The sequence below is a fragment of the Oncorhynchus kisutch genome, unplaced genomic scaffold (assembly GCF_002021735.2).
Source record: "Oncorhynchus kisutch isolate 150728-3 unplaced genomic scaffold, Okis_V2 scaffold3655, whole genome shotgun sequence".
NCBI classification, from domain to species: domain Eukaryota; kingdom Metazoa; phylum Chordata; class Actinopteri; order Salmoniformes; family Salmonidae; genus Oncorhynchus; species Oncorhynchus kisutch.
In genome coordinates, this window is record NW_022265600.1 from 407,102 (window position 1) to 551,280 (window position 144,179).

General features: G+C 44.9%; 3 protein-coding genes, 3 long non-coding RNA genes and 2 pseudogenes across 7 annotated transcripts in view; 1 reads left to right on the forward strand and 7 right to left on the reverse strand.

Moving 5' to 3' along the window:
* Positions 1–8,685: 8,685 nt before the first annotated feature.
* Positions 8,686–54,060, reverse strand: LOC116371779 (uncharacterized; the record flags this gene model as incomplete). The annotated part of the gene is made up of 4 exons (XM_031820789.1): positions 54,047–54,060; positions 53,643–53,921; positions 50,834–51,148; positions 8,686–8,939 (listed from the first exon to the last, which is right to left on the reverse strand). Coding segments are annotated over exons 2-4 (711 nt in total), but the record flags the coding sequence as incomplete, so codon positions are not given.
* Positions 11,734–12,775, reverse strand: LOC116371788 (uncharacterized). Its single transcript, XR_004209025.1, has 3 exons — positions 12,748–12,775; positions 12,208–12,516; positions 11,734–11,779 (listed from the first exon to the last, which is right to left on the reverse strand). It is a non-coding gene; the product is annotated as an uncharacterized LOC116371788 (long non-coding RNA).
* On the reverse strand, positions 34,715–36,822 carry LOC116371776 (gastrula zinc finger protein XlCGF7.1-like). Of its 2 annotated transcripts, none has more exons than XM_031820785.1 (2): positions 36,266–36,818; positions 34,715–35,461 (listed from the first exon to the last, which is right to left on the reverse strand). In XM_031820785.1, exons 1-2 carry the CDS (start codon positions 36,531–36,533, stop codon positions 34,938–34,940), a joined length of 792 nt encoding a protein of 263 aa, XP_031676645.1. In that variant the 5' UTR covers positions 36,534–36,818; the 3' UTR covers positions 34,715–34,937. The 2 variants fall into 2 exon arrangements, with proteins under 2 accessions (XP_031676645.1, XP_031676646.1); XM_031820786.1 differs by having other exon boundaries at positions 34,720–35,461; positions 36,275–36,822.
* An 18,227-nt stretch (positions 54,061–72,287) lies between the features above and the next one.
* On the reverse strand, positions 72,288–74,483 carry LOC116371780 (histone H3.v1-like). The gene is made up of 2 exons (XM_031820791.1): positions 73,916–74,483; positions 72,288–73,111 (listed from the first exon to the last, which is right to left on the reverse strand). Exons 1-2 carry the CDS (start codon positions 74,181–74,183, stop codon positions 72,990–72,992), a joined length of 390 nt encoding a protein of 129 aa, XP_031676651.1. The 5' UTR covers positions 74,184–74,483; the 3' UTR covers positions 72,288–72,989.
* Positions 74,484–80,127: 5,644 nt separating this feature from the next.
* Positions 80,128–80,776, forward strand: LOC116371797 (zinc finger protein 180-like; annotated as a pseudogene).
* An 8,014-nt stretch (positions 80,777–88,790) lies between these two features.
* Positions 88,791–90,265, reverse strand: LOC116371785 (uncharacterized). Its single transcript, XR_004209022.1, has 3 exons — positions 90,221–90,265; positions 89,820–90,095; positions 88,791–88,840 (listed from the first exon to the last, which is right to left on the reverse strand). It is a non-coding gene; the product is annotated as an uncharacterized LOC116371785 (long non-coding RNA).
* A 33,483-nt stretch (positions 90,266–123,748) lies between these two features.
* On the reverse strand, positions 123,749–127,341 carry LOC116371774 (scavenger receptor cysteine-rich type 1 protein M130-like; annotated as a pseudogene).
* A 217-nt stretch (positions 127,342–127,558) lies between these two features.
* The window catches only part of LOC116371787 (uncharacterized), a 19,161-nt gene continuing 2,540 nt past the window's right edge, over positions 127,559–144,179 (reverse strand). The window contains exons 2-4 of the long non-coding RNA XR_004209024.1: positions 128,580–128,609; positions 128,037–128,348; positions 127,559–127,608 (exon numbers count right to left, since the gene is read on the reverse strand). This is a non-coding gene — a long non-coding RNA (uncharacterized LOC116371787). The remainder of the gene's footprint in view (positions 127,609–128,036; positions 128,349–128,579; positions 128,610–144,179) is intronic.

The window sequence follows — 144,179 nt, forward strand, 5'->3', positions numbered from 1 at the left end:
ACCCTACATTACTCATCTCATATGTATATACTGTACTCTATACCATCTAGTGCATCTTGTTTACATACCCTACATTACTCATCTCATATGTATATACTGTACTCTATACCATCTAGTGCATCTTGTTTACATACCCTACATTACTCATCTCATATGTATATACTGTACTCTATACCATCTACTGCATCTTGTTTACATACCCTACATTACTCATCTCATATGTATATACTGTACTCTATACCATCTACTGCATCTTGTTTACATACCCTACATTACTCATCTCATATGTATATACTGTACTCTATACCATCTAGTGCATCTTGCCTAAGCCACATGGCCATCGCTCATCCATATATTTATATGTATATATTCTTATTCCATCCCTCTACATTTGTGTGTCAGGTAGTTGCTGAGAAATTGTTCGATTACTTGTCAGATATTACTGCACTGTCGGAACTAGAAGCACAAGCATTTGGCTCCACTCACATTAACATCTGATAACCATGTGTATGTGACCAGTAGAATGTGATTTGATGCAGTGCCTCCACCTAATAAGTAAAGATATGTATTTACTGACTTCGGTCTATGGTGGAAAAATGGCTGTCATGTTTATCTAGTGTATCTACGTATTTAACTAAAGTCTGTTATGTTTATCTAGTGTATCTATGTATTTAATTAGTCTAATAATGTTTATCTAGTGTATCTATGTATTTAATTAAAGTCACATGATGTTCTGATGAGACTTGCTCCCTCTGCTAGAACACTTCCCCTTTGTCTACATGACTGACTCATGGTTCCACATCCTGTTATTTAGCAGTAGACTGAACTAAGCTGTGAGAGACGAGCAGGACAAATGGTTGTGGTTACTTTGAGAAACAGTGTTGAGACATTGAGCTCTGAGAAATGGTGTGACATTTCTCAACAAGACCTCACCACAAAAGTCACAATGTGGAAAGATGAACATTTCTTTACAGAGGAGATTATATATCATTTAATTTATTAGCTTACATCAATTTTTGTTTATCTCAATCCCTCAGTTCCATAGGTCAGGGTCAAACTGAGCTGAGCCAATAGTGGAAGAGGTTACTGGTTGACTTGACTATATTCAGTTGACTGTATGTTACTATGTCAGCCCTCTGTCTTTTAACACCTCACGCCCTTTCTCTCACCCCCCCCCCCTCTCTTGTTCTCTCTCTTCCTGACATGTAGCATCAGGCCTGTTGATCTTGACTCAAGTAACAGACCTCTGGCATCTACATAGTGTTTATCTAGTGTATCTATGTATTTAATTATAGTATGTTATAGTGTTTATCTAGTGTATCTATGTATTTAATTATAATATGTTATAGTGTTTATCTATGTATTGATGAGACTTGCTCCCTCTGCTAGAACACTTCCCCTTTGTCTACATGACTGACTCATGGTTCTAGACTCACAGCCAAATGCTGTTTCTCCATATCCTGTTATTTAGCAGTAGACTGAACTAAGCTGTGAGAGAAGAGCAGGACAAATGGTTGTGGATCTCTTGAGAAACAGTGTTGTGACATTGAGCACTGAGAAATGGTGTGACATTTCTCAACAAGACCTCACCACAAAAGTCACAATGTGGAAAGATGAACATCTCTCTGCAGAGGAGTTTATATATAATTTAATACATTAGCTTTTGTCTGTTTTTGTTTTCTCAATCGCTCAGTTCCATAGGTCAGGGGTCAAGCTGAGCTGAGCCAATAGTGGAAGAGGTTACTGGTTGACTGTTGACTATATTCAGTTGACTGTATGTTACTATGTCAGTCCTCTGTCTTTTGACACCTCCCTCCCTTTCCCCCCCCCCCTCCTCTCTCTCTGCTCCTCTCTCGTTCTCTCTCTCTTCCTGACATGTAGCATCAGGCCTGTTGATCTTGACTCAGGTCACAGACCTCTAGCATCTACACCCCTCCCTTCTCCTACTCTAACATGAGACCAATATAAAACATAATATATACTCTCATTCATTTACATAGAGACGGATACAATCAATCATTGACACACTGAATATACAACAGTCAGATGCATGACACCATCACCAATGTTCCCTCTAACTTTCTCCGTCACTGAGCAGATTTCAGGTCTTCCAGTGTGTGTTTACTGTGAACACAGAGGCTGTACCCCCTTTAACTTACAGTTAACAGTGGAAAAGTGGGCTACTGTGGCTATTTGGTCATAATGTAGATCTACCAGAGTGACCTACCATCAAAAACTATGGAGACAATACATCCCATAACATTTTAACATGTAAACAGCTGTATGTCCCAAAATACAACACTGCCCCTTTAAGACAAATAGCTTTTTACTGACTGGATTTTCTGCCGCACCGGTCTGTGTCGAGTACAGGATGAGTCGTGTCAATGCAATAGAATCCTACTCCGATGCGTCCTGTCTACAACATCTCTTACATAGTTGGTTTAGTTTCGGTTTGTTGCAGTGAAAGTGGATAATATTCCGTTGATAACGTTTACCAGAGTAAAGGGACACGTTGGTGTTAACAGGGAAAACTCTAGAACAGTCGTCACCAACCTTTGAGTCAAAATGCAAGCCGAGATCTACCAATCAGCTTTTCTTTTTAACGCGACTTAAAAAACGTACGCCTATACAACATTAACCAATTAAAAACATTACTGTAGCAATGAGTTTTGTGCAGTAAGCTACAGGCCCAATACATTATCACCGTTTGACGGAGAAGTCAGTCACTGGCCGCGGACAGCATTTGGTAAACTAACACACCTCCTCCCTGCTCCGTTTTCAGCTCCGTCAGCAATGTGTCGACACACAGTTAATTTAGCGATCTCAGTTCATACAATGCACACATTATTTTTAACTCCCTTCAGTAACAATATGGTAAAAGGATGAGGCAGAAAGTCATTCATGTTTTATTCATGTGACGTTTATTGTACTTATCAATGTTTTGGAGTAGCGCTCTGTGTGATTGTTTCTATTCCTCTCTCGGTCTCTGTAACTTCCGGGTTTGCTGGAATAAGGACGCGAGATTCTTCTTCTATGGTATAATTGCGTTCGCAACAATATGTTCATTCCGCCACCTACGTTTCAGGTGGATAATACGTCTCCAAACAGGATAAACATTTAATCAACTAAAATAAAATGACAAATTCCATACAAACTATCATGTTAATTAAAGTAAATCAGCCTGCTTTTATATTTGAATCAGGTCCCAGGCTCAGAAGGATCCTGTGATGAGGGACATTTCCTGGTGACAGTCGTCCTTCAAGTGCTTCTGCCATTAAGTCTTGGAGGCCCAAAAACTTCTCGGCTGCAGTTATAATGATTTCCAACTTCTTGGACACTTCTGCAGTACAATTAATAACTGTGGCTGTAAATGTTACAAAAATCATCTTCTCCACAATAAGTGTTTCCAGATCACTTGATTGACGTACAACATTTACAACTGGTTGTGGTTCATCCACCTCCATCTCTTCTTCAGAACTGTGGCCTCTTTTCCCTTCAACTCTCTTCATCACCTCCACATAGGAGACTTACTGTACAGCCCTGATCCTTGACTCCTCAACCTCTTTCACCCTAACAGGGCATTCTGGGAATTCAGGAACATGATCCCAGCTGCATTCTCCATAGAGGTCAATGATACAGATAAACAGCTACATTCTCCATAGGGGTCAATGATACTGATAAACAGCTACATTCTCCATAGGGGTCAATGATACAGATAAACAGCTACATTCTCCATAGGGGTCAATGATACAGATTAACAGCTACATTCTCCATAGGGGTCAATGATACAGATAAACAGCTACATTCTCCATAGGGGTCAATGATACAGATAAACAGCTACATTCTCCATAGGGGTCAAACAGCTACATTCTCCATAGGGGTCAAACAGCTACATTCTCAATGATACATCATGTCCAACGGTACACCAGAGATATCAACACCATTCCAGGTTACTATGATGACACCATATCAACACCATACCATTCCTGGTTACTATGACTACACCATATCAACACCATACCATTCCTGGTTACTATGACTACACCATATCAACACCATACCATTCCTGGTTACTATGACGACACCATATCAACACCATACCATTCCTGGTTACTATGACTACACCATATCAACACCATACCACTCCTGGTTACTATGACTACATGATATCAACACCATACCACTCCTGGTTACTATGACTACATGATATCAACACCATACCACTCCTGGTTACTGTGACTATATGATATCAACACCATACCACTCCTGGTTACTATGACTACACCATATCAACACCATACCACTCCTGGTTACTATGACTACATGATATCAACACCATACCACTCCTGGTTACTATGACTACATGATATCAACACCATACCACTCCTGGTTACTATGACTACACCATATCAACACCATACCACTCCTGGTTACTATGACTACACCATATCAACACCATACCACTCCTGGTTACTATGACTACATCCACAATTCCACACCTTCTTCAACATCCTCCTGACTTCTAAAGGTTCCAACTGAACATCCATTTCCATCGAAAAACCTTCTCCAACAAGCAACGATTCATCAGGCTCGTTTTCTTCAATATGGGAGCCCTTTTTGTTCCATTCTTGGACTTTCAACTTCAAAATACATTTCTGCTTCTGCCATCTCACGGTCCTCCTCCTCCTCTCCCTCTCCCTTTTCCACACCAAGGACCAGAGCTACGGCATTCAGGCTGGCTTTGTAGTGCCTGTTCCAAATGACACGTTCATGTGAATGGGTGTATTGGAAGACACCATGTCAGTAGCGAAGGGTTTATGCAAAAGTATTATATATGCAAAGGTTCAAGTGAGATAATTGGTGATATCTTTAGCTGAGTGAAAAATGTAGGCTTTGATCTTTGTAATGGCTTAATTAACGATTTGGGTATGTTCTGATGGGAGGGGCTTCCCCAAAAAAGGAGCCTCTCAGTTCAAAGGGGAGCTGTTGATGGGGGGGGGGGTTCAGTTTAATACAAGCTGAAGTTTCAGTAAAGGTTTTCCTATTCTACACGACACACCGTTCCTAGATGGTGCCTGTAGAGATGGCAGCTTCGCTTCAAGTCCTTAGGAAACTGGGCAATGTATTTAGATATGAACAGATATCTCGATTGAGGATAATGTCAGTATTTAGCTACGTTATTGTTCCTATTAACAGATATCTTGTGTCCTAACTAACCATGTGTCACTACTGTTGTTCCTATTAACAGATATCTTGTGTCCTACCTAACCATGTATCACTACTGTTGTTCCTATCTAACAGATATATTGTGTCCTACCTAACCATGTATCACTACTGTTGTTCCTGTACTATATAAACACTGCTAATCCAACAATAGTGTTAGATGTCTGTACTATATAAACACTGCTAATCCAACAATAGTGCTCGGTGTCTGTACTATATAAACACTGCTAATCCAACAATAGTGCTAGGTGTCTGTACTATATAAACACTGCTAATCCAACAATAGTGCTAGGTGTCTACTATTATCCTACGGAACAGTACAGCTTGGGTTGGTCTACTATTATCCTACTGAACAGTACAGTTTGGGTTGGTCTACTATTATCCTACTGAACAGTACAGCTTGGGTTGGTCTACTATTATCCTACTGAACAGTACAGCTTGGGTTGGTCTACTATTATCCTACTGAACAGTACAGCTTGGGTTGGTCTACTATTATCCTACTGAACAGTACAGCTTTGGTTGGTCTACTATTATCCTACTGAACAGTACCACTTGGGTTGGTCTACTATTATCCTACTGAACAGTACAGCTTGGGTTGGCATACTATTATCCTACTGAACAGTACAGCTTGGGTTGGCCTGTAACAAGTAATTAAAGAGTAAAAAGTAATTAAAGAGCAACAGTAAAATAACAATAGCAGGACTATATACAGGTCAGTACCTGGCTCTCCAGAGAAGACAGGCTATGTGCACACAGCCCACAAAATGAGGTGGAAACTGAGATGCACTTCCTAACCTCCTGCCAAATGTATGACCAGTTAATTCATATTGTATTTTGTAGTCTGTCCAAAAATTAAATAACACAAGACTGATCTCAGTTAATTCATACTGTATGTTGTAGTCTGTCCAAGAGGGGAATCACACAGACTGATCTCAGTTAATTCATACTGTATGTTGTAGTCTGTCCAAGAGGGGAATCACACAGACTGATCTCAGTTAATTCATACTGTATGTTGTAGTCTGTCCAAAAGGAGAATTACACAGACTGATCTCAGTTCATTCATACTGTATGTTGTAGTCTGTCTAATAATTAAATCACACAAGACTGACTGCCTGTAATTTTATTAAAAGCATCCAGTTGATTACATGGCAGTTTAGAGAGCAACATCATAACAATAATCTACTTCATAATCAATATCATAACATTTATAATCAATAACATCATTATCTCTATACTACTAACAACATAACACTAATCTACATCATAATCAATATCATAACATTTATAATCAATAACATCATTATCTCTATACTACTAACAACATAATACTAATCGACATCATAATCGATATCATAACGTCTATAATCAATAACATCATGAGGTAAACAACAACAAACCCCTTTATTAAAAAATGTTTAAAAATACAAAGAATGAACAGATGATTATAATAATACCTGGACTAATAATGGAAACACTTCAAGATAAAGAATCTAAGAGACACTAAATAAGATAAAGAATCTAAGAGACACTAAATAAGATAAAGAATCTAAGAGACACTAAATAAGATAAAGAATCTAAGAGACACTAAATAAAGATAAGAAGCAATACTGGAACATGAAACAGACGTAATTGAGCTACTCTCTTAAAATAATAAAAATCCCATGTTACCAAAACCCCATGTTACCCAAAACCCCATGTTACCAAACCCCATGTTACCCAAAACCCCATGTTACCAAACCCCATGTTACCAAACCCCATGTTACCCAAAACCCCATGTTACCCAAAACCCCATGTTACCAAACCCCATGTTACCCAAAACCCCATGTTACCCAAAACCCCATGTTACCCAAAACCCCATGTTACCAAACCCCATGTTACCAAACCCCATGTTACCCAGAACCCCATGTTACCCAAAACCCCATGTTACCCAAAACCCCATGTTACCCAGAACCCCATGTTACCCAGAACCCCATGTTACCCAGAACCCCATGTTACCAAACCCCATGTTACCCAAAACCCCATGTTACCCAAAACCCCATGTTACCCCAAACCCCATGTTACCCAATCCTCATGTTATCCAAACCCCCATGTTACCCAAAACCCCATGTTACCCCAAACCCCATGTTACCCAAAACCCCATGTTACCCAAAACCCCATGTTACCCAAAACCCCATGTTACCCAAAACCCCATGTTACCCAAAACCCCATGTTACCCAAAACCCCATGTTACCAAACCCCATGTTACCAAACCCCATGTTACCCAAAACCCCATGTTACCCAAAACCCCATGTTACCAAACCCCATGTTACCCAAAACCCCATGTTACCCAAAACCCCATGTTACCCAAAACCCCATGTTACCAAACCCCATGTTACCAAACCCCATGTTACCCAGAACCCCATGTTACCCAAAACCCCATGTTACCCAAAACCCCATGTTACCCAGAACCCCATGTTACCCAGAACCCCATGTTACCCAGAACCCCATGTTACCAAACCCCATGTTACCCAAAACCCCATGTTACCCAAAACCCCATGTTACCCCAAACCCCATGTTACCCAATCCTCATGTTATCCAAACCCCCATGTTACCCAAAACCCCATGTTACCCCAAACCCCATGTTACCCAAAACCCCATGTTACCCAAAACCCCATGTTACCCAAAACCCCATGTTACCCAGAGCCCCATGTTACCCACAACCCCATGTTACCCAAAACCCCATGTTTCTCTGGTGGTAAAAACCAAACTAAATGAATAATGGTGGTTGCAGTCACTCCTTTTAGATTTCTTCCAAGGTTCTAGAAAGATAAACTAATTCTGAACTTGTTATTGAAATTAGAACCACTTCAGGTTTGTCACCACATTTTAAACACCAGTCCACTGTTGACCATCGATTTAAAACACAAAACTGACCTAAGATCAGCATGTAGGGTCAGCTTCATTCTCCTCCTACTCCGTCCCCTGCACTGCTCTCTCCTCTCCCGGTCCAGCTTCAGCTCTGGAGCTCAGAGAGACCATCTCCATGGCATTGACATAAAGATCCATGCTGCTCACCCTGTTCACTCTCTTCTGCCTCCTGGTGGGCTAGGGAGACACAGCACCAACAGTCAGACATTTACTCTCTGGTATCTCCATTCTCTCCTTCCCCCTCACCCTCTCCCTCTAGTTTAAATGACTTGTAACGTCTGAGTAAATGTCTTTACCTTGTAGTACAGGTAGGAGGTGGTGATGGATGTCAGTAGGATCAGCAGCACTACAACGTGTCTGATGATGAAGGCTGGCAGAGGAGAGGCTGCAAACAGAAACACCTTTGATGAGGGGACTGATCATCATCACATAGATCTGTGGGAAATCTGTCAATGACAAAGTTATAAGTCTGGTTCATGTTCAGTTACCTGTGATGGTGAGGGAGAGGAGCTCACTCTCAGAGGAGAAGTTATGAGAGAAAACATAATTGTCATAAACACAGCTGTAGTTCCCTTGGTGGGAGTCATCTGCAGCAGGGAAGAGGAAGGCAGCAGAGTGATTGACAGCTGGCTGGATCTGGGTTCTGTTGGAGCCGGTGAACGTGAGGAGGAAGGAGCCTCCTGGGTACTGTGGCTGAGTGGAGCAGGTGATGGTGAAGTTGTAGCCCCTGAACATCTCGGGCCCCTGGTGCCCCCTGAAGACCCCTCCCATTGGGTCAGTCAGGAAGATATCAGGCTGGACCAGGAGATCTGTAACAATAAAAGAGAACAAGAAAAACCTCTTCAACTAGTTTCCTATAGATATGACAATAACATTAGCATGTAACAGTGCCAGCCACCCTCCCTCACAGGGCAACATGAGTAGTGGGCCTACAGTCACTGAGACAACATATGTTGATATCAGGCTGAAGCAGGACATCTGGAACAAGAGGAGAGAAAAAGAAAACGTAGCTCCTCAACTACTTTCCTCATTTAGATGTGACAATAACATGACATGTGACAGTGGTAGTGAGTAGAGACGTTAACTGAGGTAACACTCAAATACAAAGCATTCTGGGATATTTAAGTTGTATTTGATTCCTACTTGACTGAGTGATCTATTTAGTAAAGCAGACTGACAAGTTAAACAGTCATCATGAGAGGTGCAGAGGAAGTTGTATGAATGAAGGAAATCAGTTGAATGTAATTATAATATGTTGTTATTACCTGAGCAGATCACTGTGAGTCCAGGAAGGAGATCATCTAATCTTCCACACTCCCTCAGTGAAGACTCAGGCCCATAACAGTAAACTCCAAACCCTCTAGTGGTGTTTCCAGGTGGTACTGAAACAGTGGAGCCACAACCCAGCTGTCTACACACTACTGCAGCTACATTCCTCCGGTACTTGTCCTCAGCTCCCATAGTCCTCCACTCTCCCTGGTCGTACCACTCCACTCCACCAGCACAGCGACTGCCTCCTCCCACCAGCCTCACATCATCAGGCTCTGAGAAAAGAAAAGAGAGAGACAGTAATCTTACTATTTTCTCACTAAAACACACCTATATTGTCTCTCATATTCTTCACTCCAGGTGAGAAACAATGTTGATTAAGTGACAAACTGTTTCTTACCTGAGCAGGTGAGTCCAACAGCATTACCAGGTAGGCAGGTGTTGTTTTTTCTGTCTGAGGTGTCACAGTCCAGGAGAAGGGACTCTTTGCCTTTACACTGGAACTCTTTATCCCAGGTCTGACCCTCACCTCCTCCATAGAGCCCCCCCTGTAGAGCTGCAGGAGCCCCACAGCCAACATCCCTACAGACTACCTCTGCATCCTGCCGGTCAAAGTCAGCTTCACACACTGAGGCCCAGGACTGATTGGACTTCACCTCCACTCTCCCAGAGCAGAGACCAGATCCATTCACAAGCCGCACAGACTCTGGAGAAAAAGAGTTGGTTGAACATTCAATCAGTTTTGTTGATGACACTGTCAAGGACTAAACACAAATATGTTGGATAAAAGATTGTAGTTTGCTATGTTTGATACTGTAAGAGGTAGAAATGGGTTCTTAGTCACTCAGGATCGGGTTGGGAATAATGCAGGCAGGAGACAGGAATAAGTTCACTTCACTTTATAGAAAATAAACAGCTGGACATCCATCAGGCAGCTTCACTTCAGTAACATCTGATCTACAAGGTCTGATACTGTATGTCAGGGTCAGGATGGGCCAAGAGTGGAAAAGGTTACTGGTTATGATGACATCACTGGTGAGAACTAAGTGATAAAAATATATTTGATCTTTCCTATCTCTCCCTCTCCTCCTCCCTCATTCTCTCTTTGTGACAGTGGTAGTGAGTAGAGCCGTTCACTGAGGTAACACTCAAATACAAAGCATTCTGGGATATTTAAGTTGTATTTGATTCCTACTTGACTGAGTGATCTATTTAGTAAAGCAGACTGACAAGCTAAACAGTCATCATGAGAGGTGCAGAGGAAGTTGTATGAATGAAGGAAATCAGTTGAATATAATTATAATATGTTGATATTTCCTGATCAGATCACTGTGAGTCCAGGAAGGAGATATAATACATGGACAAAAGTATGTGGAACTCAGCAGTGAGTTTTACAACAGAGGATTATTTTTACGCTCTACGTGGTTCAACACTCGGCGGTCCTTTCTGTGAGCTCGTGTTGTCTACCACTTCACGGCTGAGCCGTTGTTGCTCCGAGATGTTCCACATTGAAATTCACAGAGACCTTCCCGAAGGACATTTTACTGCTGATATTTGTCTATGGAGATTGCATGGCCATGTGCTCAATTTGATACACCTGTCAGGTGTGGCTGAACTAGCCGAACCAACTAATGTCCACATACTATTGGCCATATAGTGTATCTTGTAATTACCTGAGCAGATCACTGTGAGTCCAGGACGGAGATCATTCGTTCTTATACACTCCCTCAGTGAAGGCTCAGACCCAGAACAGGAAACTCCAAACCCTCTAGTGGTGTTTCCAGGAAGTACTGAAACAGTGGAGCCACAACCCAGCTGTCTACACACTACTACAGCTATAGACATCACGTCAGAGAGAGTTCCCACAGTCCTCCACTCTCCCTGGTCGTACCGCTCCACTCCACCAGCACAGCGACTGCCTCCTCCCACCAGCCTCACATCATCAGGCTCTGAGAAAAGAAAAGAGAGAGACAGTAATCTTACTATTTTCTCACTAAAACACACCTACATATTCTCTCATATTCTTCACTCCAGTAGAGAAACAATGTTGATTGAGTGACAAACTGTTTCTAACCTGAGCAGGTGAGTCCAACAGCATTACCAGGTGGGCAGGTGTTGTTCTCTCTGTCTGAGGTGTCACAGTCCAGGAGAAGGGACTCTTTGCCTTTACACTGGAACTCTTTATCCCAGGTCTGACCCCCACCTTCTCCATAGAGCCCCCCCTGTAGAGCTGCAGGAGCCCCACAGCCAACATCCCTACAGACTACCTCTGCATCCTGCCGGTCAAAGTCAGCTTCACACACTGAGGCCCAGGACTGATTGGACTTCACCTCCACTCTCCCAGAGCAGAGACCAGCTCCATCCACAAGCCGCACAGACTCTGGAGAAAAAGAGTTGGTTGAACATTCAATCAGTTTTGTTGATGACACTGTCAAGGACTAAACACAAATATGTTGGATAAAAGATTGTAGTTTGCTATGTTTGATACTGTAAGAGGTAGAAATGGGTTCTTAGTCACTCAGGATCAGGTTGGGAATAATGCAGGCAGGAGACAGGAACAAGTTCACTTCACTTTATAGAAAATAAACAGCTGGACATCCATCAGGCAGCTTCACTTCAGTACCATCTGAACTACAATGATCTGCCCATGAACATCTCCCATAAACCAATATGACAAACACAAATATAATGTTTAAATACATCTGACATCTCTCCCTCTATTTAAATGAAATAAAAACACATAAAACATGATACATGGTAATATTGTATAATGTATAAATAAATCTCTCAATATGACCAGTCTCTTACCTGAACAGGTCACATGATGATAATATCCACCATCACAGAAACCAGGTCCTTCTATGATGCCACACTGTCTAATAGAAGACTCATCTCCACTACAACTATATAGTGTTACTCCTCTTCTTCCATCTTCAAACAGAGGTCCTCTAGATACAGATACAGGATTCCCACAGTCCATCTCTCTACACACAACCTTAGTCTCTCTCATCATGCTCCACCACCTAGGACATAGACCTGTCCACTCTCCTTCATAGAAGACTTCCACTGTCCCAGAACAGGAAGTGGTCCCATCCACCAGTCTGACTGAGAGTTCAGCTGTAAACAGCAGAGAGGAAAACACAGTGGTGAGGACAGATGATGACAGTGATTCTGTTATTCTAACAGCAGTGATGCTTTGTGGTTGACAAGTATTAGTAGTTCCATAAAACACTACTTGTTATTGGGGTTTAGAATGGTTTGTATGGACACATGAATTTCTCCATGTGGGATAATAAAGTTGACTAACATTGAACTGCTATAATCACTGTAGATTTATACTCTACCTACCTGGTGGACTGACGCTTTGAGCCTGGAGGTCTGAGGAGAAAGAGAGAGACAGAGGAGAAAGGGAGAGAGAGACAGAGAGAGAGAGAAAGGGATGAGTCAGAGGAAGAGAGAGGCAGAGGTTAAATCCACATAACATGACCTTTCATGATGTGATGGGGATGACAGTGGTATGGTGCAACAACACCCATGTGTAAAGATATTCGCCATCTCTCCTCCAACCTTCTCTCTCCCCTACCCTCTTCTCTCCTTCACCCTCCTCTCTCCCCTACCCTCCTCTCTCCCCTACCCTCCTCTCTCCCCTGCCCTCCTCTCTCCCCTACCCTCCTCTCTCACCTACCCTCTTCTCTCCTCTGCAAATCTCTCTATCCCCTCCCTACAATCATCTCTACTCTACCCTTCTCTCTCCTATCCTCCAGTCTCCCCTTCCCTCCTTTCTCCCCTCCCCTTCTCTCTACCCTCCCCTCTATCCCCTACCCTACCCTCCTCTCTATTCTACCCTTCTCTTTCCCCAACCCTCCTCTCTCCCTATCCTCTCTCTCTCCTCCTCCTCAAATCTCTCTCCCCACCCCTCCTCTCTTCTCATCTCTATCTCTCTCTCTCTCTCTCTCATTCTCTCTTCGTGACGTAGTGTTGAACCTGTTGATCTTGACTCAGCTCATAGACCTCTATCATCTACACCCCTCCCTTCTCCTACTCTAACATAACACCAATATAATATATAATACATCATATATACTCTCATTCATTTACATAGAGACAGATACAATCAATCATTGACACACTGAATATACAACATTCAGATGCATGACACCATCACAACTTAACTGACATTAGTGCCTGTCCCCAGATGGACAGTTAGACTACAGTAAAGTACATTTACAGGTGAACACATCATTGTCCTGCTTTGAGACAGACGTTTACTGTCTGCTTCCAGTTGCATGTTATTTTACTAACCCTGCAAATTATAATATATCTTACAATATCAAATCATATCTCAGTAACTGTCACCAGTGTCTATCAACATAACAGCATCCTACCTGTGCTCCACAACAGGGTCATCAGTACCACTGCAGGTATCATATCTGTCTCTAACTGGGGCTCCACAGTCTGCTGTCATAAAGAGTGGACTGAAGAGTGGAAAATACTGCTAGGCTATATGACTTCTCTCTCATTACGTCCTTACGTCAATGATGTGAGATTAACTTCTTAGCAACTTATCTTGGATCAGTGGTTGAACACACTACAGCAAACTAACATGTTAAAAAAACTCCACAGGAAACTGCTGACAGAGCAGCAACGTTACACATAGTGTGTCCTATAATATCACCTCTAACTTTCTACTGCTTGAGTTCACCTCTTATAGAATATTGGCTTAATGTTCCAGCACCTAAATATAAACAGTACCAGCACCCAAAATGAGTACTGATGAGGTCTCATGTTAGAGCAGGAGAAGGGGGGATGTGGTGTAGAAGCTAGAGGTCTGTTACCCAAGTCAACTCAACATGCTATATGTCAGGGTCAGGCTGGGCTGGGCCAAGAGAGGAACAGGTTACTGGCTATGATGACATCACTGGTGAGAAGTCAGTGATGAAAATATACTCTCTCTCCCCCTACAAATATATTCAGTTGGTTGAAATGTCAGTCTTTCTCTCCCTCCTCCCCTGTCTCCTTCTATCAACTCAGTCTGTCAATAAGTCCTATCTCTCTCTCATCTCTCTCTCTCTCCTCCCCTGTCTCCTTCTACCAACCCAGTCTGTCAATAAGTCCTATCTCTCTCTCATCTCTCTCTCTCTCCTCCCCTGTCTCCTTCTACCAACCCAGTCTGTCAATAAGTCCTATCTCTCTCTCATCTCTCTCTCCCTCCTCCCCTGTCTCCTTCTACCAACCAGTCTGTCAATAAGTCCTATCTCTCTCTCTCATCTCTCTCTCTCCCTCCTCCCCTGTCTCCTTCTACCAACTCAGTCTGTCAATAAGTCCTATCTCTCTCTCTGTCATCTCTCTCTCCTCCCCTGTCTCCTTCTACCAACTCAGTCTGTCAATAAGTCCTATCTCTCTCTCATCTCTCTCTCCCTCCTCCCCTGTCTCCTTCTACCAACTCAGTCTGTCAATAAGTCCTATCTCTCTCTCATCTCTCTCTCTCTCCTCTCCTGTCTCCTTCTACCAACCCAGTCTGTCAATAAGTCCTATCTCTCTCTCTCATCTCTCTCTCCCTCCTCCCCTGTCTCCTTCTACCAACTCAGTCTGTCAATAAGTCCTATCTCTCTCTCTCCTCTCCTGTCTCCTTCTACCAACCCAGTCTGTCAATAAGTCCTATCTCTCTCTCTCATCTCTCTCTCCCTCGTCCCCTGTCTCCTTCTACCAACTCAGTCTGTCAATAAGTCCTATCTCTCTCTCATCTCTCCCTCCTCCCCCGTCTCCTTCTACCAACTCAGTCTGTCAATAAGTCCTATCTCTCTCTCATCTCTCCCTCCTCCCCCGTCTCCTTCTACCAACCCAGTCTGTCAATAAGTCCTATCTCTCTCATCTCTCCCTCCTCCCCTGTCTCCTTCTACCAACTCAGTCTGTCAGTAAGAACTAAACTCAGCAAATAAAGAAACGTCCTCACTGTCAACTGCGTTAATTTTCAGCAAACTTAACATGTGTAAATATCTGCTGCATTAAGTACTGTAGTGCATCTCCTCCTCATGGACTGCACCATATTTGCTAGTTCTTGCTGTGAGATGTTACCCCACTCTTCCACAAAGGCACCTGCAAGTTCCCAGACATTTCAGTTCCCAGACATGCCCTAGCCCTCACCCTCCGATCCAACAGGTCCCAGGCATGCCCTAGCCCTCACCCTCCTATCCAACAGGTCCCAGACGTGCCCTAGCCCTCACCCTCCTATCCAACAGGTCCCAGACGTGCCCTTACCCTCCTATCCAACAGGTCCCAGACGTGCCCTAGCCCTCACCCTCCGATCCAACAGGTCCCAGACGTGCCCTAGCCCTCACCCTCCTATCCAACAGGTCGCAGACGTGCCCTAGCCCTCACCCTCCGATCCAACAGGTCCCAGACGTGCCCTAGCCCTCACCCTCCTATCCAACAGGTCCCAGGCATGCCCTAGCCCTCACCCTCCTATCCAACAGGTCACAGACGTGCCCTAGCCCTCACCCTCCGATCCAACAGGTCCCAGACGTGCTCAATGGGATTGAGATCCGGGCTCTTCGTTGGCCATGGCAGAACACTGATATTCCTGACTTGCAGGAAATCACGCACAGAACGAGCAGTATGGCTGGTGGCATTGTCATACTGGAGTGTCATGTCAGGATGAGCCTGCAGGAAGGGTACCACATGAGGGAGGAGGATGTCTTGCCTGTAACGCACAGCGTTGAGACACCCTGCAATGACAACAAGCTCAGTCCGATGATGCTGTGACACACCGCCCCAGACCATGACGGACCCTCCACCTCCAATCGATCCCCTCCAGAGTACAGGCCTCGGTGTAAACGCTCATTCCTTCCTCACCCCTGGTGAGACAAAACCACGACTCATCAGTGAAGAGCACTTTTACCAGTCCTGTCTGGTCCAGCGACGGTGGGTTTGTGCCCATAGGCGAAATTGTTGCCAGTGATGTCTGGTGAGGACCTGCGTTACAACAGGCCTACAAGCCCTCAGTCCAGCCTCTCTCAGCCTATTGCGGACAGTCTGAGCACTGATGGAGGGATTGTGCATTCCTGGTGTATATCGGGCAGTTGTTGTTGCCATTCTGTACCTGTCCCGTAGGTGTGATGTTTGGGTGTACCAATCCTGTGCAGGTGTTGTTACACGTGGTCTGCCACTGTGAGGATGATCAGCTGTCCATCCTGTCTCCCTGTAGAGCTGTCTTAGGCGTCTCACAGTACGGACATTGCAATTTATTGCCCTGGCCACATCTGCAGTTGTCATGCCTCCATGCAGTATGCCTAAGGCACGTTCAGGAAAAACAGTACCAGCACCCAAAATGAGTACTGATGAGGTCTCATGTTAGAGCAGGAGAAGGGGGGATGTGGTGTAGAAGCTAGAGGTCTGTTACCCAGGTCAACTCAACAGGCCTGATGCTATATGTCAGGGTCAGGCTGGGCTGGGCCAAGAGAGGAAAAGGTTACTGGTTATGATGACATCACTGGTGAGAAGACAGTGATAAAAATATATTATCTCTCTTCCCCTCCTCCCTCTCTACCCTACTTCCCTTCCCCTCCCCCTCTCTGTCTCCCTCCCATCCTTTAATTTATATTAAATAAAGTAAGGGGAGGTAGAAGAAGGGGAAAGGGGGAGAAGAGGAGAGGAGAGGGAGGAGAAGAGGAGAGGAGAGGGAGGAGAAGAGGAGAGGGGGGAGAAGAGGAGAGGAGGGAGAAGATGAGAGGAGGGTGGGAGAAGAGGAGAGGAGGGAGAAGAGGAGAGGGAGGAGAAGAGGAGAGGGAGGAGAAGAGGAGAGGAGGGAGAAGAGGAGAGGGGGGAGAAGAGGAGAGGGGGCAGAAGAGGAGAGGGAGGGAGGAGAAGAGGAGAGGGAGGAGAAGAGGAGAGGGAGGAGAAGAGGAGAGGGAGGAGAAGAGGAGAGGGAGGAGAAGAGGAGAGGGAGGAGAAGAGGAAAGGGTGGAGAAGAGGAGAGGGAGGGAGGGAGGAGAAGAGGAGTTGGGGGGGAAGAGGAGAGGAGAGGGAGGAGAAGAGGAGAGGGGGGAGAAGAGGAGAGGAGGGGGGAGAAGAGGAGAGGGTGGAGAAGAGGAAAGGGTGGAGAAGAGGAAAGGGGAGGAGAAGAGGAGAGGAGAGGAGGGAGAAGAGGAGAGGGGAGGAGAAGAGAAGAGGAGAGGGGGCAGAAGAGGAGAGGAGAGGGGGAGATGAGGAGAGGAGAGGGGGAGATGAGGAGAGGAGAGGGGGAGATGAGGAGAGGAGAGGGGGGAGAAGACGCGAGGAGGGGGGAGAAGAGGAGAGGTGAGGGAGAAGATGAGAGGAGGGTGGGAGAAGAGGAGAGGGGGGAGAAGAGGAGAGGAGGGAGAAAATGAGAGGAGGGGGGAGAAGAGGAGAGGAGAGGGGGAGAAGAGGAGAGAAGGGAGAAGAGGAGAGAAGGGAGAAGAGGAGAGGAGAGAAGTGAGAAGCGGTAAGGAGAGGGGGGAGGTTCTCCTGGCATCCTTCAAACCCAGATTAGTGCGTTGGATTGCTAGAAGGTGAAGATGATTCATTACTCCAGAGAATACGTTTCCACTGCTCCAGAGTCCAGTGGCTGTGAGTTTTACACCACTCAAGCCAACGCTTGACATTGCCCATATTGATCTTAGGTTTGTATGCAGCTGCTCGGCCGTGGAAACCCATTTCAGGAAGCTCCTGACAAACAGTTTCTTGTGCTGATGTTGCTTCCAGAGGCAGTTTGGATCTCGTTAGTGAGTGTTGCAACCAGGTACAGACGATTTTTACACGTTACACTCTTCAGCACTCGACGGTCCTGTTCTGTGAGCTTGTGTGGCCCACTACTTCTTGGCTGAGCCGTTGTTGGTCCCAGATGGTTCCACTTCACAATAACAGCACTTACAGTCGACCAGGCAGCTCCAGCAGGAAAGGAATTTGACAAACTGACTTGTTGGAAAGGTGCCATCCTGTGACGGTGCCACGTTGAATGTTACTGAGATCTTCAGTGAGGCCATTCTACTGCCAATGTTTGTCTATGGAGATTGCATGGCTGTGTGCTTAATTTTAAACACCTGTCAGCAACTGGTGTGGCTGAAAATGCCCAATTTACTAATTATATATATAGTGCATTCACCCAGCTGTCTGGTCCAGGAGAATACCACCTGTGATGCTGTCTGGTCCAGGAGAATACCACCTGTGATGCTGTCTGGTCCAGGAGAATATCACCTGTGATGCTGTCTGGTCCAGGAGAATACCACCTGTGATGCTGTCTGGTCCAGGAGAATATCACCTGTGATGCTGTCTGGTCCAGGAGAATATCACCTGTGATGCTGTCTGGTCCAGGAGAATATCACCTGTGATGCTGTCTGGTCCAGCATCACATATAGAAGAGGAAAGGGGAGGAGAAGAGGAGAGGAGAGGAGGGAGAAGAGGAGAGGGGAGGAGAAGAGAAGAGGAGAGGGGGCAGAAGAGGAGAGGAGAGGGGGGGAGATGAGGAGAGGAGAGGGGGAGATGAGGAGAGGAGAGGGGGAGATGAGGAGAGGAGAGGGGGGAGAAGACGCGAGGAGGGGGGAGAAGAGGAGAGGTGAGGGAGAAGATGAGAGGAGGGTGGGAGAAGAGGAGAGGGGGGAGAAGAGGAGAGGAGGGAGAAAATGAGAGGAGGGGGGAGAAGAGGAGAGGAGAGGGGGGAGAAGAGGAGAGAAGGGAGAAGAGGAGAGAAGGGAGAAGAGGAGAGGAGAGAAGTGAGAAGCGGTAAGGAGAGGGGGGAGGTTCTCCTGGCATCCTTCAAACCCAGATTAGTGCGTTGGATTGCTAGAAGGTGAAGATGATTCATTACTCCAGAGAATACGTTTCCACTGCTCCAGAGTCCAGTGGCTGTGAGTTTTACACCACTCAAGCCAACGCTTGACATTGCCCATATTGATCTTAGGTTTGTATGCAGCTGCTCGGCCGTGGAAACCCATTTCAGGAAGCTCCTGACAAACAGTTTCTTGTGCTGATGTTGCTTCCAGAGGCAGTTTGGATCTCGTTAGTGAGTGTTGCAACCAGGTACAGACGATTTTTACACGTTACACTCTTCAGCACTCGACGGTCCTGTTCTGTGAGCTTGTGTGGCCCACTACTTCTTGGCTGAGCCGTTGTTGGTCCCAGATGGTTCCACTTCACAATAACAGCACTTACAGTCGACCAGGCAGCTCCAGCAGGACAGGAATTTGACAAACTGACTTGTTGGAAAGGTGCCATCCTGTGACGGTGCCACGTTGAATGTTACTGAGATCTTCAGTGAGGCCATTCTACTGCCAATGTTTGTCTATGGAGATTGCATGGCTGTGTGCTTAATTTTAAACACCTGTCAGCAACTGGTGTGGCTGAAATGCCCAATTTACTAATTATATATATAGTGCATTCACCCAGCTGTCTGGTCCAGGAGAATATCACCTGTGATGCTGTCTGGTCCAGGAGAATATCACCTGTGATGCTGTCTGGTCCAGGAGAATACCACCTGTGATGCTGTCTGGTCCAGGAGAATACCACCTGTGATGCTGTCTGGTCCAGGAGAATACCACCTGTGATGCTGTCTGGTCCAGGAGAATACCACCTGTGATGCTGTCTGGTCCAGGAGAATACCACCTGTGATGCTGTCTGGTCCAGGAGAATACCACCTGTGATGCTGTCTGGTCCAGGAGAATACCACCTGTGATGCTGTCTGGTCCAGGAGAATATCACCTGTGATGCTGTCTGGTCCAGGAGAATATCACCTGTGATGCTGTCTGGTCCAGGAGAATACCACCTGTGATGCTGTCTGGTCCAGGAGAATATCACCTGTGATGCTGTCTGGTCAAAGGAGAATACCACCTGTGATGCTGTCTGGTCCAGGAGAATATCACCTGTGATGCTGTCTGGTCCAGGAGAATACCACCTGTGATGCTGTCTGGTCCAGGAGAATATCACCTGTGATGCTGTCTGGTCCAGGAGAATACCACCTGTGATGCTGTCTGGTCCAGGAGAATACCACCTGTGATGCTGTCTGGTCCAGGAGAATATCACCTGTGATGCTGTCTGGTCCAGGAGAATATCACCTGTGATGCTGTCTGGTCCAGGAGAATATCACCTGTGATGCTGTCTGGTCCAGGAGAATATCACCTGTGATGCTGTCTGGTCCAGGAGAATATCACCTGTGATGCTGTCTGGTCCAGGAGAATATCACCTGTGATGCTGTCTGGTCCAGGAGAATACCACCTGTGATGCTGTCTGGTCCAGGAGAATACCACCTGTGATGCTGTCTGGTCCAGGAGAATATCACCTGTGATGCTGTCTGGTCCAGGAGAATATCACCTGTGATGCTGTCTGGTCCAGGAGAATATCACCTGTGATGCTGTCTGGTCCAGGAGAATTTCACCTGTGATGCTGTCTGGTCCAGGAGAATACCACTGTGATGCTGTCTGGTCCAGGAGAATATCACCTGTGATGCTGTCTGGTCCAGGAGAATACCACCTGTGATGCTGTCTGGTCCAGGAGAATATCACCTGTGATGCTGTCTGGTCCAGGAGAATACCACCTGTGATGCTGTCTGGTCCAGAATACCACCTGTGATGCTGTCTGGTCCAGGAGAATACCACCTGTGATGCTGTCTGGTCCAGGAGAATATCACCTGTGATGCTGTCTGGTCCAGGAGAATACCACCTGTGATGCTGTCTGGTCCAGGAGAATACCACCTGTGATGCTGTCTGGTCCAGGAGAATATCACCTGTGATGCTGTCTGGTCCAGGAGAATATCACCTGTGATGCTGTCTGGTCCAGGAGAATATCACCTGTGATGCTGTCTGGTCCAGGAGAATATCACCTGTGATGCTGTCTGGTCCAGGAGAATATCACCTGTGATGCTGTCTGGTCCAGGAGAATATCACCTGTGATGCTGTCTGGTCCAGGAGAATACCACCTGTGATGCTGTCTGGTCCAGGAGAATACCACCTGTGATGCTGTCTGGTCCAGGAGAATATCACCTGTGATGCTGTCTGGTCCAGGAGAATATCACCTGTGATGCTGTCTGGTCCAGGAGAATATCACCTGTGATGCTGTCTGGTCCAGGAGAATTTCACCTGTGATGCTGTCTGGTCCAGGAGAATACCACCTGTGATGCTGTCTGGTCCAGGAGAATATCACCTGTGATGCTGTCTGGTCCAGGAGAATACCACCTGTGATGCTGTCTGGTCCAGGAGAATATCACCTGTGATGCTGTCTGGTCCAGGAGAATACCACCTGTGATGCTGTCTGGTCCAGAATACCACCTGTGATGCTGTCTGGTCCAGGAGAATACCACCTGTGATGCTGTCTGGTCCAGGAGAATATCACCTGTGATGCTGTCTGGTCCAGGAGAATATCACCTGTGATGCTGTCTGGTCCAGGAGAGGGTGGAGAAGAGGAAAGGGTGGAGAAGAGGAAAGGGGAGGAGAAGAGGAGAGGAGAGGAGGGAGAAGAGGAGAGGGGAGGAGAAGAGAAGAGGAGAGGGGGAGATGAGGAGAGGAGAGGGGGGAGAAGACGCGAGGAGGGGGGAGAAGAGGAGAGGTGAGGGAGAAGATGAGAGGAGGGTGGGAGAAGAGGAGAGGGGGGAGAAGAGGAGAGGAGGGAGAAAATGAGAGGAGGGGGGAGAAGAGGAGAGGAGAGGGGGGAGAAGAGGAGAGAAGGGAGAAGAGGAGAGAAGGGAGAAGAGGAGAGGAGAGAAGTGAGAAGCGGTAAGGAGAGGGGGGAGGTTCTCCTGGCATCCTTCAAACCCAGATTAGTGCGTTGGATTGCTAGAAGGTGAAGATGATTCATTACTCCAGAGAATACGTTTCCACTGCTCCAGAGTCCAGTGGCTGTGAGTTTTACACCACTCAAGCCAACGCTTGACATTGCCCATATTGATCTTAGGTTTGTATGCAGCTGCTCGGCCGTGGAAACCCATTTCAGGAAGCTCCTGACAAACAGTTTCTTGTGCTGATGTTGCTTCCAGAGGCAGTTTGGATCTCGTTAGTGAGTGTTGCAACCAGGTACAGACGATTTTTACACGTTACACTCTTCAGCACTCGACGGTCCTGTTCTGTGAGCTTGTGTGGCCCACTACTTCTTGGCTGAGCCGTTGTTGGTCCCAGATGGTTCCACTTCACAATAACAGCACTTACAGTCGACCAGGCAGCTCCAGCAGGACAGGAATTTGACAAACTGACTTGTTGGAAAGGTGCCATCCTGTGACGGTGCCACGTTGAATGTTACTGAGATCTTCAGTGAGGCCATTCTACTGCCAATGTTTGTCTATGGAGATTGCATGGCTGTGTGCTTAATTTTAAACACCTGTCAGCAACTGGTGTGGCTGAAAATGCCCAATTTACTAATTATATATATAGTGCATTCACCCAGCTGTCTGGTCCAGGAGAATATCACCTGTGATGCTGTCTGGTCCAGGAGAATATCACCTGTGATGCTGTCTGGTCCAGGAGAATACCACCTGTGATGCTGTCTGGTCCAGGAGAATATCACCTGTGATGCTGTCTGGTCCAGGAGAATACCACCTGTGATGCTTGTCTGGTCCAGGAGAATACCACCTGTGATGCTGTCTGGTCCAGGAGAATATCACCTGTGATGCTGTCTGGTCCAGGAGAATATCACCTGTGATGCTGTCTGGTCCAGGAGAATATCACCTGTGATGCTGTCTGGTCCAGGAGAATATCACCTGTGATGCTGTCTGGTCCAGGAGAATATCACCTGTGATGCTGTCTGGTCCAGGAGAATACCACCTGTGATGCTGTCTGGTCCAGGAGAATATCACCTGTGATGCTGTCTGGTCCAGGAGAATATCACCTGTGATGCTGTCTGGTCCAGGAGAATATCACCTGTGATGCTGTCTGGTCCAGGAGAATATCACCTGTGATGCTGTCTGGTCCAGGAGAATATCACCTGTGATGCTGTCTGGTCCAGGAGAATATCACCTGTGATGCTGTCTGGTCCAGCATCACATATAGAAGAGGAAAGGGGAGGAGAAGAGGAGAGGAGAGGAGGGAGAAGAGGAGAGGGGAGGAGAAGAGAAGAGGAGAGGGGGCAGAAGAGGAGAGGAGAGGGGGGAGATGAGGAGAGGAGAGGGGGAGATGAGGAGAGGAGAGGGGGAGATGAGGAGAGGAGAGGGGGGAGAAGACGCGAGGAGGGGGGAGAAGAGGAGAGGTGAGGGAGAAGATGAGAGGAGGGTGGGAGAAGAGGAGAGGGGGGAGAAGAGGAGAGGAGGGAGGAAAATGAGAGGAGGGGGGAGAAGAGGAGAGGAGAGGGGGGAGAAGAGGAGAGAAGGGAGAAGAGGAGAGAAGGGAGAAGAGGAGAGGAGAGAAGTGAGAAGCGGTAAGGAGAGGGGGGAGGTTCTCCTGGCATCCTTCAAACCCAGATTAGTGCGTTGGATTGCTAGAAGGTGAAGATGATTCATTACTCCAGAGAATACGTTTCCACTGCTCCAGAGTCCAGTGGCTGTGAGTTTTACACCACTCAAGCCAACGCTTGACATTGCCCATATTGATCTTAGGTTTGTATGCAGCTGCTCGGCCGTGGAAACCCATTTCAGGAAGCTCCTGACAAACAGTTTCTTGTGCTGATGTTGCTTCCAGAGGCAGTTTGGATCTCGTTAGTGAGTGTTGCAACCAGGTACAGACGATTTTTACACGTTACACTCTTCAGCACTCGACGGTCCTGTTCTGTGAGCTTGTGTGGCCCACTACTTCTTGGCTGAGCCGTTGTTGGTCCCAGATGGTTCCACTTCACAATAACAGCACTTACAGTCGACCAGGCAGCTCCAGCAGGACAGGAATTTGACAAACTGACTTGTTGGAAAGGTGCCATCCTGTGACGGTGCCACGTTGAATGTTACTGAGATCTTCAGTGAGGCCATTCTACTGCCAATGTTTGTCTATGGAGATTGCATGGCTGTGTGCTTAATTTTAAACACCTGTCAGCAACTGGTGTGGCTGAAAATGCCCAATTTACTAATTATATATATAGTGCATTCACCCAGCTGTCTGGTCCAGGAGAATACCACCTGTGATGCTGTCTGGTCCAGGAGAATATCACCTGTGATGCTGTCTGGTCCAGGAGAATATCACCTGTGATGCTGTCTGGTCCAGGAGAATATCACCTGTGATGCTGTCTGGTCCAGGAGAATACCACCTGTGATGCTGTCTGGTCCAGGAGAATATCACCTGTGATGCTGTCTGGTCCAGGAGAATACCACCTGTGATGCTGTCTGGTCCAGGAGAATACCACCTGTGATGCTGTCTGGTCCAGGAGAATATCACCTGTGATGCTGTCTGGTCCAGGAGAATATCACCTGTGATGCTGTCTGGTCCAGGAGAATACCACCTGTGATGCTGTCTGGTCCAGGAGAATATCACCTGTGATGCTGTCTGGTCCAGGAGAATACCACCTGTGATGCTGTCTGGTCCAGGAGAATATCACCTGTGATGCTGTCTGGTCCAGGAGAATACCACCTGTGATGCTGTCTGGTCCAGGAGAATATCACCTGTGATGCTGTCTGGTCCAGGAGAATACCACCTGTGATGCTGTCTGGTCCAGGAGAATACCACCTGTGATGCTGTCTGGTCCAGGAGAATATCACCTGTGATGCTGTCTGGTCCAGGAGAATATCACCTGTGATGCTGTCTGGTCCAGGAGAATATCACCTGTGATGCTGTCTGGTCCAGGAGAATATCACCTGTGATGCTGTCTGGTCCAGGAGAATATCACCTGTGATGCTGTCTGGTCCAGGAGAATATCACCTGTGATGCTGTCTGGTCCAGGAGAATACCACCTGTGATGCTGTCTGGTCCAGGAGAATACCACCTGTGATGCTGTCTGGTCCAGGAGAATATCACCTGTGATGCTGTCTGGTCCAGGAGAATATCACCTGTGATGCTGTCTGGTCCAGGAGAATATCACCTGTGATGCTGTCTGGTCCAGGAGAATTTCACCTGTGATGCTGTCTGGTCCAGGAGAATACCACCTGTGATGCTGTCTGGTCCAGGAGAATATCACCTGTGATGCTGTCTGGTCCAGGAGAATACCACCTGTGATGCTGTCTGGTCCAGGAGAATATCACCTGTGATGCTGTCTGGTCCAGGAGAATACCACCTGTGATGCTGTCTGGTCCAGAATACCACCTGTGATGATGTCTGGTCCAGGAGAATACCACCTGTGATGCTGTCTGGTCCAGGAGAATATCACCTGTGATGCTGTCTGGTCCAGGAGAATATCACCTGTGATGCTGTCTGGTCCAGGAGAGGGTGGAGAAAAGGAAAGGGTGGAGAAGAGGAAAGGGGAGGAGAAGAGGAGAGGAGAGGAGGGAGAAGAGGAGAGGGGAGGAGAAGAGAAGAGGAGAGGGGGAGATGAGGAGAGGAGAGGGGGGAGAAGACGCGAGGAGGGGGGAGAAGAGGAGAGGTGAGGGAGAAGATGAGAGGAGGGTGGGAGAAGAGGAGAGGGGGGAGAAGAGGAGAGGAGGGAGAAAATGAGAGGAGGGGGGAGAAGAGGAGAGGAGAGGGGGGAGAAGAGGAGAGAAGGGAGAAGAGGAGAGGAGAGAAGTGAGAAGCGGTAAGGAGAGGGGGAGGTTCTCCTGGCATCCTTCAAACCCAGATTAGTGCGTTGGATTGCTAGAAGGTGAAGATGATTCATTACTCCAGAGAATACGTTTCCACTGCTCCAGAGTCCAGTGGCTGTGAGTTTTACACCACTCAAGCCAACGCTTGACATTGCCCATATTGATCTTAGGTTTGTATGCAGCTGCTCGGCCGTGGAAACCCATTTCAGGAAGCTCCTGACAAACAGTTTCTTGTGCTGATGTTGCTTCCAGAGGCAGTTTGGATCTCGTTAGTGAGTGTTGCAACCAGGTACAGACGATTTTTACACGTTACACTCTTCAGCACTCGACGGTCCTGTTCTGTGAGCTTGTGTGGCCCACTACTTCTTGGCTGAGCCGTTGTTGGTCCCAGATGGTTCCACTTCACAATAACAGCACTTACAGTCGACCAGGCAGCTCCAGCAGGACAGGAATTTGACAAACTGACTTGTTGGAAAGGTGCCATCCTGTGACGGTGCCACGTTGAATGTTACTGAGATCTTCAGTGAGGCCATTCTACTGCCAATGTTTGTCTATGGAGATTGCATGGCTGTGTGCTTAATTTTAAACACCTGTCAGCAACTGGTGTGGCTGAAAATGCCCAATTTACTAATTATATATATAGTGCATTCACCCAGCTGTCTGGTCCAGGAGAATATCACCTGTGATGCTGTCTGGTCCAGGAGAATATCACCTGTGATGCTGTCTGGTCCAGGAGAATATCACCTGTGATGCTGTCTGGTCCAGGAGAATATCACCTGTGATGCTGTCTGGTCCAGGAGAATATCACCTGTGATGCTGTCTGGTCCAGGAGAATACCACCTGTGATGCTGTCTGGTCCAGGAGAATATCACCTGTGATGCTGTCTGGTCCAGGAGAATATCACCTGTGATGCTGTCTGGTCCAGGAGAATATCACCTGTGATGCTGTCTGGTCCAGGAGAATACCACCTGTGATGCTGTCTGGTCCAGGAGAATACCACCTGTGATGCTGTCTGGTCCAGGAGAATATCACCTGTGATGCTGTCTGGTCCAGGAGAATACCACCTGTGATGCTGTCTGGTCCAGGAGAATACCACCTGTGATGCTGTCTGGTCCAGGAGAATATCACCTGTGATGCTGTCTGGTCCAGGAGAATACCACCTGTGATGCTGTCTGGTCCAGGAGAATATCACCTGTGATGCTGTCTGGTCCAGGAGAATATCACCTGTGATGCTGTCTGGTCCAGGAGAATATCACCTGTGATGCTGTCTGGTCCAGGAGAATACCACCTGTGATGCTGTCTGGTCCAGGAGAATATCACCTGTGATGCTGTCTGGTCCAGGAGAATACCACATGTGATGCTGTCTGGTCCAGGAGAATATCACCTGTGATGCTGTCTGGTCCAGGAGAATACCACCTGTGATGCTGTCTGGTCCAGGAGAATACCACCTGTGATGCTGTCTGGTCCAGGAGAATATCACCTGTGATGCTGTCTGGTCCAGGAGAATATCACCTGTGATGCTGTCTGGTCCAGGAGAATATCACCTGTGATGCTGTCTGGTCCAGGAGAATTTCACCTGTGATGCTGTCTGGTCCAGGAGAATACCACCTGTGATGCTGTCTGGTCCAGGAGAATATCACCTGTGATGCTGTCTGGTCCAGGAGAATACCACCTGTGATGCTGTCTGGTCCAGGAGAATATCACCTGTGATGCTGTCTGGTCCAGGAGAATACCACCTGTGATGCTGTCTGGTCCAGAATACCACCTGTGATGCTGTCTGGTCCAGGAGAATACCACCTGTGATGCTGTCTGGTCCAGGAGAATATCACCTCTCACAATATTGGGACGGCAGGGTAGCCTAGTGGTTAGAATGTTATGTAAGGATCAGACTGTATAGGCTATATTACATGTATATAGTGTATTATTGGGGCAGCAGCCTAGTGGTTAGAATGTTATGTAAGGATCAGACTGTATAGGCTATATTACATGTATATAGTGTATTATTGGGGCAGCAGCCTAGTGGTTATAATGTTATGTCAGGATCAGACTGTATAAAAGCCAAGTACTAAGAATGAAGAGTCAGTTCTTCCATGGAATTGTTCAGCTTTGTTACTGTTTGTAATAAAGTCTAGTTGAATTCACAGGTTCTGGTTTGGTGAAATAGTTGATTCAATATTTTCCACAACAGTCAATGTGTCTAAACTGTAAGAACATTGAAATGAAGTTGTTTTCAAGTCATTATTAACAACAACCTGAAAATAAACATTTAAAACCTTCAACTAAAACCAAACGTATATTGGACGTTGGGTATCGTCTTCTTTTCAACGTCTTTTCAATGACATTTTGCTAGGTGTGTCACGTTCTGACCTTTATTTCCTTTGTTTTGTTAGTCTATTCATATATAGTTTCTTCATTAAAGAACCATGAATAACCACCACGCTGCGTTTTGGTCCGCCTCTCCTTCACCTAAAGAAAACCGTTACAGAATCACCCACCACAACAGGACCAAGCGGCGTGGTAACGGGCAGCAGCAGGAGCAACGTAATAAGGACTTCTGGACTTGGGAAGAAATCCTCGACGGGAGAGGACCCTGGACAAAGCCAGGGGAGTGTCGCCTCCCCAAGGTGCAGCAGGAGAAGTGGTAGCAGGAGCAGCGCGAGGAGGAATGGACATGGGGGGACGAATTGGACGGAAAAGGACCCTGGGCACAGCCAGGAGAATATCACCGCCCCAAAGAAGAGCTGGAGGCGGAGAAGACAGAGAGGCGCTGGTATGAGGAGGCAGCACGGCAACGTGGATGGAAGCCCGAGAGTCAGATCCAAAAATTTCTTGGTGGGTGGCACACAGGAAGTGTGGCGAAGCCAGGTAGGAGACCTGCGCCAAATTCCTGTGCTTACCGGGGGCGAGAGAGACCGGGCAGGCACCCTGTTATGCGGTGGAGCGCACGGTGTCCCCAGTGCGGGTGCATAGCCTGGTGCGGTACATACCAGTTCCGCGTATCGGCCGGGCTAGAGTGGGCATCGAGCCAAGTGCCATAAAGCCGGCTCTACGCATCTGGTCCCCAGTGCGTCTCCTTGGGTCAGCTTACATGGCACCAGCCTTGCGCACGGTGTTCCCGGTTCGCCTACATAGCCCAGTGCGGGCTATTCCACGTCGCCGCACTGGCAGGGCGACCGGGAGCATTCAACCGGGTGAGGTTGGGCAGGCTTGGTGCTCAAGAGCTGTCCAGTGCTGCCGGAGTCTCCCGCCTGTCCAGCGCTGCTAGAGCCTTCCTCCTCTCCAGCGCTGCCGGAGTCTCCCGCCTGTCCAGCGCTGCTAGAGCCTTCCTCCTCTCCAGCGCTGCCGGAGTCTCCCGCCTGTCTAGCGCTGCTAGAGCCTTCCTCCTCTCCAGTGCTGCCGGAGTCTCCCGCCTGTCCAGCGCTGCTAGAGCCTTCCTCCTCTCCAGCGCTGCCGGAGTCTCACGCCTGTTCGGCGCTGCCAGAGCATCCGCCCCTCAGTCCAGCGCTGCCAGAGCTACCCGTCTGCCCAGCGCCACCAGAGTCGCCAGTCTGCCCAGCGCCGCCAGTCTGCAAAGAGCCGCCAGTGCCGCCAGTCTGCAAGGAGCCGCCAGTCTGCAAAGAGCCGCCAGTCTGCAAGGATCCGCCAGTGCCGCCAGTCTGCAAGGAGCCGCCAGTCTGCAAAGAGCCGCCAGTCTGCCCAGCACCACCAGTGCCGCCAGTCAGCCAGGGGCCGCCAGTCAGCCAGGGGACGCCAGAGCCCCTCAGCCCGTAGGCGCCAGAGCTGCCCCTCTGTCCAGTGGTGTCATTGAGAAGTGTGGCCATGGTTAGAAAGCCACGGAGGCCGACAATGAGGCGGACCAAGGCTATGGTGAAGTGGGGTCCACGTCCCGCGGACAGACGCCCACCCAGACCCTCCCCTATAGGTTAAGGTTTTGCGGCCGGAGTCCGCACCTTTGGGGGGGGCGGGGGTACTGTCACGTTCTGACCTTTATTTTGTCATTATTTAGTATGGTCAGGGCGTGAGTTGGGGTGGGCAGTCTATGTTTGTTTTTCTATGATTTGGGGGATTTGTATGTTTCGGCCTAGTATGGTTCTCAATCAGAGGCAGGTGTCATTAGTTGTCTCTGATTGAGAATCATACTTCGGTAGCCTGGGTTTCACTGTGTGTTAGTGGGTGATTGTTCCTGTCTCTGTGTTTTCACCAGATAGGCTGTTTAGGTTTTCTCACGTTTATTGTTTCCTGTTATCAGTATTTTCCCGGACAGTTTTTAGTCCGTTGTATTTTGGGACGGGTTGTTTCATGGTGTTTTGCATGTCGTGGCTCCACAGTCTATGGAATAAAATATCCACGTACTGAATTACCTGCTCTCTGCGCTTGACTCTTCCACTCACCATCGTTAATAACCAATATGCAGAAACCATTTGTGATATTGAAAACCTAAACATAAAATGTACCATCTGCACAAACATCTGCAACTATAATCACATTACTTAAACAAGCACCTTTTAAAATGCAGGAGCACCAGAAACACTGTTGTTCTGACAAGTAGCAATAAATCACTGATATCAATTAGGGGGAAATCAGGTTGTTGGTGCTGTTGAAACTAACACAACTAAAAAAACACATGGAAATGGGAGATATATTTTACCTCGCTGGTTAGAGGACAACCTGCAGAAGACAGTCAGCTACATTTTGGAGAGATGCATTTACATTTAGAGGTCGTTAAACAAAGGAACGCAACACTTATTTTTCATCCCTCATCGATATCATGTTGAAATCATTTGTGTGAGAGTGTGGAGATGAGTTTGTCCTGTTAAAACTAACAGCTCAAAAACCACATGGAATCTGGGAATAATGTGTACATCACTGGTTAGAGGACAACTTGTAGAAAACATCTAGCTACATTTTGATTCCAGTGGGTCACCAATGCTGTAAGTGTAACACAGCTCTTTTTGTGTGAGTCACTTTCTGTTATATCATATAAATATCACTCTTTCAATTCAGAGCCTGGATTTTCCCCCTGAGGCTAATATCCATATCATGCAGAAATCAATTGAACAGGGGGCAGTTTAGTGTTCTACATTGTGACATCATTAAAATACTCCCACTACAATGTTAAAACATTCTACATTGTGACATCATTAAAATACTCCTACTACAATGTTAAAACATTCTACATTGTGACATCATTAAAATACTCCTACTACAATGTTTAAACATTCTACATTGTGACATTAATTCATTGATATCATGAAACAACTCCTTCATTAATGTATTTTCTGATGTTTGATCAGAGATCTTTTATCAGAGTATCTCTTGTCACATTGACCACAGCTATAAGGTTTCTCTCCTGTGTGTGTTCTCTGGTGTACAATCAGATTGCTAGGTATAGTAAAATATAGTAAAACTCTTCCCACATTGACCACAGCTATGAGGTTTCTCTCCTGTGTGTGTTCTCTGGTGTACAATCAGATGGCTGGATGTAGTAAAACTCTTCCCACATTGTTCACAACTATAAGGTTTCTCTCCTGTGTGTGTTCTTTGGTGAGATAACAGGCTGCTTGACTGAGTAAAACTCTTCCCACATTGATCACAGCTATAAGGTTTCTCTCCTGTGTGAATTCTCATGTGTACTTTTAGTGAATTTGATCTTAATTAAGTAACTCTTCCCACAGTCAGAGCAGCAGTGAGATTTCTTCCCTGTTGGTCTCCACTGGTGTTTCTTGAGGTGTAACTGTAAAAGGTGATGCCAACAGCGTAGCCATGATGTTGTACAACAATTGACGTCTGTAAAAGAATGTTAAAATTATTTGACAATTGTCTTAAGACAGTCAAGTGAGCAATAAGTCATATTGTCTTCCCCTAACAATAACATAGACCTACTGTAGGACCCATAACTTCCCCTAACAACAACATAGACCTACTGTAGGACCCATAACTTCACCTAACAACAACATAGACCTACTGTAGGACCCATAACTTCACCTAACAATAACATAGACCTACTGTAGGACCCATAACTTCCCCTAACAATAACATAGACCTACTGTAGGACCCATAACTTCCCCTAACAATAACATAGACCAACTGTAGGACCCATAACTTCCCCTAACAACAAAATAGACCTACTGTAGAACCCATAACTTCACCTAACAATAACATAGACCTACTGTAGGACCCATAACTTCACCTAACAATAACATAGACATAGGATTATAAATCATTTAATATTTCAGGTGAAACATGGAAACTAAAATGTGTTTGTCATGACATTTCATAACCTGATCACCAGATAATTGTGTGAATAATCCCACTAGGCTCCTCTGTAATGTGTTGTCATTCTAAATGAAGGAATGAAGGAAAATAGCTCTCTGTGTTGTACAATAGCCTGTCCATTAAGTAACAGTTCTCTACACATGAGCTAAGTATCTCCGTGTCCAAACAGAGTAACGAGACGCTACTGTAAATCAAGCAGACAGTAACATTATAAACGTATTCATAGTGTAGTGAATTCGGGGGGAAGTCCTGAGCTGAACTCAAACCTGGTCCAATGACTGTCAAGCCAACACTTTAGAAATGTTACGAAAAGATGTCTGAACTTCTTGATGAGGTCGCTAGGTTTTGGGTTGAGGTTGCTACAATAGCTTTCTCTATGAATGTGAGAGTGGTTACATTTCTCCAGCCCCCATCCCTCAGCTGTTTACCAAACCAAGTCTCAGGGCAGCCATTTTGTTGCTGTTTAAATCCTAGGTTGTCCCTTTTAAAAAGCCAAATCAATCGATCAACCAATCTGCAGTTCAAACAATAACAAAGATGGCTCTTTCACTCCATAAACTGCATCCTCCTCTCTCTCCGCTTCCTCTTCTTTTACTGTAACATCCTCCTCCTCTTTCACTCTGAACGAGTCTTCCTTTTCTTTCACTGAAACGTCTTTCTCTTCTTCTTTAGCAGGAGGAGAGCAGCTTAGTGAACTCATGGTCGGAGATGTTCGCTAGCTAGCATTAGCGACTAGCCTAGTTCTAAGCTAATTTAGCAAACCAGCTAGCTGACAAACAACGTAAATATATAATTAAATGGGCCAACACGTACATACGACAGAAGTGTGTTTAATACACAGCGACTAATATACACCAAAACAGTGTAAAGAGAGTGAATGTTGTAGCTATGTTTGCTATAAAGCTACCGAGGTGTCTAACTGTTGTTGTTGAAGCAGCGTCCCGTCCACTAGATTATACGTCACACTGGCAGCGTCGCCTGAACCTAAAAGACGCACATCGCCATCTGCTGACTGGAGGGGCAACGCAGTTGAGGAACCAAACGTTTATTTTTCATTTATTTCATTAAAATTGATTATCATATTAAGTCGTTCAAAGAAAAGCATGTGTTGATTGATTCGTTTTTAATGAGTGAGAATTTAAAACAAACTTTAGACCCACTACATATTTACATTGAACCATAGTTCTGACATGGATCATTTTGACCCCAGAGGCATATCTTTTATCACAGCCAAAATGTGGTTTATTCCATTTTTCATGACTTTGTCAATCAACTTGTTCTTAATAAATCTAAATCGTGGTTTAGTGTTTCTGTATCATTATGGACTTTTAACAAACTCAAATCCTTTGGAGTCATTTTGACTCCAGCCAAAAGCACCTTTGATAAATAGGACGTTTATTTCAAATCAGAATCACATTTTATTGGTCACATACACGTGTTTAGCAAATGTTATTGCGGGTGTAGCAAAATGCTTGTGTTTCTAGCTCCGACAGCAGTAATATCTAACGAGTAATATCTAATCATTTCACAACATATACCCAATACACACACATCTAAGTATTTGAATGTAGGTTTCTCTGTAGACAGTGCAGTTCCTGCCAAAGCGGCAGCTACTCTTCCTGGGGTTTATTATGGATCCCCATTAGTTCCTGCCAAGGCAGCAGCTACTCTTCCTGGGGTTTATTATGGATCCCCATTAGTTCCTGCCAAGGCAGCAGCTACTCTTCCTGGGGTTTATTATGGATCCCCATTAGTTCCTGCCAAGGCAGCAGCTACTCTTCCTGGGGTTTATTATGGATCCCCATTAGTTCCTGCCAAAGCGGCAGCTACTCTTCCTGGGGTTTATTATGGATCCCCATTAGTTCCTGCCAAGGCAGCAGCTACTCTTCCTGGGGTTTATTATGGATCCCCATTAGTTCCTGCCAAGGCAGCAGCTACTCTTCCTGGGGTTTATTATGGATCCCCATTAGTTCCTGCCAAGGCAGCAGCTACTCTTCCTGGGGTTTATTATGGATCCCCATTAGTTCCTGCCAAGGCAGCAGCTACTCTTCCTGGGGTTTATTATGGATCCCCATTAGTTCCTGCCAAGGCAGCAGCTACTCTTCCTGGGGTTTATTATGGATCCCCATTAGTTCCTGCCAAGGCAGCAGCTACTCTTCCTGGGGTTTAATATGGATCCCCATTAGTTCCTGCCAAGGCAGCAGCTACTCTTCCTGGGGTCCAGCTAAAATAAAGGCATTTGTACCATTTTAAAAACATAACAATAAATTCACAACACACTGGGTCCTCAGTCACCTTGTCCCAGAGAGGTTTACATGGTTATCAAAACATCACACCAGGGTGAGTCTAAACAAAACACAGCCCTGTGGGGAAAATGAATGGAACCATCTCCCTGTTTGACCTCTAGTTGTTATGGATATTATGACTCTACAGAGACACAAGGTGGACGTGTCAAAATATGTTCCATTGATAAATCACACTTTATTTAACCTCAATGTCATCTTGTGTTTACATGGCATTGTAGATTGTAGCTGTATATAGGATGTATTCTGTATGTTTTCAGTGTGTTTTTAACCCTTTCAGACAATGGATTAATCACAATTAAAAATAGTGCACTAACATTACACAAAGTGAACTCAAGTCTGACAGCCCAAACAAACACACACATTCTCAGTCAAAAACACAAGTCAGAACACAGCCTCTCGATTCTCTCATGTGTTTTCAGGTTCTCTGACTGGGAAAAGGTCTTTCCACAATGAGAGCAGTGGTATGTCTTCTCCTCCTGTGTATTTGTATGTATTCCTTCATGCTCTTTCAGGTACCTTAACCGGGTAAATCGCTCTCCACACTGGGAGCAGCGGTACATCTTCTTACCTGTGTGTGTCCTCTCATGCTTGTTCAGGTTTCCTACCTGGCCAAAACTCTTTCCACAATGGGAACATTGGAAAAGCTTTTCCCCTGTGTGTCCCCTCTCATGCGTTTGCAGGCTCCCTAACTGGGTAAACGACATTCCACATTGGGAACAGTGGTAAGGCTTCTCTCCAGTGTGTATTCTCTTATGTGTTCTCAGGCTCCCTAACTGAGTAAAACTCTTTCCACACTGGGAACAGTGATGTCGTCCTGCTGGTTTGGACGTCTCGGGGTCTGGTTTCCCTGAAGGACTCTTCCTGCTGTCAGAAGGAGAGTCTGGTCTCTCTCCTGTCAAAGACAAACAGATGATTTAATTAAACAGAGACCTGAATGAAACCTCCACATGATAAAACTTCCTATGACGTTTAATCTAGACTAGATCCCTCAATCACCTAAAGTCACTTTTCACAAGTGTTATTAAAGCCACTACAAAATGCAGGTCTCTGTGTGGTTCTTAGTCAGAGAGGCCTATAGAATGGTCTAGAATGTCATTGTATGTTGTAGCGTTTACACCAGTCCAGCCTACGCTTGACACTCTAGCAATGATTAAGTACTTTATGATAACGCGGAAATTAAATAAACTATTTGGTATCATTTTTATTATGGAAGATTGAATAAGTGTGCTTCAAACGGTTTGCTTGTAATGATTTGAAGCCATCGTCTCGACTACCTGTGCATGAGAGTCCATTCAACTCAGTTTCCCTACCTGAAAAAAACGCCATTCCGTAAAGTGTATTCGCGCACGCAAATTCAGGAAGAAACCGAAGAGCAGATGGCCTGACCGCGTTTTGCGACTGTGGGCTCACTTGACCGCAGTCAACGGTGGGCTGGAAATCGCCTCCAGTTTAGTACAGTGGAATTGCAGTATTGCATGAAGGCAAGTCCATTCCGTGAGACATTTTAGTTGTGATTTTGGGTGCAAATCCATTGTTAAGGTTTTGTTGTTGGGCAGCTTCTTGATGCTATTCACATCTTACAGTGTAGCTTTATCAATTCCTACATTAAAAAACGGCATTTAAGCTCAGAACTAGAGTAGAATGACGTTTTAAAACCACGTATCAGTTCAACAACTATTTTCAAGACAGGACTTACTGGTGTTACTCAGATCTTCTGTCTCCTCCTCTTCTTCCCTCTCCTCCTCCTTCAATATGACAGTTATCTCTCCTTCATTCACTCCAAATAAAGTATAATGGTTTTCTTCCTCTTCTTTCTGTGTAACAGCCTCACCCTCTACTTCTTCGTTTACTGTGACATCCTCCTCTTCATTCTCCTCTTTCACGACAACGTTCAGCCAAATACCTTCTTTCTCCTTCCAGCAGACCTCTTTTTTAGCAGGAGGGCAGCAGCTTGCTGAGCTCATGGTCGGGGATGTTAGCCAGCTAACCTAGCTAGTTAGCCTCATTTATCAAGCCAGCTACCGTTACCTGACTAAACGGAAATATGACATGAAATGGGGAAACTAGTTAAAAGACAGAATTATGTTCCAAATACAGAAGTAAATATAGACCGAAGCAGTCTGAACAGCTTGAACGTTTCCGCTAGGAAGCTACCGAGGTGGCTGACGAGATGTTGTTGAAGAAGCGTCCCGTCCACTACATTATACGTCACTCTGATAGCATCGCCTGAAAAACGCATATCGCCATCTGTTGACTGGAGTGGTTAACGCAGATAAATGTTTATTTTATTTCCAGACAAAAAGTGCATTTTTACATTTCTTTCATTAAATAATAATATAATAGTCAGACAACTGCAGATTTGTAATAAGTATGAATTTAAAACCTACTTACACATTCTACCAACACAACAGATGTATCTACTACAGGGAATATTAACCAATGAGGTGGGTCTTTCCACATTCTACCAACCCAACAGATGTATCTACTACAGGGAATATTAACCAATGAGGTGGGTCTTTACACATTCTACCAACACAACAGATGTTTATACTATGAACACTTTCAGGTTAATTGAAGTTAAAACTAAACAGGTTTGGTCATTATCAGGTATTGGAGCGTTGAAAGACGATGCACAACAACGGTTTCTTCCACGAAACCACGACTTCAATAACCACCGCGGTCAAAATAACTCAAGTAAGTCGCCATCGAAACAACTACCGCTACAATCGACCTGTTCGCAATACATGGGTATTGGATCTAACCTCATTGATCTGTCAGTAAGCTATGTTTACATGGGTATTGGGATCTAACCTCATTGATCTGTCTGTAAGCTATGTTTACATGGGTATTGGATCTAACCTCATTGATCTATCAGTAAGCTATGTTTACATGGGTATTGGGATCTGACCTCATTGATCTATCAGTAAGCTATGTTTACATGGGTATTGGATCTGACCTCATTGATCTATCAGTAAGCTATGTTTAGCTATGTTTACATGGGTATTGGATCTAACCTCATTGATCTGTCAGTAAGCTATGTTTACATGGGTATTGGATCTAACCTCATTGATCTATCAGTAAGCTATGTTTACATGGGTATTGGGATCTGACCTCATTGATCTATCAGTAAGCTATGTTTAGCTATGTTTACATGGGTATTGGATCTAACCTCATTGATCTATCAGTAAGCTATGTTTAGCTATGTTTACATGGGTATTGGGATCTGACCTCATTGATCTATCAGTAAGCTATGTTTAGCTATGTTTACATGGGTATTGGATCTAACCTCATTGATCTATCAGTAAGCTATGTTTACATGGGTATTGGATCTAACCTCATTGATCTGTCAGTAAGCTATGTTTACATGGGTATTGGATCTAACCTCATTGATCTATCAGTAAGCTATGTTTAGCTATGTTTACATGGGTATTGGATCTAACCTCATTGATCTATCAGTAAGCTATGTTTACATGGGTATTGGATCTAACCTCATTGATCTATCAGTAAGCTATGTTTACATGGGTATTGGATCTAACCTCATTGATCTGTCAGTAAGCTATGTTTACATGGGTATTGGATCTGACCTCATTGATCTATCAGTAAGCTATGTTTACATGGGTATTGGATCTGACCTCATTGATCTATCAGTAAGCTATGTTTACATGGGTATTGGGATCTAACCTAATTGATCTATCAGTAAGCTGTTTACATGGGTATTGGATCTAACCTCATTGATCTATCAGTAAGCTATGTTTACATGGGTATTGGATCTGACCTCATTGATCTATCAGTAAGCTATGTTTACATGGGTATTGGATCTAACCTCATTGATCTATCAGTAAGCTATGTTTAGCTATGTTTACATGGGTATTGGATCTGACCTCATTGATCTATCAGTAAGCTATGTTTAGCTATGTTTACATGGGTATTGGGATCTAACCTCATTGATCTATCAGTAAGCTATGTTTAGCTATGTTTACATGGGTATTGGATCTGACCTCATTGATCTATCAGTAAGCTATGTTTAGCTATGTTTAGATGGGTATTGGGATCTCAGCTATAGTATAATCCAGCATAGAGTTTGGAGTGTGACTGTTTGAGGTTGTGGACAGGTGTCTTTTATACTGATAACAAGTTCAAACAGGTGTCATTAATATAGGTAACGAGTGGAGGACAGAGGAGCCTCTTAAATAAGAAGTTACAGGTCTGTGAGAGCCAGAAATCTCCTTGTTTGTAGGTGACCAAATACTTATTTTCCACCATAATTTGCAAATAAATTCATTAAAAATCCTACAATGTGATTTTCTGGATTTATTTTTCTCATTTTGTCTGTCATAGTTGAAGTGTACCTATGATGAAAATTACAGACCTCTCTCATCTTTTTAAGTGGGAGAACTTGCACAATTGGTGGCTAAATACTTTTTTGCCCCACTGTGTATATATATATATCATACACATGTAACAGTATAACTTTAGACCGTCCCCTCGCCCATACCGAACCAGGGACCCTCTGCACACATCGATAACAGTCACCCACGAAGCATCGTTACCTATCACTCCACAAAAGCTGCGGCCCTTGCAGAGCAAGGGTTACCACTACTGCAAGGTCTCAGAGCAAGTGACGTTGAAACGCTATTTAGCGCCGCTAACTAAGCTAGCCGTTTCACATCCGTTACACACACACACACACACACACCTCTGAAGTGACAATGATACTGAAGAGTCTGCTTAGGAGACAAATACTCTCAACTGTTTGAATAAAAATAGAGTTTAAGTTACCTGTGATGAATGTTGAAAACAAAAACTGTAATTTCTATATGCAGGAAACTCTAATCTGTACCCTAACCTGTACCCTAACCTGCACCCTAAACTGTACCCTAACCTGCACCCCAACCTGTACCCTAACCTGCACCCCAACCTGTACCCTAACCTGCACGAAACACAGACCTTATCTGAAGTAGATCAAGTCATTCTCTATGGAAGACATGAACAGTAAAATAATGAAGGAACTCCTTTCAAATTCAGCCGCAAGTTATTACAGGAATTATAACGTGTCGACTATTTCTCTCTAAACCATATACCTTTGACTGATCCGGAAACTATCACCTCGAAAACAAGACGTTTGTTCCGTTCCGTATTTTATCTAACGGGTCCATGAGTCTAAATATTCCTGTTACATTGTACAACCTTCAATGTTATGTCATAATTACGTAACATTCTGGCAAATTAGTTTGCAAAGTGCCAGGCGGCCCAAACTGTTGCATATACCCTGAGTCTGCGTGCAATGAACGCAAGAGAAATGACACAATTTCACCTGGTTAATATTGCCTGCTAACCTGGATTTCTTTTAGCTAAATATGCAGGTTTAAAAATATATACTTGTGTATTGATTTTAAGAAAGGCATTGATGTTTATGGTTAAGTACACATTGGAGCAATGACAGTCATTAATTGATTGTTTTTTTGTAAGATAAGAGTAATGCTAGCTAGCAACTTACGTAGCTTACTGCATTCGCGTAACAGGCAGACTCCTCCTGGAGTGCAATGTAATCAGGTGGTTGGAGCGCACATGCCCTGTTCCAGTGTGACTAGATCTCCACAGTGATGTATCAATGCCCTGTTCCAGTGTGACTAGATCTCCAATTTGAGACCATTTTCGTAAACATTGGAGCTTTTTATCGATTTTTAAACACCCCCAGACAATTTATATAAACAGGCCATGATTTGAACATACAGCAAAACAAGCCTGTTTTGAGGCTGCATAGATCCCAGAGTAGGAGAGTCACAGTGATGTATCATACATGCTCTGTTCCAGTGTGACTAGATCTCCACAGTGATGTATCAATGCTCTGTTCCAGGGTGACTAGATCTCCACAGTGATGTATCAATGCTCTGTTCCAGTGTGACTAGATCTCCACAGTGATGTATCATACATGCTCTGTTCCAGTGTGACTAGATCTCCACAGTGATGTATCAATGCTCTGTTCCAGGGTGACTAGATCTCCACAGTGATGTATCATACATGCTCTGTTCCAGTGTGACTAGACCTCCACAGTGATGTATCATACATGCTCTGTTCCAGTGTGACTAGATCTCCACAGTGATGTATCAATGCTCTGTTCCAGTGTGACTAGATCTCCACAGTGATGTATCAATGCTCTGTTCCAGTGTGACTAGATCTCCACAGTGATGTATCATACATGCTCTGTTCCAGTGTGACTAGATCTCCACAGTGATGTATCAATGCTCTGTTCCAGTGTGACTAGATCTCCACAGTGATGTATCAATGCTCTGTTCCAGGGTGACTAGATCTCCACAGTGATGTATCAATGCTCTGTTCCAGTGTGACTAGATCTCCACAGTGATGTATCATACATGCTCTGTTCCAGTGTGACTAGATCTCCACAGTGATGTATCAATGCTCTGTTCCAGGGTGACTAGATCTCCACAGTGATGTATCATACATGCTCTGTTCCAGTGTGACTAGATCTCCACAGTGATGTATCATACATGCTCTGTTCCAGTGTGACTAGATCTCCACAGTGATGTATCGATGCTCTGTTCCAGGGTGACTAGATCTCCACAGTGATGTATCAATGCTCTGTTCCAGTGTGACTAGATCTCCACAGTGATGTATCATACATGCTCTGTTCCAGTGTGACTAGATCTCCACAGTGATGTATCAATGCTCTGTTCCAGGGTGACTAGATCTCCACAGTGATGTATCAATGCTCTGTTCCAGTGTGACTAGATCTCCACAGTGATGTATCAATGCTCTGTTCCAGTGTGACTAGATCTCCACAGTGATGTATCATACATGCTCTGTTCCAGTGTGACTAGATCTCCACAGTGATGTATCAATGCTCTGTTCCAGGGTGACTAGATCTCCACAGTGATGTATCATACATGCTCTGTTCCAGTGTGACTAGATCTCCACAGTGATGTATCATACATGCTCTGTTCCAGTGTGACTAGATCTCCACAGTGATGTATCGATGCTCTGTTCCAGGGTGACTAGATCTCCACAGTGATGTATCAATGCTCTGTTCCAGTGTGACTAGATCTCCACAGTGATGTATCATACATGCTCTGTTCCAGTGTGACTAGATCTCCACAGTGATGTATCAATGCTCTGTTCCAGGGTGACTAGATCTCCACAGTGATGTATCAATGCTCTGTTCCAGTGTGACTAGATCTCCACAGTGATGTATCAATGCTCTGTTCCAGTGTGACTAGATCTCCACAGTGATGTATCAATGCTCTGTTCCAGGGTGACCACCTATAATTTGAGCATTTTGGCAAAGTTTTGAGGTTTTTTCGATTTTTAAAACACCCCCAGACATTTACACCCTCTTCCCCAGAATTTCAAGGGCCAGCGAGAGCTCACCGGACGCCGCCGGAACCGCAACGCTTTCCAGGACTTTGGCCCCTCTCTCGGGGCGAACCCATTCCAGGGCGCGCAGCACTTCACAAAGAAAAGAGAACTCTCCCTGGGGCTCCCGCCAGCTCCTCCGGGATCGTTCGTGTTACCGCACTGGACACCTCGCGGCTCCCATCTCCGCCACTCCGGATTTGGGGATCTGAACCCTTTCGATCGGCTCACATGCCACAGGCCCATATGCTCACATGCCACATGTCACAGGCCCAAAGGCCCATTTGCTCACATGCCACAGGCCCAAAGGCCCATATGCCCTGGTACTTTCATAGGCTTTCAGGACTATACACATGACATATTATGTCGTATTTTAGGTATAACGAAAATGTACTTTATTTAGTCACATAACTACAGCTGTAAATACTACTGGATAAAGGCTTCTGCTATTGAATACATTAAATGATTTATAACACCTGGAGCAACCTTAAATTGTCCCTGCATTTTTTTGATCCCCTTCAGAACATTTATGAGAGTTTGAGATAGTGACCTTTGGAGAGAGTTTTTCCAAACTGACAACCTTTTGTTTTCAAATGGAATTAATGCAAATTCAACTTGTGAGAAAACCCCCAATCAGAGGTATGATATTCCCTCCCTTCAAACATTTTTCCCTGAATAGAATATTTAAATGTGTAAAGGGGTTGGGCCTATCTGATTGTAAATATAAAGACCTTTCCAGAGTCTGAACTCATTCTCTACAGAACGTTATACTGTGAGACACTTAGAAGGAGCTGGAGTTGGATTATTGCCTTTTTCCCATATTCTGAAAACATTTCATTGAGAATTGACTTCCTTCTCCTTGGAGCAAGATGGCATCTGCAACTGCTACTGGGTCAAGGTAAGTTCTCTCTAAATGAAGGGAATAGCACACCTCTCAGTGGGGGTTTTATACTCTCATTTGGCTCTTTCTCTTAAATCAGACCATAAATGAATTGCTTTCTATCATGTTTCACAGAGGGTTAGAGGGGGAGGGTGTGCAGAATGTTTTTGAAATCACTTGGCAACTCTTTATTTCTGTGTTTTGTGTCGCGCAGTGAGGGTTGAAAAATGATGGTCTGTGATTGTTAGCTGGCGTGCTATCCTCAGATAATAGCATTGTTTGCTTTCACTGTAAAGCATTTTTGAAATCTGACATGCTGGCTGGATTCACAACAAGTGTCGCTTTAATTTGGTGTATTGAATGTGTGAATTTCATGAAGTTACATTTTTACAGTCATTTATTTGAATTTGGCATTCTGCATTTTCACTGGATGTTGGCCAGGTGGGACGCGTCCCACATTTCCCAGAGAGGGTTTAAGTAATAACTTCATTACATGAACTTATTGTGCATCACTGTCTTACAGAAAACAAAGAAGGATCCCTATTGTGTGCAGAGTGTGCATGAAGAACCAGGAAAACATCATCTATACATCTCCACAGAGTGTGCATGAAGAACCAGGAAAACATCATCTATACATCTCCACAGAGTGTGCATGAAGAACCAGGAAAACATCATCTATACATCTCCACAGAGTGTGCATGAAGAACCAGGAAAACATCATCTATACATCTCCACAGAGTGTGCATGAAGAACCAGGAAAACATCATCTATACATCTCCACAGAGTGTGCATGAAGAACCAGGAAAACATCATCTATACATCTCCACAGAGTGTGCATGAAGAACCAGGAAAACATCATCTATACATCTCCACAGAGTGTGCATGAAGAACCAGGAAAACATCATCTGTACATCTCCACAGAGTGTGCATGAAGAACCAGGAAAACATCATCTATACATCTCCACAGAGTGTGCATGAAGAACCAGGAAAACATCATCTATACATCTCCACAGAGTGTGCATGAAGAACCAGGAAAACATCATCTATACATCTCCACAGAGTGTGCATGAAGAACCAGGAAAACATCATCTATACATCTCCACAGAGTGTGCATGAAGAACCAGGAAAACATAATCTATACATCTCCACAGAGTGTGCATGAAGAACCAGGAAAACATCATCTATACATCTCCACAGAGTGTGCATGAAGAACCAGGAAAACATCATCTATACATCTCCACAGAGTGTGCATGAAGAACCAGGAAAACATCATCTATACATCTCCACAGAGTGTGCATGAAGAACCAGGAAAACATCATCTGTACATCTCCACAGAGTGTGCATGAAGAACCAGGAAAACATCATCTATACATCTCCACAGAGTGTGCATGAAGAACCAGGAAAACATCATCTATACATCTCCACAGAGTGTGCATGAAGAACCAGGAAAACATCATCTATACATCTCCACAGAGTGTGCATGAAGAACCAGGAAAACATCATCTATACATCTCCACAGAGTGTGCATGAAGAACCAGGAAAACATCATCTATACATCTCCACAGAGTGTGCATGAAGAACCAGGAAAACATCATCTATACATCTCCACAGAGTGTGCATGAAGAACCAGGAAAACATCATCTATACATCTCCACAGAGTGTGCATGAAGAACCAGGAAAACATCATCTATACATCTCCACACAGTGTGCATGAAGAACCAGGAAAACATCATCTATACATCTCCGCAGAGTGTGCATGAAGAACCAGGAAAACATCATCTATACATCTCCACAGAGTGTGCATGAAGAACCAGGAAAACATCATCTATACATCTCCACAGAGTGTGCATGAAGAACCAGGAAAACATCATCTATACATCTCCACAGAGTGTGCATGAAGAACCAGGAAAACATCATCTATACATCTCCACAGAGTGTGCATGAAGAACCAGGAAAACATCATCTATACATCTCCACAGAGTGTGCATGAAGAACCAGGAAAACATCATCTATACATCTCCACAGAGTGTGCATGAAGAACCAGGAAAACATCATCTATACATCTCCACAGAGTGTGCATGAAGAACCAGGAAAACATCATCTATACATCTCCACAGAGAGTGCATGAAGACAGAATCAAAACCAAAGATTGATCAGGAAGTTCATAATTCCCGCGATTCCCTGATAGAGCATCTTTGGCACGGCAGGATCATTGACTACAGAATACTCAGCTGTATTGTGACACAACAGGACGCACTCCAACCTCTGATTAAGAATCGTGAACAAATGGGTCATTTTGTTACGAACAAGCCAGAAGACAATCAAACAACTGGGTAAAAGCTACTATTTTACACTGATAAAATAATATATGTGCAAGTTACATTGGAACTCATTTGAACTGTTGTCCAGTTATGTTGGATTGTAAAATAATATAAACGTTTCTGTTAATCTGTGGGATATTTCAGCCAAGTGGAAGTGGCTCAAGTGTTGGCACCAACTACAGATGAACATATAGATGAAGACTCAGACGTCAACATGGACCAGTCGGCGTTGTACCAACCGTAAGTAAATGCAAATAGAAATCATCTCATTAACAAGTAGTACGTATAAGTATATAAACAAACATGTACATTGTTCACTACTTTGGCCAGTATTCCCTACATTGTTCACTACTGTGGCCAGTATTTCCTACATTGTTCACTACTGTGGCCAGTATTCCCTACATTGTACACTACTTTGGCCAGTATTCCCTACATTGTTCACTACTTTGGCCAGTATTCCCTACATTGTTCACTACTGTGGCCAGTATTTCCTACATTGTACACTACTTTGGCCAGTATTCCCTACATTGTGCACTACTTTGGCCAGTATTCCCTACATTGTTCACTACTTTGGCCAGTATTCCCTACATTGTGCACTACTTTGGCCAGTATTCCCTACATTGTTCACTACTTTGGCCAGTATTCCCTACATTGTTCACTACTTTGGCCAGTATTCCCTACATTGTGCACTACTGTGGCCAGTATTCCCTACATTGTTCACTACTTTGGCCGGAGACTTGGTCAAAAGTAGTACACTAAATAGGGAACAGTGTGTCTGAGGATGGTATGTACAGCAAATATCTCATACATCTCTATCTCTCTCTGTCTCTCTCTCTCTCTCTCTCTCTCTCTCTCTCTGTCTCATTCTCTATCTCGCTCTCTCTCTCTGTCTCTCTGTCTCTCTCTCTGTCTCTCTGTCTCTCTCTCTGTCTCTCTGTCTCCCCGTCTCTCTCTCTCTCTCTCTCTGTCTCTCTTTCTCTCTCTCTCTCTCAGCAGGTAACAGGATACTGTTGTCAAACTGTCACAGCTCAGCCTCCTCTTCCTCTTCCTCCTCCTAGGAACCAGTCTAACAAACCAAAAACCAACCAAAATACAACCTAATGAGAACTAACAGGCTATCAACAAGGATCTATGTTCAACAAACCTGACATTCAGCCATCAAGCCAATGACCAACCAACTAGACCCAACATTCAGCCAACCAACGTTTGACCAACCAAGAAATAACCAATAGACAACCAAGCTGACATTGAACAAACTACTATCCAACCAACAGACATCAGTCTCACTCTGAAAGATCCCCTCTATCAGTCTGGCATAAAACACCTACCTGCTATCCAATCAACAGACATCAGTGTCACTCTGAAAGATCCCCTCTATCAATGGAGACAACGGTTATTCTTCAATAAAACAGAAGCTTCTACAGTCGTCTGGTTGAAGTGTGTTAAACACAGAGTCTCTTTAGGCATCAACACACATCCTACACTACACATGTACTGGAGTGGACACACATCCTACACTACACATGTACTGGAGTGGACACACATCCTACACTACACATGTACTGGAGTGGACACACATCCTACACTACACATGTACTGGAGTGGACACACATCCTACACTACACATGTACTGGAGTGGACACACATCCTACACTACACATGTACTGGAGTGGACACACATCCTACACTACACATGTACTGGAGTGGACACACATCCTACACTATACATGTACTGGAGTGGACACACATCCTACACTACACATGTACTGGAGTGGACACACATCCTACATTACACATGTACTGGAGTGGACACACATCCTACACTACACATGTACTGGAGTGGACACACATCCTACACTACACATGTACTGGAGTGGACACACATCCTACACTACACATGTACTGGAGTGGACACACATCCTACACTACACATGTACTGGAGTGGACACACATCCTAAACTACACATGTACTGGAGTGGACACACATCCTACACTACACATGTACTGGAGTGGACACACATCCTACACTACACATGTACTGGAGTGGACACACATCCTACACTACACATGTACTGGAGTGGACACACATCCTACACTATACATGTACTGGAGTGGACACACATCCTACACTACACATGTACTGGAGTGGACACACATCCTACATTACACATGTACTGGAGTGGACACACATCCTACACTACACATGTACTGGAGTGGACACACATCCTACACTACACATGTACTGGAGTGGACACACATCCTACACTACACATGTACTGGAGTACACAGACACACATCCTACACTACACATGTACTGGAGTGGACACACATCCTACCCTACACATGTACTGGAGTGGACACACATCCTACACTACACATGTACTGGAGTGGACACACATCCTACACTACACATGTACTGGAGTGGACACACATCCTACCCTACACATGTACTGGAGTGGACACACATCCTACACTACACATGTACTGGAGTGGACACACATCCTACACTACACATGTACTGGAGTGGACACACATCCTACACTACACATGTAATGGAGTGGACACACATCCTACACTACACATGTACTGGAGTGGACACACATCCTACACTACACATGTACTGGAGTACACAGACACACATCCTACACTACACATGTACTGGAGTGGACACACATCCTACACTACACATGTACTGGAGTGGACACACATCCTACACTACACATGTACTGGAGTGGACACACATCCTACACTACACATGTACTGGAGTACACAGACACACATCCTACACTACACATGTACTGGAGTGGACACACATCCTACCCTACACATGTACTGGAGTGGACACACATCCTACACTACACATGTACTGGAGTGGACACACATCCTACACTACACATGTACTGGAGTGGACACACATCCTACACTACACATGTACTGGAGTGGACACACATCCTACACTACACATGTACTGGAGTGGACACACATCCTAAACTACACATGTACTGGAGTGGACACACATCCTACACTACACATGTACTGGAGTGGACACACATCCTACACTACACATGTACTGGAGTGGACACACATCCTACACTACACATGTACTGGAGTGGAAACACATCCTACACTACACATGTACTGGAGTGGACACACATCCTACACTACACATGTACTGGAGTACACAGACACACATCCTACACTACATATGTACTGGAGTGGACACACATCCTACACTACACATATACTGGAGTACACAGACACACATCCTACACTGGAGTGGACACACATCCTACACACACACACACACACACACACACACACACACACACACACACACACACACACACACACACACACACACACACACACACACACACACACACACACACACACACACACACACACACACACACACACACACACACACTTAAGGATTTGCTATGAGGGTTTCAGCATGACAGTTAATCAAAGAGGGGAATCACACAGACTGATCTCAGTTAATTCATACTGTATGTTGTAGTCTGTCCAAGAGGGGAATCACACAGACTGATCTCAGTTAATTCATACTGTATGTTGTAGTCTGTCTAATAATTAAATCACACAGACTGATCTCAGTTAATTCATACTGTATGTTGTAGTCTGTCCAAGAGGGGAATCACACAGACTGATCTCAGTTAATTCATACTGTATGTTGTAGTCTGTCTAATAATTAAATCACACAAGACTGACAGCCTGTAATTTTATTAAAAGCATTCAGTTGATTACATGGCAGTTTAGAGACCAACATCATAACAATAATCTACTTCATAATCAATATCATAACATTTATAATCAATAACATCATTATCTCTATACTACTAACAACATAACACTAATCTACATCATAATCAATATCATAACGTTTATAATCAATAACATCATGAGAGGTAAACAACAACAAACCCCTTTATTAAAAAATGTTTCAAAATACAAAGAATGAACAGATGATTATAATAATACCTGGACTAATAATGGAAACACTTCAAGATAAAGAATCTAAGAGACACTAAATAAGATAAAGAATCTAAGAGACACTAAATAAGATAAAGACTCTAAGAGACACTAAATAAGATAAAGAATCTAAGAGACACTAAATAAAGATAAGAAGCAATACCGGAACATGAAACAGACGTAATTGAGCTACTCTCTTAAAATAATTAAAAAACGATTGTTACCAAAATACCATGTTACCAAAACCCCATGTTACCCCAAACTCCATATTAACAAAACCCCATGTTACCCCAAACCCCATGTTACCCAAAACCCCATGTTACCCAAAACCCCATGTTACCAAACCCGCATGTTACCATAACCCCATGCTACCCCAAACCCCATGTTACCCAAAACCCCATGTTACCCAAACCTCATGTTACCCAAACCTCATGTTACCCAAACCCCATGTTACCCCAAACCCCATGTTACCCAAACCTCATGTTACCCAAACCTCATGTTACCCAAAACCCCATGTTACCCAAAACCCATGTTACCCAAAAACCCCATGTTACCCAAAAACCCCATGTTACCCAAAAACCCCATGTTACCAAAACCCCCATGTTACCCAAACCCCATGTTGCCCCAAACCCCAGTTACCCAAACCCCATGTTACCCCACACCCCATGTTACCCAAAACCCCATGTTACCCAAAACCCCATGTTACCAAACCCCATGTTACCCAAAACCCTATGATACCCAAACCCCCATGATACCCAAAATCCCATGTTACCCAAACCCCATGTTACCCAAAAACCCCATGTTACCCAAAAACCCCATGTCACCCGAAACCCCATGTTACCCAAATCTCATGTTATCCAAATCGCCATGTTACCCAAAATCCCATGTTACCCAAACCCCATGTTACCCAAAAACCCCATGTTACCCAAAAACCCCATGTCACCCAAACCCCATGTTACCCAAAAACCCCATGTCACCCAAACCCCATGTTACCAAAACCCCATGTTACCCAAAACCCCATGTTACTCTGGTGGTAAAAACCAAACTAAATGAATAATGGTGGTTGCAGTCACTCCTTTTAGATTTCTTCCAAGGTTCTAGAAAGATAAACTAATTCTGAACTTGTTATTAAAATTAAAACCACTTCAGGTTTGTCACCACATTTTAAACATCAGTCCACTGCTGACCATCGATTTAAAACACAAAACTGACCTAAGATCAACATGTAGGGTCAGCTGCATTCTACTCCTACTCCGTCCCCTGGGCTGCTCTCTCCTCTCCCGGTCCAGCTTCAGCTCTGGAGCTCAGAGAGACCATCTCCATGGCATTGACATAAAGATCCATGCTGCTCACCCTGTTCACTCTCTTCTGCCTCCTGGTGGGCTAGGGAGACACAGCACCAACAGTCAGATATTTACTCTCTAGTATCTCCATTCTCTCTCCCTCTCTCTCCCTCTCCCCCTCTCCCTCTAGTTTAAATGACTTGTAACGTCTGAGTAAATGTCTTTACCTTGTAGTACAGGTAGGAGGTGGTGATGGATGTCAGTAGGATCAGCAGCACTACAACGTGTCTGATGATGAAGGCTGGCAGAGGAGAGGCTGCAAACAGAAACACCTTTGATGAGGGGACTGATCATCATCACATAGATCTGTGGGAAATCTGTCAATGACAAAGTTATAAGTCTGGTTCATGTTCAGTTACCTGTGATGGTGAGGGAGAGGAGCTCACTCTCAGAGGAGAAGTTATGAGAGAAAACATAATTCTCATAAACACAGCTGTAGTTCCCTTGGTGGGAGTCATCTGCAGCAGGGAAGAGGAAGGCAGCAGAGTGATTGACAGCTGGCTGGGTTCTGTTGGAGCTGGTGAACGTGAGGAGGAAGGAGCCTCCTGGGTACTGTGGCTGAGTGGAGCAGGTGATGGTGAAGTTGTAGCCCCTGAACATCTCAGGCCCCTGGTGCCCCCTGAAGACCCCTCCCATTGGGTCAGTCAGGAAGATATCAGGCTGGACCAGGAGATCTGTAACAATAAAAGAGAACAAGATAAACCTCTTCAACTAGTTTCCTATAAATATGACAATAACATCAGCATGTAACAGTGCCAGCCACCCTCCCTCACAGGGCAACATGAGTAGTGGGCCTACAGTCACTGAGACAACATATGTTGATATCAGGCTGAAGCAGGACATCTGGAACAAGAGGAGAGAAAAAGAAAACGTAGCTCCTCAACTACTTTCCTCATTTAGATGTGACAATAACATGACATGTGACAGTGGTAGTGAGTAGAGACGTTCACTGAGATAACACTCAAATACAAAGCATTCTGGGATATTTAAGTGGTATTTGATTCCTACTTGACTGAGTGATCTATTTAGTAAAGCAGACTGACAAGTTAAACAGTCATCATGAGAGGTACAGAGGAAGTTGTATGAATGAAGGAAATCAGTTGAATATAATTATAATATGTTGATATTTCCTGAGCAGATCACTGTGAGTCCAGGAAGGAGATATAATACATGGACTAAAGTATGTGGAACTCAGCAGTGAGTTTTACAACAGAGGAATATTTTTACGCTCTACGTGGTTCAGCACTCAGTGGTCCATTGTGTGAGCTTGTGTTGTCTACCACTTCACGGCTGAGCCGTTGTTGCTCCGAGATGTTCCACGTTGAAATTCTATGACATCTTCAGTAAGGACATTTTACTGCTGATATTTGTCTATGGAGATTGCATGGCTGTGGGCTCAATTTGATACACCTGTCAGGTGTGGCTGAAATAGCCGAATCCACTGATGTCCACATACTATTGGCCATATAGTGTATCTTGTTATTACCTGAGCAGATCACTGTGAGTCCAGAAAGGAGATCATACGTTCTTCTACACTCCCTCAGTGAAGAATCAGACCCAGAACAGGAAACTCCAAACCCTCTAGTGGTGTTTCCAGGTGGTACTGAAACAGTGGAGCCACAACCCATCTGTCTACACACTACTGCAGCTACATCCCTCTGGTCCCAGTCATCAGCTCCCACAGTCCTCCACTCTCCCTGGTCGTACCACTCCACTCCACCAGCACAGCGACTGCCTCCTCCCACCAGCCTCACATCATCAGGCTCTGAGAAAAGAAAAGAGAGAGACAGTAATCTTACTATTTTCTCACTAAAACACACCTATATTGTCTCTCATATTCTTCACTCCAGGTGAGAAACAATGTTGATTGAGTGACAAACTGTTTCTTACCTGAGCAGGTGAGTCCAACAGCATTACCAGGTAGGCAGGTGTTGTTTTCTCTGTCTGAGGTGTCACAGTCCAGGAGAAGGGACTCTTTGCCTTTACACTGGAACTCTTTATCCCAGGTCTGACCCTCACCTTCTCCATAGAGCCCCCCCTGTAGAGCTGCAGGAGCCCCACAGCCAAGCTCCCCACAGACTACCTCTGCATCCTGCCAGTCAAAGTCAGCTTCACACACTGAGGCCCAGGAATGATTGGACTTCACCTCCACTCTCCCAGAGCAGAGACCAGCTCCATCCACAAGCCGCACAGACTCTGGAGAAAAAGAGTTGGTTGAACATTCAATCAGTTTTGTTGATGACACTGTCAAGGACTAAACACAAATATGTTGGATAAAAGATAGTAGTTTGCTATGTTTGATACTGTAAGAGGTAGAAATGGGTTCTTAGTCACTCAGGATCGGGTTGGGAATAATGCAGGCAGGAGACAGGAATAAGTTCACTTCACTTTATAGAAAATAAACAGCTGGACATCCATCAGGCAGCTTCACTTCAGTACCATCTGAACTACAAGGTCTGATACTGTATGTCAGGGTCAGGATGGGCCAAGAGTAGAAAAGGTTACTGGTTATGATGACATCACTGGTGAGAACTCAGTGATAAAATGTATTTGATCTCTCCCATATCTCCCTCTTCCTCTCCTCCTCCCTCATTCTCTCTTTGTGACAGTGGTAGTGAGTAGAGACGTTCACTGAGGTAACACTCAAATACAAGGCATTCTGGGATATTTAAGTTGTATTTGATTCCTACTTGACTGAGTGATCTATTTAGTAAAGCAGACTGACAAGTTAAACAGTCATCATGAGAGGTGCAGAGGAAGTTGTATGAATGAAGGAAATCAGTTGAATATAATTATAATATGTTGATATTTCCTGAGCAGATCACTGTGAGTCCAGGAAGGAGATATAATACATGGACTAAAGTATGTGGAACTCAGCAGTGGGTTTTACAACAGAGGATTATTTTTACGCTCTACGTGGTTCAGCACTCAGTGGTCCATTCTGTGAGCTTGTGTTGTCTACCACTTCACGGCTGAGCCGTTGTTGCTCCGAGATGTTCCACGTTGAAATTCTATGACATCTTCAGTAAGGACATTTTACTGCTGATATTTGTCTATGGAGATTGCATGGCTGTGGGCTCAATTTGATACACCTGTCAGGTGTGGCTGAAATAGCCGAATCCACTGATGTCCACATACTATTGGCCATATAGTGTATCTTGTTATTACCTGAGCAGATCACTGTGAGTCCAGGAAGGAGATCATACGTTCTTCTACACTCCCTCAGTGAAGAATCAGACCCAGAACAGGAAACTCCAAACCCTCTAGTGGTGTTTCCAGGTGGTACTGAAACAGTGGAGCCACAACCCATCTGTCTACACACTACTGCAGCTACATCCCTCTGGTCCCAGTCATCAGCTCCCACAGTCCTCCACTCTCCCTGGTCGTACCACTCCACTCCACCAGCACAGCGACTGCCTCCTCCCACCAGCCTCACATCATCAGGCTCTGAGAAAAGAAAAGAGAGAGACAGTAATCTTACTATTTTCTCACTAAAACACACCTATATTGTCTCTCATATTCTTCACTCCAGGTGAGAAACAATGTTGATTGAGTGACAAACTGTTTCTTACCTGAGCAGGTGAGTCCAACAGCATTACCAGGTAGGCAGGTGTTGTTTTCTCTGTCTGAGGTGTCACAGTCCAGGAGAAGGGACTCTTTGCCTTTACACTGGAACTCTTTATCCCAGGTCTGACCCTCACCTTCTCTATAGAGCCCCCCCTGTAGAGCTGCAGGAGCCCCACAGCCAAGCTCCCCACAGACTACCTCTGCATCCTGCCGGTCAAAGTCAGCTTCACACACTGAGGCCCAGGACTGATTGGACTTCACCTCCACTCTCCCAGAGCAGAGACCAGCTCCATCCACAAGCCGCACAGACTCTGGAGAAAAAGAGTTGGTTGAACATTCAATCAGTTTTGTTGATGACACTGTCAAGGACTAAACACAAATATGTTGGATAAAAGATAGTAGTTTGCTATGTTTGATACTGTAAGAGGTAGAAATGGGATCTCAGACTCAGGATCAGGTTGGGAATAATGCAGGCAGGAGACAGGAATAAGTTCACTTCACTTTATAGAAAATAAACAGCTGGACATCCATCAGGCAGCTTCACTTCAGTACCATCTGAACTACAATGATCTGCCCATGAACATCTCCCATAAACCAATATGACAAACACAAATATAATGTTTAAATACATCTGACATCTCTCCCTCTATTTAAATGAAATAAAAACACATAAAACATGATACATGGTAATATTGTATAATGTATAAATAAATCTCTCAATATGACCAGTCTCTTACCTGAACAGGTCACATGATGATAATATCCACCATCACAGACACCATGTTCTTCTATGATGTCACACTGTCTAATAGAAGACTCATCTCCACTACATCTCAACATCGTTACTCCTCTTCTTCCATCTTCAACCAGAGGTCCTCTAGATTCAGATACAGGATTCCCACAGTCCATCTCTCTACACACAACCTTAATCTCGCTCATCATGTCCCACCACCCAGGACATAGACCTGTCCACTCTCCCTCATAGAAGACTTCCACTGTCCCAGAACAGGAAGTGGTCCCACCCACCAGTCTGACTGAGAGTTCAGCTGTAAACAGCAGAGAGGAAAACACAGTGGTGAGGACAGATGATGACAGTGATTCTGTTATTCTAACAGCAGTGATGCTTTGTGGTTGACAAGTATTAGTAGTTCCATAAAACACTACTTGTTATTGGGGTTTAGAATGGTTTGTATGGACACATGACTTTCTCCATGTGGGATAATAAAGTTGACTAATATTGAACTGCTATAATCACTGTAGATTTATACTCTACCTACCTGGTGGACTGACGCTTTGAGCCTGGAGATCTGAGGAGACAGAGAGAGACAGAGGAGAAAGGGAGAGAGAGAAAGGGAGGAGTCAGAGGAAGAGAGAGGCAGAGGTTAAATCAACATAACATGACCTTTCATGATTTGATGGGGATGACAGTGGTATGGTGCAACAACACCCATGTGTAAACACATTCCCCATCTCTCCTCCACCCTCCTCTCTCCCCTACCCTCCTTTCTCCCCTACCCTCTTCTCTCCTTCACCCTCCTCTCTCCCCTACCCTCCTCTCTCCCTTACCCTCTTCTATCCTCCACCCTCCTCTCTCCCCTACCCTCCTCTCTCCCCTACCCTCTTCTCTCCTCCGCAAATCTCTCTATCCCCTCCCCTCCCATCGTCTCTACTCTACCCTTCTCTCTCATACCCTCCACTCTCCCCTTCCCTCCTTTCTCCCCTCCCCTTCTCTCTACCCTACCCTCTATCCCCTACCCTCCTCTCTCCTCTACCCTTCTCTCGTATCTACCCTCCTCTCTACTCTACCCTACTCTCTCTTCCCTACCCTCCTCTCTCACCTATCTTGCTCTATGCCCTCCTTTCCCATCGCCCCTCCCTTTCTCTCTCCCCTCCCTTTCTCTCTCCCTACCCTCTCTCTCTCTCCCCTCCCTTTCTCTCTCCCCAATCCTCCTCTCTCCCTACCCTCTCTCTCCTCCTCCTCAAATCTCTCTCCCCACCCCTCCTCTCTTCTCATCTCTCTCTCTCTCTCATTCTCTCTCTCTTCGTGACTTATAGTGTTGAACCTGTTGATCTTGACTCAGCTCATAGACCTCTATCATCTACACCCCTCCCTTCTCCTACTCTAACATAACACCAATATAATATATAATACATAATATATACTCTCATTCATTTACATAGAGACAGATACAATCAATCATTGACACACTGAATATACAACAGTCAGATGCAGGACACCATCACAACTTAATTGACATTAGTGCCTGTCCCCAGATGGACAGTTAGACTACAGTAAAGTACATTTACAGGTGATCACATCATTGTCCTGCTTTGAGACACATGTTTACTGTCTGCTTCCAGTTGCATGTTATTTTACTAACCCTGCAAATTATAATATATCTTACAATATCAAATCATATCTCAGTAACTGTTACAAGTGTATATCAGTATAACAAAATCCTACCTGTGCTCCACAACAGGGCCATCAGTACCACTGCAGGTATCATATCTGCCTCTAACTGGGGCTCCACTGTCTGCTGTCATAAAGAGTGGACTGAAGAGTGGAAAATACTGCTAGGCTATATGACTTCTCTCTCATTACGTCCTTACGTCAATGATGTGAGATTAACTTCTTAGCAACTTATCTTGGATCAGTGGTTGAACACACTACAGCAAACTAACATGTTAAAAAAACTCCACAGGAAACTGCTGACAGAGCAGCAAAGTTACACATAGTGTCCTATAATATCACCTCTAACTTTCTACTGCTTGAGTTCACCTCTTATAGAATATTGGCTTAATGTTCCAGCACCTAAATATAAACAGTACCAGCACCCAAAATGAGTACTGATGAGGTCTCATGTTAGAGCAGGAGAAGGGGGGGATGTGGTGTAGAAGCTAGAGGTCTGTTACCCAAGTCAACTCAACAGGCCTGATGCTATATGTCAGGGTCAGGCTGGGCTGGGACAAGAGAGGAACAGGTTACTGGTTATGATGACATCACTGGTGAGAAGTCAGTGATACAAATATATTCAGTTGGTTGAAATGTCAGTCTCTCTCTCCCTCCTCCTTGTCTCCTTCTACCAACCCAGTCTGTCAGTGAGTGAGTGTCACGTTTGTTGTATACATAATGAGTGGACCAAGGCGCAGCGTGACGCACAGAGCACTGAACCAAAACGGAACAATATCCCACAAACACAGGTGGGAAAAGGACCCCACTAAGTATCATCCCCAATTAGAGGCAACGATCATCAGCTGCCTCCAATTGGGAACCATACTCACACCAACATAGAAATTCAAGACTAGAACATCCCCCAAGTCACGCTCTGACTTATTGCACCATCGAGAACCCCGGGTTCTCTATGGTCAGGGCGTGACAGTAAGTCCTATCTCCTGTATCCTTCTACCAACCCAGTCTGTCAATAAGTCCTATCTCTCTCTCTCATCTCTCTCTCTCTCCTCTCCTGTCTCCTTCTACCAACTCAGTCTGTCAATAAGTCCTATCTCTCTCTCTCTCTCATCTCTCTCTCCTCCCCTGTCTCCTTCTACCAACCCAGTCTGTCAATAAGTCCTATCTCTCTCTCTCCTCCCCTGTCTCCTTCTACCAACTCAGTCTGTCAATAAGTCCTATCTCTCTCTCATCTCTCTCCCTCCTCCCCTGTCTCCTTCTACCAACTCAGTCTGTCAATAAGTCCTATCTCTCTCTCTCATCTCTCTCTCCCTCCTCCCCTGTCTCCTTCTACCAACTCAGTCTGTCAATAAGTCCTATCTCTCTCTCTCTCTCATCTCTCTCTCCTTCCCTGTCTCCTTCTACCTCTGATTGAGAACCACTCTAGGCAACCATAGACTTACCTAGACAACTCTTACTATACCACAATCCCATAACCTACAAAAACCCCAAGACAAAACACACCACATAAATAACCCATGTCACACCCTGGCCTGACCAAAATAATAAAGAAAACACAGAATACTAAGACCAGGGCGTGACATTTACCAATTATCTCTGAAAGACAGGGTCCTGAAAAAGGGACATTTCTTTTTTTGCTGAGTTTCTCTCATCTCTCTTCCTCCTCCCTTGTCTCCTTCTCTCAACCCAGCGTGTCAGTAAGTCCTATCTCTCTCTCTCTCTCTCTCTCTCTCTTTCTCTGTCTCTCTCTCTCTCTCTCTCTCTCTCTCTCTCTCTCTCTCTCTCTCTCTCTCTCTCTCTCTCTCTCTCTCTCTCTCTCTCTCTCCCTCCCCCTCCCCCTCCCCCTCTCCCTCTCCCTCCCCCTCCCCCTCCCCTCCCCTCCCCCTCCTGAGGAATATTGCTGGGCTATATGACTTCTATCTCATCTCTTCCTTACTTACATGATGTGACAAAACTTTAAGCAGATAAGATCAGTTAAACACACCCACCTACAGGAAAGACTGACATTTGAAAAAACTCCACAGGAAACTGCTGACAGAGCAGCGAAGTTACACATAGTGTCCTATAATATCACCTCTAACTTTCTACTGCTTGAGTTCACCTCTTATAGAATATTGGCTTAATGTTCCAGCACCTAAATAGAAACAGTACCAGCACCCAAAATGAGTACTGATGAGGTCTCATGTTAGAGCAGGAGAAGGGGGGATGTGGTGTAGAAGCTAGAAGTCTGTTACCCAGGTCAACTCAACATGCTATATGTCAGGGTCAGGCTGGGCTGGGCCAAGAGAGGAACAGGTTACTGGCTATGATGACATCACTGGTGAGAAGTCAGTGATGAAAATATATTCAGTTGGTTGAAATGTCAGTCTTTCTCTCCCTCCTCCCCTGTCTCCTTCTATCAACTCAGTCTGTCAATAAGTCCTATCTCTCTCTCATCTCTCTCTCTCTCCTCCCCTGTCTCCTTCTACCAACCCAGTCTGTCAATAAGTCCTATCTCTCTCTCATCTCTCTCTCTCTCCTCCCCTGTCTCCTTCTACCAACCCAGTCTGTCAATAAGTCCTATCTCTCTCTCATCTCTCTCTCTCTCCTCCCCTGTCTCCTTCTACCAACTCAGTCTGTCAATAAGTCCTATCTCTCTCTCTCATCTCTCTCTCCCTCCTCCCCGGTCTCCTTCTACCAAGCCAGTCTGTCAATAAGTCCTATCTCTCTCTCTCATCTCTCTCTCCCTCCTCCCCTGTCTCCTTCTACCAACTCAGTCTGTCAATAAGTCCTATCTCTCTCATCTCTCTCTCCCTCCTCCCCTGTCTCCTTCTACCAACCCAGTCTGTCAATAAGTCCTATCTCTCTCTCTCATCTCTCCCTCCTCCCCTGTCTCCTTCTACCAACCCAGTCTGTCAATAAGTCCTATCTCTCTCTCATCTCTCTCTCTCTCCTCCCCTGTCTCCTTCTACCAACTCAGTCTGTCAATAAGTCCTATCTCTCTCTCTCATCTCTCTCTCTCTCCTCCCCTGTCTCCTTCTACCAACCCAGTCTGTCAATAAGTCCTATCTCTCTCTCTCATCTCTCTCTCTCTCCTCCCCTGTCTCCTTCTACCAAACCCAGTCTGTCAATAAGTCCTATCTCTCTCTCTCATCTCTCCCTCCTCCCCTGTCTCCTTCTACCAACCCAGTCTGTCAATAAGTCCTATCTCTCTCTCATCTCTCTCTCCTCCCCTGTCTCCTTCTACCAACTCAGTCTGTCAATAAGTCCTATCTCTCTCTCTCTCTCATCTCTCCCTCCTCCCCCGTCTCCTTCTACCAACTCAGTCTGTCAATAAGTCCTATCTCTCTCTCTCTCTCTCTCTCTCTCTCATCTCTCTCTCCTCCCCTGTCTCCTTCTACCAACCCAGTCTGTCAATAAGTCCTATCTCTCTCTCATCTCTCCCTCCTCCCCCGTCTCCTTCTACCAACCCAGTCTGTCAATAAGTCCTATCTCTCTCATCTCTCCCTCCTCCCCCCGTCTCCTTCTACCAACTCAGTCTGTCAGTAAGAACTAAACTCAGCAAATAAAGAAACGTCCTCTCTGTCAACTGCGTTAATTTTCAGCAAACTTTAACATGTGTAAATATTTGTTTGAACATAACAAGATTCAACAACTGAGACATACCTGAACAAGTTCCACAGACATGTGACTAACAGAAATGGAATAATGTGTCCCTGAACAAAGGGGGAAGGGGTCAAAATCAAAAGTAACAGGCAGTATCTGGTGTGGCCACCAGCTGCATTAAGTACTGTAGTGCATCTCCTCCTCATGGACTGCACCATATTTGCTAGTTCTTGCTGTGAGATGTTACCCCACTCTTCCACAAAGGCACCTGCAAGTTCCCAGACATGTCAGTTCCCAGACATGCCCTAGCCCTCACCCTCCGATCCAACAGGTCCCAGGCATGCCCTAGCCCTCACCCTCCTATCCAACAGGTCGCAGACGTGCCCTAGCCCTCACCCTCCGATCCAACAGGTCGCAGACGTGCCCTAGCCCTCACCCTCCGATACAACAGGTCCCAGACGTGCCCTAGCCCTCACCCTCCTATCCAACAGGTCCCAGGCATGCCCTAGCCCTCACCCTCCTATCCAACAGGTCGCAGACGTGCCCTAGCCCTCACCCTCCGATCCAACAGGTCCCAGACGTGCCCTAGCCCTCACCCTCAGATCCAACAGGTCCCAGACGTGCCCTAGCCCTCACCCTCCGATCCAACAGGTCCCAGACGTGCCCTAGCCCTCACCCTCCGATCCAACAGGTCCCAGACGTGCTCAATGGGATTGAGATCCGGGCTCTTCGTTGGCCATGGCAGAACACTGATATTCCTGACTTGCAGGAAATCACGCACAGAACGAGCAGTATGGCTGGTGGCATTGTCATACTGGAGTGTCATGTCAGGATGAGCCTGCAGGAAGGGTACCACATGAGGGAGGAGGATGTCTTGCCTGTAACGCACAGCGTTGAGACAGCCTGCAATGACAACAAGCTCAGTCCGATGATGCTGTGACACACCGCCCCAGACCATGACGGACCCTCCACCTCCAATCGATCCCCTCCAGAGTACAGGCCTCGGTGTAAACGCTCATTCCTTCTTCACCCCTGGTGAGACAAAACCACGACTCATCAGTGAAGAGCACTTTTACCAGTCCTGTCTGGTCCAGCGACGGTGGGTTTGTGCCCATAGGCGACATTGTTGCCAGTGATGTCTGGTGAGGACCTGCGTTACAACAGGCCTACAAGCCCTCAGTCCAGCCTCTCTCAGCCTATTGCGGACAGTCTGAGCACTGATGGAGGGATTGTGCATTCCTGGTGTATATCGGGCAGTTGTTGTTGCCATTCTGTACCTGTCCCGTAGGTGTGATGTTTGGGTGTACCAATCCTGTGCAGGTGTTGTTACACGTGGTCTGCCACTGTGAGGATGATCAGCTGTCCATCCTGTCTCCCTGTAGAGCTGTCTTAGGCGTCTCACAGTACGGACATTGCAATTTATTGCCCTGGCCACATCTGCAGTTGTCATGCCTCCATGCAGTATGCCTAAGGCACGTTCAGGAAGATGAGCAGGGACCCTGGGCATCTTTCTTTTGGTGTTTTTCAGTCAGTTGAAAGGCCTTTTTAGTGTCCTAATTTTTCATAACTGTGACCTTAATTGCCTACCGTCTGTAAGCTGTTAGTGTCTTAACGACCTTAACGACCGTTATACAGGTGCATTTTCATTAATTGTCTATGGGTCACTGAACAAGCATTTGAAACAGTGTTAAACCCTTTACAATGAAGATCTGTGAAGTAATTTGGAATTTTACAAATTATCTTTTGAAAGAGAAAAACTGACTTTACTTTTTTTGCTGAGTTTCTCTCTCATCCTCCTCCCGTGTCTCCTTCTCTCAACCCAGTCTGTCAGTAAGTCCTCTCTCTCTCTCTCCTCTCCCTCCCCCTCCTGAGAAATACTGCTAGGCTATATGACTTCTAGCTCATTACTTCCTTACTTATATGTGACCCACTTTTAAGCAGATAAGATCAGTTAAACCCACCTACCTACAGGAAACAGTGACATTAGAAAAACTCCACAGGAAACTGCTGGCAGAGCAGCAAAGTTACACATAGTGTCCTATAATATCACCTCTAACTTTCTACTGCTTGAGTTCACCTCTTATAGAATATTGGCTTAATGTTCCAGCACCTCAATATAAACAGTACCAGCACCCAAAATGAGTACTGATGAGGTCTCATGTTAGAGCAGGAGAAGGGGGGATGTGGTGTAGAAGCTAGAGGTCTGTTACCCAAGTCAACTCAACAGGCCTGATGCTATATGTCAGGGTCAGGCTGGGCTGGGCCAAGAGAGGAAAAGGTTACTGGTTATGATGACATCACTGGTGAGAAGACAGTGATAAAAATATATTATCTCTCTTCCCCTCCTCCCTCTCTACCCTACTTCCCTTCCCCTCCCCCTCTCTGTCTCCCTCCCATCCTTTAATTTATATTAAATAAAGTAAGGGGAGGTAGAAGAAGGGGAAAGGGGGAGAAGAGGAGAGGAGAGGGAGGAGAAGAGGAGAGGAGAAGCGGAGAAGAGGAGAGGGGGGGAGGAAGAGGAGAGGAGAGGAGGGAGAAGATGAGAGGAGGGTGGGAGAAGAGGAGAGGAGGGAGAAGAGGAAGGGAGGAGAAGAGGAGAGGGAGGAGAAGAAGGAGAGGAGGGAGAAGAGGAGAGGGGGGAGAAGAAGAGGAGAGGGGGGCAGAAGAGGAGAGGGAGGGAGGAGAAGAGGAGAGGGAGGAGAAGAGGAGAGGGAGGAGAAGAGGAGAGGGAGGAGAAGAGGAGAGGGAGGAGAAGAGGAAAGGGTGGAGAAGAGGAGAGGGAGGGAGGGAGGAGAAGAGGAGTTGGGGGAGAAGAAGGAGAGGAGAGGGAGGAGAAGAGGAGAGGGGGGAGAAGAGGAGAGGAGGGGGGAGAAGAGGAGAGGGTGGAGAAGAGGAAAGGGTGGAGAAGAGGAAAGAGGGAGGAGAAGAGGAGAGGAGAGGAGGGAGAAGAGGAGAGGGGAGGGAGAAGAGAAGAGGGAGAGGGGCAGAAGAGGAGAGGAGAGGGGGGAGAGATGATGGAGAGGAGAGGGGGGAGATGAGGAGAGGAGAGGGGGAGATGAGGAGAGGAGAGGGGGAGAAGACGCGAGGAGGGGGGAGAAGAGGGAGAGGTGAGGGAGAAGATGAGAGGAGGGTGGGAGAAGAGGAGAGGGGGGGCGAAGAGGAGAGGAGGGAGAAAATGAGAGAGGGGGGAGAAGAGGAGAGGAGAGGGGGGAGAAGAGGAGAGAAGGGAGAAGAGGAGAGAAGGGGAGAGAATGAGAAGAGAGTAGAGAAGTAGGTAGGTAAGGAGAGGGGGGAGGTTCTCCTGGCATCCTTCAAACCCAGATTAGTGCGTTGGATTGACTAGAAGGTGAAGATGATTCATTACTCCAGAGAATACGTTTCCACTGCTCCAGGAGTCCAGTGGCTGTGAGTTTTACACCACTCAAGCCAACGCTTGACATTGCCCATATTGATCTTAGGTTTGTATGCAGCTGCTCGGCCGTGGAAACCCATTTCAGGAAGCTCCTGACAAACAGTTTCTTGTGCTGATGTTGCTTCCAGAGGCAGTTTGGATCTCGTTAGTGAGTGTTGCAACCAGGTACAGACGATTTTTACACGTTACACTCTTCAGCACTCGACGGTCCTGTTCTGTGAGCTGTGTGGCCCACTACTTCTTGGCTGAGCCGTTGTTGGTCCCAGATGGTTTCCACTTCACAATAACAGCACTTACAGTCGACCAGGCAGCTCCAGCAGGACAGGAATTTGACAAACTGACTTGTTGGAAAGGTGCCATCCTGTGACGGTGCCACGTTGAATGTTACTGAGATCTTCAGTGAGGCCATTCTACTGCCAATGTTTGCTTTATGGAGATTGCATGGCTGTGTGCTTACTTTTCAATCACTGTCAAGCAACTGGTTGTGGCTGAAAATGCCCAATTTACTAATTATATATTATAGTGCATTCATCCAGCTGTTCTGGTCCAGGAGAATATCACCTGTGATGCTGTCCTGCGTCCAGGAGAATCTCACCGTGATTGTGATGCCGTCTGACAAGGAGAATACCACCTGTGATCGCTGGTATGGTCCAGGAGAGAATACCACCTGTGATGCTGTCTGGTTCCAGGAGACTACCACCTGTGATGCTGTCTGGTCCAGGAGATATCACCTGTGATGCTGTCTGGTCCAGGAGAATAATCACACTGTGATGCTGTCTGGTCCAGGAGAATACCACCATGTGATGCTGTCTGGTCCAGGAGAATTACCCACTGTGATGCTGTCTGGTCCAGGAGAATTATCACCTGTGATGCTGTCTTGGTCCAGGAGAATATCACCTGTGATGCGTCTGGTCCAGGAGAATATCCACCTGTGATGCTGTCTGGTCCAGGAGAATTTCACCTGTGATGCTGTCTGGTCCAGGAGAATACCACCTGTGATGCTGTCTGGTCCATGGAGGAGAATATCACCTGTGATGCTGTCTGGTCCAGGAGAATACCACCTGTGATGCTGTCTGGTCCAGGAGAATATCACTGTGATGCTGTCTGGTCCAGGAGAATACCACCTGTGATGCTGTCTGGTCCAGAATACACCTGTGATGCTGTCTGGTCCAGGAGAATACCACCTGTGATGCTGTCTGGTCCAGGAGAATATCACCTCTCACAATATTGGGACGGCAGGGGTAGATTCATAAAGTGGAGTGATGATGTTATGTAAGGATCAGACTGTATAGGCTATATTACATGTATATAGTGTATAGTGGGGCAAAAAGTCAGCCACCAATTGTGCAAGTTCTCCCACTTAAAAAGATGAGAGAGGCCTGTAATTTTCATCATAGGTACACTTCAACTATGACAGACAAAATGAGAAAAGAAATCCAGAAAATCACATTGTAGGATTTTTAATGAATTTATTGCAAATTATGGTGGAAAATAAGTATTAAGTAATAAGTAATAAGTATCACTGGTTAGCGGACAAATCAGGTTGTTGGTGCTGTTGAAACAACCACAACTAAAAAAACACATGGAAATGGGAGATATATTTTACCTCCCTGGTTAGAGGACAACCTGCAGAAGACAGTCAGCTACATTTTGGAGAGATGCATTTACATTTAGAGGTCGTTAAACAAAGGAACGCAACACTTATTTTTCATCTCTCATCGATATCATGTTGAAATCATTTGTGTGAGAGTGTGGAGATGAGTTTGTCCTGTTAAAACTAACAGCTCAAAAACCACATGGAATCTGTGAATAATGTGTACATCACTGGTTAGAGGACAACTTGTAGAAAACATCTAGCTACATATTGATTCCAGTGGGTCACCAATGCTGTAAGTGTAACACAACTCTTTTTGTGTGAGTCACTTTCTGTTATATCATATAAATATCACTCTTTCAATTCAGAGCCTGGATTTTCCCCCCTGAGGCTAATATCCATATCATGCAGAAATCAATTGAACAGGGGGCAAACGTTTAGTGTTCTACATTGTGACATCATTAAAATACTCCTACTACAATGTTAAACATTCTACATTGTGACATCATTAAAATACTCCTACTACAATGTTAAACATTCTACATTGTGACATCATTAAAATACTCCTTCTACAATGTTAAAACATTCTACATTGTGACATCATTAAAATACTCCTACTACAATGTTAAAACATTCTACATTGTGACATCATTAAAATACTCCTTCTACAATGTTAAAACATTCTACATTGTGACATCATTAAAATACTCCTACTACAATGTTTAAACATTCTACATTGTGACATTAATTCATTGATATCATGAAACAACTCCTTCATTAATGTATTTTCTGATGTTTGATCAGAGATCTTTTATCAGAGTATCTCTTGTCACATTGACCACAGCTATGAGGTTTCTCTCCTGTGTGTGTTCTCTGGTGTACAATCAGATGACTAGATGACTGATACCAGGTTGCTTGACTGAGTAAAATTCTTCCCACATTGATAACAGCTGTAATGTTTCTCTCCTGTGTGTTTTCTCTGGTGTGATAACAGGCTGCTTGACTGAGTAAAACTCTTCCCACATTGATCACAGCTATAAGATTTCTCCCCTGTGTGAATTATCATGTGTACTTTTATTGAATTTGATCTTAAGTAACTCTTCCCACAGTCAGAGCAGCAGTGAGATTTCTTCCCTGTTGGTCTCCACTGGTGTTTCTTGAGGTGTTCTGATCGGGAGGGACTCTTCTCTGCCTCGTCAGCTTCATGATGTTGTTGAGGCTCCCCAGAGGATCCACGATAGTCACGTCTCTCTCCTGTGTGAACAACAAAGTCAGACAGATGGTTAAAGGCCCACAACAGCAGAAATCCACTGTAAAAGGTGATGCCAACAGCGTAGCCATGATGTTGTACAACAATTGACGTCTGTAATGAATGTTAAAATTATTTGATAATTGTCTTAAGACAGTCAAGTGAGCAACAATAGTCATATTTTGTCTTGTTTTCACATTAGTAGTAACATCGATGATTGTAGGCTATAAATAAGTTATTATAGTTGCTGAACCCCTAAGCAGTGTGCCAGGCAACCTTTGGTCACCAATATAGGCCCCTTTCTGTGTTTGCTAAAATAGGCGCACGAGGGCAATGAATTGAATGTGAGAGTGGTTACATTTCTCCAGCCCCCATCCCTCAGCTGTTTACCAAACCAAGTCTGGATATCCAGTTTCCTCCTCCTCCTTTATCGATGTGACAGTCATCTCCCCCTCCTCCTCTTTCACTCCATAAACTGCATCCTCCTCTCTCTCCGCTTCCTCTTCTTTTACTGTAACATCCTCCTCCTCTTTCACTCTGAACGAGTCTTCCTTTTCTTCCACTGAAACGTCTCTCTTCTTCTTTCACGGTAACAGCCTCACCCTCTACTTGTTTTTGTATTGTAACATCCTTCTCTTCCTCCTCCTCTTTCAGGAGAGCTTCTTTCTCCGTCCAGAAGACCTCCTCTTCTTTAGCAGGAGGAGAGCAGCTTAGTGAACTCATGGTCGGAGATGTTCTCTAGCTAGCATTAGCAACTAGCCTAGTTCTAAGCTAATTTAGCAAACCAGCTAGCTGACAAACAACGTAAATATATAATTAAATGGGCCAACACGTACATACGACAGAAGTGTGTTTAATACACAGCGACTAACATACACCAAAACAGTGTAAAGAGAGTGAATGTTGTAGCTATGTTTGCTATAAAGCTACCGAGGTGTCTAACTGTTGTTGTTGAAGGAGCGTCCCGTCCACTAGATTATACGTCACACTGGCAGCGTCGCCTGAACCTAAAAGACGCACATCGCCATCTGCTGACTGGAGGGGCAACGCAGTTGAGGAACCAAACGTTTATTTTTCATTAATTTCATTAAAATTAATTATCATATTAAGTCGTTCAAAGAAAAGCATGTGTTGATTGATTCGTTTTTAATGAGTGATCATTTAAAACAAACTTTAGACCCACTACATATTTACATTGAACCATAGTTCTGACATGGATCATTTTGACCCCAGAGGCATATCTTTTATCACAGCCAAAATGTGGTTTATTCCATTTTTCATGACTTTGTCAATCAACTTGTTCTTAATAAATCTAAATCCTGGTTTAGTGTTTCTGTATCATTATGGACTTTTAACAAACTCAAATCCTTTGGAGTCATTTTGACTCCAGCCAAAAGCACCTTTGATAAATAGGACGTTTATTTCAAATCAGAATCACATTTTATTGGTCACATACACGTGTTTAGCAAATGTTATTGCGGGTGTAGCAAAATGCTTGTGTTTCTAGCTCCGACAGCAGTAATATCTAACAAGTAATATCTAATCATTTCACAACATATACCCAATACACACACATCTAAGTATTTGAATGTAGGTTTCTCTGTAGACATGATCCATCCCACCAGAGGGTGGAGGGGCACCTGTGTCAGTGGTTTTGACCAGATAGACACCTGCAGACACACAGTATAGTGCCTCCCATGTTCTCTCCTAAGATTGGACTTTCTATACCACGTATCACCTGACTGTGTACAAAACTGCCAATGATAGAAACCTCTTCCAGTGGTATACAGTGTATTCATTAAGTATTCAGACCCCTTCACTTATTCCACATTTAGTTACGTTACAGCCTCATTATAAAATTGAATATGTTTTCCCCTCATCAATCTAAACACAAAACCCCATAATAACAAACCAAAAACAGATTTGACATTTTTGCAAATGTATTTACTTAAGTATTCAGACCCTTTGCTATGAGACTCGAAAATGAACTCAGACATCCTGATTCCATTGATCATCCTTGAGATGTTTCTACAACTTGATTGGAGTCCACCTGTGGTACATTCAATAAATTAGACATGATTTGGAAAGGCACACACCTGTCTATATAAGGTCCCACAGTTTACAGTGCATGTCAGAGCAAAAACCAAGCCATGAGGTCAAAGGAAATGTCCGTAGAGATTTGAGACAGGATTGTGTCGAGGCACAGATCTGTGGAAACGTACCAAAAAATGTCTACAGCATTGACGGTCCCCATGAACACAATGGCCGCCATCATTCTTAAATGGAAGAAGTTTGGAACCACCAATACTCTTTCTAGAGCTGGCCGCCCGGCCAAACTGAGACATCGAGGGAGAAGGGCCTTGGCCAGGGGGGGGAACAAGAACCCGATGTTCACTCTGACAGAGCTCCAGATTTCCTCTGTGGAGACGGGAGAACCTTCCAGAAGGACAACCATCTCTGCAGCACTCCACCAATCAGGCCTTAATGTAGCAATGATTAAATTGTCAACATGTATTTCAATGGACAATTCTGTGAACTGTTCTGTGAAAGGTGTTGGCTAGAGATGACTTGCAGGAGCTTGCAGGGATTTGTAGTCTTGCATGTCGTCTACTTTGATGCTAATTAGCATATTTGAAGCCGAGAGTAAAGAGAGACGAATATATTGATACAAGTATTTGTATTTAATATGGATCCCCATTAGTTCCTGTCAAGGCAGCAGCTACTCTTCCTGGGGTTTATTATGGATCCCCATTAGTTCCTGCCAAGGCAGCAGCTACTCTTCCTGGGGTTTATTATGGATCCCCATTAGTTCCTGCCAAGGCAGCAGCTACTCTTCCTGGGGTTTATTATGGATCCCCATTAGTTCCTGCCAAGGCAGCAGCTACTCTTCCTGGGGTTTAATATGGATCCCCATTAGTTCCTGCCAAGGCAGCATCTACTCTTCCTGGGGTTTATTATGGATCCCCATTAGTTCCTGCCAAGGCAGCATCTACTCTTCCTGGGGTTTATTATGGATCCCCATTAGTTCCTGCCAAGACAGCAGCTACTCTTCCTGGGGTTTATTATAGATCCCCATTAGTTCCTGCCAAGGCAGCAGCTACTCTTCCTGGGGTTTATTATGGATCCCCATTAGTTCCTGCCAATGCAGCAGCTACTCTTCCTGGGGTTTATTATGGATCCCCATTAGTTCCTGCCAAGGCAGCAGCTACTCTTCCTGGGGTTTATTATGGATCCCCATTAGTTCCTGTCAAGGCAGCAGCTACTCTTCCTGGGGTTTATTATGGATCCCCATTAGTTCCTGCCAAGGCAGCAGCTACTCTTCCTGGGGTTTATTATGGATCCCCATTAGTTCCTGCCAAGGCAGCAGCAACTCTTCCTGGGGTTTATTATGGATCCCCATTAGTTCCTGCCAAGGCAGCAGCAACTCTTCCTGGGGTTTATTATGGATCCCCATTAGTTCCTGCCAAGGCAGCAGCTACTCTTCCTGGGGTTTATTATGGATCCCCATTAGTTCCTGCCAAGGCAGCAGCTACTCTTCCTGGGGTTTATTATGGATCCCCATTAGTTCCTGCCAAGGCAGCAGCTACTCTTTCTGGGGTTTATTATGGATCCCCATTAGTTCCTGCCAAGGCAGCAGCTACTCTTCCTGGGGTTTATTATGGATCCCCATTAGTTCCTGCCAAGGCAGCAGCTACTCTTCCTGGGGTTTATTATGGATCCCCATTAGTTCCTGCCAAGGCAGCAGCTACTCTTCATGGGGATCTATAATAAACCCCAGTAGTTCCTGTCAAGGCAGCAGCTACTCTTCATGGGGATCTATAATAAACCCCAGTAGTTCCTGTCAAGGCAGCAGCTACTCTTCCTGGGGTTTATTATGGATCCCCATTAGATCCTGCCAAGGCAGCAGCTACTCTTCCTGGGGTTTATTATGGATCCCCATTAGTTCCTGTCAAGGCAGCAGCTACTCTTCCTGGGGTTTATTATGGATCCCCATTAGTTCCTGTCAAGGCAGCAGCTACTCTTCCTGGGGTTTATTATGGATCCCCATTAGTTCCTGCCAAGGCAGCAGCTACTCTTCCTGGGGTTTATTATGGATCCCCATTAGTTCCTGCCAAGGCAGCAGCAACTCTTCCTGGGGTTTATTATGGATCCCCATTAGTTCCTGCCAAGGCAGCAGCTACTCTTCCTGGGGTTTATTATGGATCCCCATTAGTTCCTGCCAAGGCAGCAGCTACTCTTCCTGGGGTTTATTATGGATCCCCATTAGTTCCTGCCAAGGCAGCAGCTACTCTTCCTGGGGTTTATTATGGATCCCCATTAGTTCCTGCCAAGGCAGCAGCTACTCTTCCTGGGGTTTATTATGGATCCCCATTAGTTCCTGCCAAGGCAGCAGCTACTCTTCCTGGGGTTTATTATGGATCCCCATTAGTTCCTGCCAAGGCAGCAGCTACTCTTCATGGGGATCTATAATAAACCCCAGTAGTTCCTGTCAAGGCAGCAGCTACTCTTCCTGGGGTTTATTATGGATCCCCATTAGATCCTGCCAAGGCAGCAGCTACTCTTCCTGGGGTTTATTATGGATCCCCATTAGTTCCTGCCAAGGCAGCAGCTACTCTTCCTGGGGTTTATTATGGATCCCCATTAGTTCCTGCCAAGGCAGCAGCTACTCTTTCTGGGGTTTATTATGGATCCCCATTAGTTCCTGCCAAGGCAGCAGCTACTCTTCCTGGGGTTTATTATGGATCCCCATTAGTTCCTGCCAAGGCAGCAGCTACTCTTCCTGGGGTTTATTATGGATCCCCATTAGTTCCTGCCAAGGCAGCAGCTACTCTTCATGGGGATCTATAATAAACCCCAGTAGTTCCTGTCAAGGCAGCAGCTACTCTTCATGGGGATCTATAATAAACCCCAGTAGTTCCTGTCAAGGCAGCAGCTACTCTTCCTGGGGTTTATTATGGATCCCCATTAGATCCTGCCAAGGCAGCAGCTACTCTTCCTGGGGTTTATTATGGATCCCCATTAGTTCCTGTCAAGGCAGCAGCTACTCTTCCTGGGGTTTATTATGGATCCCCATTAGTTCCTGTCAAGGCAGCAGCTACTCTTCCTGGGGTTTATTATGGATCCCCATTAGTTCCTGCCAAGGCAGCAGCTACTCTTCCTGGGGTTTATTATGGATCCCCATTAGTTCCTGCCAAGGCAGCAGCAACTCTTCCTGGGGTTTATTATGGATCCCCATTAGTTCCTGCCAAGGCAGCAGCTACTCTTCCTGGGGTTTATTATGGATCCCCATTAGTTCCTGCCAAGGCAGCAGCTACTCTTCCTGGGGTTTATTATGGATCCCCATTAGTTCCTGCCAAGGCAGCAGCTACTCTTCCTGGGGTTTATTATGGATCCCCATTAGTTCCTGCCAAGGCAGCAGCTACTCTTCCTGGGGTTTATTATGGATCCCCATTAGTTCCTGCCAAGGCAGCAGCTACTCTTCCTGGGGTTTATTATGGATCCCCATTAGTTCCTGCCAAGGCAGCAGCTACTCTTCATGGGGATCTATAATAAACCCCAGTAGTTCCTGTCAAGGCAGCAGCTACTCTTCCTGGGGTTTATTATGGATCCCCATTAGATCCTGCCAAGGCAGCAGCTACTCTTCCTGGGGTTTATTATGGATCCCCATTAGTTCCTGCCAAGGCAGCAGCTACTCTTCCTGGGGTTTATTATGGATCCCCATTAGTTCCTGCCAAGGCAGCAGCTACTCTTCCTGGGGTCCAGCTAAAATAAAGGCAGTTATACCATTTTAAAAACATGACAATAAATTGACAACACACTGTGTCCTCAGTCACCTTGTCCCAGAGAGGTTTACATGGTTATCAAAACATCACACCAGGGTGAGTCTAAACAAAACACAGCCCTGTGGGGAAAATGAATGGAACCATCTCCCTGTTTGACCTCTAGTTGTTATGGATATTATGACTCTACAGAGACACACAGTGGACGTGTCAAAATATGTTCCATTGATAAATCACACTTTATTTAACCTCAATGTCATCTTGTGTTTACATGGCATTGTAGATTGTAGCTGTATATAGGATGTATTCTGGATGTTTTCAGTGTGTTTTTAACCCTTTCAGACAATGGATTAATCACAATAAAAAATAGTGCACTAACATTACACAAAGTGAACTCAAGTCTGACAGCCCAAACAAACACACACATTCTCAGTCAAAAACACAAGTCAGAACACAGCCTCTCGATTCTCTCATGTGTTTTCAGGTTCTCTGACTGGGAAAATGTCTTTCCACAATGAGAGCAGTGGTATGTCTTCTCCTCCTGTGTATTTGTATGTATTCCTTCATGCTCTTTCAGGTACCTTAACCGGGTAAATCTCTCTCCACACTGGGAGCAGCGGTACATCTTCTTACCTGTGTGTGTCCTCTCATGCTTGTTCAGGTTTCCTACCTGGCCAAAACTCTTTCCACAATGGGAACATTGGAAAAGCTTTTCCCCTGTGTGTCCCCTCTCATGCGTTTGCAGGCTCCCTAACTGGGTAAACGTCATTCCACATTGGGAGCAGTGGTAAGGCTTCTCTCCAGTGTGTATTCTCTTATGTGTTCTCAGGCTCCCTAACTGGGTAAACGTCATTCCACATTGGGAACAGTGGTAAGGCTTCTCTCCAGTGTGTATTCTCTTATGTGTTCTCAGGCTCCCTAACTGGGTAAAACTCTTTCCACACTGGGAGCAGTGATGTCGTCCTGCTGGTTTGGACGTCTCGGGTCTGGTTTCCCTGAAGGACTCTTCCTGCTGTCAGAAGGAGAGTCTGGTCTCTCTCCTGTCAAAGACAAACAGATGATTTAATTAAACAGAGACCTGAATGAAACCTTCATATGATAAAACTTCCTATGACGTTTAATCTAGACTAGATCCCTCAATCACCTGAAGTCACTTTTCACAAGTGTTATTAAAGCCACTACAAAATGCAGGTCTCTGTGTGGTTCTTAGTCAGAGAGGCCTATAGAATGGTCTAGAATGTCATTGTATGTTGTAGCGTTTACACCAGTCCAGCCTACGCTTGACACTCTAGCAATGATTAAGTACTTTATGATAACGCGGAAATTAAATAAACGATTTGGTATCATTTTTATGATGGAAGATTGAATAAGTGTGCTTCAAACGGTTTGCTTGTAATGATTTGAAGCCATCGTCTTGACTACCTGTGCATGAGAGTCCATTCAACTCAGTTTCCCTACCTGAAAAAAACGCCATTCCGTAAAGTGTATTCGCGCACGCAAATTCAGGAAGAAACCGAAGAGCAGATGGCCTGACCGCGTTTTGCGACTGTCGGCTCACTTGACCGCAGACAACGGTGGGCTGGAAATCGCCTCCAGTTTAGTACAGTGGAATTGCCGTATTGAATGAAGGCAAGTCCATTCCGTGAGACATTTAAGTTGTGATTTTGGGTGCAAATCCATTGTTAAAGTTTTGTTGTTGACCAGCTTCTTGATGCTATTCACATCTTACAGTGTAGCTTTATCAATTCCTACATTAAAACACAGCATTTAAGCTCAGAACTAGAGTAGAATGCCGTTTTAAAACCACGTATCAGTTCAACAACTATTTTCAAGACAGGACTTACTGGTGTTACTCAGATCTTCTGTCTCCTCCTCTTCTTCCCTCTCCTCCTCCTTCAATATGACAGTTATCTCTCCTTCATTCACTCCAAAAAAAGTATAATCGTTTTCTTCCTCTTCTTTCTGTGTAACAGCCTCACCCTCTACTTCTTCGTTTACTGTGACATCCTCCTCTTCATTCTCCTCTTTCACGACAACGTTCAGCCAAATACCTTCTTTCTCCTTCCAGCAGACCTCTTTTTTAGCAGGAGGGCAGCAGCTTGCTGAGCTCATGGTCGGGGATGTTAGTCAGCTAACCTAGCTAGTTAGCGACTAGCCTAGTGATAGGCTCATTTATCAAGCCAGCTACCGTTACCTGACTAAACGGAAATATGACATGAAATGGGGAAACTAGTTAAAAGACAGAATTATGTTCCAAATACAGAAGTAAATATAGACCGAAGCAGTCTGAACAGCTTGAACGTTTCCGCTAGGAAGCTACCGAGGTGGCTGACGAGATGTTGTTGAAGAAGCGTCCCGTCCACTACATTATACGTCACTCTGATAGCATCGCCTGAAAAACGCATATCGCCATCTGTTGACTGGAGTGGTTAACGCAGATAAATGTTTATTTTATTTCCAGACAAAAAGTGCATTTTTAAATTTCTTTCATTAAATAATAATATAATAGTCAGACAACTGCAGATTTGTAATAAGTATGAATTTAAAACCTACTTCTACATTCTACCAACCCAACAGATGTTTCTACTACAAGGAATATTAACTAATGTGGTGGGTCTTTACACATTCCACCAACCTAACAGATGTTTCTCCTACAGTGAATATTAACCAATGAGGGGGGTCTTTACACATTCTACCAACCCAACAGATGTTTTTCCTTCAGGGAATATTAACCAATGAGTGGGGTCTTTACACATTCTACCAACCCAACAGATGTTTCTCCTTCAGGGAATATTAACCAATGAGGTGGGTCTTTCCACATTCTACCAACACAACAGATGTATCTACTACAGGGAATATTAACCAATGAGGTGGGTCTTTACACATTCTACCAACCCAACAGATGTTTATACTACAGGGAATATTAACCAATGAGGTGGGTCTTTCCACATTCTACCAACCCAACAGATGTTTCTCCTTCAGGGAATATTAACCAATGAGGTGGGTCTTTCCACATTCTACCAACCAACAGATGTATCTACTACAGGGAATATTAACCAATGAGGTGGGTCTTTCCACATTCTACCAACCCAACAGATGTTTATACTACAGGGAATATTAACCAATGAGGTGGGTCTTTCCACATTCTACCAACCCAACAGATGTATCTACTACAGGGAATATTAACCAATGAGGTGGGTCTTTACACATTCTACCAACACAACAGATGTTTATACTATGAACACTTTCAGGTTCATTGAAGTTAAAACTAAACAGGTTTGGTCATTATCAGGTATTGGAGCGTTGAAAGATGATGCACAACAACGGTTTCTTCCACGAAACCACGACTTCAATAACCACCGCGGTCAAAATAACTCAAGTAAGTCGCCATCGAAACAACTACTGCTACAATCGACCTGTTCGCAATACATGAGTATTGGATCTAACCTCATTGATCTGTCAGTAAGCTATGTTTACATGGGTATTGGGATCTGACCTCATTGATCTGTCAGTAAGCTATGTTTAGCTATGTTTACATGGGTATTGGGATCTGACCTCATTGATCTATCAGTAAGCTATGTTTACATGGGTATTGGGATCTGACCTCATTGATCTGTCAGTAAGCTATGTTTAGCTATGTTTACATGGGTATTGGGATCTGACCTCATTGATCTATCAGTAAGCTATGTTTACATGAGTATTGGGATCTAACCTCATTGATCTATCAGTAAGCTATGTTTACATGAGTATTGGGATCTAACCTCATTGATCTATCAGTAAGCTATGTTTACATGGGTATTGGATCTGACCTCATTGATCTATCAGTAAGCTATGTTTAGCTATGTTTACATGGGTATTGGATCTGACCTCATTGATCTATCAGTAAGCTATGTTTACATGGGTATTGGATCTAACCTCATTGATCTATCAGTAAGCTATGTTTAGCTATGTTTAGATGGGCATTGGGATCTCAGCTATAGTCTAATCCAGCAAAGGAGTCCTACCAGCTAGCAGTGTAACGAACCTTGTAGGAAAGTACTACGTGGCTCTGGTGGAAGATCAGACCTCACCACCATTTGACTGATGTTGGGGGCGTGTCTGAAGACTCCCCGTGGGGTTCTTTAAACGTCTTCTCCGGTTGTGGATCAGTGATCAAGACGTGCCAGTGTTTTAATGATGTGGTCAAACTGTTTACCAAGTGGGGAGTACTGAAGCAAGCATTGAACATGTTGGTCTGGAGGAAGGGGAGGTTTGGGGAGGACTGAAGGACGCATTGAACATGTTGGTCTGGAGGAGGGGGAGGTTTGGGGAGGACTGAAGGAAGCATTGAACATGTTGGTCTGGAGGAAGGGGAGGTTTGGGGAGGACTGAAGGAAGCATTGAACATGTTGCTCTGGAGGAAGGGGAGGTTTGGGGAGGACTGAAGGAAGCATTGAACATGTTGGTCTGGAGGAAGGGGAGGTTTGGGTGTAAGGTTGTCATCCTGGGTCATATTTTTATATGGACAGACAGTCCTCTGAGTAACCCCGCTGTCTGAAACACTCATCCAGACAGTCCTCTGAGTAACCCCGCTGTCTGAAACACTCATCCAGACAGTCCTCTGAGTAACCCCACTGTCTGAAACACTCATCCAGACAGTCCTCTGGGTAACCCCGCTGTCTGAAACACTCATCCAGACAGTCCTCTGAGTAACCCCACTGTCTGAAACACTCATCCAGACAGTCCTCTGGGTAACCCCACTGTCTGAAACACTCATCCAGACAGTCCTCTGGGTAACCCCACTGTCTGAAACACTCATCCAGACAGTCCTCTGAGTAACCCCACTGTCTGAAACACTCATCCAGACAGTCCTCTGGGTAACCCCACTGTCTATAAAACTCAGCCAGACAGTCAGCTTGTTTGTGATAGTCACTCTGTGTACCACAAAACCTGCGTATGCGACAGTATTGGCTGATGGAGGCTATTTTCTAGGGTTGTAGGTTGGAAGCTATCAGGGATTTCCTGTCCGTCAGCTTCCTGTATAGTTCTGTGATAAAGCCACCCCTCTCCTTCGTAATCAAAATGTCCAGATAACTTGATTCATGCGCATCAAAGGTGAGGGTGAATTTCAGAAAAAGAAGACGCTCTGGATTGATCACTGGAGTCAGATGTGAAGGAGGAGGTTGATCATCAGGAGTCATATGTGAAGGAGGAGGTTGATCATCAGGAGTCATATGTGAAGGAGGAGGTTGATCATCAGGAGTCAGATGTGAAGGAGGTTGATCATCAGGAGTCATATGTGAAGGAGGAGGTTGATCATCAGGAGTCAGATGTGAAGGAGGTTGATCATCAAGAGTCCGATGTGACGGAGGAGGTTGATCATCAGGAGTCAGATGTGAAGGAGGAGGTTGATCATCAGGAGTCAGATGTGAAGGAGGTTGATCATCAGGAGTCAGATGTGAAGGAGGAGGTTGATCATCAGGAGTCAGATGTGAAGGAGGAGGTTGATCATCAAGAGTCCGATGTGACGGAGGAGGTTGATCATCAGGAGTCAGATGTGAAGGAGGAGGTTGATCATCAAGAGTCAGATGTGAAGGAGGAGGTTGATCATCAGGAGTCAGATGTGAAGGAGGAGGTTGATTATCAGGAGTCAGATGTGAAGGAGGAGGTTGATCATCAGGAGTCAGATGTGAAGGAGGTTGATCATCAGGAGTCATATGTGAAGGAGGAGGTTGATCATCAGGAGTCAGATGTGAAGGAGGTTGATCATCAAGAGTCCGATGTGACGGAGGAGGTTGATCATCAGGAGTCAGATGTGAAGGAGGAGGTTGATCATCAGGAGTCAGATGTGAAGGAGGAGGTTGATCATCAGGAGTCAGATGTGAAGGAGGAGGTTGATCATCAGGAGTCAGATGTGAAGGAGGAGGTTGATCATCAAGAGTCCGATGTGACGGAGGAGGTTGATCATCAGGAGTCAGATGTGAAGGAGGAGGTTGATCATCAAGAGTCAGATGTGAAGGAGGAGCATGTAAAGACGTGAGTTAAAACTTGGTCGCAAATGGGTCTTCCAAATGGACAATGACCCCAAGCATGCTTCCAAAGTTGTGGCAAAATGGCAACAAAGTTAAGGTATTGGAGCGGCCATCACAAAGCCCTGACCTCAATCCTATAGAACATTTGTGGGCAGAACTGAAAAAGCGTGTGCGAGCAAGGAGGCCTACAAACCTGACTCAGTTACACCAGCTCTGTCAGGAGGAATGGGCCAAAATGCACCCAACTTATTGTGGGAAGCTTGTGGAAGGCTACCCGAAACATTTGACCCAAGTTAAACAATTTAAAGGCAATGCTACCAAATACTAATTGAGTGTATGTAAACTTCTGACCCACTGGGAATTTGATGAAATTAAAGCTGAAATAAATAATTCTCTCTACCATTATTTTGACATTTCACATTCTTAAAATAAAGTGGTGATTCTAACTGACCTAAGACAGGGATTTTTATTAGAATTAAATGCCAGGAATTGTGATGAGATTAAATGTATTTGGCTAAGGTGTATGTAAACTTTGGACTTCAACTGTAGGTACCGTTACTGTGTTAAAAACAGGGGCAGTTGTGGGACTGATGTGTGTGGTGTTAAAGGGGAAATCTGACATTTGTTTCTAAACATTGGAGAAAAAAAATTATGACAACTTTGTTATTGTTTCAACTGCAGATTGGTTGTTTGTTGTGTGGCTTTTTTAAAGGGGCAACCTGGGTTTCAAACAGAAACAAAATGGCAGCCCAGAGACCTGAGCTGTGTTGGAATACTCATACTAACTGTACTATTTGTGACGTACATTGAGTTTGTAGTTTGCTTATTGGTCGTAGTATGATATAGTTGGTTTAGCCAAAAGTTCCCTGGTATGCAAGCATTTCTAAACCTTTATTCACTTTTATGGGGTATTGTGATGTCATTATGGGGTATTGTGATGTCATTATGGGGTATTGTGATGTCATTATGGGGTACTGTGATGTCATTATGGGGTATTGTGATGTCATTATGGGGTATTGTGATGTCATTATGGGGTATTGTCTGAAGATAGACAATTAAAAAAATGTCATCCATTTTAGAATAGTAGCCAAAGAACATTTTACTGGTTGAAGTCGTTTTTAAATATAAAGTGGTATATTTTCGACAAAAACATAAACGTTATATTAATCAGGACATTCAAATGAACCTTACAATTATAATCCAAAGTAGTGTGAAATGCACTCATAAGCAACCTGGAAATGGAGGCTATATCTGCTGTCAGCCTATGAGAAGTCCCCTGAGTTTTTCCCCATGGTGGTGAACTAGTGAATAGACACAGAGATTAATGTGAGGTTCCTTGAGTAGCATCCTGATCTTACACTGATAGTGTGTTGTCATATTCAGAATACATTGTGGAAAAACTACAATGTCTGCTCACCTTTTTGCTCCAGGCAGATATACAACATCCATAACTAGTGGTTTCTGCATTAGAAGGGAGGTGTTTCTGCATCAGAAGGGAGGTGTTTCTGCATTAGAAGGGAGGTGTTTCTGCATTAGAAGGGAGGTGTTTCTGCATTAGAAGGGAGGTGTTTCTGCATTTGAAGGGAGGTGTTTCTGCATTAGAAGGGAGGGGTTTCTGCATTAGAATGGAGGGGTTTCTGCATTAGAAGGGAGGGGTTTCTGCATTAGAAGGGAGGCGTTTCTGCATCCAAATTGCATGTGCATCGCCCTTGTTGAAATTTTAGCAAACACAGAAACGGGCCTATATAGAAGACCAAAAGTCATCTGGCACACTGCTTAGGATGTCAAAAACGTTTACTTTTTTTTGCCTAAAATCATTGATGTTACTACTAATGTGAAAACAAGACTAAATATGACTATTGTTGCTCACTTGACTGTCTTAAGACAATTGTCAAGTAATTTCAACATTCATTACAGACGTCAATTGTTGTACATCATGGCTACGCTGTTGGCATCACCTTTTACAGTGGATTTCTGCTGTTGTGGGCCTTTAACCATCTGTCTGACTTGTTGTTTACACAGGAGAGAGACGTGACTATCGCGGATGTGGGAAGAGTTTTACTCACTCAAGCTGCCTGACAGTACATCTGAGAGCACACAAGGGAGAGAAACCTTATAGCTGTGATCAATGTGGGAAGAGTTTTACTCACTCAAGCTGCCTGACAGTACATCTGAGAGCACACAAGGGAGAGAAACCTTATAGCTGTGATCAATGTGGGAAGAGTTTTACTCACTCAAGCTGCCTGACAGTACATCTGAGAGCACACAAGGGAGAGAAATCTTATAACTGTGATCAATGTGGGAAGAGTTTTGTTCCATCTAGCCATCTGACTATACACCAGAGAACACACACAGGAGAGAAATCTTACAGCTGTAGTCAATGTGGGAAGAGTTTTATTCAGTCAAGTAGCCTGGTATCACACCAGAGAACACACAAGGGAGAGAAACCTTACCACTGCTCTGCCTGCAGAAAGAGTTTTGTTTGTTCAACATATTTAAAATCACACCAGAAAATACACACAGTAGAGAAACCTTCTAACTGTACTCAATGTGGAAAGAGGTTTAAATCACTCAAGCTGGCTGATAGTACACCAGAGAACACACACAGGAGAGAAATCTTACAGCTGTAGTCAATGTGGGAAGAGTTTTATTCAGTCAAGTAGCCTGATATCACACCAGAGAACACACACAGGAGAGAAATCTCATAGCTGTGATCAATGTCACAAGAGATACTCTGATAAAATATATCTGACCAAACATCAGAAAATACATACATGAAGGAGTTGTTTCATGATATCAATGAAATGTCACAATGTAGAATGTTTAAACATTGTAGTAGGAGTATTTTAATGATGTCACAATGTAGAATGTTTTCACATTGTAGTAGGAGTATTTTAATGATGTCACAATGTAGAATGTTTTCACATTGTAGTAGGAGTATTTTAATGATGTCACAATGTAGAATGTTTTCACATTGTAGAAGGAGTATTTTAATGATGTTGTAGTAAAACGCCAAAGGGATCTACCTCCTGGTCCTCTTCCCCTGTCTTACCCACCAAGGGTAGAGGCAGAGATGACCTCGCCTACTGAAATACCGGATTGGGCAAAGCCACCAGAAGACGACTCAAGCCAACCAACTACTGGTGTCAGGAAGAATCACACTCTGCCTCAAGTGACACCTCTGAATGGGAACAGCTGATAGACTCATTGCTGATAGAGTAAAGGCTCTGTCATAACCAGAGGCCCATATATGCACTGTAAGAAAAGCATTTCCTGTTGTAAGATATGTCATCACCCTCTCTGCTCTGAGGGAATGGGAGGAGCAGCGGATCGGGGCAGAGAATCAAAAGGTATATAAAGAGACATTTGCCATTACTTTGGCGCTGACTTCTTGAATTCTGAATTCATTTAGACAACCATTTGACTTCGGGTAAATTGCCACCTGACTCAAATTACTTCAAGATTCTAACTTGTTGGATCTGAGAAGGGTCTCTCCGATATACCCTTTAACTATTGAACAGCTGTTCTCTCGCCTGTGGCCTTGGTGCTTGTATACTGATGCAAATTATATCCAGAACCAGTCTTTGAAACTGCAACTCTCGATTGAGCTCAGTACCTCGCCCTAGTTGTGTGGCACAGACTCTTCGATATTCCAGTGGGGCAGGGAATCACCAGCGGGTTCTCTCATCCGTTCCAAACTTGAATCTCTCAATTTAGTAAAGCACCGACTCCAATTCAACCTCTCAGCCAGTAGAGGGGAGTCGCTACCTATCTAAATTCTTAAAAGGACTCTGACCGATTGAAACTCTGCTCCTGATCTCGTGGGTCTCCTCTTCATCTCTCAAAGGTAATTAAATAACTATTATAAGTATTTAATGTAGAGATAAGTGTTATCATTGTACCAGGCATTTTATAGAGCATTAAGGCATTTGCATGTTTTTGATTAACGCTGTGTGTGACCGAGCAACAAATGGTGTATTTTGAAGTGTGTTTGATTGTAAAAGACAAAAAATATATAAACACTGCTAATCCAACAATAGTGCTAGGTGTCTGTACTATATAAACACTGTTAATCCAACAATAGTGTAGGTGTCTGTACTATATAAACACTGCTAATCCAACAATAGTGCTGGGTGTCTGTACTATATAAACACTGCTAATCCAACAATAGTGCTAGGTGTCTGTACTATATAAACACTGCTAATCCAACAATAGTGCTAGGTGTCTGTACTATATAAACACTGCTAATCCAACAATAGTGTAGGTGTCTGTACTATATAAACACTGCTAATCCAACAATAGTGCTCGGTGTCTGTACTATATAAACACTGCTAATCCAACAATAGTGCTAGAAACACTGCTAATACAACAATAGTGTAGGTGTCTGTACTATATAAACACTGCTAATCCAACAATAGTGCTAGGTGTCTGTACTATATAAACACTGCTAATACAACAATAGTGCTAGGTGTCTGTACTATATAAACACTGCTAATCCAACAATAGTGCTAGGTGTCTGTACTATATAAACACTGCTAATCCAACAATAGTGCTAGGTGTCTGTACTATATAAACACTGCTAATCCAACAATAGTGCTAGGTGTCTGTACTATATAAACACTGCTAATCCAACAATAGTGCTCGGTGTCTGTACTATATAAACACTGCTAATCCAACAATAGTGCTAGGTGTCTGTACTATATAAACACTGCTAATCCAACAATAGTGCTAGGTGTCTGTACTATAGAAACACTGCTAATCCAACAATAGTGCTAGGTGTCTGTACTATATAAACACTGCTAATCCAACAATAGTGCTAGGTGTCTGTACTATAGAAACACTGCTAATCCAACAATAGTGCTAGGTGTCTGTACTATATAAACACTGCTAATCCAACAATAGTGCTCGGTGTCTGTACTATATAAACACTGCTAATCCAACAATAGTGCTAGGTGTCTGTACTATATAAACACTGCTAATCCAACAATAGTGCTAGGTGTCTGTACTATATAAACACTGCTAATACAACAACAGTGTTAGGTGTCTGTATATATATATATATATTCAATACAATACCTACTAATGTCCTACTGAACAGTACAGCTTGGGTTGGTCTACTATTATCCTACTGAACAGTACAACTTGGGTTGGTCTACTATTATCCTACTGAACAGTACAGCTTGGGTTGGTCTACTATTATCCTACTGAACAGTACAGGTTGGGTTGGTCTACTATTATCCTACTGAACAGTACAGCTTGGGTTGGTCTACTATTATCCTACTGAACAGTACAGCTTGGGTTGGTCTACTATTATCCTACTGAACAGTACCACTTGGGTTGGTCTACTATTATCCTACTGAACAGTACAGCTTGGGTTGGTCTACTATTATCCTACTGAACAGTACCACTTGGGTTGGTCTGACTGTGAAAGACCAATATGGGATTCATCATTTAGGTCATTCAGTGTGTATCACTGTTTCTTGTGCTTTTCACACAGGGTGCCTTTCCTTCTCTGGGCCGTTTGGAAAATGTTTAGCTAAATTAGAGTACTGTATACCCACTTCTCCAGGCACCACTACACCACTGCCTACAGCTTTCAACATACCAGTATTTAGTTTGGAAACATTCAGAAGAAATGCTGGTATAATTAATACAATAATAAAATATGTCACATTTTCAATTTATTTGTTTCAAAATTGGTTGCAATGCTGTGAAAAACAGTTGCACTGCACTGCTACAATAATCGATATTCTCAAAGTTGAGTTTGAGTTTGTCTTTGCAGGGGGACTCTTATTTAGAAGAAAATAATCTGATGATGTGCTGCCAACATATTATCCTGCTGCTAGCAGAACGGTAATATAGGCGTTTAACCTCAAATATTTGTACGGTGTGCTGCGAGGTACAAACTGCAGAGATCTCTATGGAGACGTAGATCAATAAGAGGTTATTTCCACCAGGGGGCGACAAACGGCAGTTAATATTCCAGAATAGAGCACCACCGAATGTGTAGGCTACCTTTGACAAGTGGTCAGTTTGGAGATCCTCCGGCCTGGGCCAGGGGTGCGTCCCAAAAGTATTTACTGCTTCCTGAAGTGTGCACTCGTTCACTACACCCCATAAAGTGTAAAAGCATGCTAATCAATTCTTGCTAATCAATCAATTCAAATCCTGTCCATGAAGAGAAGTGAACAAGTGCACACTTTGGGAGGAAGGAGAGATTATTGGGGCAGAGACCAGGTATGTAGATGTTTCCCCAGCCAGGTACCACTACAACACATACCAGTCAATCAATATATCATCACTTTGGGAGGAAGGAGAGATTATTGGGGCAGAGACCAGGTATGTATAATACATCATAGTCTATGTGGAGGATAAATAACTACACACCAGGACAACAATACATCATAGTCTATGTGGAGGATAAATAACTACACACCAGGACAACAATACATCATAGTCTATGTGGAGGATAAATAACTACACACCAGGACAACAATACATCATAGTCTATGTGGAGGATAAATAACTACACACCAGGACAACAATACATCATAGTCTATGTGGAGGATAAATAACTACACACCAGGACAACAATACATCATAGTCTATGGAGGATAAATAACTACACACCAGGACAACAATACATCATAGTCTATGTGGAGGATAAATAACTACACACCAGGACAACAATACATCATAGTCTATGGAGGATAAATAACTACATTGATGTCTTCTGTCTTTCTGTTTGTTTGTAGTTTCTCACTGTTTGAATTAGCAGGTGATATTATTAGCCTCTGATCTGTGTGTGAGAGAGAGAGACAGAAAGACAGACAGAAAGAGCGAGAGACACAGAGACAGACAGAAGAGTCCCCTAAGCAAGCTGGACCTGGGGCTCTGTTCACAAACACAAACAGACCCCACAGAGCCCCAGGACAGCAAACATATTAGACCCAACCAATCATGAGAAAACAAAAAAGATGATTACTTGACACATTGGAAATAATTATCAAAAAACAGAGCAAACTACAATGTTATTTAGTCTGTCCACGAGGGGAGTCACACAAGACTGATCTCAGTTAATTCATACTGTATGATGTAGTCTGTCCAAGAGGGGAATCACACAGACTGATCTCAGTAGTCTGTTCAAGAGGGGAATCACACAGACTGATCTCAGTTAATTCATACTGTATGTTGTAGTCTGTCCAAGAGGGGAATCACACAGACTGATCTCAGTTAATTCATACTGTATGTTGTAGTCTGTCCAAGAGGGGAATCACACAGACTGATCTCAGTTCATTCATACTGTATGTTGTAGTCTGTCCAAGAGGGTAATTATACAGACTGATCTCAGTTAATTCATACTGTATGTTGTAGTCTGTCCAAGAGGGGAATCACACAGACTGATCTCAGTTAATTCATACTGTATGTTGTAGTCTGTCTAATAATTAAATCACACAAGACTGACAGCCTGTAATTTTATTAAAAGCATTCAGTTGATTACATGGCAGTTTAGAGACCAACATCATAACAATAATCTACTTCATAATCAATATCATAACATTTATAATCAATAACATCATGAGAGGTAAACAACAACAAACCCCTTTATTAAAAAATGTTTCAAAATACAAAGAATGAACAGATGATTATAATAATACCGGGACTAATAATGGAAACACTTCAAGATAAAGAATCTAAGAGACACTAAATAAGATAAAGAATCTAAGAGACTAAATAAGATAAAGAATCTAAGAGACACTAAATAAGATAAAGAATCTAAGAGACTAAATAAGATAAAGAATCTAAGAGACACTAAATAAGATAAAGAATCTAAGAGACACTAAATAAGATAAAGAATCTAAGAGACACTAAATAAGATAAAGAATCTAAGAGACTAAATAAGATTAAGAATCTAAGAGACACTAAATAAGATAAAGAATCTAAGAGACACTAAATAAGATAAAGAATCTAAGAGACACTAAATAAGACAAAGAATCTAAGAGACACTAAATAAAGATAAGAAGCAATACTGGAACATGAAACAGACGTAATTGAGCTACTCTCTTAAAATAATTAAAAACCGATTGTTACCAAAATCCCATGTTACCGAAATCCCATGTTAACAAAACCCCATGTTACCCAAACAACATGTTCCCCAAAACCCCATCTTACCCTAACCCCATGTTACCCCAAATCCCATTTTTCCCAAAACCACATGTTGCCTCAAACCCCATGTTACCCCAAACCCCATGTTACCCCAAACCCCATGTTACCCCAAACCCCATGTTACCCCTAACCCCATGTTACCCCAAACCCCATGTTACCCAAAACCCCATGTTACCCAAAACCCCATGTTACCCAAAACCCCATGTTACCCAAACCTCATGTTATCCAAAACCCCATGTTACCCAAAATCCCATGTTACCCAAACCCCATGTTACCCAAAAACCCCATGTTACCAAAACCTCATGTAACCAAAACCCCATGTTACCCAAAATCCCATGTTACCCAAACCCCATGTTACCCAAAACCCCATGTTACCCAAAATCCCATGTTACCCAAACCCCATGTTACCCAAACCCCCATGTTACCCAAACCCCTATGTTACCCAAACCCCCATGTTACCCAAACCCCCATGTTACCCAAACCCCCATGTTACCTAAATCCCATGTTACCTAAATCCCATGTTACTCTGGTGGTAAAAACCAAACTAAATGAATAATGGTGGTTGCAGTCACTTCTTTTAGATTTCTTCCAAGGTTCTAGAAAGAGAAACTAATTCTGAACTTGTTATTAAAATTCAGCTTCATTCTACTCCTACTCCGTCCCCTGGGCTGCTCTCTCCTCTCCCGGTCCATCTTCAGCTCTGGAGCTCAGAGAGACCATCTCCATGGCATTGACATAAAGATCCATGCTGCTCACCCTGTTCACTCTCTTCTGCCTCCTGGTGGGCTAGGGAGACACAGCACCAACAGTCAGACATTTACTCTCTAGTATCTCCATTCTCTCTCCTTCCCTCTACCCCTCACCCTCACCCTCTAGTTTAAATGACTTGTAACGTCTGAGTAAATGTCTTTACCTTGTAGTACAGGTAGATGGTGGTGATGGATGTCAGTAGGATCAGCAGCACTACAACGTGTCTGATGATGAAGGCTGGCAGAGGAGAGGCTGCAAACAGAAACACCTTTGATGAGGGGACTGATCATCATCACATAGATCTGTGGGAAATTTGTCAATGACAAAGTTATAAGTCTGGTTCGTGTTCAGTTACCTGTGATGGTGAGGGAGAGGAGCTCACTCTCAGAGGAGAAGTTATGAGAGAAAACATAATTGTCATAAACACAGCTGTAGTTTCCTTGGTGGGAGTCATCTGCAGCAGGGAAGAGGAAGGCAGCAGAGTGATTGACAGCTGGCTGGGTCTGGGTTCTGTTGGAGCCGGTGAACGTGAGGAGGAAGGAGCCTCCTGGGTACTGTGGCTGAGTGGAGCAGGTGATGGTGAAGTTGTAGCCCCTGAACATCTCAGGCCCCTGGTGGCCCCTGAAGACCCCTCCCATTGGGTCAGTCAGGAAGATATCAGGCTGGACCAGGAGATCTGTAACAATAAAAGAGAACAAGAAAAACCTCTTCAACTAGTTTCCTATAGATATGACAATAACATCAGCATGTAACAGTGCCAGCCACCCTCCCTCACAGGGCAACATGAGTAGTGGGCCTACAGTCACTGAGACAACATATGTTGATATCAGGCTGAAGCAGGACATCTGGAACAAGAGGAGAGAAAAAGAAAACGTAGCTCCTCAACTACTTTCCTCATTTAGATGTGACAATAACATGACATGTGACAGTGGTAGTGAGTAGAGACGTTCACTGAGGTAACACTCAAATACAAAGCATTCTGGGATATTTAAGTTGTATTTGATTCCTACTTGACTGATTGATCTATTTAGTAAAGCAGACTGACAAGTTAAACAGTCATCATGAGAGGTGCAGAGGAAGTTGTATGAATGAAGGAAATCAGTTGAATATAATTATAATATGTTGTTATTACCTGAGCAGATCACTGTGAGTCCAGGAAGGAGATAATAACTTCTGGAACATTCCCTCAGTGCAGATTCATCCCCATCACAGTAAACTCCAAACCCTCTAGTGGTGTTTCCAGGTAGTGCTGAAACAGTGGAGCCACAACCAAGCTGTCTACACACTACTACAGACAAAAACATCCTGGTCCTGTCAGCAGCTCCCACAGTCCTCCACTCTCCCTGGTCGTACCACTCCACTCCACCAGCACAGCGACTGCCTCCTCCGACCAGCCTCACATCATCAGGCTCTGAGAAAAGGAGAGAGAGAGACAGTAATCTTACTATTTTCTCACTAAAACACACCTATATTTTCTCTCATATTCTTCACTCCAGGTGAGAAACAATGTTGATTGAGTGACAAACTGTTTCTTACCTGAGCAGGTGAGTCCAACAGCATTACCAGGTAGGCAGGTGTTGTTCTCTCTGTCTGAGGTGTCACAGTCCAGGAGAAGGGACTCTTTGCCTTTACACTGGAACTCTTTATCTAAGGTCTGACCCTCACCTTCTCCATAGAGCCCCCCCTGTAGAGCTGCAGGAGCCCCACAGCCAACATCCCTACAGACTACCTCTGCATCCTGCCGGTCAAAGTCAGCTTCACACACTGAGGCCCAGGACTGATTGGACTTCACCTCCACTCTCCCAGAGCAGAGACCAGCTCCATTCACAAGCCGCACAGACTCTGGAGAAAAAGAGTTGGTTGAACATTCAATCAGTTTTGTTGATGACACTGTCGAGGACTAAACACAAATATGTTGGATAAAAGATAGTAGTTTGCTATGTTTGATACTGTAAGAGGTAGAAATGGGTTCTTAGTCACTCAGAATAGGGTTGGGAATAATGCAGGCAGGAGACAGGAATAAGTTCACTTCACTTTATAGAAAATAAACAGCTGGACATTCATCAGGCAGCTTCACTTCAGTACCATCTGATCTACAAGGTCTGATACTGTATGTCAGGGTCAGGATGGGCCAAGAGTAGAAAAGGTTACTGGTTATGATGACATCACTGGTGAGAACTCAGTGATAAAAATGTATTTGATATCTCCCATATCTCCCTCTTCCTCTCCTCCTCCCTCCTCCTCTCTTTGTGACAGTGGTATTGAGTAGAGACGTTCACTGAGGTAACACTCAAATACAAAGCATTCTGGGATATTTAAGTTGTATTTGATTCCTACTTGACTGATTGATCTATTTAGTAAAGCAGACTGACAAGTTAAACAGTCATCATGAGAGGTGCAGAGGAAGTTGTATGAATGAAGGAAATCAGTTGAATATAATTATAATATGTTGTTATTTCCTGAGCAGATCACTGTGAGTCCAGGAAGGAGATATAATACATGGACTAAAGTATGTGGAACTCAGCAGTGAGTTTTACAACAGAGGATTATTTTTACGCTCTACGTGGTTCAACACTCGGCGGTCCGTTCTGTGAGTTTTTGTGGTCTACCACTTCACGGCTGAGCCGTTGTTGCTCCAAGATTTTCCACGTTGAAATTCACTGACATCTTCAGTAAGAACAGTTTTCTGACGATGTTTGTCTATGGAGATTTCATGGCTGTGTGCTTAATTTATTACACCTGTCAGCAACAGATGTGGCTAAAATAGCCGAATCCACTAAAGTCCACATACTATTGGCCATATAGTGTATCTTGTTATTACCTGAGCAGATCACTGTGAGTCCAGGAAGGAGATCATACATTCTTCTACACTCCCTCAGTGAAGACTCAGACCCAGAACAGGAAACTCTAAACCCTCTAGTGGTGTTTCCAGGTAGTGCTGAAACAGTGGAGCCACAACCCAGCTGTCTACACACTACTGCAGCTGTAAACATCACGTCAGAGAGAGTTCCCACAGTCCTCCACGCTCCCTGGTCGTACCACTCCACTCCACCAGCACAGCGACTGCCTCCTCCCACCAGACTCACATCATCAGGCTCTGAGAAAAGAAAAGAGAGAGACAGTAATCTTACTATTTTCTCACTAAAACACACCTATATTGTCTCTCATATTCTTCACTCCAGGTGAGAAACAATGTTGATTGAGTGACAAACTGTTTCTTACCTGAGCAGGTGAGTCCAACAGCATTACCAGGTAGGCAGGTGTTGTTTTCTCTGTCTGAGGTGTCACAGTCCAGGAGAAGGGACTCTTTGCCTTTACACTGGAACTCTTTATCCCAGGTCTGACCCTCACCTTCTCCATAGAGCCCCCCCTGTAGAGCTGCAGGAGCCCCACAGCCAAGCTCCCCACAGACTACCTCTGCATCCTGCCGGTCAAAGTCAGCTTCACACACTGAGGCCCAGGACTGATAGGACTTCACCTCCACTCTCCCAGAGCAGAGACCAGCTCCATCCACAAGCCGCACAGACTCTGGAGAAAAAGAGTTGGTTGAATATTCAATCAGTTTTGTTGATGACACTGTCAAGGACTAAACACAAATATGTTGGATAAAAGATAGTAGTTTGCTATGTTTGATACTGTAAGAGGTAGAAATGGGTTCTTAGTTACTCAGGATCAGGTTGGGAATAATGCAGGCAGGAGACAGGAATAAGTTCACTTCACTTTATAGAAAATAAACAGCTGGACATCCATCAGGCAGCTTCACTTCAGTACCATCTGAACTACAATGATCTGCCCATGAACATCTCCCATAAACCAATATGACAAACACAAATATAATGTTTAAATACATCTGACATCTCTCCCTCTATTTAAATGAAATAAAAACACATAAAACATGATACATGGTAATATTGTATAATGTATAAATAAATCTCTCAATATGACCAGTCTCTTACCTGAACAGGTCACATGATGATAATATCCACCATCACAGAAACCAGGTTCTCCTAAGATGTCACACTGTCTAATAGAAGACTCATTTCCACGACAAATACTAAATAGTGTGACTCCTCTTCTTCCATCTTCAATCAGAGGTCCTCTAGATTCAGATACAGGATTCCCACAGTCCATCTCTCTACACACAACCTTGGCCTCTTTCATTATGCTCCACCAACTAGAACATAGACCTGTCCACTCTCCTCTGTAGAAGACTTCCACTGTCCCAGAACAGGAAGTGGTCCCATCCACCAGTCTGACTGAGAGTTCAGCTGTAAACAGCAGAGAGGAAAACACAGTGGTGAGGACAGATGATGACAGTGATTCTGTCATTCTAACAGCAGTGATGCTTTGTGGTTGACAAGTATTAGTAGTTCCATAAAACACTACTTGTTATTGGGGTTTAGAATGGTTTGTATGGACACATGAATTTCTCCATGTGGGATAATAAAGTTGACTAATATTGAACTGCTATAATCACTGTAGATTTATACTCTACCTACCTGGTGGACTGATGCTTTGAGCCTGGAGATCTGAGGAGAAAGAGAGAGACAGAGGAGAAAGAGAGAGAAAGAGACAGAGGAGAAAGAGAGAGACAGAGGAGAAAGAGAGAGACAGAGACAGAGAGAAACAAAGGGGAAAGAGAGGAGTCAGAGGAAGAGAGAGACAGAGGTTAAATGAACATCAACATGATCTTTCATGATGTGATGGGGAAGACAGGCTTATCGTTGGTATGGTGCAACAACACCCATGTGTACATACACTATATATACAAAAGTATGTGGACACCCCTTCAAATTAGTGGACTCTATTTCAGCCACACCCCTTCCTGACAGATGTATAAAATCAAGCACTCAGCCATGCAATCTCCATAGACAAACATTGTCAGTAGAATTGAGTTAATATACTCCCCCTCTCCTCCCCTCTCCTCTACTCTTCTCCTCTTCTCCCCTCTCTTCTCCTCTACTCTTCTCCCCTCTCCACTCCTCCCCTCTCCTCCCACCTCTACTCTTCTCCCCCTCTCTTCTCCTCTCCTCTCCTCCCCTCTCCACTCCTCGCTCCTCTCCTCTCCTCCTCTCTCCTCCGCTTCAACCCCTCTCTCCTCCTCTTCTCCCGTCTCCTCCCTTCTCTACTACTCTTCAACCCCTCTCTTCTCCTCTTCTCCCCCTTCTCCCCCTCTCTTCTCCCCTTCTCCCCCTCCTCTCCTCTCCTCTCCTCTACTCTTCTCCCTTCTCGTCTCCTCTTCAATCTCTCTCTTCTCCTCTCTTCTCGCCCCCCTCTCCTCCCCTCTCCTCACCCCTCTCCTCTACTCCTCTCCCTTCTCCCCCCTCTCTCTTCATCTTCTCCCCCCTCTCCTCTTCTCCCCCTTCTCCCCCTCTCTCTTCTCCTCAACTCCTCCCTCTCCTCTTTTCCCACTCTCTCCTCTTCTCCACCTCTCTTCTCCTCTTCCCCCCTCCCCCCTCTCCTCTTCTCCCCCTTTCCCCTTCTCCTCTCCTCTCTTCTTTTCTCCTCCTCTCCCCTCTCCTCCCCTCCCCTCTCCTCTTCTCCCCTCTCCTCTTCTCCCCCCTCTCTTCTCTCCCTCTCTTCTCCTCAACTCCCCCCTCTACTCTTCTCCCCCCCTTCTCTTCTACTCTTCTTCCCAATTCTACCCCTCCCCTCTCCTCTTCTCCCCCTCTCCTCTTCTCCACCTCTCTTCTCCTCTTCCCCCCACCTCTGATCTTCTTCCCCTCTCATCTTCTCCTCCCTCCCTTCTCCCCCGTTCTTCTCCTCCCTCCCTTCTCCACTTCTTCCCCTGCCCTCTTCTTCCCCTCCCCTCCCACCTCTACTTTTCTCCCCTCTCCTCTCCCCTCTCTTCTCCTCCTCTCCCCTCTCTTCTCCTCTTCTCCCCCTTTCCTCTTCTCCCCTCCCCTCTCCTTTTCTCCTCCTCTTCTCTCTCTCCTTATCCCCCCCTCTCCTCTCCTCTTCTCCCCCAACTCTCCTCTTCTTCACCTCCCCTCTCCCTGTCCTCTTCTCCCCCCTACCCTTCTCCCCCTCTCCTCTTCTCCCCCCTCTACTCTTCTCTCCCTCTCTTCCCCCCTCTTCTCTCCTCCTCTCTTCTCCTCTTCTCCCCAATTCTACCCCTCCCCTCTCCTCTTCTCACCCCTCTGCTCTTCTCCCCCTCTCCATTTCTCCTCCCTGCTCCCACTCTCTTCTCCTCCCTCTACTCTTCTCGCCCTCTCTTCCCCTCTTCTCCCCCTCTCTCTCAATCTTCTCTCCCTCTCTTCTCCTCTCTTCCCCCCTCTTCTCTCTTCCTCTCTTCTCCTCGTCTCCCCAATTCTACCCCTCTTCTCTCCTCTTCTCACTCTCTTCTCCTCTTCTCCCCCACTCCTCTTCTCTTCTCCCCCTCTCCTCTTCTCTTCTCCACCTCTCTTCTCCTCTTTCCCCCTCTCCTCTTCTTCCCCTCCCCTCCCACCTCTGATCTTCTCCCCCTCTCCTCTCAACCTCTCCTCTCCCCTCTTTTCTCCTCCTCTCCCCTCTCTTCCCCTCTTCCCCCCTCTCTTCTCCTTTTCTCCCCTCTCTTCTCCTCTTCCCCCCTCTCTTCTCCTTTTCTCCCCTCTCTTCTCCTTTTCTCCCCTCTCCTCTTCTCTTCTCCCCCTCTCCTCAACTCTTCTCCACCTCTCTTCTCTTCTCCCCCTCCCCTCTCCTTTTCTCCTCCCCAATCGCCTTATCTCCCCCTCTCTTCTCCTCCCCCTCTCCTCTCCTCTTCTCCCACCTCTCTTCTCCTCCCCCTCTCCTCTTCTCACCTTCTCCTCTCTCCTCCTCTCCTCCCCTCTCTTCTCCTCCACTATCCTCTTCTCCCCTCCCCTCTCTTCTCGTATTCTCCCCTTCCCTCCCCTCTCTTCTCCTCTTCTCCCTCTCTCATCTTCTCCCCTCCCCTCTTCTCCAGCCTCTTCTCCCTCCCTCTCTTCTCCTCTTCTGACCCTCTCTTCTCCTCCCCTCCCCTCTCCCTTTCCTCTTCTCCTCTCTTCGTCTCCCAGTCTCTATTCTCCTCTTCACCCCCTTCTTCTCCCCCTCTCCTCTCCTCTTCTCCCCCTCTCCTCTTCTGACCCTCTATTCTCCTCTACTCATTTACCAGTCTCTCTTCTCCTACCCCTCCCCTATTCTCCCCCTCTCCTCTCCTTTTCTCCCAGTCTCTCTTCTCCTCTTCTCCCCCCTCTCTTCTTCTTCCCCTCCCTCTTCTCCTCTTCTTCCCCTGTCCTCTTCTCCCCCCTCTACTCTTCCCCTCTCTACTCTTCTTCCCCTCTCCTCTCCTTTTTCTCCCCCTTTCCTCTTCTCCCCTTCTCCTCTCCTCTTCTCCCTCTCTGTTCTCCTCTTCTTCCCCTGCCCTCCCCTGTCCTATTCTCCCCCTCACTTCTCCCCCCTCTACACTTCCCCCCTCTACTCTTCTCCCCCTTTCCTCTTCTCTCCCCTTCTCTCTTCTCCTCTTCTCCCCCTTCTCCCTTTCTCTTCTTCTTCCCCTCCCCTCCCATCCCTCCCCTCCTCTCTCTCCTCTTCTCCTCTTCTCCCCTCTCTTGTCCTCTTCTCCCCCTCTCTTCTCCTATTCTGCCTATCATCTACTCTTCTGCCCCTATCTTCCCCCTCATCTCCCCCTCTCCTCTTCTCCCCCTCTCCTCTTCTCCCCCCTCGTATCCCCCTCTGCCCTTCTCCCCCTCTCTTCTCCTCTTCTCCCCCTCTCCTCTCTTCTCCTCTACTCCCCCTCGCTTCTCCTCTCCTCTTCTCCCCCTATCTTCTCCTCTCCTCCCCTTCTCCTCTCCATTTCATTCTGTACTCCAACATCTGCCTGGTATTCAAGATAACACACAACATTGCAGCACCAAATTTGTTTTCTTCAACCTCAGACTTAAATATCAGTTTTCCAAGAACCTCCACCAGGGGAACTGTAGACTCCTCAACAGGTCCACCACCTTCTCCCAAACTGCCTTCTCACACAAACCAATAAAGACATGGTATGGTCTCACCTCAACATGGATCTAGTCCAATCAGACGTGTCTCACCTTAACATGGATCTAGTCCAATCAGACGTGTCTCACCTCAACATGGATCTAGTCCAATCAGACGTGTCTCACCTCAACATGGATCTAGTCCAATCAGACGTGTCTCACCTCAACATGGATCTAGTCCAATCAGACGTGTCTCACCTCAACATGGATCTAGTCCAATCAGACGTGTCTCACCTCAACATGGATCTAGTCCAATCAGATGTGTCTCACCTCAACATGGATCTAGTCCAATCAGACATGTCTCACCTCAACATGGATCTAGTCCAATCAGATGTGTCTCACCTCAACATGGATCTAGTCCAATCAGACGTGTCTCACCTCAACATGGATCTAGTCCAATCAGACGTGTCTCACCTCAACATGGATCTAGTCCAATCAGACGTGTCTCACCTCAACATGGATCTAGTCCAATCAGACGTGTCTCACCGCAACATGGATCTAGTCCAATCAGACGTGTCTCACCTCAACATGGATCTAGTCCAATCAGACGTGTCTCACCTCAACATGGATCTAGTCCAATCAGACGTGTCTCACCTCAACATGGATCTAGTCCAATCAGATGTGTCTCACCTCAACATGGATCTAGTCCAATCAGACATGTCTCACCTCAACATGGATCTAGTCCAATCAGATGTGTCTCACCTCAACATGGATCTAGTCCAATCAGACGTGTCTCACCTCAACATGGATCTAGTCCAATCAGACGTGTCTCACCTCAACATGGATCTAGTCCAATCAGACGTGTCTCACCTCAACATGGATCTAGTCCAATCAGACGTGTCTCACCGCAACATGGATCTAGTCCAATCAGACGTGTCTCACCTCAACATGGATCTAGTCCAATCAGATGTGTTCACACTGATATTGATCTAATAGGCAACAGTGATTTTATTAATGACAGAATAAACACTAAAAAACGCATTACATTTAAATAGCTGTAATAACTTAGCTCTGTACACTATTCTGATTAGATGCTATTTAATGCTGAGTTTGGACACAGGTTTCTATAGGAACACTAAGACACCTGGACCACATATTGAGATGTGCCTTTAGTTAAGTAAATCAGTTGTTACATAAGGTGACAGTTGTAGGTGTCACGACTTCCGCCGAAGTCGGTCCCTGTCCTTGTTCTGGCGGTGAAGAAGGATGGCGGTCTGCGCCCGTGCATTGACTATCGAGGTATCAACCAAATCACTGTGAGGTACAGCTACCTGCTGCCTCTCATATCCAGTGCGATAGAGGCAATGCACAGGGCTTCTTCACAAAATTGGATCTCAGAAGCGTTTACAACCTGGTGCGTATCCGGGAGGGAGACGAGTGGAAGACGTCATTTAGTACCACCTCAGGGCACTATGAGTACCTTGTCATGCCGTACGGGTTGATGTCTTCCAGGCCTTTGTAGAGGAGATTTTCCGGGACCTGCACGGGCAGGGTGTAGTAGTGTATATATCGACCACATTCTGATATACTCCGCTACACGCGCCAAGTGTGTGTCCCTGGTGCGCAAGGTACTTGGTCGACTGTTGGAGCCTGACCTGTACGTCAAGGCTGAGAAATGCCTGTTCCTCCAACAGTCCGTCTCCTTCCTAGGGTACCGCATTTCCACTTCAGGGGTGGAGATGGAGAGTGACTGCATTTCAACTTCAGGGGTGGAGATGGAGAGTGACTGCATTTCCACTTCATGGGTGGAGATGGAGAGTGACCGCATTTCCACTTCAGGGGTGGAGATGGAGAGTGACTGCATTTCCACTTCAGGGGTGGAGATGGAGAGTGACCGCATTTCCACTTCAGGGGTGGAGATGGAGAGTGACTGCATTTCCACTTCAGGGGTGGAGATGGAGAGGGACTGCATTTCCACTTCAGGGGTGGAGATGGAGAGTGACTGCATTTCCACTTCAGGGGTGGAGATGGAGAGTGACCGCATTTCCACTTCAGGGGTGGAGATGGAGAGTGACTGCATTTCCACTTCAGGGGTGGAGATGGAGAGTGACCGCATTTCCACTTCAGGGGTGGAGATGGAGAGTGACTGCATTTCCACTTCAGGGGTGGAGATGGAGAGGGACTGCATTTCCACTTCAGGGGTGGAGATGGAGAGTGACTGCATTTCCACTTCAGGGGTGGAGATGGAGAGTGACCGCATTTCCACTTCAGGGGTGGAGATGGAGAGTGACTGCATTTCCACTTCAGGGGTGGAGATGGAGAGTGACCGCATTTCCACTTCAGGGGTGGAGATGGAGAGTGACTGCATTTCCACTTCAGGGGTGGAGATGGAGAGTGACTGCATTTCCACTTCAGGGGTGGAGATGGAGAGTGACTGCATTTCCACTTCAGGGGTGGAGATGGAGAGTGACTGCATTTCCACTTCAGGGGTGGAGATGGAGAGTGACTGAATTTCAGCTGTGTGTAATTGGCCGACTCCCACCACGGTAAAGGAGGTGCAGCGGTTTCTATGGTTTGCCAACTACTACCGGAGGTTTATCCAGGGCTTTGGTCAGGTAGCCAACTACTACTGGAGGTTTATCCGGGGCTTTGGTCAGGTAGCCAACTACTACCGGAGGTTTATCCGGGGCTTCGATCAGGTAGCGACTCCCATTACCTCACTGCTGAAGGGGGGACCGGTGCGACTGCAGTGGACGGCTGAGGCGGACAGGGCTTTTGGTCACCTGAGGGCTCTGTTTACCTCGGCTCCCCTGCTGGCTCATCCGGATCTGGGATAGGAGCCGTGCTCCCTCAGCACTCGGGTACGCCACTAAAGCTCCGCCCCTGTACTTTCTTTTCGAAGAAGCTCAGCCCGACGGAGCGAAACTATGATGTGGAGGACCGGGAGCTGTTGGCTGTTGTCAAGGCTCTGAAGGTGTGGAGACATTGGCTTGAGAGGGCTAAACACCCTTTTCTCATCTGGACTGACCACCGCAATCTGGAGTACATCCGGGCAGCGAGGAGACGGAGCGGTCCATCGATCACTGATCATAGATCAGAGGAGCGGTCCATAGATCACACTCCCGAACTTCTGGCCTCTTGTCTGGTGGCACCGGTAGTGTGGGAGCTGGACGCGGACTTACCTCTGGTTTTCACCTCCGCCACTGGGTTTTCCCCTCCGCCACCGCAGTGAGGCCCCGGTCTGGCTCTCGACCAGAAACCTGCCCCTCCGCCTGCCCTGCCGGAAGCTGGGCCCGCGGTTCAAAGTCCTGAGGAGACTGAACGAGGTTTGCTACAGGTTACAGCTTCCCTCCGATTACCGTATTAACCCCTCGTTCCATGTGTCTCTTCTAGCCTTCGCTACCGGCCTTCTAGCCATCGCCGATCCACTTTTCATTTTCCATTTGTTTTGTCTTTGTTTTACACGCCCGGTTCCAATTCCAAATGACATGTTCATTATTGAACCCTCTGTTTTCCCCATGGTTTTTGTGCGGGATTGTTTTATGTATGTTCGGTCTGTTACTGTGGGCTCGGTATTTAGGACTATTTGAGTAAGTTACATGTGTTACTCATCTCTACTGTCCTGACTCCTCTGCACCAGCTACCCAGACCATTACAGTAGGACTGTGAACAAAGTAGCTGAATTGTCAAAGATTGAGGTCACCCAAAGACAAGTAATCCAGAACTTTCTCTGGTAAAGAATTACAAATCTACCACTTTCATACAAACCCCTCGATACACAGCAGAACATCTACACTGAATCCATCCACCAAACATCCTGATTTGTTTTAATGAACACTTTTTATGACACTAAAATAACCTTCAACTACAGAATATATGAAGGTATTATTGTCATTGTTACATTATATAGGCTACAGGAAGTTATATTCTTCCATTGTAAATAACACGCTCTCCCTCCATCTACAATCATCAGGTCTGCTTGCAGATGAACAGAATGTCTTGGAAAGCCAGACCTTTAGACCTCATAGTTCTGTCCAATACATTGTTGATTTTTTTCATATTTATTCTTTCCTTACAAGTTGGGATTTAAATTGATGGACACGCCATGATGTCTCAGTGAAAAATGTATAACGTAGTATCTACCATTTCCACCATTTACTATTTATCTAGCATCTCCTTCATGTGTCCAACCGCATGCGACTACCTGCAAAAGGTACCTGCAGGAGACGGGAGTACAGTTAGTTTTCGTTTAGTCAAAACCCCTCGTGCTCTACAGTTCGCGGCATTCCAGTGCGCATGTGCATTTCCTATTAGGTGTAGTAACGTAACACTGCCGTAATGCATTACTGCTTAGTAACAGCACAGTAACTAATATAAACAGATGTAGATCCCAGATACTACAGAAACATTCTGTGAACACTGAAGCATATCAGTATAGTTGCCTAGCTGTGTAAAGGGTACCTGCATCAGTATAGTTGCCTAGCTGTATAAATACAGATACACCTAGGGTATGGCTAAATGGGGTGTGTAGAAATACAGCTAAACCTAGGGTATGGCTAAATGGGGTGTGTAGAAATACAGATAAACCTAGGGTATGGCTAAATGGGGTGTGTAGAAATACAGATAAACCTAGGGTATGGCTAAATGGGGTGTGTAGAAATACAGATAAACCTAGGGTATGGCTAAATGGGGTGTGTAGAAATACAGCTAAACCTAGGGTATGGCTAAATGGGGTGTGTCGAATCTCTCCACCAGTTGAAGCTAATTTACTATAAACTCGAAAGTAGTATTTGGAGAAGAGCAAAAACTAACAGAAATGTCCCCAGACATTAATTATTTAACTGTAAGTTAAAGCTGAAAGTAGTAGCCAGCTAGAAATATTCAGTTTGTGGGCAGTTAAAAAAATTTTGGGCTCGGTTGAGTATCATAAAATAATATGGAAATAATTACAGTCACGCAGGTCTTTAGAAATTGTAGGATCAATTGTAAATTGTCACTCATGAAAAACGTTGTTGACCCCCTGCTATAATGTATATGAAGTCACCCTTGTGGAGCGGTTCGTATAGTGGACTATGACAGTGTCATTGTCTCATGTTCTTCCCACCTACATTGTTGCTCTGCATTCAGAGATGTTCCTAATGATGTCTGCACCCAGATCATGTTGTATTTGCCTGTCTGCATTATTCTCCAGGGAAAGGAAACATTCTGTGAACACTGAAGCATTGCATCAACAAGGTGGCTCTGATAATATTGAAACATTGTATAAATGAATGATGCGGCTCGGAGAAACTGAAACATTTAGTCAACAAGACAACTCTGATAATATTCACATTGCAACATAGTAGTCAACACGGAGGCAGCACGGGCCAGCTGGTCTGTCTGATATTATTGTGTTGAATACGCAGCATCTGGGTGCTCATTACATACTAAAAACAGCCCTACATCCACACTATAGATAAATAACTTAGCAATATTTAATGATGTTATGCCAACAATATTGATCTGTTCATCTTTTAATTCAGAAAGATGGACAAGCAACACTGATGGAGTGAGAGGTGGAAATGCATTATACCAGAGGTAGGTAGACTACAGGTAGGGATTAGGATGCAGACAGAGGATGATGATGTCGTCCTATTGTTTTATTTAACTAGGCAAGTCAGTTAAGAACAAATTCATATTTACATTGACAAACTAGGAACAGTGGGTTAACTACCTTATTCATGGGCAGAACAACAGATTTCTACCTTGTCAGCTCAGGGATTCTATCTAGCAACCTTTCAGTTACTGGCCCAACACTTTAACCACTAGGCTACCTGCCGCCCCTATAAGCAAAAAGTGTATTTTTGGCTCCCAGCAGAAGGCTGTATCAAACCGCTGATACAGTACTGGAACACTAGGGTGAAAAAATGTTCCCGGAAGTTTACAAAAAATTATAAATTACATATTTGTATTTTGTTTTATTTTTGTGGGGGAGCTACAGCACCCTCATCATGCCTCCTTCCCTCAGCTATACTCTGTCTCCTCCCCTCCTCTCTCTCTCCTCTGCCCTCCCCACCCCCTCCTTCCCTCAGCTATACTCTGTCTCCTCCCCTCTCTCTCTCCTCTCTTCTGCCCTCCCCTCCTCTCTCTCTCCTCTGCCCTCCCCACCCCCTCCTTCCCTCAGCTATGCTCTGTCTCCTCCCCTCCTCTCTCTCTCTTCCCCTCCTCTCTCTCCTCTGCCCTCCCCACCTCCTCCCCTTCTCTCTCTCTCCTCTGCCCTCCCCACCTCCTCCCCTCCTCTCTCTCTCCTCTGCCCTCCCCACCCCCTCCTTCCCTCAGCTATGCTCTCTCTCCTCCCCTCTCTCTCTCCTCTCCTCTCCTCTGCCCTCCCCACCCCCTCCCTCCTCTCTCTCTCCTCTGCCCTCCCCACCCCCTCCTTTCTCTCTCTCGTTCTCTCTCTCTTCCTGACATGTAGCATCAGGCCTGTTGAGCTTGACTCAGGTCACAGACCTCTGCCATCTACACCCTCCCTTCTCCTACTCTAACATAACACCAATATAATATATAATACATCATATATACTCTCATTCATTTACATAGAGACAGATACAGTCAATCATTGACACACTGAATATACAACAGTCAGATGCAGGACACCATCACAACTTAACTGACATTAGTGCCTGTCCCCAGATGGACAGTTAGACTACAGTAAAGTACATTTACAGGTGATCACATCATTGTCCTGCTTTGAGACACATTTTTACTGTCTGCTTCCAGTTGCATGTTATTTTACTAACCCTGCAAATTATAATATATCTTACAATATCAAATCATATCTCAGTAACTGTCCCAAGTGTATAGCAGTATAAGAGCATCCTACCTGTGCTCCACAACAGGGTCATCAGTACCACTGCAGGTATCATGTCTGTCTCTAACTGGGGCTCCACTGTCTGCTGTCATAAAGAGAGGACTGAAGAGTGGAACGTGCTGCTCGGCTTTTTGACTCGTCTTTCATTACTTCCTTATTTCAATGGTGTGAAAAACTTGTCTCAGATCAGTGGTTGAACTCAGCTAAATACAGCAAACTGATCTGTTCTGAAGAACCCCACAGGAAACTGCTGGCAGAGCAGCAAAGTTTCACATACAGTTGAAGTTGGAAGTTTACATACACTTAGGCTGAAGTCAATAAAACACATTTTTCAACCACTCCGCAAATCTCTTGTTAACAAACTACAGTTTTGGCAAGTCGGTAAGGACATCTACTTTGTGCATGACACAGATAATTCTTCCAAAAATTGTTTACGGAGATTATTTCACTTATAATTCACTGTATCACAATTCCAGTGGGTCAGAAGATTACATACACTAAGTTGACTGTGCCTTTAAACAGCTTGGAAATTTCCAGAAAATGATGTCATGTCATTAAAATTTGAAAATAAAAGTAACAACTAATTAAAGAGCAGCAGGAAAATATCATTAGTGAGGCTTTATACAGGGGGTACCGGTACAGAGTCAGTGTGGAGGCTATATACTGGTACAGAGTCAGTGTGGAGGCTATATACAGGGGGTGTGGAGGCTATATACAGGGGGTACTGGTACAGAGTCAATGTGGAGGCAATATACAGGGGTACCGGTACAGAGTCAATGTGGAGGCTATATACAGGGGGTACTGGTACAGAGTCAATGTGGAGGCTATATACAGGGGTACTGGTACAGAGTCAATGTGGAGGCTATATACAGGGGTACTGGTACAGAGTCAATGTGGAGGCTATATACAGGAGTACTGGTACAGAGTCAATGTGGAGTCTATATACAGGAGTACTGGTACAGAGTCAATGTGGAGGCTATATACAGGGGGTACCGGTACAGACTCAATGTGGAGGCTATATACAGGGTACTGGTACAGAGTCAATGTGGAGGCTATATACAGGGGGTACTGGTACAGAGTCAATGTGGAGGCAATATACAGGGGTACCGGTACAGAGTCAATGTGGAGGCTATATACAGGGGGTACTGGTACAGAGTCAATGTGGAGGCTATATACAGGGGTACTGGTACAGAGTCAATGTGGAGGCTATATACAGGGGTACTGGTACAGAGTCAATGTGGAGGCTATATACAGGAGTACTGGTACAGAGTCAATGTGGAGTCTATATACAGGAGTACTGGTACAGAGTCAATGTGGAGGCTATATACAGGGGGTACCGGTACAGACTCAATGTGGAGGCTATATACAGGGTACTGGTACAGAGTCAATGTGGAGGCTATATACAGGAGTACTGGTACAGAGTCAATGTGGAGGCTATATACAGGGGTACTGGTACAGAGTCAATGTGGAGGCTATATACAGGGGGTACTGGTACAGAGTCAATGTGGAGGCTATATACAGGGGTACTGGTACAGAGTCAATGTGGAGGCTATATACAGGGGTACTGGTACAGAGTCAATGTGGAGGCTATATACAGGGGGTACTGGTACAGAGTCAATGTGGAGGCTATATACAGGGGTACTGGTACAGAGTCAATGTGGAGGTAATATACAGGGAGTACTGGTACAGAGTCAATGTGGAGGCTATATACAGGAGTACTGGTACAGAGTCAATGTGGAGGCTATATACAGGGGTACTGGTACAGAGTCAATTTGGAGGCTATATACAGGGGTACAGGTACATAGTCAATGTGGAGGCTATATACATAGGGTACCAGTACAGAGTCAATGTGGAGACTATATACAGGGGTACCGGTACATAGTCAATGTGGAGGCTATATACAGGGGGTACCGGTACAGAGTCAATGTGGAGGCTTTATACAGGTGTACTGGTACAGAGTCAATGTGGAGGCTATATACAGGGGGTACCGGTGCAGAGTCAATGTGGAGGCTATATACAGGTGTACTGGTACAGAGTCAATGTGGAGGCTATATACAGGGGGTACCGGTGCAGAGTCAATGTGGAGGCTATATACAGGGGGTACTGGTACAGAGTCACTGTGGAGGCTATATACAGGGGGTACTGGTACAGAGTCAATGTGGAGGCTATATACAGGGGTACTGGTACAGAGTCAATGTGGAGGCTATATACAGGGGGGTACCGGTACAGAGTCAATGTGGAGGCTATATACAGGGGTACCGGTACAGAGTCAATGTGGAGGCTATATACAGGGGTATTGGTACAGAGTCAATGTGGAGGCTATATACAGGGGTACCGGAACAGAGTCAATGTGGAGGCTATATACAGGGGTACTGGTACAGAGTCAATTTGGAGGCTATATACAGGGGTACCGGTACATAGTCAATGTGGAGGCTATATACAGAGGGTACCAGTACAGAGTCAATGTGGAGACTATATACAGGGGTACCGGTACATAGTCAATGTGGAGGCTATATACAGGGGGTACCGGTACAGAGTCAATGTGGAGGCTATATACAGGGGTACCGGTACAGAGTCAATGTGGAGGCTATATACAGGTGTACTGGTACAGAGTCAATGTGGATGCTATAAACAGGGGGTACTGGTACAGAGTCAATGTGGAGACTATATACAGGGGTACCGGTACAGAGTCAATGTGGAGGCTTTATACAGGTGTACTGGTACAGAGTCAATGTGGAGGCTATATACAGGTGTACTGGTACAGAGTCAATGTGGAGGCTATATACAGGGGTACTGGTACAGAGTCAATGTGGAGGCTATATACAGGGGGTACCGGTACAGAGTCAATGTGGAGGCTATATACAGGGGGTACCGGTACAGAGTCAATGTGGAGGCTATATACAGGGGTACCGGTACAGAGTCAATGTGGAGGCTATATACAGGGGTATTGGTACAGAGTCAATGTGGAGGCTATATACAGGGGTACCGGAACAGAGTCAATGTGGAGGCTATATACAGGGGTATTGGTACAGAGTCAATGTGGAGGCTATATACAGGGGTACCGGTACATAGTCAATGTGGAGGCTATATACAGGGGGTACCGGTACAGAGTCAATGTGGAGGCTATATACAGGGGTACCGGTACAGAGTCAATGTGGAGGCTATATACAGGTGTACTGGTACAGAGTCAATGTGGAGGCTATATACAGGGGGTACCGGTGCAGAGTCAATGTGGAGGCTATATACAGGGGTACTGGTACAGAGTCAATGTGGAGGCTATATACAGGGGGTACCAGTGCAGAGTCAATGTGGAGGCTATATACAGGGGGTACTGGTACAGAGTCACTGTGGAGGCTATATACAGGGGGTACTGGTACAGAGTCAATGTGGAGGCTATATACAGGGGTACTGGTACAGAGTCAATGTGGAGGCTATATACAGGGGGTACCGGTACAGAGTCAATGTGGAGGCTATATACAAGGGTACCGGTACAGAGTCAATGTGGAGGCTATATACAGGGGTATTGGTACAGAGTCAATGTGGAGGCTATATACAGGGGTACCGGAACAGAGTCAATGTGGAGGCTATATACAGGGGTACTGGTACAGAGTCAATTTGGAGGCTATATACAGGGGTACCGGTACATAGTCAATGTGGAGGCTATATACAGGGGGTACCAGTACAGAGTCAATGTGGAGACTATATACAGGGGTACCGGTACATAGTCAATGTGGAGGCTATATACAGGGGGTACCGGTACAGAGTCAATGTGGAGGCTATATACAGGGGTACCGGTACAGAGTCAATGTGGAGGCTATATACAGGTGTACTGGTACAGAGTCAATGTGGAGGCTATATACAGGGGGTACCGGTGCAGAGTCAATGTGGAGGCTATATACAGGTGTACTGGTACAGAGTCAATGTGGAGGCTATATACAGGGGTACCGGTACAGAGTCAATGTGGAGGCTATATACAGGGGGTACCGGTACAGAGTCAATGTGGAGGCTATATACAGGTGTACCGGTACAGAGTCAATGTGGAGGCTATATACAGGGGTATTGGTACAGAGTCAATGTGGAGGCTATATACAGGGGTACCGGTACATAGTCAATGTGGAGGCTATATACAGGGGGGTACCGGTACAGAGTCAATGTGGAGGCTATATACAGGGGTACCGGTACAGAGTCAATGTGGAGGCTATATACAGGTGTACTGGTACAGAGTCAATGTGGAGGCTATATACAGGGGGTACCGGTGCAGAGTCAATGTGGAGGCTATATACAGGGGTACTGGTACAGAGTCAATGTGGAGGCTATATACAGGGGGGTACCAGTGCAGAGTCAATGTGGAGGCTATATACAGGGGGTACTGGTACAGAGTCACTGTGGAGGCTATATACAGGGGGTACTGGTACAGAGTCAATGTGGAGGCTATATACAGGGGTACTGGTACAGAGTCAATGTGGAGGCTATATACAGGGGGTACCGGTACAGAGTCAATGTGGAGGCTATATACAAGGGTACCGGTACAGAGTCAATGTGGAGGCTATATACAGGGGTATTGGTACAGAGTCAATGTGGAGGCTATATACAGGGGTACCGGAACAGAGTCAATGTGGAGGCTATATACAGGGGTACTGGTACAGAGTCAATTTGGAGGCTATATACAGGGGTACCGGTACATAGTCAATGTGGAGGCTATATACAGGGGGTACCAGTACAGAGTCAATGTGGAGACTATATACAGGGGTACCGGTACATAGTCAATGTGGAGGCTATATACAGGGGTACCGGTACATAGTCAATGTGGAGGCTATATACAGGGGGTACCAGTACAGAGTCAATGTGGAGACTATATACAGGGGTACCGGTACATAGTCAATGTGGAGGCTATATACAGGGGGTACCGGTACAGAGTCAATGTGGAGGCTATATACAGGGGTACCGGTACAGAGTCAATGTGGAGGCTATATACAGGTGTACTGGTACAGAGTCAATGTGGAGGCTATATACAGGGGGTACCGGTGCAGAGTCAATGTGGAGGCTATATACAGGTGTACTGGTACAGAGTCAATGTGGAGGCTATATACAGGGGTACCGGTACAGAGTCAATGTGGAGGCTATATACAGGGGGTACCGGTACAGAGTCAATGTGGAGGCTATATACAGGGGTACCGGTACAGAGTCAATGTGGAGGCTATATACAGGTGTACTGGTACAGAGTCAATGTGGATGCTATAAACAGGGGGTACTGGTACAGAGTCAATGTGGAGACTATATACAGGGGTACCGGTACAGAGTCAATGTGGAGGCTTTATACAGGTGTACTGGTACAGAGTCAATGTGGAGGCTATATACAGGGGGTACCGGTGCAGAGTCAATGTGGAGGCTATATACAGGTGTACTGGTACAGAGTCAATGTGGAGGCTATATACAGGGGTACCGGTACAGAGTCAATGTGGAGGCTATATACAGGGGGTACCGGTACAGAGTCAATGTGGAGGCTATATACAGGGGTACCGGTACAGAGTCAATGTGGAGGCTATATACAGGTGTACTGGTACAGAGTCAATGTGGATGCTATAAACAGGGGGTACTGGTACAGAGTCAATGTGGAGACTATATACAGGGGTACCGGTACAGAGTCAATGTGGAGGCTTTATACAGGTGTACTGGTACAGAGTCAATGTGGAGGCTATATACAGGTGTACTGGTACAGAGTCAATGTGGAGGCTATATACAGGGGTACTGGTACAGAGTCAATGTGGAGGCTATATACAGGGGTACCGGTACAGAGTCAATGTGGAGGCTATATACAGGGGTATTGGTACAGAGTCAATGTGGAGGCTATATACAGGGGTACCGGTACATAGTCAATGTGGAGGCTATATACAGGGGGTACCGGTACAGAGTCAATGTGGAGGCTATATACAGGGGTACCGGTACAGAGTCAATGTGGAGGCTATATACAGGTGTACTGGTACAGAGTCAATGTGGAGGCTATATACAGGGGGTACCGGTGCAGAGTCAATGTGGAGGCTATATACAGGGGTACTGGTACAGAGTCAATGTGGAGGCTATATACAGGGGGTACCAGTGCAGAGTCAATGTGGAGGCTATATACAGGGGGTACTGGTACAGAGTCACTGTGGAGGCTATATACAGGGGGTACTGGTACAGAGTCAATGTGGAGGCTATATACAGGGGTACTGGTACAGAGTCAATGTGGAGGCTATATACAGGGGGTACCGGTACAGAGTCAATGTGGAGGCTATATACAAGGGTACCGGTACAGAGTCAATGTGGAGGCTATATACAGGGGTATTGGTACAGAGTCAATGTGGAGGCTATATACAGGGGTACCGGAACAGAGTCAATGTGGAGGCTATATACAGGGGTACTGGTACAGAGTCAATTTGGAGGCTATATACAGGGGTACCGGTACATAGTCAATGTGGAGGCTATATACAGGGGGTACCAGTACAGAGTCAATGTGGAGACTATATACAGGGGTACCGGTACATAGTCAATGTGGAGGCTATATACAGGGGGTACCGGTACAGAGTCAATGTGGAGGCTATATACAGGGGTACCGGTACAGAGTCAATGTGGAGGCTATATACAGGTGTACTGGTACAGAGTCAATGTGGAGGCTATATACAGGGGGTACTGGTACAGAGTCAATGTGGAGGCTATATACAGGGGGTACCGGTGCAGAGTCAATGTGGAGGCTATATACAGGGGGTACTGGTACAGAGTCAATGTGGAGGCTATATACAGGGGGTACTTGTACAGAGTCAATGTGGAGACTATATACAGGGGTACTGGTACAGAGTCAATGTGGATGCTATAAACAGGGGGTACTGGTACAGAGTCAATGTGGAGACTATATACAGGGGTACCGGTACAGAGTCAATGTGGAGGCTATATACAGGGGGTACCGGTACAGAGTCAATGTGGAGGCTATATACAGGGGGTACTGGTACAGAGTCAATGTGGAGGCTATATACAGGGGGTACCGGTACAGACTCAATGTGGAGGCTATATACAGGGGGTACCGGTACAGTGTCAATGTGTAGGCTATATACAGGGGTACTGGTACAGAGTCAATGTGGAGGCTATATACAGGGGGTACCGGTACAGAGTCAATGTGGAGGCTATATACAGGGGTACTGGTGCAGAGTCAATGTGGAGGCTATATACAGGGGGTACTGGTACAGAGTCAATGTGGAGGCTATATACAGGGGGTACTGGTACAGAGTCAATGTGGAGGCTATATACAGGGGGTACTGGTACAGAGTCAATGTGGGGGCTATATACAGGGCTACAGGTACAGAGTCAACGTGGAGGCTATATACAGGGGGTACCGGTACAGAGTCAATGTGGAGGCTATATACAGGGGTACCGGTACAGAGTCAATGTGGAGGCTATATACAGGGGTATTGGTACAGAGTCAATGTGGAGGCTATATACAGGGGTACCGGAACAGAGTCAATGTGGAGGCTATATACAGGGGTATTGGTACAGAGTCAATGTGGAGGCTATATACAGGGGTACTGGTACAGAGTCAATTTGGAGGCTATATACAGGGGGTACTGGTACAGAGTCAATGTGGAGTCTTTATACAGGGGTACCGGTACAGAGTCAATGTGCGGGTCACCGGTTAGTTGAATGAATTCAGGTAATATGTAGGTAGAGTTAAAGTGACTATGTATAGATTATAAACAGAGAGTAGCAGCAGGGTAAAAGAGGTCTGGGAAGCCCTTTGATTAGCTGTTCAGGAGTCTTATGACTTGGGGGTAGAAGCTGTTGAGAAGCCTTTTGGACCTCGACTTGGCGCTCCGGTACCGCTTGGTGAGTGGTAGTGTTGGTTTGTTGCTTACTTAACAAATAAGGAATAATCAAAATGTGAATATATAAAATTCAGATATTTTAATTAGAATACAGCCGTAGATAGAAGTCAACGATCAACATACAACTGATGTCTCTCCTGAGTTGTGAACAATAGAAGACAGGATCTTCTATAGATGAAACCTCATGGTGTCAAACCCTGCATGTGCAGTTTAAAGACCCAGTTATTCTAAACACAAGGTTTCTGAGAACCTGTCTCAGCGGGATGTAAATCTGCCCTGGTTTCAGAGAAAAACAGACACTGTCTCTCTGTGTCTCGCTGTCATCCACAGGCCCTTTTCTCACCTCTTCTCACAGACGCGGGGCTGCGGGTTTTGGCAGAGAGCTACACACAGAGAGGCCTCCAGCTCTAAGTCATTCCAACGTATTTACATTGTGGATAATGTGTGTTGTGTTTTATGTTTCCTTGTCAGCCACCCATCTCTGCTCCACTATGGCCCCTCTGCTCCACTATGGCCCCTCTGCTCCACTATGGCCCCTCTGCTCCACTATGGCCCCTCTGCTCCACTATGGCCCCTCTGCTCCTCTATGGCCCCTCTGCTCCACTATGGCCCCTCTGCTCCTCTATGGCCCCTCTGCTCCACTATGGCCCCTCTGCTCAGCTATGGCCCCTCTGCTCCACTATGGCCCCTCTGCTCCACTATGGCCCCTCTGCTCCACTATGGCCCCTCTGCTCCTCTATGGCCCCTCTGCTCAGCTATGGCCCCTCTGCTCCACTATGGCCCCTCTGCTCCACTATGGCCCCTCTGCTCCACTATGGCCCCTCTGCTCCACTATGGCCCCTCTGCTCCACTATGGCCCTCTCAGCTGACTGACTGAGAGGGCCATAGTGGAGCTGGCCGGCTGAGAGGGCCCAAGAGGGACCAGCTTGCTGAGAGGGCCCTAGTGAAGCCAGCCGCTTGAGAGGCCCCCTGTGGAGCCAGGTGGCGGAGAGGGTCTATGGTGGCAAAATTGCTGTTATAATGTTTATCCAGTGTTTCTGTACATTTAACTAAAGTCTGTTATAATGTTTATCTAGTGAATCTATGTATTTAATTAATGTCTGGAATAATGTATATATATACATTTAATTATAATATGTTATAGTGTTTATCTAGTGTATCTATGTATTTAATTATAATATGTTATAGTGTTTATCTAGTGTATCTATGTATTTAATTATAATATGTTATAGTGTTTATCTAGTGTATCTATGTATTTAATTATAATATGTTATAGTGTTTATCTAGTGTATCTATGTATTTAATTATAATATGTTATAGTGTTTATCTAGTGTATCTATGTATTTAATTATAATATGTTATAGTGTTTATCTAGTGTATCTATGTATTTAATTATAGTATGTTATAGTGTTTATCTAGTGTATCTATGTATTGATGAGACTTGCTCCCTCTGCTAGAACACTTCCCCTTTGTCTACATGACTGACTCATGGTTCTGGACTCACAGCCAAATGCTGTTTCTCCATATCCTGTTATTTAGCAGTAGACTGAACTAAGCTGTGAGAGACGAGCAGGACAAATGGTTGTGGATCTCTTGAGAAACAGTGTTGTGACATTGAGCACTGAGAAATGGTGTGACATTTCTCAGCAAGACCTCACCACAACAGTCACAATGTGGAAAGATGAACATCTCTCTGCAGAGGAGATTATATATCATTTAATACATTAGCTTTTGTCTGTTTTTGTTTTCTCAATCGCTCAGTTCCATAGGTCAGGGGTCAAGCTGAGCTGAGCCAATAGTGGAAGAGGTTACTGGTTGACTGTTGACTATATTCAGTTGACTGTATGTTACTATGTCAGTCATCTGTCTTTTAACACCTCCCTCCCTTTCTCCCCCCCCCCCCTCCTCTCTCTCTGCTCCTCTCTCGTTCTCTCTCTCTTCCTGACATTTAGCATCAGGCCTGTTGATCTTGACTCAGGTCACAGACCTCTAGCATCTACACCCCTCCCTTCTCCTACTCTAACATGAGACCAATATAAAACATAATATATACTCTCATTCATTTACATAGAGACAGAAACAATCAATCATTGACACACTGAATATACAACAGTTAGATGCATGACACCATCACCAATGTTCCCTCTAACTTTCTCCGTCACTGAGCAGATTTCAGGTCTTCCAGTGTGTGTTTACTGTGAACACAGAGGCTGTACCCCCTTTAACTTACAGTTAACAGTGGACAAGTGGGCTACTGTGGCTATTTGGTCATAATGTAGATCTACCAGAGTGACCTACCATCAAAAACTATGGAGAAAATACATCCCATAACATTTGAACATGGAAACAGCTGTTCTGTCATTCAGTCTACAGTAGCAGCCAATGTGTGGTGTTCAACGTAGACCTACATCCCATAACATTTGAACATGTAAACAGCTGTTCTGTCATTCAGTCTACAGTAGCAGCCAATGTGTGGTGTTCAACGTAGACCTACATCCTATGAGACTTTTGAAAGAAACATGCAGGGCTTGACATTAACCTGTTTATCCACTTCTCCTTCAGACAAGGAGATGACTGAAAATGCTTTTGTGTTTCATGCAAGATTATGAAAGTATGTCCCAAAATACAACACTGCCCCTTTAAGACAAAAATAGTTTTTTACCGAATGGATTTTCTGCCGCACCGGTCTGTGTCGAGTACAGGATGAGTCGTATCAATGCAATAGAATCCTACTCCGATGCGTCCTGTCTACAACATCTCTTACATAGTTGGTTTAGTTTCGGTTTGTTGCAGTGAAAGTGGATAATATTCCATTGATCACGTTTACCAGAGTAAAGGGACACGTTGATGGTGTTAACAGGGAAAACTCTAGAACAGTCGTCACCAACCTTTGAGTCAAAATGCAAGCCGAGATCTACCAATCAGCTTTTCTTTTTAACGCGACTTAAAAAACGTACGCCTATACAACATTAACCAATTAAAAACATTACTGTAGCAATGAGTTTTGTGCAGTAAGCTACAGGCCCAATACATTATCACCGTTTGACGGAGAAGTCAGTCACTGGCCGCGGACAGCATTTGGTAAACTAACACACCTCCTCCCTGCTCCGTTTTCAGCTCCGTCAGCAATGTGTCGACACACAGTTAATTTAGCGATCTCAGTTCATACAATGCACACATTATTCTTAACTTCAGTAACAATATGGTACAAGGATGAGGCAGAAAATCATTCATGTTTTATTCATGTGACGTTTATTGTACTTATCAATGTTTTGGAGTAGCGCTCTGTGTGATTGTTTCTGTTCCTCTCTCGGTCTCTGTAACTTCCGGGTTTGCTGGAATAAGGACGCGAGATTCTTCTATGGTATAATTGTGTTCGCAACAATATGTTCATTCCGCCACCTACGTTTCAGGTGGATAATACGTCTCCAAACAGGATAAACATTTAATCAACAAAAATAAAATGACAAATTCCATACAAACTATCATGTTAATTAAAGTAAATCAGCCTGCTTTTATATTTGAATCAGGTCCCAGGCTCAGAAGGATCCTGTGATGAGGGACATTTCCTGGTGACAGTCGTCCTTCAAGTCCTTCTGCCATTAAGTCTTGGAGGCCCAAAAACTTCTCGGCTGCAGTTATAATGATTTCCAACTTCTTGGACACTTCTGCAGTACAATTAATAACTGTGGATGTAAATGTTACAAAAACCACCTTCTCCACAATAAGTGTTTCCAGATCACTTGATTGACGTACAACATTTACAACTGGTTGTGGTTCATCCACCTCCATCTCTTCTTCAGAACTGTGGCCTCTTTTCCCTTCAACTCTCTTCATCACCTCCACATAGGAGACTTACTGTACAGCCCTGATCCTTGACTCCTCAACCTCTTTCACCCTAACAGGGCATTCTGGGAATTCAGGAACATGATCCCAGCTGCATTCTCCATAGAGGTCAATAATACAGATAACAGCTGCATTCTCCATAGAGGTCAATAATACAGATAACAGCTGCATTCTCCATAGAGGTCAATAATACAGATAACAGCTGCATTCTCCATAGGGGTCAATGATACAGATAAACAGCTACATTCTCCATAGGGGTCAATGATACAGATTAACAGCTACATTCTCCATAGGGGTCAAACAGCTACATTCTCCATAGGGGTCAATGATACAGATAAACAGCTACACTGTTTAGCTGTCCCCATAATGTATACTTTTATGGCAGGACAGTTCCTTTCTGAATCACTATGTAAATAACCACCCTGCACCGAAGTGCTTCTGCGGCTCCACCATAGTTTGATTTGAAGTTTCAGTAAAGGTTTTCCTATTCTACACGACACACCGTTCCTAGATGGTGCCTATAGAGATGGCAGCTTCGCTTCAAGTCCTTAGGAAACTGGGCAATGTATTTAGATATGAACAGATATCTCGATTGAGGATAATGTCAGTATTTAGCTACGTTATTAGCTGTTTTGCTCACCAAAGGTGGAACAAAGTGAAACTGTTGATGTCAAAGCCTCAGTTCCGGGAGAGTAGTGGGTGAAACCATTCACCTCAGGAAAAGGGGTGATATAAATAACGTTTCCTTTCATTATGTGTTACTGAATTCATTAAAATATTTGCTGCCATTGTAGTAATGTTGGTAATGCGAGAGGTCTTCAGACCTACCATTTTTGTATAATTTCCTTTGAAAGAACAACTAGTGTGTTTTGAGTGCTTCTCCCCTATTTGGGAAGTTGGTCTGCCCGCTCCTCAGTCTGACAGATATTCTGAGAGCAGGTTGGAGTCCTCTTCCTCTGGACATAAACACTGTTTCAAACTGTATAACACAATAGTGGTTTTGGAAAACTGGTTCATATATCCTAAAGTCAATAGCGAATGTGGCTCTGTAGATATTTATTTAGCCGTTCATGAATTGAAGACCTATTTCAGCCAGTTAACCAAGTTGTTGCTGTCTTAGCTAGCCGTGTTAATGACGAGCTAACGAGCACCGTTGGTCTCTGCACTACAATGTCACGCTAGTTATTACCAGCAGGTGATTTACTAGCAGGGGACTTATTGAAATATTAAGTGAATGTTTATTTTCTTACTACCTTAAAAGGTTTATATAAAAGGGTTGTACTTGTGCTCTGTATTTATGGATTAATATCACTTCACATTGAGGGTTTGTATCAATAACGTTACTGTTGTTCCTATCTAACAGATATCTTGTGTCCTACCTAACCATGTATCACTACTGTTGCTAGGTGTCTGTACTATATAAACACTGCTAATCCAACAATAGTGCTAGGTGTCTGTACTATATAAACACTGCTAATCCAACAATAGTGCTAGGTGTCTGTACTATATAAACACTGCTAATCCAACAATAGTGCTAGGTGTCTGTACTATATAAACACTGCTAATCCAACAATAGTGCTAGGTGTCTGTACTATATAAACACTGCTAATACAACAATAGTGTAGGTGTCTGTACTATATAAACACTGCCAATCCAACAATAGTGCTAGGTGTCTGTACTATATAAACACTGCTAATCCAACAATAGTGCTAGGTGTCTGTACTATATAAACACTGCTAATACAACAATAGTGCTAGGTGTCTGTACTATATAAACACTGCTAATCCAACAATAGTGCTAGGTGTCTGTACTATATAAACACTGCTAATACAACAATAGTGTAGGTGTCTGTACTATATAAACACTGCTAATCCAAACTTGAATTAAAATCTACATTTCTTAGATTCTTCCCAAAACTCAAACGAAAATGAGGTCTCCTGATGTGGTTTAAATGTTATTATTTATTTTTTATCTATATATCATGACATCTATATATCATGTCATCTATATATCATGTCATCTATATATCCTGTCATCTATATATCATCTATATATCATGTCATCTATATATCATGTCATCTATATATCATCTATATATCATGTCATCTATATATCATGTCATCTATATATCATGTCATCTATATATCATGACATCTATATATCATGTCATCTATATATCATCTATATATCATGTCATCTATATATCATCTATATATCATGTCATCTATATCTCATCTATATATCATGTCATCTATATATCATCTATATATCATGTCATCTATATATCATGTCATCTATAAATCATGACATCTATATATCATGTCATCTATATATCATGTCATCTATATATCATGTCATCTATAGTTCATGTCATCTATCTATATATCATGACATCTAGTTCATGTCATCTATATATCATGACATCTATATATCATCTATATATCATGTCATCTATATATCATCTATATATCATGTCATCTATATATCATCTATATATCATGTCATCAATAAATGTTATTACCCCTATTGTTTTTCTGTTTAAAAAAAGTCTGACTTTGAGAACGAAAATCTGAAATAAAAATGAGATGAATTCTGAAACCTGTTTCTTCGTCAGTTTCTCTGTTTCAATAATAGTAATACTATTATCCTACTGAACAGTACAGCTTGGGTTGGTCTACTATTATCCTACTGAACAGTACAGCTTGGGTTGGTCTACTATTATACTACTGAACAGTACAGCTTGGGTTGGTCTACTATTATCCTACTGAACAGTACAGCTTGGGTTGGTCTACTATTATCCAACTGAACAGTACAGCTTGGGTTGGTCTACTATTATCCTACTGAACAGTACAGCTTGGGTTGGTCTACTATTATTCTACTGAACAGTACAGCTTGGGTTGGTCTACTATTATCCTACTGAACAGTCAGCTTGGGTTGGTCTACTATTATCCTACTGAACAGTACAGCTTGGGTTGGTCTACTATTATCCTACTGAACAGTACAACTTGGGTTGGTCTACTATTATCCTACTGAACAGTACAGCTTGGGTTGGTCTACTATTATCCTACTGAACAGTACAGCTTGGGTTGGTCTACTATTATCCTACTGAACAGTACAGCTTGGGTTGGTCTACTATTATCCTACTGAACAGTACAGCTTGGGTTGGTCTACTATTATCCTACTGAACAGTACAGCTTGGGTTGGTCTACTATTATCCTACTGAACAGTACAGCTTGGGTTGGTCTACTATTATACTACTGAACAGTACAGCTTGGGTGGGTCTACTATTATCCTACTGAACAGTACAGCTTGGGTTGGTCTACTATTATCCTACTGAACAGTACAGCTTGGGTTGGCATACTATTATCCTACTGAACAGTACAGCTTGGGTTGGTCTACTATTATCCTACTGAACAGTACAGCTTGGGTTGGTCTACTATTATTCTACTGAACAGTACAGCTTGGGTTGGTCTACTATTATCCTACTGAACAGTCAGCTTGGGTTGGTCTACTATTATCCTACTGAACAGTACAGCTTGGGTTGGTCTACTATTATCCTACTGAACAGTACAGCTTGGGTTGGTCTACTATTATCCTACTGAACAGTACAGCTTGGGTTGGTCTACTATTATTCTACTGAACAGTACAGCTTGGGTTGGTCTACTATTATCCTACTGAACAGTCAGCTTGGGTTGGTCTACTATTATCCTACTGAACAGTACAGCTTGGGTTGGTCTACTATTATCCTACTGAACAGTACAGCTTGGGTTGGTCTACTATTATCCTACTGAACAGTACAGCTTGGGTTGGTCTACTATTATCCTACTGAACAGTACAGCTTGGGTTGGTCTACTATTATCCTACTGAACAGTACAGCTTGGGTTGGTCTACTATTATCCTACTGAACAGTACAGCTTGGGTTGGTCTACTATTATCCTACTGAACAGTACAGCTTGGGTTGGTCTACTATTATCCAACTGAACAGTACAGCTTGGGTTGGTCTACTATTATCCTACTGAACAGTACAGCTTGGGTTGGTCTACTATTATCCTACTGAACAGTACAGCTTGGGTTGGTCTACTATTATTCTACTGAACAGTACAGCTTGGGTTGGTCTACTATTATCCTACTGAACAGTCAGCTTGGGTTGGTCTACTATTATCCTACTGAACAGTACAGCTTGGGTTGGTCTACTATTATCCTACTGAACAGTACAACTTGGGTTGGTCTACTATTATCCTACTGAACAGTACAGCTTGGGTTGGTCTACTATTATCCTACTGAACAGTACAGCTTGGGTTGGTCTACTATTATCCTACTGAACAGTACAGCTTGGGTTGGTCTACTATTATCCTACTGAACAGTACAGCTTGGGTTGGTCTACTATTATCCTACTGAACAGTACAGCTTGGGTTGGTCTACTATTATCCTACTGAACAGTACAGCTTGGGTTGGTCTACTATTATACTACTGAACAGTACAGCTTGGGTGGGTCTACTATTATCCTACTGAACAGTACAGCTTGGGTTGGTCTACTATTATCCCACTGAACAGTACAGCTTGGGTTGGCATACTATTATCCTACTGAACAGTACAGCTTGGGTTGGTCTACTATTATCCTACTGAACAGTACAGCTTGGGTTGGTCTACTATTATTCTACTGAACAGTACAGCTTGGGTTGGTCTACTATTATCCTACTGAACAGTCAGCTTGGGTTGGTCTACTATTATCCTACTGAACAGTACAGCTTGGGTTGGTCTACTATTATCCTACTGAACAGTACAGCTTGGGTTGGTCTACTATTATCCTACTGAACAGTACAGCTTGGGTTGGTCTACTATTATTCTACTGAACAGTACAGCTTGGGTTGGTCTACTATTATCCTACTGAACAGTCAGCTTGGGTTGGTCTACTATTATCCTACTGAACAGTACAGCTTGGGTTGGTCTACTATTATCCTACTGAACAGTACAGCTTGGGTTGGTCTACTATTATCCTACTGAACAGTACAGCTTGGGTTGGTCTACTATTATCCTACTGAACAGTACAGCTTGGGTTGGTCTACTATTATCCTACTGAACAGTACAGCTTGGGTTGGTCTACTATTATCCTACTGAACAGTACAGCTTGGGTTGGTCTACTATTATCCTACTGAACAGTACAGCTTGGGTTGGTCTACTATTATCCAACTGAACAGTACAGCTTGGGTTGGTCTACTATTATCCTACTGAACAGTACAGCTTGGGTTGGTCTACTATTATCCTACTGAACAGTACAGCTTGGGTTGGTCTACTATTATTCTACTGAACAGTACAGCTTGGGTTGGTCTACTATTATCCTACTGAACAGTCAGCTTGGGTTGGTCTACTATTATCCTACTGAACAGTACAGCTTGGTTGGTCTACTATTATCCTACTGAACAGTACAACTTGGGTTGGTCTACTATTATCCTACTGAACAGTACAGCTTGGGTTGGTCTACTATTATCCTACTGAACAGTACAGCTTGGGTTGGTCTACTATTATCCTACTGAACAGTACAGCTTGGGTTGGTCTACTATTATCCTACTGAACAGTACAGCTTGGGTTGGTCTACTATTATCCTACTGAACAGTACAGCTTGGGTTGGTCTACTATTATCCTACTGAACAGTACAGCTTGGGTTGGTCTACTATTATCCTACTGAACAGTACAGCTTGGGTTGGTCTACTATTATCCTACTGAACAGTACAGCTTGGGTTGGTCTACTATTATCCAACTGAACAGTACAGCTTGGGTTGGTCTACTATTATCCTACTGAACAGTACAGCTTGGGTTGGTCTACTATTATCCTACTGAACAGTACAGCTTGGGTAGGTCTGACTGTGAAATACCAATATGGGATGTATAATTTTAGGTCATTCAGAGTGTATCACTGTTTCCCATATAATTTTTCACACAGGGCGTCTTTCCTTCTCTGGGCCGTTTGGAAAATGTTTTACTAAATTAGAGTTCTGAATACCAACTTCTCCAGGCACCACTACACCACTGACCTACACAACAGCTTTCAACATACCAGTATTTAGTTTGGAAACATTGAAATCTTTCAACATACCAGTATTTAGTTTGGAAACATTGAAATCTTTCAACATACCAGTATTTAGTTTGGAAACATTGAAATCTTTCAACATACCAGTATTTAGTTTGGAAACATTGAAATCTTTCAACATACCAGTATTTAGTTTGGAAACATTGAAATCTTTCAACATACCAGTATTTAGTTTGGAAACATTGAAATCTTTCAACATACCAGTATTTAGTTTGGAAACATTGAAATCTTTCAACATACCAGTATTTAGTTTGGAAACATTGAAATCTTTCAACATACCAGTATTTAGTTTGGAAACATTGAAATCTTTCAACATACCAGTATTTAGTTTGGAAACATTGAAATCTTTCAACATACCAGTATTTAGTTTGGAAACTTTAAAAACAAATGCTGGTATAAATAATACAATATTAAAATATGTCAAATTATCCATTTATTTGTTTCAAAAGTGGTGCAATGCTGTGAAAAACAGTTGTATTGAATTACAGTGCAATAATAATAGATATTCTCAAAATTGTGCTCGTCTTTGCAGGGGGACTCTTATTTAGAAGAAAATAATCTACTGTTGTGCTGCCAGCATATTATCCTGCTGCCAGCAGAACAGTAATATAAGAGTTCAACCTCAAATAGTTGTACGTGTGCAGCGAGGTACAACTGCAGAGATCTCTATAGTGAGGTAGATCACTAAGAGGTTCTGTCCATCAGGGGGCGACAAACGCCAGTTCATATTCCAGAATAGAGCACCACAGAATTAATAGGCTCCCTTTTGACAAGGGTCAAAGGTTGGCGCAGAGGCATAGCAGTGCTAGCTGTGCCACCAGAGATTCTGGATTATTATATATATATATATATATTCCAGAGTAGAGCAGAATTATAGGCTCCCTTTGCCAAGTGGTCAGTTTGGAAATCCTCCGGCCTGGGCCAGGGGTGCGTCCCAAAAGTATTTACTGCTTCCTGAAGTGTGCACTCGTTCACTACTCCCCATAAAGTGTAAAAACATTGGATTGGTGAAGGTGAAGGTTATAGCATGAGTTTCCATACTAATCAATTCCTGTCAAATCCTGTCAATTCCTGTCAAATCCTGTCAATGAAGGGAGGTGAACAAGCACACACTTTGGGAGGAAGGAGAGATTATTGGGGCAGAGACCAGGTATGTAGATGTTTCCCCAGCCAGGTACCACTACAACACATACCAGTCAATCAATATATCATCACTTTGGGAGGAAGGAGAGATTATTGGGGCAGAGACCAGGTATGTAGATGTTTCCCCAGCCAGGTACCACTACAACACATACCAGTCAATCAATATATCATCACTTTGGGAGGAAGGAGAGATTATTGGGGCAGAGACCAGGTATGTAGATGTTTCCCCAGCCAGGTACCACTACAACACATACCATTTACACTCACAGCACACCCACCTATCACCATCAATCACCACACACACACACACACACACACACACACACACACACACACACACACACACACACACACACACACACACACACACACACACACACACACACACACACACACACACACACACACACACACACACACATAGTCTATGGAGGATAAATAACTACACACCAGGACAACAATACATCATAGTCTATGGAGGATAAATAACTACACACCAGGACAACAATACATCATAGTCTATGTGGAGGATAAATAACTACACACCAGGGCAACAATACATCATAGTCTATGTGGAGGATAAATAACTACACACCAGGACAACAATACATCATAGTCTATGTGGAGGATAAATAACTACACACCAGGACAACAATACATCATAGTCTATATGGAGGATAAATAACTACACACCAGGACAACAATACATCATAGTCTATGTGGAGGATAAATAACTACACACCAGGACAACAATACATCATAGTCTATGTGGAGGATAAATAACTACACACCAGGACAACAATACATCATAGTCTATGGAGTATAAATAACTACACACCAGGACAACAATACATCATAGTCTATGTGGAGGATAAATAACTACACACCAGGACAACAATACATCATAGTCTATGTGGAGGATAAATAACTACACACCAGGACAACAATACATCATAGTCTATGGAGGATAAATAACTACACACCAGGACAACAATACATCATAGTCTATGGAGTATAAATAACTACACACCAGGACAACAATACATCATAGTCTATGGAGGATAAATAACTACACACCAGGACAACAATACATCATAGTCTATGGAGGATAAATAACTACACACCAGGACAACAATACATCATAGTCTATGTGGAGGATAAATAACTACACACCAGGACAACAATACATCATAGTCTATGGAGGATAAATAACTACATTGATGTCTTCTGTCTTTCTGTTTGTTTGTAGTTTCTCACTGTTTGAATTAGCAGGTGATATTATTAGCCTCTGATCTGTGTGTGAGAGAGAGACAGAAAGACAGACAGAAAGAGCGAGAGACACAGAGACAGACAGAAGAGTCCCCTAAGCAAGCTGGACCTGGGGCTCTGTTCACAAACACAAACAGACCCCACAGAGCCCCAGGACAGCACACATATTAGACCCAACCAATCATGAGAAAACAAAAAGATGATTACTTGACACATTGGAAATAATTATCAAAAAACAGAGCAAACTACAATGTTATTTAGTCTGTCCACGAGGGGAGTCACACAAGACTGATCTCAGTTAATTCATACTGTATGTTGTAGTCTGTCCAAGAGGGGAATCACACAGACTGATCTCAGTAGTCTGTTCAAGAGGGGAATCACACAGACTGATCTCAGTTAATTCATACTGTATGTTGTAGTCTGTCCAAGAGGGGAATCACACAGACTGATCTCAGTTAATTCATACTGTATGTTGTAGTCTGTCCAAGAGGGGAATCACACAGACTGATCTCAGTTAATTCATACTGTATGTTGTAGTCTGTCTAATAATTCAATCACACCAGACTGATCTCAGTTAATTCATACTGTATGTTGTAGTCTGTCTAATAATTAAATCACACAGACTGATCTCAGTTAATTCATACTGTATGTTGTAGTCTGTCTAATAATTAAATCACACAAGACTGACAGCCTGTAATTTTATTAAAAGCATTCAGTTGATTACATGGCAGTTTAGAGAGCAACATCACAACAATAATCTACTTCATAATCAATATCATAACATTTATAATCAATAACATCATGAGGTAAACAACAACAAACCCCTTTATTAAAAAATGTTTCAACATACAAAGAATGAACAGATGATTATAATAATACCTGGACTAATAATGGAAACACTTCAAGATAAAGAATCTAAGAGACACTAAATAAGATAAAGAATCTAAGAGACACTAAATAAGATAAAGAATCTAAGAGACACTAAATAAGATAAAGGATCTAAGAGACACTAAATAAGATAAAGAATCTAAGAGACACTAAATAAGATAAAGAATCTAAGAGACACTAAATAAGATAAAGAATCTAAGAGACACTAAATAAGATAAAGAATCTAAGAGACACTAAATAAGATAAAGAATCTAAGAGACACTAAATAAGATAAAGGATCTAAGAGACACTAAATAAGATAAAGAATCTAAGAGACACTAAATAAAGATAAGAAGCAATACTGGAACATGAAACAGACGTAATTGAGCTACTCTCTTAAAATAATTAAAAACCGATTGTTACCAAAATCCCATGTTACCGAAATCCCATGTTAACAAAACCCCATGTTACCCAAACAACATGTTCCCCAAAACCCCATCTTACCCTAACCCCATGTTACCCCAAATCCCATTTTTCCCAAAACCACATGTTGCCTCAAACCCCATGTTACCCCAAACCCCATGTTACCCCAAACCCCATGTTACCCCAAACCCCATGTTACCCCTAACCCCATGTTACCCCAAACCCCATGTTACCCAAAACCCCATGTTACCCAAAACCCCATGTTACCCAAAACCCCATGTTACCCAAACCTCATGTTATCCAAAACCCCATGTTACCCAAAATCCCATGTTACCCAAACCCCATGTTACCCAAAAACCCCATGTTACCAAAACCTCATGTAACCAAAACCCCATGTTACCCAAAATCCCATGTTACCCAAACCCCATGTTACCCAAAACCCCATGTTACCCAAAATCCCATGTTACCCAAACCCCATGTTACCCAAACCCCCCATGTTACCCAAACCCCTATGTTACCCAAACCCCCATGTTACCCAAACCCCCATGTTACCCAAACCCCCATGTTACCTAAATCCCATGTTACCTAAATCCCATGTTACTCTGGTGGTAAAAACCAAACTAAATGAATAATGGTGGTTGCAGTCACTTCTTTTAGATTTCTTCCAAGGTTCTAGAAAGAGAAACTAATTCTGAACTTGTTATTAAAATTCAGCTTCATTCTACTCCTACTCCGTCCCCTGGGCTGCTCTCTCCTCTCCCGGTCCATCTTCAGCTCTGGAGCTCAGAGAGACCATCTCCATGGCATTGACATAAAGATCCATGCTGCTCACCCTGTTCACTCTCTTCTGCCTCCTGGTGGGCTAGGGAGACACAGCACCAACAGTCAGACATTTACTCTCTAGTATCTCCATTCTCTCTCCTTCCCTCTACCCCTCACCCTCACCCTCTAGTTTAAATGACTTGTAACGTCTGAGTAAATGTCTTTACCTTGTAGTACAGGTAGATGGTGGTGATGGATGTCAGTAGGATCAGCAGCACTACAACGTGTCTGATGATGAAGGCTGGCAGAGGAGAGGCTGCAAACAGAAACACCTTTGATGAGGGGACTGATCATCATCACATAGATCTGTGGGAAATCTGTCAATGACAAAGTTATAAGTCTGGTTCGTGTTCAGTTACCTGTGATGGTGAGGGAGAGGAGCTCACTCTCAGAGGAGAAGTTATGAGAGAAAACATAATTGTCATAAACACAGCTGTAGTTTCCTTGGTGGGAGTCATCTGCAGCAGGGAAGAGGAAGGCAGCAGAGTGATTGACAGCTGGCTGGGTCTGGGTTCTGTTGGAGCCGGTGAACGTGAGGAGGAAGGAGCCTCCTGGGTACTGTGGCTGAGTGGAGCAGGTGATGGTGAAGTTGTAGCCCCTGAACATCTCAGGCCCCTGGTGGCCCCTGAAGACCCCTCCCATTGGGTCAGTCAGGAAGATATCAGGCTGGACCAGGAGATCTGTAACAATAAAAGAGAACAAGAAAAACCTCTTCAACTAGTTTCCTATAGATATGACAATAACATCAGCATGTAACAGTGCCAGCCACCCTCCCTCACAGGGCAACATGAGTAGTGGGCCTACAGTCACTGAGACAACATATGTTGATATCAGGCTGAAGCAGGACATCTGGAACAAGAGGAGAGAAAAAGAAAACGTAGCTCCTCAACTACTTTCCTCATTTAGATGTGACAATAACATGACATGTGACAGTGGTAGTGAGTAGAGACGTTCACTGAGGTAACACTCAAATACAAAGCATTCTGGGATATTTAAGTTGTATTTGATTCCTACTTGACTGATTGATCTATTTAGTAAAGCAGACTGACAAGTTAAACAGTCATCATGAGAGGTGCAGAGGAAGTTGTATGAATGAAGGAAATCAGTTGAATATAATTATAATATGTTGTTATTACCTGAGCAGATCACTGTGAGTCCAGGAAGGAGATAATAACTTCTGGAACATTCCCTCAGTGCAGATTCATCCCCATCACAGTAAACTCCAAACCCTCTAGTGGTGTTTCCAGGTAGTGCTGAAACAGTGGAGCCACAACCAAGCTGTCTACACACTACTACAGACAAAAACATCCTGGTCCTGTCAGCAGCTCCCACAGTCCTCCACTCTCCCTGGTCGTACCACTCCACTCCACCAGCACAGCGACTGCCTCCTCCGACCAGCCTCACATCATCAGGCTCTGAGAAAAGGAGAGAGAGAGACAGTAATCTTACTATTTTCTCACTAAAACACACCTATATTTTCTCTCATATTCTTCACTCCAGGTGAGAAACAATGTTGATTGAGTGACAAACTGTTTCTTACCTGAGCAGGTGAGTCCAACAGCATTACCAGGTAGGCAGGTGTTGTTCTCTCTGTCTGAGGTGTCACAGTCCAGGAGAAGGGACTCTTTGCCTTTACACTGGAACTCTTTATCCCAGGTCTGACCCTCACCTTCTCCATAGAGCCCCCCCTGTAGAGCTGCAGGAGCCCCACAGCCAACATCCCTACAGACTACCTCTGCATCCTGCCGGTCAAAGTCAGCTTCACACACTGAGGCCCAGGACTGATTGGACTTCACCTCCACTCTCCCAGAGCAGAGACCAGCTCCATTCACAAGCCGCACAGACTCTGGAGAAAAAGAGTTGGTTGAACATTCAATCAGTTTTGTTGATGACACTGTCGAGGACTAAACACAAATATGTTGGATAAAAGATAGTAGTTTGCTATGTTTGATACTGTAAGAGGTAGAAATGGGTTCTTAGTCACTCAGAATAGGGTTGGGAATAATGCAGGCAGGAGACAGGAATAAGTTCACTTCACTTTATAGAAAATAAACAGCTGGACATTCATCAGGCAGCTTCACTTCAGTACCATCTGATCTACAAGGTCTGATACTGTATGTCAGGGTCAGGATGGGCCAAGAGTAGAAAAGGTTACTGGTTATGATGACATCACTGGTGAGAACTCAGTGATAAAAATGTATTTGATATCTCCCATATCTCCCTCTTCCTCTCCTCCTCCCTCCTCCTCTCTTTGTGACAGTGGTATTGAGTAGAGACGTTCACTGAGGTAACACTCAAATACAAAGCATTCTGGGATATTTAAGTTGTATTTGATTCCTACTTGACTGATTGATCTATTTAGTAAAGCAGACTGACAAGTTAAAACAGTCATCATGAGAGGTGCAGAGGAAGTTGTATGAATGAAGGAAATCAGTTGAATATAATTATAATATGTTGTTATTTCCTGAGCAGATCACTGTGAGTCCAGGAAGGAGATATAATACATGGACTAAAGTATGTGGAACTCAGCAGTGAGTTTTACAACAGAGGATTATTTTTACGCTCTACGTGGTTCAACACTCGGCGGTCCGTTCTGTGAGTTTTTGTGGTCTACCACTTCACGGCTGAGCCGTTGTTGCTCCAAGATTTTCCACGTTGAAATTCACTGACATCTTCAGTAAGAACAGTTTTCTGACGATGTTTGTCTATGGAGATTTCATGGCTGTGTGCTTAATTTATTACACCTGTCAGCAACAGATGTGGCTAAAATAGCCGAATCCACTAAAGTCCACATACTATTGGCCATATAGTGTATCTTGTTATTACCTGAGCAGATCACTGTGAGTCCAGGAAGGAGATCATACATTCTTCTACACTCCCTCAGTGAAGACTCAGACCCAGAACAGGAAACTCTAAACCCTCTAGTGGTGTTTCCAGGTAGTGCTGAAACAGTGGAGCCACAACCCAGCTGTCTACACACTACTGCAGCTGTAAACATCACGTCAGAGAGAGTTCCCACAGTCCTCCACGCTCCCTGGTCGTACCACTCCACTCCACCAGCACAGCGACTGCCTCCTCCCACCAGACTCACATCATCAGGCTCTGAGAAAAGAAAAGAGAGAGACAGTAATCTTACTATTTTCTCACTAAAACACACCTATATTGTCTCTCATATTCTTCACTCCAGGTGAGAAACAATGTTGATTGAGTGACAAACTGTTTCTTACCTGAGCAGGTGAGTCCAACAGCATTACCAGGTAGGCAGGTGTTGTTTTCTCTGTCTGAGGTGTCACAGTCCAGGAGAAGGGACTCTTTGCCTTTACACTGGAACTCTTTATCCCAGGTCTGACCCTCACCTTCTCCATAGAGCCCCCCCTGTAGAGCTGCAGGAGCCCCACAGCCAAGCTCCCCACAGACTACCTCTGCATCCTGCCGGTCAAAGTCAGCTTCACACACTGAGGCCCAGGACTGATAGGACTTCACCTCCACTCTCCCAGAGCAGAGACCAGCTCCATCCACAAGCCGCACAGACTCTGGAGAAAAAGAGTTGGTTGAATATTCAATCAGTTTTGTTGATGACACTGTCAAGGACTAAACACAAATATGTTGGATAAAAGATAGTAGTTTGCTATGTTTGATACTGTAAGAGGTAGAAATGGGTTCTTAGTTACTCAGGATCAGGTTGGGAATAATGCAGGCAGGAGACAGGAATAAGTTCACTTCACTTTATAGAAAATAAACAGCTGGACATCCATCAGGCAGCTTCACTTCAGTACCATCTGAACTACAATGATCTGCCCATGAACATCTCCCATAAACCAATATGACAAACACAAATATAATGTTTAAATACATCTGACATCTCTCCCTCTATTTAAATGAAATAAAAACACATAAAACATGATACATGGTAATATTGTATAATGTATAAATAAATCTCTCAATATGACCAGTCTCTTACCTGAACAGGTCACATGATGATAATATCCACCATCACAGAAACCAGGTTCTCCTAAGATGTCACACTGTCTAATAGAAGACTCATTTCCACGACAAATACTAAATAGTGTGACTCCTCTTCTTCCATCTTCAATCAGAGGTCCTCTAGATTCAGATACAGGATTCCCACAGTCCATCTCTCTACACACAACCTTGGCCTCTTTCATTATGCTCCACCAACTAGAACATAGACCTGTCCACTCTCCTCTGTAGAAGACTTCCACTGTCCCAGAACAGGAAGTGGTCCCATCCACCAGTCTGACTGAGTATTCAGCTGTAAACAGCAGAGAGGAAAACACAGTGGTGAGGACAGATGATGACAGTGATTCTGTTATTCTAACAGCAGTGATGCTTTGTGGTTGACAAGTATTAGTAGTTCCATAAAACACTACTTGTTATTGGGGTTTAGAATGGTTTGTATGGACACATGAATTTCTCCATGTGGGATAATAAAGTTGACTAATATTGAACTGCTATAATCACTGTAGATTTATACTCTACCTACCTGGTGGACTGATGCTTTGAGCCTGGAGATCTGAGGAGAAAGAGAGAGACAGAGGAGAAAGAGAGAGAAAGAGAGAGGAGAAAGAGAGAGACAGAGGAGAAAGAGAGAGACAGAGACAGAGAGAAACAAAGGGGAAAGAGAGGAGTCAGAGGAAGAGAGAGACAGAGGTTAAATGAACATCAACATGACCTTTCATGATGTGATGGGGAAGACAGGCTTATCGTTGGTATGGTGCAACAACACCCATGTGTACATACACTATATACAAAAGTATGTGGACACCCCTTCAAATTAGTGGACTCTATTTCAGCCACACCCCTTCCTGACAGATGTATAAAATCAAGCACTCAGCCATGCAATCTCCATAGACAAACATTGTCAGTAGAATTGAGTTAATATACTCCCCCTCTCCTCCCCTCTCCTCTACTCTTCTCCTCTTCTCCCCTCTCCTCTCCTCTACTCTTCTCCCCTCTCCACTCCTCCCCTCTCCTCCCACCTCTACTCTTCTCCCCCTCTCTTCTCCTCTCCTCTCCTCCCCTCTCCACTCCTCGCTCCTCTCCTCTCCTCCTCTCTCCTCCGCTTCAACCCCTCTCTCCTCCTCTTCTCCCGTCTCCTCCCTTCTCTACTACTCTTCAACCCCTCTCTTCTCCTCTTCTCCCCCTTCTCCCCCTCACTTCTCCCCTTCTCCCCCTCCTCTCCTCTCCTCTCCTCTACTCTTCTCCCTTCTCGTCTCCTCTTCAATCTCTCTCTTCTCCTCTCTTCTCGCCCCCCTCTCCTCCCCTCTCCTCACCCCTCTCCTCTACTCCTCTCCCTTCTCCCCCCTCTCTCTTCATCTTCTCCCCCCTCTCCTCTTCTCCCCCTTCTCCCCCTCTCTCTTCTCCTCAACTCCTCCCTCTCCTCTTTTCCCTCTCTCTCCTCTTCTCCACCTCTCTTCTCCTCTTCCCCCCTCCCCCCTCTCCTCTTCTCCCCCTTTCCCCTTCTCCTCTCCTCTCTTCTTTTCTCCTCCTCTCCCCTCTCCTCCCCTCCCCTCTCCTCTTCTCCCCTCTCCTCTTCTCCCCCCTCTCTTCTCTCCCTCTCTTCTCCTCAACTCCCCCCTCTACTCTTCTCCCCCCCTTCTCTTCTACTCTTCTTCCCAATTCTACCCCTCCCCTCTCCTCTTCTCCCCCTCTCCTCTTCTCCACCTCTCTTCTCCTCTTCCCCCCACCTCTGATCTTCTTCCCCTCTCATCTTCTCCTCCCTCCCTTCTCCCCCGTTCTTCTCCTCCCTCCCTTCTCCACTTCTTCCCCTGCCCTCTTCTTCCCCTCCCCTCCCACCTCTACTTTTCTCCCCTCTCCTCTCCCCTCTCTTCTCCTCCTCTCCCCTCTCTTCTCCTCTTCTCCCCCTTTCCTCTTCTCCCCTCCCCTCTCCTTTTCTCCTCCTCTTCTCTCTCTCCTTATCCCCCCCTCTCCTCTCCTCTTCTCCCCCAACTCTCCTCTTCTTCACCTCCCCTCTCCCTGTCCTCTTCTCCCCCCTACCCTTCTCCCCCTCTCCTCTTCTCCCCCCTCTACTCTTCTCTCCCTCTCTTCCCCCCTCTTCTCTCCTCCTCTCTTCTCCTCTTCTCCCCAATTCTACCCCTCCCCTCTCCTCTTCTCACCCCTCTGCTCTTCTCCCCCTCTCCATTTCTCCTCCCTGCTCCCACTCTCTTCTCCTCCCTCTACTCTTCTCGCCCTCTCTTCCCCTCTTCTCCCCCTCTCTCTCAATCTTCTCTCCCTCTCTTCTCCTCTCTTCCCCCCTCTTCTCTCTTCCTCTCTTCTCCTCGTCTCCCCAATTCTACCCCTCTTCTCTCCTCTTCTCACTCTCTTCTCCTCTTCTCCCCCACTCCTCTTCTCTTCTCCCCCTCTCCTCTTCTCTTCTCCACCTCTCTTCTCCTCTTTCCCCCTCTCCTCTTCTTCCCCTCCCCTCCCACCTCTGATCTTCTCCCCCTCTCCTCTCAACCTCTCCTTTCCCGTCTTTTCTCCTCCTCTCCCCTCTCTTCCCCTCTTCCCCCCTCTCTTCTCCTTTTCTCCCCTCTCTTCTCCTCTTCCCCCCTCTCTTCTCCTTTTCTCCCCTCTCTTCTCCTTTTCTCCCCTCTCCTCTTCTCTTCTCCCCCTCTCCTCAACTCTTCTCCACCTCTCTTCTCTTCTCCCCCTCCCCTCTCCTTTTCTCCTCCCCAATCGCCTTATCTCCCCCTCTCTTCTCCTCCCCCTCTCCTCTCCTCTTCTCCCACCTCTCTTCTCCTCCCCCTCTCCTCTTCTCACCTTCTCCTCTCTCCTCCTCTCCTCCCCTCTCTTCTCCTCCACTATCCTCTTCTCCCCTCCCCTCTCTTCTCGTATTCTCCCCTTCCCTCCCCTCTCTTCTCCTCTTCTCCCTCTCTCATCTTCTCCCCTCCCCTCTTCTCCAGCCTCTTCTCCCTCCCTCTCTTCTCCTCTTCTGACCCTCTCTTCTCCTCCCCTCCCCTCTCCCTTTCCTCTTCTCCTCTCTTCGTCTCCCAGTCTCTATTCTCCTCTTCACCCCCTTCTTCTCCCCTCTCCTCTCCTCTTCTCCCCCTCTCCTCTTCTGACCCTCTATTCTCCTCTACTCATTTACCAGTCTCTCTTCTCCTACCCCTCCCCTATTCTCCCCCTCTCCTCTCCTTTTCTCCCAGTCTCTCTTCTCCTCTTCTCCCCCCTCTCTTCTTCTTCCCCTCCCTCTTCTCCTCTTCTTCCCCTGTCCTCTTCTCCCCCCTCTACTCTTCCCCTCTCTACTCTTCTTCCCCTCTCCTCTCCTTTTTCTCCCCCTTTCCTCTTCTCCCCTTCTCCTCTCCTCTTCTCCCTCTCTGTTCTCCTCTTCTTCCCCTGCCCTCCCCCTGTCCTATTCTCCCCCTCTCTTCTCCCCCCTCTACACTTCCCCCCTCTACTCTTCTCCCCCTTTCCTCTTCTCTCCCCTTCTCTCTTCTCCTCTTCTCCCCCTTCTCCCTTTCTCTTCTTCTTCCCCTCCCCTCCCATCCCTCCCCTCCTCTCTCTCCTCTTCTCCTCTTCTCCCCTCTCTTGTCCTCTTCTCCCCCTCTCTTCTCCTATTCTGCCTATCATCTACTCTTCTGCCCCTATCTTCCCCCTCATCTCCCCCTCTCCTCTTCTCCCCCTCTCCTCTTCTCCCCCCTCGTATCCCCCTCTGCCCTTCTCCCCCTCTCTTCTCCTCTTCTCCCCCTCTCCTCTCTTCTCCTCTACTCCCCCTCGCTTCTCCTCTCCTCTTCTCCCCCTATCTTCTCCTCTCCTCCCCTTCTCCTCTCCATTTCATTCTGTACTCCAACATCTGCCTGGTATTCAAGATAACACACAACATTGCAGCACCAAATTTGTTTTCTTCAACCTCAGACTTAAATATCAGTTTTCCAAGAACCTCCACCAGGGGAACTGTAGACTCCTCAACAGGTCCACCACCTTCTCCCAAACTGCCTTCTCACACAAACCAATAAAGACATGGTATGGTCTCACCTCAACATGGATCTAGTCCAATCAGACGTGTCTCACCTTAACATGGATCTAGTCCAATCAGACGTGTCTCACCTCAACATGGATCTAGTCCAATCAGACGTGTCTCACCTCAACATGGATCTAGTCCAATCAGACGTGTCTCACCTCAACATGGATCTAGTCCAATCAGACGTGTCTCACCTCAACATGGATCTAGTCCAATCAGACGTGTCTCACCTCAACATGGATCTAGTCCAATCAGATGTGTCTCACCTCAACATGGATCTAGTCCAATCAGACATGTCTCACCTCAACATGGATCTAGTCCAATCAGACGTGTCTCACCTCAACATGGATCTAGTCCAATCAGACGTGTCTCACCTCAACATGGATCTAGTCCAATCAGACGTGTCTCACCTCAACATGGATCTAGTCCAATCAGACGTGTCTCACCTCAACATGGATCTAGTCCAATCAGACGTGTCTCACCGCAACATGGATCTAGTCCAATCAGACGTGTCTCACCTCAACATGGATCTAGTCCAATCAGATGTGTTCACACTGATATTGATCTAATAGGCAACAGTGATTTTATTAATGACAGAATAAACACTAAAAAACGCATTACATTTAAATAGCTGTAATAACTTAGCTCTGTACACTATTCTGATTAGATGCTATTTAATGCTGAGTTTGGACACAGGTTTCTATAGGAACACTAAGACACCTGGACCACATATTGAGATGTGCCTTTAGTTAAGTAAATCAGTTGTTACATAAGGTGACAGTTGTAGGTGTCACGACTTCCGCCGAAGTCGGTCCCTGTCCTTGTTCTGGCGGTGAAGAAGGATGGCGGTCTGCGCCCGTGCATTGACTATCGAGGTATCAACCAAATCACTGTGAGGTACAGCTACCTGCTGCCTCTCATATCCAGTGCGATAGAGGCAATGCACAGGGCTTCTTCACAAAATTGGATCTCAGAAGCGTTTACAACCTGGTGCGTATCCGGGAGGGAGACGAGTGGAAGACGTCATTTAGTACCACCTCAGGGCACTATGAGTACCTTGTCATGCCGTACGGGTTGATGTCTTCCAGGCCTTTGTAGAGGAGATTTTCCGGGACCTGCACGGGCAGGGTGTAGTAGTGTATATATCGACCACATTCTGATATACTCCGCTACACGTGCCAAGTGTGTGTCCCTGGTGCGCAAGGTACTTGGTCGACTGTTGGAGCCTGACCTGTACGTCAAGGCTGAGAAATGCCTGTTCCTCCAACAGTCCGTCTCCTTCCTAGGGTACCGCATTTCCACTTCAGGGGTGGAGATGGAGAGTGACTGCATTTCAACTTCAGGGGTGGAGATGGAGAGTGACTGCATTTCCACTTCATGGGTGGAGATGGAGAGTGACCGCATTTCCACTTCAGGGGTGGAGATGGAGAGTGACTGCATTTCCACTTCAGGGGTGGAGATGGAGAGTGACCGCATTTCCACTTCAGGGGTGGAGATGGAGAGTGACTGCATTTCCACTTCAGGGGTGGAGATGGAGAGGGACTGCATTTCCACTTCAGGGGTGGAGATGGAGAGTGACTGCATTTCCACTTCAGGGGTGGAGATGGAGAGTGACCGCATTTCCACTTCAGGGGTGGAGATGGAGAGTGACTGCATTTCCACTTCAGGGGTGGAGATGGAGAGTGACCGCATTTCCACTTCAGGGGTGGAGATGGAGAGTGACTGCATTTCCACTTCAGGGGTGGAGATGGAGAGGGACTGCATTTCCACTTCAGGGGTGGAGATGGAGAGTGACTGCATTTCCACTTCAGGGGTGGAGATGGAGAGTGACCGCATTTCCACTTCAGGGGTGGAGATGGAGAGTGACTGCATTTCCACTTCAGGGGTGGACATGGAGAGTGACCGCATTTCCACTTCAGGGGTGGAGATGGAGAGTGACTGCATTTCCACTTCAGGGGTGGAGATGGAGAGTGACCGCATTTCCACTTCAGGGGTGGAGATGGAGAGTGACTGCATTTCCACTTCAGGGGTGGAGATGGAGAGTGACCGCATTTCCACTTCAGGGGTGGAGATGGAGAGTGACTGCATTTCCACTTCAGGGGTGGAGATGGAGAGGGACTGCATTTCCACTTCAGGGGTGGAGATGGAGAGTGACTGCATTTCCACTTCAGGGGTGGAGATGGAGAGTGACCGCATTTCCACTTCAGGGGTGGAGATGGAGAGTGACTGCATTTCCACTTCAGGGGTGGAGATGGAGAGTGACCGCATTTCCACTTCAGGGGTGGAGATGGAGAGTGACTGCATTTCCACTTCAGGGGTGGAGATGGAGAGTGACTGCATTTCCACTTCAGGGGTGGAGATGGAGAGTGACTGCATTTCCACTTCAGGGGTGGAGATGGAGAGTGACTGCATTTCCACTTCAGGGGTGGAGATGGAGAGTGACTGAATTTCAGCTGTGTGTAATTGGCCGACTCCCACCACGGTAAAGGAGGTGCAGCGGTTTCTATGGTTTGCCAACTACTACCGGAGGTTTATCCAGGGCTTTGGTCAGGTAGCCAACTACTACTGGAGGTTTATCCGGGGCTTTGGTCAGGTAGCCAACTACTACCGGAGGTTTATCCGGGGCTTTGATCAGGTAGCGACTCCCATTACCTCACTGCTGAAGGGGGGACCGGTGCGACTGCAGTGGACGGCTGAGGCGGACAGGGCTTTTGGTCACCTGAGGGCTCTGTTTACCTCGGCTCCCCTGCTGGCTCATCCGGATCTGGGATAGGAGCCGTGCTCCCTCAGCACTCGGGTACGCCACTAAAGCTCCGCCCCTGTACTTTCTTTTCGAAGAAGCTCAGCCCGACGGAGCGAAACTATGATGTGGAGGACCGGGAGCTGTTGGCTGTTGTCAAGGCTCTGAAGGTGTGGAGACATTGGCTTGAGAGGGCTAAACACCCTTTTCTCATCTGGACTGACCACCGCAATCTGGAGTACATCCGGGCAGCGAGGAGACGGAGCGGTCCATCGATCACTGATCATAGATCAGAGGAGCGGTCCATAGATCACACTCCCGAACTTCTGGCCTCTTGTCTGGTGGCACCGGTAGTGTGGGAGCTGGACGCGGACTTACCTCTGGTTTTCACCTCCGCCACTGGGTTTTCCCCTCCGCCACCGCAGTGAGGCCCCGGTCTGGCTCTCGACCAGAAACCTGCCCCTCCGCCTGCCCTGCCGGAAGCTGGGCCCGCGGTTCAAAGTCCTGAGGAGACTGAACGAGGTTTGCTACAGGTTACAGCTTCCCTCCGATTACCGTATTAACCCCTCGTTCCATGTGTCTCTTCTAGCCTTCGCTACCGGCCTTCTAGCCATCGCCGATCCACTTTTCATTTTCCATTTGTTTTGTCTTTGTTTTACACGCCTGGTTCCAATTCCAAATGACATGTTCATTATTGAACCCTCTGTTTTCCCCATGGTTTTTGTGCGGGATTGTTTTATGTATGTTCGGTCTGTTACTGTGGGCTCGGTATTTAGGACTATTTGAGTAAGTTACATGTGTTACTCATCTCTACTGTCCTGACTCCTCTGCACCAGCTACCCAGACCATTACAGTAGGACTGTGAACAAAGTAGCTGAATTGTCAAAGATTGAGGTCACCCAAAGACAAGTAATCCAGAACTTTCTCTGGTAAAGAATTACAAATCTACCACTTTCATACAAACCCCTCGATACACAGCAGAACATCTACACTGAATCCATCCACCAAACATCCTGATTTGTTTTAATGAACACTTTTTATGACACTAAAATAACCTTCAACTACAGAATATATGAAGGTATTATTGTCATTGTTACATTATATAGGCTACAGGAAGTTATATTCTTCCATTGTAAATAACAGGTTCTCCCTCCATCTACAATCATCAGGTCTGCTTGCAGATGAACAGAATGTCTTGGAAAGCCAGACCTTTAGACCTCATAGTTCTGTCCAATACATTGTTGATTTTTTTCATATTTATTCTTTCCTTACAAGTTGGGATTTAAATTGATGGACACGCCATGATGTCTCAGTTAAAAATGTATAACGTAGTATCTACCATTTCCACCATTTCCTATTTATCTAGCATCTCCTTCATGTGTCCAACCGCATGCGACTACCTGCAAAAGGTACCTGCAGGAGACGGGAGTACAGTTAGTTTTCGTTTAGTCAAAACCCCTCGTGCTCTACAGTTCGCGGCATTCCAGTGCGCATGTGCATTTCCTATTAGGTGTAGTAACGTAACACTGCCGTAATGCATTACTGCTTAGTAACAGCACAGTAACTAATATAAACAGATGTAGATCCCAGATACTACAGAAACATTCTGTGAACACTGAAGCATATCAGTATAGTTGCCTAGCTGTGTAAAGGGTACCTGCATCAGTATAGTTGCCTAGCTGTATAAATACAGATACACCTAGGGTATGGCTAAATGGGGTGTGTAGAAATACAGCTAAACCTAGGGTATGGCTAAATGGGGTGTGTAGAAATACAGATAAACCTAGGGTATGGCTAAATGGGGTGTGTAGAAATACAGATAAACCTAGGGTATGGCTAAATGGGGTGTGTAGAAATACAGATAAACCTAGGGTATGGCTAAATGGGGTGTGTAGAAATACAGCTAAACCTAGGGTATGGCTAAATGGGGTGTGTCGAATCCCTCCACCAGTTGAAGCTAATTTACTATAAACTCGAAAGTAGTATTTGGAGAAGAGCAAAAACTAACAGAAATGTCCCCAGACATTAATTATTTAACTGTAAGTTAAAGCTGAAAGTAGTAGCCAGCTAGAAATATTCAGTTTGTGGGCAGTTAAAAAAAATTTGGGCTCGGTTGAGTATCATAAAATAATATGGAAATAATTACAGTCACGCAGGTCTTTAGAAATTGTAGGATCAATTGTAAATTGTCACTCATGAAAAACGTTGTTGACCCCCTGCTATAATGTATATGAAGTCACCCTTGTGGAGCGGTTCCTATAGTGGACTATGACAGTGTCATTGTCTCATGTTCTTCCCACCTACATTGTTGCTCTGCATTCAGAGATGTTCCTAATGATGTCTGCACCCAGATCATGTTGTATTTGCCTGTCTGCATTATTCTCCAGGGAAAGGAAACATTCTGTGAACACTGAAGCATTGCATCAACAAGGTGGCTCTGATAATATTGAAACATTGTATAAATGAACGAGGCGGCTCAGAGAAACTGAAACATTTAGTACCAACAAGACAACTCTGATAATAATCACATTGCAACATAGTAGTCAACACGGAGGCAGCACGGGCCAGCTGGTCTGTCTGATATTATTGTGTTGAATACGCAGCATCTGGGTGCTCATTACATACTAAAAACAGCCCTACATCCACACTATAGATAAATAACTTAGCAATATTTAATGATGTTATGCCAACAATATTGATCTGTTCATCTTTTAATTCAGAAAGATGGACAAGCAACACTGATGGAGTGAGAGGTGGAAATGCATTATACCAGAGGTAGGTAGACTACAGGTAGGGATTAGGATGCAGACACCATCACAACTTAACTGACATTAGTGCCTGTCCCCAGATGGACAGTTAGACTACAGTAAAGTACATTTACAGGTGATCACATCATTGTCCTGCTTTGAGACACATTTTTACTGTCTGCTTCCAGTTGCATGTTATTTTACTAACCCTGCAAATTATAATATATCTTACAATATCAAATCATATCTCAGTAACTGTCCCAAGTGTATAGCAGTATAAGAGCATCCTACCTGTGCTCCACAACAGGGTCATCAGTACCACTGCAGGTATCATGTCTGTCTCTAACTGGGGCTCCACTGTCTGCTGTCATAAAGAGAGGACTGAAGAGTGGAACGTGCTGCTCGGCTTTTTGACTCGTCTTTCATTACTTCCTTATTTCAATGGTGTGAAAAACTTGTCTCAGATCAGTGGTTGAACTCAGCTAAATACAGCAAACTGATCTGTTCTGAAGAACCCCACAGGAAACTGCTGGCAGAGCAGCAAAGTTTCACATACAGTTGAAGTTGGAAGTTTACATACACTTAGGCTGAAGTCAATAAAACACATTTTTCAACCACTCCGCAAATCTCTTGTTAACAAACTACAGTTTTGGCAAGTCGGTAAGGACATCTACTTTGTGCATGACACAGATAATTCTTCCAAAAATTGTTTACGGAGATTATTTCACTTATAATTCACTGTATCACAATTCCAGTGGGTCAGAAGATTACATACACTAAGTTGACTGTGCCTTTAAACAGCTTGGAAATTTCCAGAAAATGATGTCATGTCATTAAAATTTGAAAATAAAAGTAACAACTAATTAAAGAGCAGCAGGAAAATATCATTAGTGAGGCTTTATACAGGGGGTACCGGTACAGAGTCAGTGTGGAGGCTATATACAGGGGTACCGGTACAGAGGCAATGTGGAGGCTATATACAGGAGTACCGGTACAGAGTCAGTGTGGAGGCTATATACAGGGGGTGTGGAGGCTATATACAGGGGGTACTGGTACAGAGTCAATGTGGAGGCAATATACAGGGGTACCGGTACAGAGTCAATGTGGAGGCTATATACAGGGGGTACTGGTACAGAGTCAATGTGGAGGCTATATACAGGGGTACTGGTACAGAGTCAATGTGGAGGCTATATACAGGGGTACTGGTACAGAGTCAATGTGGAGGCTATATACAGGAGTACTGGTACAGAGTCAATGTGGAGTCTATATACAGGAGTACTGGTACAGAGTCAATGTGGAGGCTATATACAGGGGGTACCGGTACAGACTCAATGTGGAGGCTATATACAGGGTACTGGTACAGAGTCAATGTGGAGGCTATATACAGGGGGTACTGGTACAGAGTCAATGTGGAGGCAATATACAGGGGTACCGGTACAGAGTCAATGTGGAGGCTATATACAGGGGGTACTGGTACAGAGTCAATGTGGAGGCTATATACAGGGGTACTGGTACAGAGTCAATGTGGAGGCTATATACAGGGGTACTGGTACAGAGTCAATGTGGAGGCTATATACAGGAGTACTGGTACAGAGTCAATGTGGAGTCTATATACAGGAGTACTGGTACAGAGTCAATGTGGAGGCTATATACAGGGGGTACCGGTACAGACTCAATGTGGAGGCTATATACAGGGTACTGGTACAGAGTCAATGTGGAGGCTATATACAGGAGTACTGGTACAGAGTCAATGTGGAGGCTATATACAGGGGTACTGGTACAGAGTCAATGTGGAGGCTATATACAGGGGGTACTGGTACAGAGTCAATGTGGAGGCTATATACAGGGGTACTGGTACAGAGTCAATGTGGAGGCTATATACAGGGGTACTGGTACAGAGTCAATGTGGAGGTAATATACAGGGAGTACTGGTACAGAGTCAATGTGGAGGCTATATACAGGAGTACTGGTACAGAGTCAATGTGGAGGCTATATACAGGGGTACCGGTACAGAGTCAATGTGGAGGTAATATACAGGGAGTACTGGTACAGAGTCAATGTGGAGGTAATATACAGGGAGTACTGGTACAGAGTCAATGTGGAGGCTATATACAGGGGTACTGGTACAGAGTCAATGTGGAGGTAATATACAGGGAGTACTGGTACAGAGTCAATGTGGAGGCTATATACAGGAGTACTGGTACAGAGTCAATTTGGAGGCTATATACAGGGGTACAGGTACATAGTCAATGTGGAGGCTATATACATAGGGTACCAGTACAGAGTCAATGTGGAGGCTATATACAGGGGTACCGGTACATAGTCAATGTGGAGGCTATATACAGAGGGTACCAGTACAGAGTCAATGTGGAGACTATATACAGGGGTACCGGTACATAGTCAATGTGGAGGCTATATACAGGGGGTACCGGTACAGAGTCAATGTGGAGGCTATATACAGGGGTACCGGTACAGAGTCAATGTGGAGGCTATATACAGGTGTACTGGTACAGAGTCAATGTGGATGCTATAAACAGGGGGTACTGGTACAGAGTCAATGTGGAGACTATATACAGGGGTACCGGTACAGAGTCAATGTGGAGGCTATATACAGGGGTACCGGTACATAGTCAATGTGGAGGCTATATACAGAGGGTACCAGTACAGAGTCAATGTGGAGACTATATACAGGGGTACCGGTACATAGTCAATGTGGAGGCTATATACAGGGGGTACCGGTACAGAGTCAATGTGGAGGCTATATACAGGGGTACCGGTACAGAGTCAATGTGGAGGCTATATACAGGTGTACTGGTACAGAGTCAATGTGGATGCTATAAACAGGGGGTACTGGTACAGAGTCAATGTGGAGACTATATACAGGGGTACCGGTACAGAGTCAATGTGGAGGCTATATACAGGGGTACTGGTACAGAGTCAATGTGGAGGCTATATACAGGGGGTACCGGTACAGAGTCAATGTGGAGACTATATACAGGGGGTACTGGTACAGAGTCAATGTGGAGGCTATATACAGGGGTACTGGTACAGAGTCAATGTGGAGGCTATATACAGGGGGTACCGGTACAGAGTCAATGTGGAGGCTATATACAGGGGTATTGGTACAGAGTCAATGTGGAGGCTATATACAGGGGTACCGGAACAGAGTCAATGTGGAGGCTATATACAGGGGTACTGGTACAGAGTCAATTTGGAGGCTATATACAGGGGTACCGGTACATAGTCAATGTGGAGGCTATATACAGGGGGTACCAGTACAGAGTCAATGTGGAGACTATATACAGGGGTACCGGTACATAGTCAATGTGGAGGCTATATACAGGGGGTACCGGTACAGAGTCAATGTGGAGGCTATATACAGGGGTACCGGTACAGAGTCAATGTGGAGGCTATATACAGGTGTACTGGTACAGAGTCAATGTGGAGGCTATATACAGGGGGTACCGGTGCAGAGTCAATGTGGAGGCTATATACAGGTGTACTGGTACAGAGTCAATGTGGAGGCTATATACAGGGGGTACCGGTGCAGAGTCAATGTGGAGGCTATATACAGGGGGTACTGGTACAGAGTCAATGTGGAGGCTATATACAGGGGGTACTTGTACAGAGTCAATGTGGAGACTATATACAGGGGTACTGGTACAGAGTCAATGTGGATGCTATAAACAGGGGGTACTGGTACAGAGTCAATGTGGAGACTATATACAGGGGTACCGGTACAGAGTCAATGTGGAGGCTATATACAGGGGGTACCGGTACAGAGTCAATGTGGAGGCTATATACAGGGGGTACTGGTACAGAGTCAATGTGGAGGCTATATACAGGGGGTACCGGTACAGACTCAATGTGGAGGCTATATACAGGGGGTACCGGTACAGAGTCAATGTGTAGGCTATATACAGGGGTACTGGTACAGAGTCAATGTGGAGGCTATATACAGGGGGTACCGGTACAGAGTCAATGTGGAGGCTATATACAGGAGTACTGGTGCAGAGTCAATGTGGAGGCTATATACAGGGGGTACTGGTACAGAGTCAATGTGGAGGCTATATACAGGGGGTACTGGTACAGAGTCAATGTGGAGGCTATATACAGGGGGTACTGGTACAGAGTCAATGTGGGGGCTATATACAGGGCTACTGGTACAGAGTCAACGTGGAGGCTATATACAGGGGGTACCGGTACAGAGTCAATGTGGAGGCTATATACAGGGGTACCGGTACAGAGTCAATGTGGAGGCTATATACAGGGGTATTGGTACAGAGTCAATGTGGAGGCTATATACAGGGGTACCGGAACAGAGTCAATGTGGAGGCTATATACAGGGGTACTGGTACAGAGTCAATTTGGAGGCTATATACAGGGGGTACTGGTACAGAGTCAATGTGGAGTCTTTATACAGGGGTACCGGTACAGAGTCAATGTGCGGGTCACCGGTTAGTTGAATGAATTCAGGTAATATGTAGGTAGAGTTAAAGTGACTATGTATAGATTATAAACAGAGAGTAGCAGCAGGGTAAAAGAGGTCTGGGAAGCCCTTTGATTAGCTGTTCAGGAGTCTTATGACTTGGGGGTAGAAGCTGTTGAGAAGCCTTTTGGACCTCGACTTGGCGCTCCGGTACCGCTTGGTGAGTGGTAGTGTTGGTTTGTTGCTTACTTAACAAATAAGGAATAATCAAAATGTGAATATATAAAATTCAGATATTTTAATTAGAATACAGCCGTAGATAGAAGTCAACGATCAACATACAACTGATGTCTCTCCTGAGTTGTGAACAATAGAAGACAGGATCTTCTATAGATGAAACCTCATGGTGTCAAACCCTGCATGTGCAGTTTAAAGACCCAGTTATTCTAAACACAAGGTTTCTGAGAACCTGTCTCAGCGGGATGTAAATCTGCCCTGGTTTCAGAGAAAAACAGACACTGTCTCTCTGTGTCTCGCTGTCATCCACAGGCCCTTTTCTCACCTCTTCTCACAGACGCGGGGCTGCGGGTTTTGGCAGAGAGCTACACACAGAGAGGCCTCCAGCTCTAAGTCATTCCAACGTATTTACATTGTGGATAATGTGTGTTGTGTTTTATGTTTCCTTGTCAGCCACCCATCTCTGCTCCACTATGGCCCCTCTGCTCCACTATGGCCCCTCTGCTCCACTATGGCCCCTCTGCTCCACTATGGCCCCTCTGCTCCACTATGGCCCCTCTGCTCCTCTATGGCCCCTCTGCTCCACTATGGCCCCTCTGCTCCTCTATGGCCCCTCTGCTCCACTATGGCCCCTCTGCTCAGCTATGGCCCCTCTGCTCCACTATGGCCCCTCTGCTCCACTATGGCCCCTCTGCTCCACTATGGCCCCTCTGCTCCTCTATGGCCCCTCTGCTCAGCTATGGCCCCTCTGCTCCACTATGGCCCCTCTGCTCCACTATGGCCCCTCTGCTCCACTATGGCCCCTCTGCTCCACTATGGCCCCTCTGCTCCGCTATGGCCCTCTCAGCTGACTGACTGAGAGGGCCATAGTGGAGCTGGCCGGCTGAGAGGGCCCAAGAGGGACCAGCTTGCTGAGAGGGCCCTAGTGAAGCCAGCCGCTTGAGAGGCCCCCTGTGGAGCCAGGTGGCGGAGAGGGTCTATGGTGGCAAAATTGCTGTTATAATGTTTATCCAGTGTTTCTGTACATTTAACTAAAGTCTGTTATAATGTTTATCTAGTGAATCTATGTATTTAATTCATGTCTGTAATAATGTATATATATACATTTAATTATAATATGTTATAGTGTTTATCTAGTGTATCTATGTATTTAATTATAATATGTTATAGTGTTTATCTAGTGTATCTATGTATTTAATTATAATATGTTATAGTGTTTATCTAGTGTATCTATGTATTTAATTATAATATGTTATAGTGTTTATCTAGTGTATCTATGTATTTAATTATAATATGTTATAGTGTTTATCTAGTGTATCTATGTATTTAATTATAATATGTTATAGTGTTTATCTAGTGTATCTATGTATTTAATTATAGTATGTTATAGTGTTTATCTAGTGTATCTATGTATTGATGAGACTTGCTCCCTCTGCTAGAACACTTCCCCTTTGTCTACATGACTGACTCATGGTTCTGGACTCACAGCCAAATGCTGTTTCTCCATATCCTGTTATTTAGCAGTAGACTGAACTAAGCTGTGAGAGACGAGCAGGACAAATGGTTGTGGATCTCTTGAGAAACAGTGTTGTGACATTGAGCACTGAGAAATGGTGTGACATTTCTCAGCAAGACCTCACCACAACAGTCACAATGTGGAAAGATGAACATCTCTCTGCAGAGGAGATTATATATCATTTAATACATTAGCTTTTGTCTGTTTTTGTTTTCTCAATCGCTCAGTTCCATAGGTCAGGGGTCAAGCTGAGCTGAGCCAATAGTGGAAGAGGTTACTGGTTGACTGTTGACTATATTCAGTTGACTGTATGTTACTATGTCAGTCATCTGTCTTTTAACACCTCCCTCCCTTTCTCCCCCCCCCCCCTCCTCTCTCTCTGCTCCTCTCTCGTTCTCTCTCTCTTCCTGACATTTAGCATCAGGCCTGTTGATCTTGACTCAGGTCACAGACC

Coding starts and splice junctions, on each gene's coding strand:
- LOC116371780 (XM_031820791.1), bottom strand. CDS start 74,183: ATGAGCTCAGCAAGCTGCTGCCCTCCTGCTAAAAAAGAGGTCTGCTGG. Junction 73,112..73,915: donor AGAAGATCTGAGTAACACCA/GTAAGTCCTGTC, acceptor TGTCTTTGACAG/GAGAGAGACCAGACTCTCCT.
- LOC116371776 (XM_031820785.1), bottom strand. CDS start 36,533: ATGAGCTCAGCAAGCTGCTGCCCTCCTGCTAAAAAAGAGGTCTGCTGG. Junction 35,462..36,265: donor AGAAGATCTGAGTAACACCA/GTAAGTCCTGTC, acceptor TGTCTTTGACAG/GAGAGAGACCAGACTCTCCT.